Raw genomic sequence first — 109948 nt, 5'->3', positions numbered from 1 at the left:
CTCGCTTGGAATATAATTTACATCATATTTATCTGGAAGAAGATGTTAGGATAATTCACATTAAAACATAATTATTATGATAAAAATCATAATATTATTTTTTAATAATGATAAAAATTATCTCTACTTTTTCATCCGACAATTGAGAGCTATACTCACTCAACGGTCTTGATTGCACAGGTCAATGGTGTAAATTTAGATCCAAACAAAGGTAATAAAGCCAGATTATCCCACGTGTGAAGCCAAACGGCTACATGTGCTATGTGTCATCCCGTTGTATTGTTCATATGTTAGGTTCGAAAATTCGTTACATGTGAGGAGACGTGTTGAGAATGAGTCACATATTAATAAGAGAATGAACTTTGCATGAACTTATAAAAAGTTAAGTTACTCGTCCTAGTAACGAGTTATAAATTTATAACAAAAAAGTTACAAAAAATTAAATTTATTAATAAGTGTTAATTAACAATAGAACTCATGTTTAGCCCTTGGAATTGAAAATACAACTGGATCACCGACGATTACATGATTCAATAACAACACGAAAGAGCTGAGCTGGGATGGGATGGGATGGAAATCGCCAGTCCACGTTGATGTTGGACCGTTTGATTGGCGACAGTGATGTATCACGTGACCGACGATATAAGCGGCAAATACAACGTTGCCCTTGCCCCTTTCTCCCCAGTATCCACCTAACCAAGCCTCCATTTAATGACTTATCATCTACAATCTTTTGCCATGGAATAGGGGCATTTCCGTCATTCCATAAACCTCGAACCGAAGTCCAGCCCATAATTTAAGTGGGCCGTCCATTGTTCCTGACCACGATTCCCGTGATTGACGGTGGATAGAGTGCCGCGTGGTCACTCGCTTCCCCCCACTCTCTCTCCCCCCGTCCCCGTAGATCCTTCTCATTTAGTTCACTCTCTCTCTCTGTTCTCTTCCTCCTCCTCTGAGCTGAAATCCAAAGAGCTCAGTTCTTCCTCCGAGCTAGTTAAACATCCACCGCCCGCCAGCTGAAGTAGTTGCAGAAGCAACAGCCGCCGCAGAGAGAAGCTAAGTATGGCGGCATTCCTCATTGTCCTCCTCACATATCTACTAGCTCTCCCCACTCTCCCCGCCGCCGAATCCCGACTCTACACCAACTACTACCAAAAGTCGTGCCCGAGATTCGCCCAAATCGTCCAAGACACCGTCACCAACAAGCAGATAACGAACCCCACCACCGCCGCCGGCACCCTCCGCCTCTTCTTCCACGACTGCCTTCACAACGGCTGCGACGGCTCCATTCTCCTCTCCTCCACCCCCTTCAACAAGGCCGAGCGCGACGCCGACATCAACCTCTCCCTCCCCGGAGACGCCTTCGACGTCGTTGTCCGCGCCAAGACCGCCCTCGAGCTCGCCTGCCCCAACACCGTCTCCTGCGCCGACATCCTCGCCGTCGCCACCCGCGATCTCGTAACCATGATGGGTGGCCCCTTCTACAACGTCCCCCTCGGCCGCCGCGATGGCCGCTCCTCAAAAGCCTCCGCCGTCGAAGGCACCCTCCCCCGCCCCGCCATGTCCATCTCCCAGCTCATCGAGATCTTCGGGTCCAGGGGCTTCTCCGTCCAGGAAATGGTCGCCCTCAGCGGGGCCCACACCATCGGGTTCTCCCACTGCAGCGAGTTCAGCTCGGCGATCTACAACTACAGCAAGTCGGCGCAGTCCGACCCGAATTACAACCCGAGATTCGCATCCGGGTTGCAGCAGGCCTGCGCGGATATCAAGAAAAACCCGACGCTCTCCGTCTTTAACGACGTTATGACGCCCAACAAATTCGACAATGTCTACTACCAGAACTTGCCAAAGGGTCTGGGGGTTTTGAAATCGGACCACGCGCTGTTTAACGACGCCAGGACGCGGCCGTTTGTCGAGATGTACGCCAACGACCAGAACCGCTTTTTTCGGGATTTTGCCAAGGCGATGGAGAAGCTCGGCGTGTTAGGGATTCAGACCGGAAGACGCGGAGAGATTAGGCACAGATGCGACGAGTCTAATTATTAGTTAATTAATCATTTCAAAAGAAAAAATTAGACTTCGTTTTAATTTCTTTGTTGTTGTTTTTATTTTATTTTATTTTATTTTTGGCGCTTTTTAAGTGCATTTTGTTGTGAGATCCAATATTTGTGAGAAGAGCTGATAATATGTATACACGTTTAATTTTTTTTGTTACTGGGATATATGTTCTGATTTTGCGTAAAATCGAACATAATAATGTTTTAGGATTTATACAAGATAAGAGAAATATTTATTGTTATTGTATCGGGATATTTGTTGAGCTGAAATATACACTACATCTTTCTTTTGTAATATTTGTAAAAATTTTGTGTTCAATTTTCTCTTTAGTCTTGGTTTTAAGATAAATCCTCGTATTGTGTGTATTGATTTTGGAAATTGTGTGGTTTAATTAAGGTAATGGGGAAGTGTTTGTCTTGTTTATTGTAATACACTACTTCAAGATTTGTTTTTGTTCAATCGATACCATAATATAATCTAATTACAATTGTGGCATTCAAACTGAAGTGTGAAGCGAACAAAAACTTGAGCACGGACATTTCAACTACGTTATTTGTGGAGACTTTTTATTTTTAACCTTTGGATTAAATTTCAAGGATCTGAATTTATTAACGGAATGTATTTGGTGGAAGGGATCCGAAGACAGATCCCTTTCCGTTTGTGAAAACACGATGTCAGCATATGGCATTGTTGAATACAATTAACTAATTAACTAGGGTTGTAGCTTCCATTAAACAAGATTATAATTTAATGATGAACAAATTAGAGCAAAGCTTTTTAATTTTGAACGGATCATTTTATTGTATTAAGTTGAATTTTGTCTCTTCTTTACGTCTTTATTCAAGAACTTATTTATTTAAGGTGTTTTCAAAAACAAGAAGAATTTGATTTAAAATCTGCTTGCAAATTTGCATGTGCATTTCGTAATTGATGTTCCAAAACTTGCATTTTTAAATTTGGGAAAACAGATTCTCGTCTTTAGGCGGAGAGAATTTTAAATGTGCTATGAACACGTACCGATACATTAAGTTTAATAATGTAACTGATTGGAAGCTTTAGAAAAAGAAAAAAAAATCTTAATCAATTATATTATGATACTTAGTTGACCGGACCTTAATCTTGACATTCTAAAAATTTCTCTTGAGGAGGAGAAGGTTACAGTTAAACATCTAACAGTCGGTCATGCTAATTAGAACAGTGTTGGCGCGTATATTAAAATATCGATTGAATCTCTATAAAAAAAAATAAATAGAATAAGAGAAAAAGAAATTAAAACTATAAGAAAGCTTCATCGTAATCGAGAATTTATTTCCATGTGAGTTTCTTACTTGTCACGAAGCTCAAAAATAGTGTTAGGGCAAGTCCCCCATCAAATAATGTCACATCTTTATAAGAGCTTTTGGACCTCCATTCCTTAGAAGCCGATTTTTATGATAAGTTATACTCATAAACCAAACTCTTATAGCTCTTAACAATTGGTATAAAAGTTGGTTTCACAATACAATTAAAACGGGAGACCTACAGGAGTGTTGATAGAGTGGCCAAGAGGACGTTGACCACGGAAGCGTAATGAAATGTTAGGGCCTAAATTGTTGACATCGGAAAATTGTTATATCTTGAAAGTTAAAATGGTTTAAGAGTTCTTTGGTAACCCTAGATTACAAACTACCATATAAAAAATAAAGGAAAGTTAACGAAAAGTTCAAAAAAACTTTCCTTTTAACGAAAAACGTTTTTTAAAGGTATAGTGAATAGTACCAGGAAAAGGTATAAATGTGGTTTTTCGTTAAAAGTGAACAGTTGTTGCAATTTTTATTTTTATTTTTTTTTTCTGAAAAAAGGACCAGCTAGAGGCGAAGTCACGTCAGTTCACAATTTATTAGCGCTAGGAATTGAACCCAGAAGACTCATAGAGGCATTTCAGCCTTCATTTGGGCACCATCATGTGATTCACCGATGTCAAGAATCGAACCTAAAACGAACCATGTGAAATACGAGCTTGGAATTCGTCACAACCACTGGCCACCCAGTTGTGGTTGCTAGTTTGCTGCAATTGAGTTAAAGTAAGCAAAAATGCTACTCTTACCATTTAATTGTACCATCTCTCTAATAGAGATGAGACTTAGATACGTTGGCGGACCTTATTTCTATTAGAAAGATGATACAAATGATGGTACAATTAGATAATAAGTATAGCATTACTCACAAGTAAATGACTATTTTTCACCGTGTGCTCCATCAAATGCTCTTTTTTAAATGCAAATTTTCAGCAGAACACCATTGGATGTTGAAACTCGAAATTCAACGGACGTTTAGATGGCGATAGATGTGGCATCCAAAGCTAAGCTGAAGATTGGGGCCACTACTATGAGGCTGGTTGGATGGTTCAGATGGCCCAGGGCTTGGTTAAATGTTCTTTCCCTCTCCAAAAAGCTCTTTTACTTGCACTTTATGTCAACCCACAAACTTAAGGCGGAAAAGGTCACAAGCTCAAGCCCTAAATCACTAAATGCATAATGTTAAGTCCACCACCTACATAAATTGCTATTTAGTACTATAATTTAAGGGCATTTCTCTTTATTTGTGATTGAGAGGACTTATGTTCGATTCTACCCAACACACACAAGCAAAACCCAAAAACCCTAACTACTTTAAATGGTACACAACATTTAAACATAAATTCTCCTGACAAAAACTACATTTTAAAATATTACGATTTGGTACACGCATGGACTGAGCTAGAAACATCTTTTAGTTGGGACAATTTTGAATGATGAAATAAATTAAAATTTTAATGCAATGCTATTGACTTATTGTCCAACATGATTTTGGGTAACTAGTGTTTAGAACAGTAAAATTGTAAACCATTAGCTAATGGAAAAATCACATGGCTCGGAAGGGTGAGAGGGTGGAAAAAATGTAGAACATGAGAGGGTTTTTTAGTTGAGTGTTTGAACAGAGACTTCATTTTTAAGTATATAGATAATTTATTGTTTTAATTTGAGCATTTTTAATGACAAAAAGAGTTGAGTGAGAACGACTGCGTCCATTGAACATATGTCGACACTACAAATGTTAATTAGGTAATTAATTTTTTGGCTATGCAATTTTCAAATTTGTGAAGAAAATGGAATTTCATTATGCTTTTGGTATAAATTAAAAACTATGCAATTATATTTGTTCAAATTGAAAACGCATGAACTAAATTGAAAACACTCAAAAAATTATCATGAACAAAAACCTGTACTCGAAAAAAACCGCCAAATTATGTACTCAGAAGTCCAATGAGTTGACACTCGACCCCTCCAGTTCACCACCGGGTTGACACCGAGTTCGGCTCCCAAACCCCGAGTTGAGCACTTCCTCCCAATCCACTTCATCTTCTTCTTCCTTCTCCTTCCCTCTCATCATCTCCGACATCCGCCTCGCCTTCTCCCTCGCCCGTTCGCTTCCCTTTTTCTCCACCTCTCTTAACACCTCCACCACGCCCGCCGTCTTCGCCAGCCCTTGGAACCTCAAACCGCCGTAGCTCAACCCATACAATGTGGCCACACAGCTCTCTTGTGTCGCCTTCGAGTCAAACTCGTTTCCCCTTAACACACCCACCAAACACTCCACCCCACCCGAATCCAACAATGCGGCCCGCCCGTCGGCACATAAACTCAAATTACACAATATGAGCAATACCCGACCCGTCATGTGACCCGACTTCACCATTCTCAAAAGAACCGGAACCGAGCCGAGCTTGACCAACTTGGACCGGTTACTCTGAACGAGCGAGAGGTGGTACAAAGCGAGTGCCGAGTCATGCCGAGTCCGCTCGCTCTCGGACCGGAGTAAGTGCAGCAATGGCGGCAACGCGCCCAAAACGCCAATGGCGGTCTTGCAGTCGTCGTCAAGTGCCAAGCTGAAGAGCGCACTGGAAGCGTGTTCCTGCGCCTCAGGGGTTCCGGCCTTGAGCACGTCGATCAGAGGAGGGAGGACTCCTGACCGTACGATCTTAATCTTGTTTGACTTTTCCAGCGACAGATTGACCAAGGCTGCGACTGAGTCCACCTGAACGGCGGTGTACCTGGATATAATCAGAGGGCGGAGGACGGAGAGCAACCGCGGGGTGCAGAGACGGGCCCGGGCGTCCTCTCTCGTCCGCGTGATCTTCCTGAGTGAGGCCAGGGCCTCCTCGATTTCGAACACGTGGCAGCTTCTGAGCTTGATCGAGATTTCGTCTTCTACAGAGAGGGAGGGATTGCTGTTGCAATTAGGATTTAAAGTTTCAATTTCCGAGGATGAAGACGACGGGGAAGAGTAGCAGCTCGGTGGAGTTGAGAACGGGAGAGGCGGAGCCGCGGTGACCGATTCGTCGGAGCTCGAGGGGAAGTGAGTTGGGCGCCGAGTCAGCTCGGTGGCCGCGAGAGTGAAATTCACTCTAGGGGTGTCCTTAACACCGTTGATCAACAGCTGATTATCCGAAACTACGACGTTCTGGGGCTTGGTTTCGTTCCGGGAACCAATGGAGGCGCGGACGATCTTCTCGGCGGAGGCGAAATCGAGGGGCTTGGGAGGATCGACGAAGGACTTGTGGCACCAGCTGAGAATGGCGGACCTGAGGGCGAGGTTGGAGATTACGGAGGAGAAATCTGGCGACGGAGAGTCCGGGAGAGCAGGCGTGAAGCTGAGGGACTTGCAGGCTTGGACGCAGGCGCGCTCGAAGGTGTGGCCGGACGAAACGATGACCGGGTCCGCCATGAGAGAACCGGAGATTGGACAGACGAACTCTTTGGGAGCTTGCCGCTTTGAAGTTTTCGACGGAATTGCCGACGACGACCTCTGAAAAAGCTTCCATCTCCGCCGGGGACTCGTGCTTGCACTGCTGATCATCTCCGCAGCTCTCTCCGGCGTCGCGAAAGCCCATTCGTTCTCTTTTGATTTGTGGACCATCAGCTTCATCAAAGCTTGTTGAAACTCCACACCCGAAAAAAGCAAGTTACTTTCTTCAATTCCGTATCATCTTAGTAAAAGTTCTGAGCTTTAAGCTCAAGTAAGGATTATGCCTAAACCCCATGATCCTTAATTCAAATTTAATCGGATTTTGCGAGGCTAATCAGATGGGATTATGGTTTGGATAATTTGAGCAGAGATATGGAGGTTGCTAACATTTGAAGGTAGAGTTTGGTGGGGATACGGAGAGAGAGAGAGAGAGAGAGAGATTGGTGTTATTTGCCTGATGGAGGAGACTGGGAAAAGGACTGGGATTCCGATTCCTCTGGTTTGGAAAAATTAGCCGCAATCAGAAAACAAAAGCTGGAGGTGTATCAACAACACAATCTCTTGTTCTTCTCCAACGGCTTCACTTGTGTTGTAAGTAACTCATTTCCCCTTCATTTTTCACCTTCAATAATTGGATACTAAAATTTGTATGAATTCCCTTCTATAATGTGCTCGAGCCTCTCGCGAGTGGTTAAATTTCCGAAAGTTTTGACACTGTTTAAAATTTAGTGGACTTTTCGAACTTTTTTGGTTAATTGTGTAAGCATGCCGACTATAGATTGTTCTAAAAATCACTGCTTAGACGTTAGGTTACTGATCACTCATTTGATTAATTTTTAAGTGTTTAAAAAATAAGAAATGACCTGCCTAAATGCCTGCTTACTCTGCCCTTGACCCGCCTGGATCGTGACTATCACTTAGACAGAAAATTGATAATTTTCATTTTGCATTTTATTCTTTCAATAAATTGTAAGAGACTTGTTGAATAATTGAATGAACACTCGATATATGCTTGTTCGCCATATTTTCAATATGTTCTAATACTTTATAATTTATTTATCATTTCATTTTACAATTTGTGCATTTCTATACAATTATGTATTTTTTAAGTATAATAAGACATTTGCTTGTATGTTATGTAATAAATTTAATTAAAACTAAAAAAAACCGCATAGATCCCATCTAAACACTTAGGTCTTTGCCTGTCACCTAATCAGCCCTTAGCGTATTTTAGAACCTTAACTAAGTAAGAATCTTTGTTGGTTTCTATGATTGACAAGAAAGATTGAAAGTTTATAATTTTACTCAACTTTAAGGATTGCATCCACTGATTGTGATAGGCATTAGACACGACTCTATTGCTTTATCTATGAAATGAAGCTTAGCGGTCAAATTTTTTGACTAATTTCTTACAGGTTTCATTAAATAAAACTGTGGAGAAGAATATCCGTGAAGCTTATTCTTTAATTTATTTTTTACCAATTTTCCACGCATCATTTTGTAGCATGGAAAGTCTGAAAAGTTAAAAACACCTTTCTAAGTTTAGACGAAATTTATGGGCGATTTGTTTTACTTCTGCTTTCTAATGTCAAGTAAATGATTGATGCTGCTCAGAGGATATATGACAATATTCTGCTATGAATAACATGTTTGGTTTTGGAAGTATATTTTGTTGGGTCTAAACATGATGGATTCTAACACGTTACTGGGTGTATATTTCCTCTTTATAATCAATCGCATTACGTAACGAGAGAGATATCAATAAAGTATATAACTGGTTGTAAATCATTTTGATATTACGTGGTAATTTTGTGAGGAGATAAATACTGACAGTATGATGTAAACCGGTTGTACACAAGAACCCCATTCTAAACAGATGTTGATCCGTGAATTAACAGAAGCTTAGAGAAGGGATGATGTGGAAATTTCTGGACCATCCATCTCATACATTAACACCATCTCATTGACCACTTTTGCAGACAAATACATGCTGCTACAGCCGTTTGATTCCACCTCTGAGAAAGTTTAAAGAAGAAGGTGCCCTCTCACGCTCTCTCACGCTCTCCTTTTTCTTCAAAAGTGTTGTTTTTGTGGGCAGTATATGTCTCTTGACTTGCTGTGCATGGAGGAGATGTACAACCAAGTCACAAAGAAGAAGAGCACCACTGATCATTATTGCATGAGAAATGCTAATGAAATTCTCTTAAAGTAGAATCCTTCAAAACTTTTTATCATCTCATATTTTATGCACAATATTTTATAAAGGAATTGTTATTAGCATTTCAAAATTTCTTTATACACTCCTCACAAGTGTTATTTTCTTTCTAATTCTAGAAAGTTTGGAGTGCCAATAACAATTCCCTTTTATAATATTGACATGAAAATTGACGTTAAACTATGAGGTATCAGATAATTCACGAAAAATATCTCACTTTTGAGGCCCCTTTACGTTTCTCTTATTACATATACTTATTAGTTAAGTTTGTGTAGCCATATAAAATTAGAAATACCTACTTCCTTTATATCATTGTTCTAGGCTGGATAACATATCCCTTTCCCTCTTTACCAAAGTGATTGATTCCTTTTTTGTACTCAATACATGGCCCACCCACCCTTCACATAAACTAGGGTTTTTTCTTTCTTCTCACTTTTCTTTTGTTAGATTAAACCAAGTGCTTAATTAGTTCCAAGATTTGAGATTAGTTTATGTTAATAATTTTAATTAGTTAAGAGAGGTAATCTTTCCATTTATTTTGGTTGAACACTGCTTTCATGTTTTCATGGGGAGATCAGATTCTGATCCATGATTTGGTTGTTGTCCTTCTTAATCTAATTAAGGTTGGAGTTGCAAGTTTTTAATTAAACACACACACACACATATATGAATATTTTGCTTCCAAAATGGTTTTCTTCTTAAACACACTTAAGAAAACTAATCATCTTCTTAATTATTTGACATCTACGTCGAGATTTTAACCGTTAAATTCTTGTTCACCTCGGACTCGGAGTAAATGCCCCATCTTTCTAGGTTATCAAAAATCTTGGTTGTATTTTACGTGCACTTTTCACGTGAGGTAATGCCACTAATATTTGAAGCTATGACCTGAAAACAGCTGAAGAAGATGAATATTTAGAGTTTGTGGTTTTCACTGGCACCCAATAAGCAACGCATGATTGCATGATGTAGTTAGTCGTACCAACACTTTAACGAAGAGCGGGTTCTAACCGTGTCCTTAATTAGCTCTAATAATCTTTCCATTAAGATCCAATCATAGAGGCAGCATATATATCTTTCTGACACTGGCAGCAAGGAGTCTAATCCAATATATAGGAAAGGTATCTGCTAAGTTTGGGAATCCGAACCATTGAAATTTAATCAAACGGCTAAAGTTATTATAATTTTTAAAGTGGGCCTTTGTTTGTAGCCGTTTGATCAAATTTTAATAGTCCATATCCCCAAACTTGATGGATTAGGAGGAAGGGATCCGGAGAGGATCCCTTTCCCAATATATATGTGGGGACGGATGTGTATATATTTGAACCGTTATCTTTTAGGTTTTCTCTCAAATATCACGTCTATCAAAAATCACTCATCCTTGAAACAGTAGGACCGTGGGATTAAGGGTTTACGGTTTCTTTGTAGAATCGTATTCGTCCATTTTCTTCACTACAAATGAATGTCTTAATGATTTTGGATTTGTCTAATTGTTTGCAAATATGATATACGAATGATGTTCTAAAAAACAAACGATTTGGATCGTTAAAATACATTAAGTAGTGGACCCCATAAAAATGTGTGCTAAAAATTGTGTAAAAAAAGTGATGCTACAGATCTGCTCATATATATATATATATTATTGTGTGTACTAGTACTATATAATATTGGATATTGGACATGAAGAATTTTGATTCTTTCGTCCCCTTTTGATATATAAATATATACATTTATGTGTGCCCATAGAATTAGAGAATGTTGATGTGGTTTAAGCTTTATGGAAAGAAAGAGTGTTTTCCAACTTTACAATTTGGCATGGACCTTTGTGTTTCCTTGTAATATGAGTAATGCTATTCATACCATATTTTTGTATCATATTTTTATATTTAGGTGGTATTTGATATGGACAGCCACATCATTTGAATTAATCAGATTTTTAAATTTAGTTCATTATTTAATAAACTAATAATTAAGAAAAATTAGTTAATTAAATGATGATTGTGGTGTACGAGGAGAAGTCTTTCTCCTTCATTTCCTTGGGTTTTGCAAATTTTTCAAATGATGTGGTTATCCACATCAAATGCCACCTAAGAAGGGATAGAAATGTGGTATAAAAACATGGTATGAATAACATTACTCTTATAATATTGCTGCTGCATCTGCATGGCATGTTTACCTCCTTTCATCCATAGGAGGTTAGGTAGGTCGGAAAGGGATCCTCTCCGGATCCCTAATCTACCAAATCAGTGGATCCGTACCATTGAAATTTGATCCAACGGTTAAAGTTATTTTAACTTTTAAAGTAGACCCCTGTTTGCAGCCGTTGAATCAAATTTCAATGACATGAATTCCTTGATTCGGTGGATCCATGAGGAAGGGATCCGAAGTCCCTTTCCCAGGTAGGTGACCATCTTCATGTAAAAAGCGCATTATGTTTAGCTTTTGTCTAATCCTTCATGTCTTGTCGACGGAGATGGACTTATCTATCTCCGTCACAGTGTTTTTTTATCTTTATCTCTCTCCTTACGTGACGTGATCAATCATGGTAGATAGAGACAGAGAGGGTAGATAGAGACAGAGAGCGAGCGATACTGCCACCGGAAAGGGAAGTATTTTCACTTGTGAAATTCCTGCCATGAGCTTCAAGGAATGAAGAGTAGGGGAAACAGGGTAATTCGAACGTAATTTACATAAAGAAAAGAAGGGGATTTTCTCTTGGGGCATTGGATTCTCGCGGGCAATTTGAAACCGAAAGAAAAAAAGGAAACGCCTTTGGCTCCACCAACCTCTCTCAAAAGGTCACTGGCAACTGCCAAGTTTAAAATTAGGTGGTAACCCATTCCGTTTGCTCGAATTACACAAAACAAGTATTTGGATCTCTCTCTTTTCTCTTTCTAACGTCCACATCTTCACGTATTTGGACTCCAGACACAGATATTCTGAGAGGCTGTCAGACTTCACATCCATGTCCATTTTCTATTGTCCTTGAATAATCAATGGTTTTTATTTTTTGAAGAATTTTAACGAAAAACTTTCGATACTATTTATTTTAACAAAAAATCATATTTTTATATTAAAAAATTCAATCATGATACTATTCAATTTACCCTATTTTTTTTGTTCCAAAAAAAAAAAAAACAAACAATAACTATTAACTTTTGTGGAAAACCTTCAAGAGTTTAATTGGATAAAAACTTTTTATAATTTCAATTGTCATGCTCTATTCTTTTTTTTTTCTTTTTTTTGTCGACCTATAGATTTTATTAGATTATATATTAAATTAACCATCAACGGAGTTCAAAAAAATTCTAATTTTTGTGGGTCTATCTATCTTGTATTTTTTGGAGGGATATATGCCGTAAAGGAGGAAAGGAAAGAGGGGGTCGTGCGAAACTAGAAACTTGCGTCTCCTGCAATCCGCGTCAAACCTGGTTTTGGCTTCCGCCCCAAGCCAACCCCAGACCTACCGACCGACCTTGTGTCTCCCTCTATATATTAACCTTCCAAGAGGGGCCGGCTGCCAATCCAAGACCAGAGATTCCAAGCGAATTGAATTCAGATTACGAACAAGATGACAGGAGGAACAGAAGCTTTCCCGGATTTGGGAAGACACTGCCAGCTCTCCGATTGCCACCAGCTCGATTTCCTCCCCTTCCAATGTGACGGTTGTCGTAAGGTACGTTGGGCTTCGTGGATTCGATTCGGAAAATCAAGCGTTTTGCATTTTTTGATTGCCTTGAATTTACGAATGTGCAGGTTTTCTGCGTTGAGCATCGGTCCTACAAGTCCCACGAGTGCCCGAAATCGGACCACAACAGCAGAAAGGTGGTGGTTTGCGAAATCTGCTCGGCCTCCATAGAAACCACCGGCCGCGACGGCGAACAGGACCAGAAATTGCTGTTGGAGAAGCACGCCAAGTCCGGAAATTGCGACCCCAGAAAGAAGAAGAAACCAACCTGCCCGGTTCGGCGGTGTAAGGAGATTCTCACGTTTTCGAATACCAGCACCTGCAAGACTTGCCAGATCAAGGTTTGCCTCAAGCACCGGTTCCCGGCCGACCATGTTTGCAGGAAGCCGACGGCGGCACAGCCGTCGTTGGTGGGGAAGGCTGTGAGCTGGAACGACAAGTTCATGGCTCCTTTTGCTTCGAGGGAAGGGAAAGAATGTGGGAAGACGAGTGCGCGGGATTCCAAGTCTTCGGCTTCGAGTGCGCCTTCTGTTCGAGCCTATTGAGAGATTGTTCATCTGCTTCCACAATTTGATGTTTGTCCGAAACGACATCGTTACGTTGTAATTCTTTGATTCAATTACAGTACACGAATAAACGTTTGATTCCTCCTTAACCGCAAATCACAGTCTTCCGAAAATTATACAGACACAAATGCATGAACAAAACGAGAAACCGACGTGCAATGTACAAAGTAACTAAACATTAAATTCATACATTCATTTGTTCATGTCTTAGTTCTATGTATAAAATACAACAGCACAAACCCTATCTTTCAAATCGACAACACGACACCTACAGAGGAGGAGGAATTATTCAAACTAATCAACCCCTCTCGAACCTCAACTTCAACTATATTTCGGATACAACGGGTGAAAGTACAAACAAATGAAATGCGATTAGCACAGCGGTACAGCGGCACAGCGGCAATCTTCTATCCTTCGTTCTTAATAAGATCTTTTGTTGCATCGGTAAAAGTAGAGATTATGGTGGTTGCCGTTTAGTACGGGGCAAAAGTGCAAGAAGGATCTTTTTTCTTGGTCCCTGAATATTACGCAACCTCTGTGAGAACGGATCAAGTTCCATTGCAACGAGCATGCGGATAAGAGATGAAGCTTAGAGTGAATGAAACTTACCATCGGTATGCCCAGCTCTTTGAGATCCTTATCCCCCATCTGCTTCAAAGCAGTCATGTCCACCTGCAAACCCAACAACCGAGCATTGAGAAACCTGACGTCCACAACCAAGACGAAACATAGAACCTAAATTCGTCTTCAGTTATATTAGTATTTCTCGTTGGATTGATCAGATTTCCCCTTTAAAAACACAGATATTATTCCCTATTTTAGATGCTGTGTCAAAAATCAGATAACGACAGCCTATAGTCTTCATCCAAATTAAGGAAAGCAAATTTAAATGAAAATTTCAAAACGGCCAGGTAACTTACTTCTTCAGCCTGGAAAATAATGGCATATTTTCCCAAACTAAGGCTATGCAACAAGCCAGCAACAGTTAGAGTTTCATCCACCTGTACAAACGCAGAGATAAACTCATCAAATTTGAAGTAGCAATACAAGACCAGATTTCCTAAAATTGAAGCTAAAATGGTGCAATCGCCAAAAGGTAGTACCATTTGTGAACTTCTCTGCAGACTGGCACTTGGTGGTGCAAACTGTGCTATTGGCCTGGCAGCTTGAGGGTTAGCTTTCATTGTGAAAATAAAGGAGTCTGTTGGCTGAGAAGAACCAACCATACCATTTCTCGGGAACTGGCCAGCTCTAGAAGCGTCAACTGGCCTAAATGATGATGGTGGGTGCAGCTCTCTTGGTGGGGATCTACCTCTGAATCCATCTGTAGTTGGAGAAGAATAGAAGTTTCTTCGAGAATTTACCTGGTAAAGATCAGCGGGACTTTCTCTGGGAGGAACCTGCCTCATGGTGTTACTTCCATTTGTTTCTGAATTATGCTGCAACACCTGGTATTTTAGTGAAGGATGAACAGGTTTTGAAAGCTTTGCACGAGGGTCCATCTGCTTGCGCTCTTCAACAACTCCGCCAATTTGCTTCTTAAATAATCTTTTACGCAACAATTTCAATCTGAGGTCATTTCGACTGATTCGTGAATCTTCACTTGGTTTAATGCACCAGAGTCAATACAAGGAAACCATATAAAGAACAATAAACGATACATCATGGTAATATCAGTGGTATCAGATAAGATAGTTTACCTTGCAGTGTTCTATCACCCTCATTCCATTTTATGCCATCTCCTCGTTGCCTGAAAATTGATATTGAACACATCATGATAGGACTAAAAACACATCTGACATGTTACTGCCCGAAATACCAATTCTCAAAACGGGACAACCATAAAAACGTTACTGCCATCATAATCAAACTTCTGTAAATTGATAAACGTAGATCTCTGATTGTCGCCAAACAAACTTAAAAAGAAAGGCGAAAACAAATAAATTATTTTCACATTTTACAAACTACGCTTCTAATTAATGATCAAAATGCACCAGCCTACTCCTAAATCAGACCGTTCTCAACATGAAAATCCTTCAAGAGCTAGTTCTAGCAATGGTGGTGGCTTGCACGGTAGAAGACGTTAAAACATTTCTGGGCATTGGATACCACGAGTTCACTGTAATAACTAATGACAACCATAAGAAGGAAACAAACTATTGGAGAATCACAAGCATCCTCAACACACAGCATCTGAAGAACTACTGAAACGAGTAGTATGCTGATATGCCAGGCAAAAGTTATGGACATAAACGAGATAGAACAATGTACCGTTTGCCCGAAGAAAACGAAAAACCATGAGCATTACTCCCAAGTCTGTCTGCCATTCGTTTACTTCCAGAAACCATCCCACTATCACCACGCATTTTCCCAGAGTTGGATACAAATCCTCCTCTCTCCACAACCTACAAATATTTCAACAAATAAGCAACCAAACACACAAATCAACCCGAATTCGCATTCAAGCCGGTTCTTCAGCCCAGGATATTATGAGCCATTCAGCCAAGTCCAGCACAACACAAAAGTTCGTCAAAGCATTCCAAATAGCTAAATAGGATGAATTTGAAGCTCAAGAAATTGAATCTAATTTAGTAAACGTAAGATAAAATTGATCCCTTTCCCCTTGAAGCTGATTAATGTGGAAAATTACACAATTTGGATAATTGCAACCATCCCCTTCTTCCTCACAGATTCAATTGGCGAAGAAAAACACAGAAACAAGAACGAATGCAGAGAAGAAAAGTTACCTGGCCAGAGCGACCGAGGGTGATGGTAACTCTCGAATTCGACATACTTAGAAGTCAAAATCCCCAATTGATTTCAGAGCGAAACCCTAATCTCTCTGTCTCTCTGTGCAGTGCAGATGCTGCGATTTGCAGAAAGAAGAAAGGTATAATCCATTGATGCCATCCATGCTGCGGAGTTGGCAGTCGCCACCCGGTCAGGTCAATCCGATGGAATGGAGGCCTATGTTTTTCCAGCCGCCCCACCGCCTTCAAAGCCCACTTCTTTAGATATTAGAAACGTTGAGGCCCATTAGCCTGATTTTTAATTAATTTTACCGAATATCCAAGGGGTATGCCCTTTACCACTCAGTACTACGGTTTAGTGATATTTTTCTTTACTTGGAAGTGAGAGGTCTTAGATTTGAATCTTATGGATGGTGAATTCGATACCAAATTAAGCTGTCCATTATGTGGGTTAGTCGAACTCCCCCTCCCCTTAGTGTAAAAATATCGAGGTACTAAAAAAAGAAAGGTATTCTCTTTATACACCACGTTTTACTTCTCACATACCTCTTGTTAATGTCTGAATCATGTGTTTGGAGCTCGCAGACTGAGAGATACAAATCACTCATTTTCAATCCTACGACCTTCATTATCCTATTCTACTGGCTCACTTCACAAAAATCTAACAACTTAAATAACCCAGATCTCTCTCTTAGACAGTTTGAGTCTTTCGGTCCACAAGCTTCGGACACAGATCCGGAGTGAATCTCATTCCCAATTTTAAACGACTCAAATCTCAAAAACTCAAAAACTTAAACAACCCGAATTTATTTGTCTTTCTCTTGAATGACTTGGATCTCTTAGTCTGCAGGCCGCGAAAAAAGAGATCTAAAGTGAATCTCATTCCCAGTTTTAAAGAGCATATAATTCTTTTCTTAATTGTACCCGTCCACGTGTCAGATGAACAAATCCAAAAGGCATCATTCCATGGGAATTTCTTTTGGACTTTTGAGCACAAAAGCCAGGTGGCAAAGATTCATTTGGGTTTGCGGATAAGGAGATCAGTTAAATTTAAATTACAAGAAAATCATGAGAATATGGCAAAGTCCAGGGGCTGCACAATAATTCTTGAATAATTGCATTAAAAGGATTAGTACGTCACCAGAAAATAGAAGTAATTTCCGCACACTTCTTTTCTCTCTCTACACGTCCCGGGTTAATTTTGACCTCTAGATTGAGTAAATGAAAGGAACGTCAAGAGACAGAAACAAATAGAGGTCCGTAAAAGGAGATAACGGAGAGATTCAAAATATGAGCTTTTTTTTTCTTTTTTCTTTTACAAATACAGAAGTGGACTGTTTACACATGCTTGTTAATACGCGCTAAAGCTTATTACATGTTTGCTGTTGATTCTTTGATCTCTTCCAGGGAGATTGTCTGCATTGCACAACAGTTGTGAAGGTAAGCAATTAGGTTATTAAAACCGTAACGGATGAACGGGACTACGTGAGATTTTCTCAAAGAATGATGTATGAAGTACCTGTTCCGGTCCGGCAAAATCATTGTCCGGAGTGAGAAAGAGCATGCAGTGGCATTCCTTCCTGCCAACACAGATTCACAGTTTTCGTAAGAACCAGGTTTACATATACAGACATCATTTTCATATGACGATCGGTTGAATGCAAATGTTGAGAGTTAAAGCTGGCTTTGAGCAGAAAATTCAGATTAGGAAAACATAAACACAAGAACCTCAACAGCAAAGAATACAATTTTGGTTTTGGTATTCCAACGGCCATCTGGTTGAAATTTGCAAGAACTATCGGCATTTCACCGGAAACTTCAAATGAGAACTTTGATTTCAGCTAGCTAGCAAATATCTGGTTTTGCCATCTCCTTATTATGTTTTTAGCTAGCTAGCAAATATAACACTAAGCCTACTTATCTTTGATTTCAGGCTGAGTACCAAAAATCTTTTGCCCACAATGATTTGCCGATATATCCCAATCGTAATCTAGTACTTCAAAGCTTTTGACACTACGTTTCCATATCAGGTATACAAATCTATAATCTAACGGAATGAAAAATGTAGAGAAAAACTGGTTCGTATACTAATTTCACAAAATACTAAAATATATCACCTCTCTCTCATAGGAACACATGGGCAGTTCCAAAAGCCTTGGCCTGCCTCGGCAGGTTTATCATCATAATGCCTGCAACACAATAGATTCAGACTTGGAAAGCATGACATGACATGAACATGAATCGACTTTGACACTGCTAAGGTGTTTGAGGCAGAGGGCAAAGTAAGAACACCATAGACTCCTAGTCAAGAAAAAAATACCAAAGAACAGATGCTTACCGACAAGGGCAGAGCGGAGCTCCCAATGAATCTTTATGGTCTGCCAATCCCTGTTGAGATACCAGGATGAGTTTCTTTCACATAGACTATCCAACAAATACAGTTTAGTAAACCGAATTACGATAATGAAGGATCCAAGTATATATAATCTCAGGATGCCATATCCATTTGTAAGGGATCTTTTTGCCCCAAACGAATTCTCTTGTGAATTGTGATGCAAAAGACTAAGAACTACAGCAGCAAGATACTGAATCAAAGAACTACGCATATAGGGGTCGATTTAAGAGAACAATTCAAAGGTGTTTGATAGTCTATAGGATCTAGGGGGTCAGGGGTACATGTTCTTTACCGTTCCAACCCCTGGTGGAAGGCCGGAAGATCATAAAGTAATCGGCTTTGAAGTCGATTTGAGTCCTTCCAGTATACAATGATAACGAAAATAATTAAGACAGTTCTAATTAAGCATACAACATAAGTAAATTAATACATACCTTGATAACAACAGAAGTAACTCCCTTATCGACACAGAAATATGTTCCGGACTTGCGAGCATACTGCTCAGAGAACTTCCTCATGATTTCAACAGATTTATCTGACGGCTCCGCTGCCAGAAACATTCAAAATTTAAAGCATCCATTAGTGCAACATTCACGAGCAAAATTCTGACCGAAGCTCAAAAATGTCAAAAATTCACGATCTTTGCAATCAAATAACAAAATTATGAAATCCCAACTTCTAATTCTAATTCAAGCTGAAAAATGTATATTAATCAAGCAAGTTTAATTTTTTTTTTTAATCAAACAACAAAATTATGAAATCCCAATGTTCCCACAGAGTTCGAGTCTACTAATCAAGCAAGTTTAAATTTTTACAATTTGGAATCGCATATAATCTAACAACGTTCAGCTGGTGCTATAAATCTGAAAGCTCAATAATTATAAACTCAAAAAATAAAAAATTTGAAAAAAAAGAAGAAGATGAAGAAGTTGGAGAATTGCTAACCATTAGCTATGATTACAGGGCGGCGCGTGGAGCGGTTGAGAGGAGAAACGAAGGACGCAATGCTGGCGCCGAACGACGGAGCTTGGAGTTGCAGAGTCATGGCCTCTGAGACTGATGAGAGTGTGGAGTGGAGCGCTGTGAAATTAAATTATACTTTCTGGGTAATAATCCGTTCGTTTATATAATTTTTGAGGAATTTAATCTTGGAAGTTTGGGGATTTTATGATTTAATTTGGTAATTGGCATTTAATAAAGTTGTGGAAGTAAAAGCCGTTGCCCGCCACACGTTGAGAATATCGGTTAAGGAAACACACCAACCACTCGGTCCGCTCACCGCTATACCAACGAATCTAACCCCCTTCCTTCTGAACCCTTCCTTCCTTGTTATAAGGCCTTGGGACTTTTGCTTTCTGGGTTAGCTCTGAGCCCAGCCCATTTATATCTGGATATAATTCAATTTTGACCTAAAAGATAGTCCCTAAATCGCAAGGGGTTGGATTAGGGATGGGTAAAATACCTATGGGTTTGGGTAGCTGAGATTATCCGTCCATTTAAAGTTCACGGTTAGGGTTTTGGGTAACCGTTTAGACGAACAAACGTACCTATAATGGGGCAATGCATGCTAAAATGTACCTATAATGGTGTTTAATTGTCAAAAAACGAAAATTATGACAAATTTTTCTTTTATAATTTTCAAGTTGTTAAAAAAAAAAAAACATGTAGACGGGTGAAAAAAGGGGTAAATGGGTAAAAAAAAGGATAACGGCTTCAAAAACAGCTAAATGGGTAAATGGTTATGGTTAAATGGGTAAACGGTTATGAGTATGGTTAACCGTTTATAAACGGTTATGAGTATGGATATAACCGTTTATGCAATTACCCAATGGATAAACGGTTATGCGGGTATGAATATAAACAGTTATGGGTAAATAACCGCGGTTACCCGCCCGCCATAACTGTTGCCCATCCTTAGGTAGGATGACTATATTTCTAGGAGCAAACTCTAGGCAAATATGAAGTTGTATGGATATAATTTATGCCTTGGAATATGAAGTTGTATGGATATAAGCTATAAGTAATGCAACTATGAATCTCGTGAAGAGTTTGATCCTGGTTCAAGATGAACGCTGGGGAATGCTTCACACATGCAAGTCGGATGGAAAGTGGTGTTTTCAATGATGGACGGGTGAGTAACGCGTAAGAACCTACCCTAAATAATAATAATAATAATAATTCATCTAAATTGAATTTGCTACATCAAAATTTTGATATTGGAAAGAGAACTATCACTAAATTAACAGGAGGTACTCGTGTATTAGTCTCGATGTAGATTACTTCAATTCTCATCCAACAGTATAAATACAAGAGAGATGCATCAACCACATCTACATAATACGAAGACTATCTACAAGCGAGTTTGGGACTTGTTTTTCTCTAAAATGTGATGTTGTTGCCCAATTTAACGAGTGGAGTTTTCTTAATTTGTATTATTAAGAGATCACACATGAACACATCACACTAATTATTTAGTTCAAATAGTCTTAGTTGTCTAGTCCAGGCTATCAAACAAGGCCAGAAAAAGTGTTGTCCCCATCACTAGCTAAGCAAGAATTCAAGGAAGTTCATTAATGAGAGAAGTGGTGATCTTGTCTTGCTTGATGGGAGAGAGAAAGCTTCCAGACCACCTTTTCCAGCCAAATAGTGAGCTTACTCAACAAGGAACACTAGCTGAAAGCGGCCGGGAATGAGTACCTATCCCTTGGTAATAGAACCTAACTAGGGCAAGGCATCATTTCATGGATAAATTATTCTTGAGAGAACTCAGAGAAGCAGCCCTGTAGATAGAGCACTTTCTTCCCTTTCATCTCTGTGTATGTGTGTGTATTTTGTAAACTTAAGGTATGTATTTATAGGAATTCGACGTGAAAGCGAAGTACCGACTATCGACTACATAATGCCCTTCCCTCCTCCTTTATCCGAGCTTGGGACCTCCAGCGTATTATAGACAAGATTCAAATTCATTAGTTATACTAATAAACTCCTCAAGTGCAGGATATATATAGACATGAAGCCCAGGAGTACATCATCCATATACATATGGCAAGCCAACTTAACCAAATCCTATCCAGACAAATTGTACCCAACATTCAACAATATTCATTTCAAAACGGTCGAATGACTGCACAACCTGGACAGATGAGATTCGCTGCTTAAGGGATGAACTTAGTAGCTACCTAGACCACAAGCAAATATATTTCTTTAATTAATTTCAATTTTTTGATACACTAGACCACAAGCAAATATATTTCATAAATTAATTTCAATTTTTAGATAAAAAAAAAATTACTTGGATTTTGCAAAACCAGTACATATTATACAAGTGTATTAGTTAATTACTCCTCATTTCCTAGTAATAGTATAGCTTCTTGCTAGCTGTTCTAAATTATTATTATTATTACACCCTTATGTAAGAATCAAGTTTTCCTGCCTTTTTATTTAGGAGAGTGTTATCTACACACCTATTTTGCGACTCACTCATCTCTCAATTTTTGACCATCAAATCGAATGAATTGAAGAACAAAAATAACAAAAAATTAACAAACGTGTGAGAAGTAAAAATATATGGATGAATAACATTTTTCTATATTTATCACGTGTAGTCATGAAATGAATAATATCCCACAAACAAAATGAACAAATATGAAAAATATCAAACAAGAGATTATTCAGTATTCCCGGAACATCAAAGCCACATAACAAGATATGGCATTTGCCTTAATCATCAAACTGTATCATGTATATTTGGTGAAAGATAATGGATTAAACTCAATCTATTTGTTCAAATATGAAAATCCGTCAGTGCAAACCCTAATAAAGATCTAAATGGACAAGAGTCAAGTTTCAAGCAATTAAGTTACCTGATTAATTAACATAAATAAATCAATTCTTTCAGCAGTACATATATATTAATAATACACTTGCATTCCATGCATGATGAAATTTGAACCATATATAATAAATTAAATTGATCCACATATGTCTTCAAGCTTAAGCTAGTATTAAGTTGCACAGATAATAATTCTGATCATTTAAGCAAAATAATTCGTACACATAAAGGGAGAGATTTGGGGGGGGGGGGGGAGGGGCAGAGAGAGAGAGAGAGAGAGAGAGAGAGAGAGAGAGAGCGAGAGAGCGAAGAGTTTCTTTCCAAAATAGCGAGTACTCTCTTGATAACCTAACAAACAAAACCAGAGCAGAAATCCCTGCTAATACACAAGATCTAAACTTCTTCACACAAAATAAAGTACGTAAAGAAACAATAACTTGAAAACTCCAGATTTGCTTGCTTTGATAGCAAATCGTCGTCGTCGGACCAAGATGCTTGATTCCCCAAAAGCACAAAGACTTACACAAAAGCTTTGAAATACAGTAAGAAGAGGAGAGAGACTCATCAGACTCTTCACTTTCTCTCACCACCAAGGAGTAAGAAAGGTGATAGCTATAGCTGAGCTGAGCTAGGGTTTCAGCCGGCCGCTAGAAATCATGATGAGAAAGTTTTCTTTTCGTTTTGGGTCGTCACTTCTTCTTTTTCTTCTTTTTTCTTGGTGGTAACTTCAAAGACAGTGATGATGATGCTTTGGTCTTGGGGTTTGTGGTGGGGTGGTTGAAGGAGGTGGTGAAGTTGCAGGAGGGGATGGTGTGGGAGCAATGATGGCGATAAAGAAGGTAAGGAGAGGACATGATGATTGCTGTTTGGCTTCTGGCGTTGAAGGAAAGGCAAAGAAAATGTCTAGGTTTTTTGTGTCCTCTTTTTCTTCTGACACATATGCAGAGAGAGAGAGAGAGAGAGAGAGAGTAGAGAGAGTGTGTGTGAGTGATGATGACATCCATTCATCAAGCCAAACCCTAGCTACTCTTCATCTGAATTCAAGGCTCGTACGTGTCAAATAAAACCCACAGTTTCATCTCATTAGTTTGGGAAAAGGGAAAGGGATCCTGATCCATTCCATCTAATCCTCCTCGTCAAATAATTCGGATTTTTAAAATTTGATCCAACGGCTACAAACATGGGCTCACTTTAAAAGTTATAATAACTTTAATCGTTGGATCAAATTTCAAGGGTTCGGATTGTTTGATTAGGAGAATTATGTGGAAGGGATCCGAAGATGATCTCTTTTCCTGGGGATCATGTGGTCATTCATCATACATTGTGTGATCATCAGTTTTCGTTAAGTACTATTTATATTTAATTTTAAATTTCAAATGATTTCTAACCGCACAATGTATGATGAACAATTATCATTTTCCTTTAGTTTGGGCTCGTTTGATAACTTATTGAATTTTGCGTTTTTTATGGGAGTTTTAATAAAACACTCCCGGTATTGTTCACTTTTAACGAAAAACCACAATTTTACCTTTCTCTGGTACTATTTACTACACCTTTATTTGTCATTTTTCATTAAAACGAAAGTTTTTTTTTATTTTTTTATTTTTAACTACAACTTTTTGTTAGTTTTCCTTCTTCTTTTTTTATTAACACCCCACATATTGTTGAATACACCCCACTTAAAAATGCAATACTAAACAATTTGTAATTCTAATATGAAATGACTATTCGAGCCCTTATAGCTACTTTTACTCTCCATTGTAGAACAAGACTCTAAAAACACAAACACTTTGATGAAAAAATATCTTTTGATGAACACAACAAAAAATGGAGTTTTGCTCCTCATTCATTCGTTGGTTTTCACATTCAAGAAATTATTTAAATAATAGAATAAAATTTTGACTTTTTGCAAAGCTTTTTTCTAATTGGAATCCAAGAAATAGGAAGAAAACTAGAGAATGTTGTAAAATTTTAAGATGTAATTAAATGTAATATTCTTGTGGTTGTTTGATGATGAAGAAAATCAATGTTTTTTTGGCTGGTTGGAACTGAGACATGACCTTATAAGAACCGTTCCTACCATTTGTCCATCAAGCTTTTTAGAATCCAACGTGATTGTTCAAGAAAATTTGACGGATGTTTATAAATCAAACGGCAAGATGGAGATTTTATACCACAATTTAATTCTTCTTCCTTGTCTTTAAAATGTGGTTATTTTTTGTTTGAAAGAGATGAAGAGTTTGATGTGTGGTTAATTAGTTGATGATTGTGGGATGTGTGAGGTGTGTGAGGTGTGAGGTGTGAGGGTAGTATTGGAAAATATGTGGGGTGTGTTAAGAAAATTTTTAATTTAAAAAGTAAATGTGGAGTGTAGTCAACAAAATGTGATGTGTTAATAAAACAAACCTTTAATTTTTGGGAAAACTAATGAAAAGAGTTTGAAAAATTTGAGTTTTAACAAAAATGACAAAATAAAGGGTAAAGTGAATAGTACTATGATTGACTTTTTTGTGTAAAAATATGGTTTTTCGTTAAAGTAAACAGTACCGGGAGCTTTTCGTTAAAATTCCCTTAATTTTTAACTTTTAGTTTTCGTTTGAACTTTTTTGGTTTAATTTTTTATTTTCACCTTTTAATTAATTGAAACTAAAAATTGTTATCACATGAATTTTTTATTAAAAATAAATAAAAATAAAATGGTTATCAAATAAAGTCTAATAATTTATCTTTCTTATTAGCAATTGAATTTTTCGAAATACTTAGGGACCTTTTGATAACTATTTTGTTTTTACTTTTTTTGTTTCTACATCTATCTTCCACCATTATTCCTCCAGTCTTATACCTCATCCCCTCCTCCAATCTAACACAAAATTAAAAACTAAGTAATTATCAAACCGGTACTGAGAGAGGATTTCTATTTTTTTTTGTTTTGGACATTTTAGTCAAAATAGTCTCTGAGATTGACATAACTCCTCACTTTGGTCTCTGATATTTGAAATTGATAGAAGTGGTCAATGAGTTTGTCCATCGTCAATTATTTTGGTCATTATGTAGAAAATCTCTGTTGAATAAGAACCAAAATAATAAAAATATCCTCAATTTAATAAACAATGGGCAAAAATAATTTTTATAAAATTTGGGGGCATTTTTTGTCATTTTTGCTAATTTAACTTAAATTTTTCATGAAAGGACGAAAATAATTAAGGATGGACAAACTTAAGAACTAATTCTATGGACTTGAAATCTCAGGGACAAGGTAAAAAATTATGTTGATCTCAAGCTAAAAAGTTTTTGTTTTCTTTGGTACAAATTATGGTTTTATTCTTCTTGTACAAGAGAAATTAAGGGAAAATGGAAAATGGAATTGGAATCTCTGCTTCCCACCGTTGGATTCGGATCCGAGTAGGGTGACAAATCCGAGTAGGGTCACCTGGATGTCATATTAGCCTAGGCTTATCCAAAAGCTAAAAAGCAAAAGTTGGATGAAAATATCACTAATCTTTGATTATTATCCTCTTTCCTCATCCTCCGGACGGACGGGTGGACCATTTGAAGCCACGTAATTTTGACTTCGACTGGCTACGTAACATTATTTCTTCAACGTCGACAGAGAAACAAAGTTACAAAACGCATGCTTCGGCATATGCCGGATGGGGCATGCAGTGTCTTGTCATTCTCTATATAAAGGCTCCTGGGTTTCACACAAGCTGAAATATAGAAAAGGACTTGCACGTGCGAGAAAAATTTATGTGAAACGAGTAACATCTTGGGTTAATAATGCAATGTCATTCTCCTATATGGGGATATAAGTTGAGTTTGCTGAGAACATCGCAACCCTAGCGTCCCTGTTTTATGCAAAGTTTTCAAAATTCTAAAACCCAAGGTTGAAATATGTTCCTTCCTCAGCCTTAATCGCTCAAATACAGAAATCAACAGCGCATTCGACACCAGTACCAACTCTATTCTACTCTCTCGACTGAGCTCGGTTGCGAGTTGGCACGCTCGAATTCACAAAAAGAAAATAATTAACTTATAATTACTCGACATGTGCTCTGCGTAAACATTGTAATTTTTAGAGTCAATACCATTACAATGTACACACAAGATCATTTCATACATTTACTTTTAACCTTTTTTCTTTTCTCTTTATTCCTAAAAAAAAAAAAAAAAAAAAAAAAAAAAAAAATCAAAATTTGATGAATGTTTATAAATGTTTCGAAAATTCACAGATACAGAGGGTGGCTTCTGAGTTTACAATTTGACTAAACCTAACCTGAACCTCAACTCAACCAGCTCTCTGGACTTCTAGCGTTAAACTTCCGGTCATTGGATGTCAAGTGTCGACGGAATGCCTGCATTTCTCTTCTTGAAGCACTAAATCAATCTATGTACGAAGGTTATTAACCATTCCAAAGTTATCATCTCCACAATTCCTGGAATTTGAGATGCCAAAAGAGGTAAGAACAGATGAGTTTCGGAGTCTACTCACGCTCTTAAGATGATCATCGGCTTCGGTGACAGTGTGTGTAGGTGCAAGCTTTCTACCGTAGGCAATGATCAAGGGATAGATGATCCAGCGGTACCTTCTGGCACCAGCTAAGACTCCAACCTAAGCAGCTGCATCTTCGCCTTCGCGAGATTTAAAGCCGCACTCGAGTCTTATTGCCGCCAGGAGTTCGGGAGACACGGCACCCTGAGAAGAAGCAATTTTCCCTGTGTTACTTCCATTACGGCGAGGATTTTCCCCTGCGCCCCAGCCCCTGTAAAGTATAACTTTGCTAGGCTCCTGGGAGACTAAAACCGCACCTGTTGCTTGCTATGAGAGAGGCAAAAAGAGAGAGATCAGCAATTTATAATGTAAGCAAAGAAAAACGAGGGGGATAAGAGAAATAGGAGGAACTTGGGCGCGCACACCTCCAGTTTGAAAACAACTTCCCTGACCGAAGTTCCTTTTGCTCTGCCCTTGACGTTCACTATCGCAAGAGGGTGCTTCTCAAAGTGCGCCTTGATTGTTTTAGCAACACCAGTTACAATGTTGCTCCTTCCTAAAAGGTGATAACAGAAGCTAAGTACTTAAAGTTTCTTACCAAGAAAACAACCGTTTTAGCAAATTATAGATGAACACGAAGAGGTAAACCAGAAAACATAAAGTGGTTATAAAATTACCAACTGCTATCACAGGGCGGTTTTTCATCTTGAGGGCTTGTTTTCGCAGAAGCAGCCTCTCATTGTTGGAAAGATGAACCACCTTCGAGGGCCTCTCATTAAAATTCTTTCTTACCAGTACTGGGTCTGATGGTTCTGATTCACTATTGCCAGGTCTGCGTGATGAGTCCCTGGCCTCATTATCAGAAATGCGACGATGTTTGACCACAGTTGCTGAACTGCTCAAACGGTTTGTCTGAAACCACATAAATCATACAACATAAGAAGTTTCCAACCTAGAATATAAACATGCATAGAAATTCATGATAATTGATATTTACCGAGAAAGATTTAGAGACGGGGACTCCCTCCTCTCCATTTACATCCTTGAGCAAATTTGCATGCATTTCATTTCTAGTTGGTTCACTGGAAGATACTGGCTCAGCTTTACCATTTTCATCCTCACCCCAGATCGAAGAGAAAGTAAGGACTTTATCCTGTTGTGTGGCTACCTGACCGTTTACTACAGTGCCCGTTCTATCTTCCAATTTCATGGGAGTCACATGAACTTCTTGTTTGTTTCTAGCCTTAACAAATACGATGTACACTGTTTCAGATACCGCTCTTCGAAGCTGCAGAAGATACTAAGGAGTTACTAAATATAAACACGCATAGATGTAGATATTACCAGAACATCTTCGGGACAACACGTAGATGGGAAGTCTTCAACTTCTCCATTTATATCCTTGAGTGAATTTGCACGACTTTCATATGTAACTGATTCATTTGAAGATCCTGTCTCAACTGTACTAGTGTCATCCTCTTCATTTGTAACTGATTCATTTGAAGATCCTGGCTCAACTTTCCCAGATTCATCCTCGTCACAGGTCGGAGAGAAACTCGTCATATTGTCTTGTTGCGTGGCTAATTGACCGTTCACAACAGGTGCCACTCCATCATTCAAACTTATGGGAATCACATGAGCTTCTTGTTTGTCTCTAGCCTTGAATGATACAAAATGCACTATTTCAGACCGCACTTCGGAAGAAGGTACTAAGGAGGTGGTAAATATTTAAATAGAATGAAAACATCTGACAAATTAGCATAGTATTTACTATGTAGATTGACATTCACTTCATGACAAGCAGGTTTTACAGAATGAGAGAGAACCATGTTAAATTCAGTATCTGATCTCAAACGTTATTCGGACTTTACAACGCTTGCCTCTTCAAAACTATTAACTTTAGCTCAGTTTATTACTTAATTTGGTTTGAAGCCCATGGAAGTATATAAACATGAGATAACTCACCAATTGAGTTCTTGATTCGTTAACCGAGTGCGTATTGTCTGATTCCTTGTCTTTATTCTATTTCAAGAAAAACATAGCACAATTTGCCTCACTTTGAATGGGAACAACGGACATAAAATTTTGATAGAAACTGATAAAACAGAATTATAAATACCCAGGACAACTCACCAATTGAAGCTTCAGTTCAGCTATGTTTTCATTAAGCTTTAAAACATGAAGTTTCAAAGACTGCACGTCAAAGCAGGAAACAAACAAAAAGGAATCAGATGATGAAGTAGTTATGACAATGGGGAAATTTTAAAACGGAAAATAGACAAATTAGTTTAGTTATAGATAAAAAATAAAAAAAAAGAAAGAAAGTAGATTGAGCCAAGATCCTTGAATAAGGGATTCCATAGCAGTGAAACTATAGGTGTATACTTTATTAACATATTTCCAACCAAAAGCACCTTTATCATCAGGTTTCAGGGGAGATGACTTTGTATGTTAAAAGTACTTGATAGTATATGATGGAATAAGATCACTATGTCATTAATCCAGTCTCTTTGAACTAGGCGGATTCCTTTTCCAAATGCAGCGTTTTGGGTTGCAGGAGGCTGGTTGGTAATGACAAATAGCTTAAATGCACGTGAGCAGATAGAAAATCCAATTTTACCTCACGACGCTGTGCCTCAATAGAACGTTTCATTGCTTCTCTTTTAGTCAGAAGTGTCTGAGGTCTCAAAGAAGCAGGCCTGCTATAATTTTTTCCGCGATACACAATAATTGCATAACCCTTACTCACTCTCTCCACTGCCACTAGTATCCCACCACTTTCTGCCTCTAAGGTTTGTGCTACTTGGTGAACAGCTTCGATGCTTTTCTCATTAGATATTATCTTAACGAGTTCCCTATACTTCCAATGAAGATGCATGTTTTCAATTGTTCCATCAAATACTCCTCGCCTTCCTGAGCATCAAAATATAAAATTTGTTAAAACCACTTCTAAAGGAACTAGATATTTTGATAGATTTCCAATATGACCTATAAGTTAATTCAAAAGAACAAAATAATCAGGTAACAAGCAACAAATAGTGAGTTCAAGAGAGAGAAGATGGCAACTCACCCATCAGTAGGAAAGGCTTCATTCTCAAGCCAACCTTCCTTAGCATATATCTTTCTTCTTTAGTAATACCTTCTTTATCTATTTCCGGTTGTTGGGGGGTCGCTGCGTTCTCCAGATCCGCTAGAAGTTTTTCTGCCTTTACTCTCTTTTCTAAAGCCTGTTGATTACAGATAAGCCATTTGTAACACACAAAACAGCCAAAGCAGAGAATTCACCTAACTGTAGCATCTCAATGAAATCATACCATGGACAATTTAATGCTAGTCCTATCGACAGCTGCCTCGGTAGACTTTAGCTTTCTTGCGGATGGAAGCCCCATTTTATGATCATCGATCCAGACATGTTTATTTTCTGGCTCGGTACTGGGTTCAAGATCCTGTCTAGATGGAACTGAGGTACTACGCTCAACATGTATTGCATGCCTCCTCCGCTCTTCTATTGCAGACGAAACTGCAGGTGGCAGAAAATCCTTTCCCCTATACAAAACTATAAATTCCCTGTCCCGAGCAAGCAGAGTTCCGCCAGTCAGCCTCTGCAACAGAGTACATTTAATTAAACGTAGCAATCGTCACAAAGTCTTCCAACATGAATGTATGATAATTAAAGAAGAAGTCCCCATTCAAATCAATTTAAATGTAAATTGACTGGACAAGCAGTTTATTCTAGTTATAATAGAAAAGTAAGACTGAAGAGAAATTCCTAGCTTATCGTCAACCTTTAACTCTTCAGCCATCATCTCGCTGTTAGTGTTCTGTACCCCTCTTTTAACAGCTATTTTGGCAATCTCACATTTTTCCCAGAGTTTGACAATGGAAGCAGCCAAACCCTGAAGATTTCTATTTCTGCCTGTAAACAAGAAAAAATTTAAAAAATTATAGTAAATAAACACTGGCCAGAAAACAAGAGTTATAAAAGCTTAAGCCAAACTCACCCAATGCAAAATGACATGGTAAGGGTCGGCCGAGTCTTCTTATTGTGGTCATTTCATCATCTGTTAGTTTAGGCTTCAGACCATAGGGAAGAAGGCGGAAAGGTTTCCTGTATCCAGGAACAATGGCTGGTAGAAGGTCAGCATCAACGGGAAGAGGTTCGTAACCCCACCAATCAGTAAACCGCGGCCCCAGTCCCTCTAACATGCTGTCATTTTCTTCTGAAAGTTGTGCCTCGCCTGGAAGTTGAAACCGAACTCTACCTGGCAAACCAACACCTTGTACTAATGCTGGTTGAGCTTGTTCATAGCTTGTACTTGGTACTATAGCAGAGTTTACATCATTTTTGCTGGATGTACCACTCTCATTTCCTCCATCATTGATGTGTGTATCAGGTAGTGCATTAGAGTTAGCCTCACTCATTGAATCTTCGCAAACATTGTCACGCAAAAAGTATGGATACTTATAGTTCACCCCCCTATACAAAATTATCTTACTTCCAGCCCTCCAGACAACCAGCCCTCCAGTTTTTCTCTGAGAATGTCAGGACAAGGGATATTACCAACCTGTTAATCCAACCAGAGTGTTGCTTTTGTACTAGATTATGCGTTCGTTTGGAAGTGATTTTAAAATAACTAAATGCGCTTTTAGAGAAAATGTTTTTGGGTTCAAAAATCACTTGAAGTGCTTTCTGCAACTTCAAATGCTTTTTCAGGATTCACTTGCGTTTTACTAAGGATTGGTTCCAAAAATAATTTCATCAAAAGCGCTTCTGGCAATATTGGATAAAAAATGTAACTGTTTATGGGTCATAGAAAGTGCTTCTGGGAAAGCACTACGAAGTGCCTTTCCAAGAAAGTGTTTTTAATTAAAGCACTTCTAGTAAAAGCACTTATAACCAGAAGAGCAAGCAGTCCCAAATGGGCAATGTCAAGTCACTCAAATCGATAGCAAGTATAAACAATCATTGCACAAGTCAAAAACAAAAACATTGAGTGATTCAAATAACTAGTGAAAATTGAAGCCTAACCTCCAACAAGTCATGAGTCCTCTTCATGTTCAACCTACACAAATCCTCACACACAATCTTCACAACCTCCGACCGCCGCCAGTTCTCGTGAATCCCATTCACAATCCCTTCAGTAATCCCAGCCTTCCCAATCTTCAGCTTCTTCCTCAGCCCAAGCCCAACCGTCGTCAGCCGCCTCAACTCACCCTTCCCCAAGCTCAGCTCCGCCAATGTCGGAACCCTCCTCTCCCCCTTCCCCTTCCTCTCCTCCCTCTCTAATTCCTTCTGCTTCTTCACCTCCCGCCTCAACTCATGAAACCTCGCAATCGCTCCGCCGGTACCCGGTTCTGGGACCGGGTTCTCGGGCGTGCTCCAGCTTGCATCGAGCGTGTGCCCGACCCGGTACTTGGGCAATTTCTCCGGAACAAAGATTTTCCCGGCAGACTTCGTATCGGGCTGCCTGTCGGGATTTTGGGTGCTCTCGGTGAACCCGAGGCTTTGGAGCTTCTCGGCGATTCTCTGAATGGCAGACTTGGGCGCAAGTGTTTTGGTGTCGGCGGCGGAGCTCCGAATTGTGAATTTAGAGGATTTAGGATTTTGGGAGGGGAGGGCTCTGGGAAAGGAAAAGAAGGGAGAGAGTGATGGGTGGTCGGTTATGGTTTTTGGCGGGAAGCGTGAAGTGGTAAGGTGAGTTGCAGAGAGACTCATCGGCGGCGACATTTCGTTGCTCAGCTCTCCGACGGTTGCAGGGTATCAAGTTTCAAGCGGGTGAACGTTTACGAGCCAATTTTTAACGACCATCTATCTCTATCCTCAAATCACGTGACACGCGCGTGAAATCCCACGAAAAGGAAAGAATTGAGACCATCCGTCTGCAGGTAACACGGTTCGGTACATCAAGACTAATAATACAATTTATTGAAATTTTTTTATTTCAAGTTTCTAATCAATTGTATTATGACACTTGATATATCAAGTTACATTCCCGGCATTGCAAAATTTCTCCCTAAATCAAAGCCATATGACTTTTCTATATCTAGTAAGAAAGGTCAAGATCAACAGTTGTTCCAATAATCTTTTTGTTAAAACGAGGGTAAAACAATTTTAGATAATGTTGTGTTTGCTAAGGGTTACTAAGTGAACGCCTTCAAAAATCTGTGAGAATTCATACAGGTCATTGCGTGAATCGAATCGAGATCCTCTCCAAATCTCGCAGTCGAGAGCTGAAGGATCGAGAAATCCGGACTACTCGTTTTAAATCAACCACAAATCATCATTACAAAGAGCGAGTTGCATTTTAAGCTTAAACCACAGAAAGTAGAAAGAAAAATACAGTTCCTTGTACATACAAATTATGCGCATTTGCGTGAACGATTTATAGAACTTACATGGATGATTATATATAATTACAATTGTCTCCTGTGATTTACAACAGAGTTATTATGCACAATTTGAATGCAGATCCATCCAGCTCATAAACATACAAGAGGAATTACAGTTAGATCACGAGTAATCCTCGAATCAAGGCGTTCTCTGTCCTGTAGATTGCAGAGATTCGTTTTCAGTAAGTCGAAAAGCAAACATAAACTTTTAAATTGAAGACTTGAAGACGTGAAAGTAAGTTTTTTCATTCAGATATGAAAGCATGAGGCTACGTTTTAGCTATTGCGAACGAGATATGCTTTAACACTCACGTTTTGAGATGAAGGTACTGATCGACTGTGAGAGGTTTTGGACCGCCAAACCAATCGATCAGAAAGATATTCTCGATGTCTAATTTGAAGAACTGGAAGTTGTGATCCTTGGGCCAGTCTGTTAACCATCCAACAAAAACAAAAATCACTTAATTAGCCGAGCAAGAGATAAAACGAAAAACTGAAATTACGAAAGAACCGCAGGTGGTGTGTGATATTTGTGTATTTAGCATTACCCTTCATCTCCGGATGCTTTGTGAACAAGGCACTTATAGCAAATTCTGTTTCTTTGGGATCCGCAAGCTTCAGCTGCAAATATATCATGCATCCCAGGTTAGCGATAATTAATGCGATTTATCCTCCTCCTCGGGATAATATGGATAATAAATAAATTCTATGGTGCAACACACCTTCCCGTTAAGTGTAAGCTTTGCACAAGTGGGATTCTCAGGGTCTCTCTTGCCGCAGGTTCCAATAGGATGCTCACTAATTGTCAATGAAGCTCTTGGATCATTCAGTGCGTTTCTTGCAGTCGGATCAAGAGTTGTCAAGTAGAAGTAAGGGATACCACTGCCCTTTCCAGGCTCTCCATCGCTAAATGAAACCACATTCCTGCATCGTATTTTCAAAATTATTTTATCCGAGAAACATCATAGTTGTTGTAGTAATATAGAGGTTTCATTAACCATTTGAGATACAAGAGTTTGAGGCAAACATAGAGCGCTATTGTGCGGAAAGGCATAACAAATGGATCTTTTCAAACAAGAATCGCAGAGCGAAGAAAACTTCATTATGCAATACGCACACTGTCCTAATGGTGGTAATTTTCTTCTTTATGTAAACTCGATCCTCCTACAGGGCACAAGTACTAAAACAAAGAAAGGAAACTAAACATTAGGATTGTATGTCTTGCCTCAAGTGAACCCTGCAAAATATTTCGCTTTTGCAGTTGTACCTAAACTTGTACTTATGAGGGCGGAAACTAGACATAAATACTAGCATTAGCATTCGGTAGTATATCTAACGCGATCATATATATAACAAGAAAAAATAAGAAATCTTACCCGAAGGGTGCTCCTCCCAATTCACTTGAGATAGTACTGTGAAAGAAAAACAAATCACAAGCAAGCATCAAATGTCTAAGCTTCCAAACAAAAATATTTTTCTTAAAAAAACTTAGTCGATATTTTTCAAGGAGCACTTGGGATTTTAAAGAAAATATCAACTACTTTCTAATGAAAACACTTCTAACGTACAGCTCGTTTGGAACTGCTTTTAAAATAACAGAAAACGTTTTTTGTGAAAATGTTTTTGGAACCAATCTTTAGGAAAAATGCATGTGAATCCTGCAAAAGCACTTGAAATGCTTCCTACAAGAATCACATAACTGGAACCCAGAAACTACTTTTGGAACTCAAAAACATTTCTGGCTTTCAGTCATTTGAAATTGAATTCTAAAAGAGTTTATAAACACTTATGAACTAAAGTGCTTCTTAGATAAGCAATCATAAACGACCCCAACAAGTGCTTCCGTAACCAGAAGCATTTTTAATTCTTACTGTCGCTAAAAGCACTTTCTAAGAACCAATTTACAAGCAAGTAAGATTCTACAACACCCAAACATGTTTGAATTTCATCACAAACACATGAGCTTCGAAATCAGATCTCCAATTTGACCAATAAGAACCAAATTAAAATCACACTAATTTGGTTCTCTAATCAGCCAACATAATCATAGCCAAAAAGCCCCCAAATTAACCGAAAGCAATCTTCCCACGACAGTAAAATGTAAAAAAAACCAACAGAAACAACACGAAATTACGAGAAGAAAGTAAAGAGATTCTTACTTCAAGACGCCCCAGGAATTCTGAGCGACCAACCAACGAGCAGTGGCGGCAGCATTTTCCGGGTCGGGTTTCTTCAGCAAGAGAACCCGCCCATCCACAGGCAGTTGGATACCCGACGGTAGAGAAACCAAGTAGACTGCGAACACGAAGTGAACAAGCCCTTTGATCATCGTCGTCGTCGTCGTCGTCATCGGACTCTGTCGGTTTTTTGTTGTGGTCTTTGTGCAGAGAGATGGAAAGAAGGAGATGAGCATAATACTGTACGGGCATGTGCAATTTATACCCGTAATCTTACGGGCTGACCGACCCCCCAACTACCAGTTGTGAGGGCTCGCCATACAGGGAGGTGTATCCTCTGCAAGCGGGTGTAGCGGATATAACCGCCGGTCTCTCTTTTTCTTCTTTTCTGTTTTTGTCAAAATTTCTTATTTTCCTCATAAACAATATAGATAGGTTTGAAAATCTGATCTTGTTGTTTTCGTATCATATTCATTATCTTAACGAGTTGTGTTGTATTGAACCTATTATCTAAATGGGTCTTAATAGGTAACCCAATAACGACTCGAAAAGTTAACCAGTTGTGTTGTTTCATGTCGAGTTAACGAGTTATGCAGGATATTGCTATGCTTAATGTCTAGGTCTGACATACAGTATTTTATTGAGTTCTTAACAGATGACTCAATAATGACCTTACATGTTAATGAGTTTTAACGGATTACCCGTTAATGACCCAACTCATTAACTAATTGATCTGAAACTCGTTATTTTTATGACATTTCATTTTACGTCAGATAACTGGTTGTCTAAGAAATTGCCAGCTCTAAATAAATAGATGCAAATAAATCTTCAAATTTATTAAAAAAATGAGATGTCTTAAGAAATATTCTAAAAAATGAAAAAAAAAAAAAAAAAGTGGAAAATTAAAATTAAGAAAAAAAGTTGCAAAGATGACCGAAGAGTTTGCATGCGCTTGATTGTAGCTTCTTCCTGGCCCGTGAGTGGGTCCCCCAGCATGGTTTTGGGCCTTATCCGTTATCACTTTAATTCTGAATAATGCCCCTATCTACCTTATCCGGCCCACGTTTTTTCTCATCTGGCTTTTTGTTTTCTTATCCATTTTTATTCACTTTATTTATTTTTGGAGAAATTCACATCAATTGTCCACTTGGAGCTTATACAACACTAACAGGTCACTAGTCACAGGACCCACAACCATAAGCGTGTCAAACAATCAGAGACATAGGTCACTTGTTCACTCCTAACATCACCGGTATCATCCCAGATTAAAGACTTATTGATAGGTGTTGACTTTAAGGAAGGGATCCTATATTTTTATAAAAATGGGGATTAGTTGTGGGGTTCACATCATATCAAACTTTAAAGATCCGAACTGTCTATTTTTCAAGTTGCACCTCATAAATCATCATTGTAAAATATTAGCTAAATCAGAAATGTTTAAGACATCTAATTAAGTTCATTAGAAATTAACGAATACTTTGTTATAGAAGAAACAATGAAATTTTATCTTGATCATTAAATAGACAAATAGTTTCAGATTGAATTAAATTTTTGCAAAGATGATCTATTGATCGAGACTTAAAAAATAGACAATTCGAATCGTTCAAATTTGATGTGAAGTGAGCCGCATACCTAATCTCCATTTTTTGAAAAAAATGAGAATCCTTTTACATAAAATGTCTGTTTCTTAATTTTCTGATCTGAGACTTATATTCAACAAAACACACAAATATTTGTCGAGTTTAGAATGGGCCAACAACAAATCAAGAAGCCCATAAGTGCTGGGCTTCACAACTGGACTTGACCGCAAAACAGTTGGACTAACGGAAGCCCACCCAGCTAGTTCACAGGTTCGCGGAAGCAGCGGAGAGCACATTCCGAAATGCAAATAGTCCAACCGAAAAGTCAGATTCCTCCGAGAATTGTCAGCGGAAACATCATCATCGATTAAACAATTCCGAAAGAGTCCGACATGTCGACGCACGCCAGCAACACCAACCACCCGACCGCCTCAGAAATCCGAACCCTCCGTTGGAATTGGAGCCCCTCAACGTCTCTGCACTGACAAGGTAAAAAAAAAAAAAAAAAATACCAATCCGAAGATCAAGCACATGGGGTTTCTCACCTTCGCCGCCGCAGGCGGCGGCCTGATCTTGATAGGCGCGTACGAAGCCATTTCCTCCTCAATCCAAAACCCAGATTCAGATTCATCTCCGCCGTCGCCGCCTCAACCTCCGATTCGTCCCCCGATGGCGCAGTCGAAAGCGAAAACCCAGTCTCTGTCGTCGTCGATTTATTACCTGGCCGCCGCCGTTATTTCGTTGCTGTTCATCTTGAACTCTTTGGTTTCGTTCTTTGACGCGCTCGACTCAGCGGATCCAGTCGGCTCAGCTATGCAATTGCAAGTGCTGGCGATCGCGTCGCTGTTCTTGCTCTACGCAATTACGGGTCTTGTGGTAAATTTCACGAATTCAGCCCTACCTTGTTCGTTGCTTAGTTTGGTCGGTCTTTTCGCTTTTGTTGAAGAATTTTTAATGTTTTACATGCAAAGAAAAGACACTTTCGGAATCGAAAATCGGTACTTTGATCTGCTGCTTGTGCCGATTGCTGTGTGTATATTTTCTACAATGCTTGAATTCAACAACCCCAAATCGAATTATCCGAAATTGGCTCGTGGGGTTGGGCTGGTTCTGCAGGGAATGTGGTTTCTGCAAATGGGTATTTCTTTGTACACCAACTTCGTGGCGCACGGATGCTCGTTGCACGAAAAGAGTAGAGGGAATTACACTGTGAAATGCAAGGGGCACCCTGAGTATCACAGGGCTAGAGCCATCGTCACGCTTCAGTTTAACTGCCATCTTGCTTTTATGGTGGTTGTGGTTGTGGGAGTGTACTCGATTATTGCTAGGAAGCGTGGCGGATTTCAGGGTGATGTTTCGCACTATAAGCCGCTTGGCGCAGAGATACATCAGTTTGATAATCAGAGCCAATTTACTTTGGATTCTGATGATGGCGATGATGAGATTAAAGAGGAGGGGAATTCGGCAATGCAGAAAGCCGGCGAAGTGGAATTGGGTGTCAACGGTTATGGTTCTCATAAGTGAGTATATCTTACCAAATTTTGATATGCTGAATGTAGAACTTCATTTTTTGAACCCTTAGAATTTATAAGCGAGTTGGAAGACTCTTCTTCCGGTTTTGTGCTGCATTTATGCATTCAGTTTCAATAGACTTCCTGAACTTGATTAGCGTTGTTGGCAGGGTGAAATACTGATAAGTAGTTCTTTGTAACATTCATATAGATAGATAGTCTTTATGGGTGAGCTCAGCTTGTATGGTTGATGAGTAGGGATTTGGAAAATGATGTAGCAGTTCTTCAATCTTTGATCTCAAATGGCATTAAGTTTCATAAATCTTTTCTAAATTGAGATCGTGAAAGTGAAAGTGAATCGATGTCTGGTTTTTTTATTAAGCGTTCCAAGTTTCTTCAGTTTTGTAAAATGTTAAGCGATATGGATGGCCAATTTAATTTTCTTCAGTAGTTGCGTTGGTAATCTTTTATCATGTAACTCAATTCGATTTCGCTTGTGAGTTCAGTTGTGCATCTTATGTACATTCTCTTGGATTCGACATAAGTTCTTCGTACGAAGGACATATAGGAATATTTGTTATTATATAAGTAGTATTTTTGGTGTTTAAGCTGCAAGATTGCACAGGACCAGGTTCAGTATTTAACTTTCATGGTTAGCTAACAAGTTTCTGAATTGCGGATTCAGAAGGACCTTACGAAACTCCACCTTTTTGTTTGGTTTTCTTCAATTTCCTGGATTTTCTTCATGACTTCTTGCCTACTCTACTCTGTGATCGGAGTAGCGTAAACATGGTTGGGTTTGGTAGTCCATTCCGTATGGATCTACGAAGGCAAATTGTCTCTGAGACGATGTTAAGTCATTCATGCTTTGTGCCCCTATATAACGGATTAGGATTCTATTCCCTCCTCTTTCCATCCCTGTCCATCCCTTGCTCTCACTCTCTATTTTGTCTTTCCCTTTCTATAAAAATTTAATATAAGATGTTGACGTAGCTTAACCGTTTAAATGGAAGGGGAGGGAAGGAGAGGGAAAAAAAGAGGGGAGAGAATCCTTCTTCCTATATAACGAACACTGACCAAACTTGCATAAGGGTACAGTCAATTTGTTACTTGTTTTGTAGTTGTACAACAGAAACAAACAAGGTATGAGGTACTCCTGTGCATATCTGGGTTTACTGCTTGAAAGCTGCAAGTTCCCAGAAAAGTGGCAAATTGAAGCCGTTCCCACCGTTTGTTTCTTACTAACCAGAAAACAAAATTGGCTTAAATGAATATAAATTAATAAATTAATTGTTTAACTCGTAAAAAAAATATTATCGGCACTGCAAAAATAATATTTTGCAGCTAAACTTTCTATAATTAGAAAGAAAAAAAATCATTGTGAGGAATGCAGAATGAGGTTTTTAGAGTGTTAATAACAGTTAAAAAAAATGTCAACATTAATTATTGGCAACATAGAGAACAAACATGACATAACTATATGATGTCGGCGCTTGTTTTTATAACTATCACGCGGTGGTCTGGTGGTTGGAGCGAATTTCAGGTTTGGATATCACCGGGCTCATCTTGGATTCGATTCCTGGTGCTACTGAAACACACGATGGTAGCTACGAGATGGTAGCTCAGCTGGTCCCTTTTGTTCATTAAAAAAAAAAAAATTGGTCTTTTTAAAAATGATTATTTTCGGTAATTTTAGAAATCTAATGTGGTTACACCTGCATGTCACTCGTGAACATATTCCAAATTCAAGTGCATGGATTTGTCAAAAAGAAAATTGAATGTATTTGTAAGAAATGTGCCCAAAACGGCGTTTTAACTCGCACCCAAAATCATCTCTGATCTCTAATTGAGAAATTGGAAGACACATTAGAAATGTTTAAAGGGAAATGCTAAGGATATTCACGTAAAGTCGCATTTTTTATGAACTCTCTTTCATTTTACAGTTTAACGTCAATTCTAGTATCAAAATTATTTTATTATAAAAAAACATGATGTGACAAAGAATTCATAAATAGTTACACTTTTAAAAGAGTCTCATCTTTCTCATCCGTTGTGGTACTTATACGCCTTATTCTTGTAGAGTGTATGACCCTTCGTCTTTTGAGTTTACAGGTGGACATTCTACTCCAAAATAGTTAATACCTTTTAATTTTATTTTTTTTTAAATTTTAAAGGTTAGACCTTGCTTTAATCTTCCACCAATCACTCCCCCAGAATGATTAGTTTATATACCTAACTTATAAGAGTGGGTCTACATCTTAAAATTGTACTTGTCTTGTTCTTAGTTTTTTCTTTAAGGTCATCGTTTCTCGAACCTCAAAAGACCTCGTTACAGTCAAAGTCATTATCATATTACAATGGAAGACCCAACTCAATCTTGATTTAATTAGCAATTAATTAACGAGAGTTTTATCATTAATTATAACTCTGCAATTTTGTTATAGTAATATAAGTATTACCATTTTGACAATATATATATATATATATATACATATATATATATACATATATATATATATATATATACACGTAGTATTACTATATCGCTTTCAATTTCATTGATATTTTTCTATTACCTACTGAGTTTTTCCCCCAACATATACAAATTACCAATGAGATTCTTCTAACTTCCTGAATGTAGCCTAATTTATGGTGAGCTACGTACATTTTGTATCTACTTCTATACTATTATCTTTTTACATATCATCATCACTTAGTGACCGAATCACCCTCGCGAAGGTCACTACACCACACTTTACGTTGACCCAAAAATCCACTAGATTTTGTGCATCAATAGATACTTTTTAAGAAATATGTGGATGTCTAGCCTTCTATTTGTTGAACGTGTTAACATGTCTAGCCTTCTATTTGTTGAACGTGTTAACTTTGATGTTTAAGGAACACGACTATATTATGCAACGATCATGTTCTGCTGAACAACTTTCCCAATTCCTAATTCGGTAGTAAATCTTTGTGAAACTCCACTGCATCTAATGTATAGTCAATTTGTTTTGTATTTACAGTCAATTCTGTATATATCCTGCAATTTCCCAAGAAAATTATGCATGGAAAACCCAAGTCATTTCCACCATTTGTTTCTTATTAAACAGCAAACAAAAGGGCAACTTGAATATGATACGTTAATTACGATAATCTGTGAGCTTATATTGTCAACTGATTTTACGATGGATGTTCAATTTTTTTTATGGCATAGGAGCATGTTGTCTTACATGTGAAACCCAATAACCGTACATGCCCCAAGTCATCCAATTTGCATTGGCTATGTATTAAGCTTGAAAAATCTCCACACAAGAGAGGGTATGTGTTAGAGAAATTTTATAACATATGGGTTATGAATATAATAAAGGATGACAGAGTGCTTCAAGACACGTGTAAATACAAATGTTTCTTACTCTATTTACCCCACATGTAGTGTGCAGAGGGTACATAGGAATATGGTTGTTACAATTGATATACATATTTTTTTTTCTTTTGCTTTTAATATCTTAAGTCTTGTACAATGTCTAGGATTGAATTGATTGAAATAGAATTGTCACTAAACTTGTCAATCTATGTTGAAAGAAAATTAGACAGCCAAGTAAAAACCTTGTCCAAGTTTTTAGGTTAAAAATGTATTAGTTCTCCCCATTCTACTTTTTTATTTATTTTTAATTATGAAGTAAATTGTTCTTCCTTTAATTTGAACAAAATATAAAAATTAGTATCCATTTCTTCGTAGCTAGCAATTCATCCAACCAAAGCATATCCTAAACGCCAACCCCAAACTTCATACCACCGTAAACCAAAGAAGCTCTATTTCATTTAAATCTTTTATTTTGCCACAATTTCTAGAAGAGTTTTTTTATTGTGATTGGAACACTGGGCGGTGCGTCATATGTCGCGATGTGTGGAAATTTTCAGGTCGACGGGCCGAGGGCCCACTCCAACAACACCGATACTGTCCCCACTTAACCACCTGCACAATCCTCAGGTGTGGGGTTTTATCACAAAAGGCCTCGGTGTTAATTAGAGAGGGGTATTTCTATTTAAAGCACTCTTCTCTTCTCCCTCTGTCCGATGTGGGACTGGGGGTTCCAACACTCCCTCGCACGTGAGACCCCACTTATGGGTCACACGTGAATTTCCACACATCGGCAACCACGTGGAGCCATGTCGGGATTCACCCAATCACGCGGGGCCAATGGGGACCCACCCAAACACGTGGCATCTTTGGCCTACGTGGACAATCACGCAGGGCCAATGGGGACCAACCCAATCACGTGGCAATACGGGCCCGTCCCCTGGCTCTGATACCATGTGGAAATATTCAGGTCGACGGGCCAAGGGCCCACTTCAACAACACCGATACTGTCCCCACTTAACCACCTGCACAATCCTCAGGTGTGGGGTTTTATCACAAAAGGCCTCGGTGTTAATTAGAGAGGGGTATTTCTATTTAAAGCACTCTTCTCTTCTCCCTCTGTCCGATGTGGGACTGGGGGTTCCAACACGATGCAAGTGGAGAGAAGTTTTTTTTTTTTCAAGTGTCATTCCACTTGTATAATGACATATGACAATATGTACCTCCATTTTTTCTATGATACTTCCATAGACTTGACCAGAAAATCCTAATTTGCTGCATATGTGGGGGCCTTTTCTCTCTCATGCCTTGAGGTTAAATATATCCATAGGGTAATATGCTAGGGAAACAAAATTTTGTAAACCAAAGGATGTGAATGTTGATGTTTGAATTATTAATTAAGAATTTAGTTTAAAAATTTGGTATCCCTACCATTATCCTTCTCGATATTAATATGTTCTCTAGTTATAATTTAGGTCTCACCTTCCAACAGTCTCTCTTTGTAGTGACTAGTTTTATACGATCTAATAAGAATAAGTCTCCAAATTTTTTTCCTCGGATATTTTTTCCAGGGTCATCATCTCGAACCTCAAGACTTGGGCACAGTCAAAGTCATGATCATATAGCTATGAAACCCCAGCTCAATCTCAATTTCGACATTAATAATGAGGACTTATGGGTGCTCATTAGACCTATAAATAGACCTCCAAATGCAAAGCTTTTGCAACATCCTGAATCTGCTTAATCATAAGTGCTTTACTAGTATAATCAATGGCATCACAAAACACCCTTTCTCTCTTCACAGTCACTCTCCTCGTCCTCCTTTCTCTCCTCTCCCAAGCAACATCGTCAGAAACACACAACCAAAAAACTTCACCATTCGAGTTCCTTAACCATCTCAAGGGCTGTCACAAGGGTGACAAAGTCCAAGGCATCCAAGACCTAAAAAAGTACCTTGAAAAATTTGGATATTTGAATAGCTATTCCGATAATGATGACTTCGACGACATCTTGGAGTCGGCGATCAAAACCTACCAAGTCAATTACCACCTCAAGGCTACCGGAACCTTGGATGCCAAAACAGTGTCGAGAATGACGATGCCACGGTGTGGTGTCCCAGATATCATTAATGGTACCACCTCCATGCGATCGGGAAAGAAAAGGCAACCTCATCACCGTGGCGGAAATGGTTCGACTCACACAGTTGCTCATTTTTCTTTCTTAAACGGAAACCCTAAATGGCCTTCGTCTAAGTACCAACTCACCTATGCTTTTGATCAAAGCACCCCAGCTGAGGCTCAGGCTGCAGTTGCACGAGCTTTTGCAACATGGGCAGGAAACTCACACTTCTCGTTCAGTCAAGCCCAAAGCTACGAAAACGCGGATCTGAAGATCAGTTTTGGCAGGAGAGATCATGGAGATGGGGCCCCATTTGACGGCCGAGGTGGGACTGTTGCTCATGCTTTTGCACCAACCAATGGGAGATTCCACTACGACGCCGATGAGCCGTGGGCTGTGGGGGCTGTGGAGGGTGCTTATGACTTGGAAACCGTGGCTTTGCATGAAATCGGGCATCTGCTTGGGCTAGGACATAGCTCTGTTGAAGGAGCTGTCATGTCTTCCGGTGTTCGTACTGGATTTACCCAAAGTTTGCATGCGGATGATATTCAAGGAATTAAAGCTTTATATAACACCTGATGATCAGATAATCAAAAGTACAAGAGGATAAATAATTAAAGTTCAGCAAAAGTCAACTTTTCATACTTTTTCTTTCCTTTATCAGATAATTATGGTGCCTCACCTGGAGTGTACTGAGATTTGCAATACATTATTGCATCAATAAAGTTGTAATAGCATATAAATATATATGCTGAAAATTTGATTTCTTTATCAAAGTTATGAATTTTCTTTTTATGTATTTTAATGTTTGAACGTTTTAATAACTTTTAATTTTTTTAGTAAACCATATATTTGTTATGGTTTGAAGAATAAATTAGTATTGAATTCGTCATTTACTAGATTCTAATTTAAGATGTGTCACTTACAAGTGTAGTGAAATATTCTAGACCGTAGCAACTTTGATGGTTAAGTTGAAAGATTATATAAGAGCAGGTTCAATATTTTACTTTAGCGTTATTTCCATTTCACTACCCAAACTATGGATGCAAACTGTAAAGCGTAATTGGTCCTAAACTAGATGAAGCCGGTCCACACTTGTAGATATAAATTTTAAAACAAACAAAAAATGATAATACAGAAGAGGTGATACGAATGTGGTATAAAAAAAATGTAATGAAAGTAGTATTTTTGGTCAAATGCCAAATTCAATGCTCAGAATCCCTTCTCCCTCCAGATGCACGCATTCTTACAAAGTCTACGCACTTGAAATTAAAAAAATACTACTCTTATCACATTTTTCATATGACATTTTTATCATTTCTCTAATAGAGATAGTACCCGCATACATTGGTGGGCCCTATCTATATTAGAAATGTGGTAGAAGTGTTATATGAAAAATGTGATAAGTACAATATTAGTCCTTGAAATTAAATTCAAAATAACTAACACACAGGATATTACACGCCGCCATGCAAATAATTTTCGTCTCAGTTTTAACAGAAAAAGCTATTGTGACCAAAATTGCAAAAGTAAGCACACAATAGGACTTAAGTTGCCAAAACTGAAATAAGAAAAAATTGCTCAAATTACAGAGACCAAAGCGTCATTTGGCATATATATTTCTTTTGCTATCGAAGCATCAGTTAGTTTTAGGCTTTTAATATTTTAGGTCTATTTAGCGTCTAGGATTGAATTGAATTGGACTTAAGCCGCTTAGCGCAGAAATACATCAGCTTGATAATCAGAGCCAATTTACTTTGGATTATGATGAAGGGGATGATGAGATCAAAGAGGAGGGGAATTTGGCAATGCATATAGCCGGCGAAGTGGAATTGGGTGTCAACGGTTATGGTTCTCATAAGTGAGGTATATCTTACCAAATTTTGATATGTTGAATGTAGAACTCCATTTTTTTTTTACCCTTATAACTTATAAGCGAGTTGGAAGACTCTTCTTCTGGTTTCGTGCTGCATTTATGCATTCAGTTTCAACCAACTTCCTGAACTCTATTATCGTTGTTGGCAGGTGAAATACTGAATGTTAAAGTAGTTCTTTGTAACTTCTCTATAGCTAGATATTCTTTATGGATGATCTCAGCTTATATGGATAATGAGTAGGGATTTGGAAAATGATGTAACAGTTCTTCAATCCTTGATAAACTGAGATTTTGAAAGTGAATCGTGTAAAGTTATGTGAATGGCAATGTGTGACAATTGGTTTACTTGAGGAACAAATCATTTGATTATTCAGTGATGTGCAATTCGAGTAAATTAAGAGTCCTAGTTAGGTAAGAACTGTGGAGTCTTAAATCATTGCAGCTATCTAGGAGGATCATCTAGAGGTTCAAATACAAAGATATTGCATCATGATAGGACTCAATCAAGGTGATAGGGTTGACCTTCTTAGCTGTTAATAGGCCGGCTAATAAGGAACCCTAATGGTATATAAATACTAGGTTAAGTCCCTACTTCCATATGTTAAATTCCTCATAATACTAAAACCTATTCATATAGTAGAGGGATATTTTGGAGTATTGGAAGGAGAAGACAACCTAGAGTTCATTAATGGCTTAATCTTCATAACCATGTCTTCTGAATTCTACAGATAAGTTCAATATAATTAGTCGATCTCTATTTCATATTGATTTGATTTATTTGTGATCCTAATGTCTTGTTGTTATGATTTCAGATTAATATGTTTGCCCAAAAACGATGATGTTGTAGGGCATGTATGAAGCCAACTCTAATCCTCAAAAGGGCAGCACCCAAGATATCCATGGACATTCACCGAAGTTCGAAAGATCAACATCTAAAGTATCCATGGACGTTCACTGAAGTTCCGGGGGTCAGCTCCTCAATGCATCGGCCACTGGTATGAGGTAATCTTTTGTACATATCTGGGTTGAATACTTGCAAGCTGCAAGTTCCCAGAAAAGTGGCAAATTTAAGCCATTCTCAACGTTTGTTTCCTACTAACCAGAAAAAAAATTGGCTAAATTGAATATATATTAATAAATCTTAATTGTTAAACTCGTCAAATTATTCTCGATCAAAAAAAAGAAAAAGAAAAAGTTATTGGCACTGCAGAAATATAATTTTGCATCCAAACTTTCTATAATTAAAAAATAATACACTTGTAAGGAGTGTAAAATGAAATTTTTGGAATGCTAGTAACAGTTTACAAAAAAAAATATCAACATTAATTATTGGCGACATAGAGAATAATCACGGATGATATAAGATGTCAGCACTTTTTTATATAACTATCACGTGATAGCCTAGTGGTTGGAGCGGCTTTCAGGACTGTATTTCATACGGCTCATTCTGGATTTGATTCCTAGTACTAGTGAAATACTCGATGGTCGCTACGAGGTGGTTGAAATGCCTTTGTACGTCCTTTCAGTCCCAAAACAATGGATAGTTGTGGCTTCGCCACTAGCTAGTCTCTTCTTAAAACAAATAAAAATAAAAAATTACATTTGGTCTTTTAAAAATGATTATTTTAGGTAATTTTAGAAATCTGATGTGGTTACACCTGCATGTCACGCATGAGCATATTCCAAATTCAAGTGCATGGATTTGTAAAAGAGAAAATTGCATGGATTTGTAAGAAACGTGCCCAAAACGACGTTTTAGCTTGCACTCAAAACCATCTCTATTCTCTAATTGAGAAAGTGGAAGATGCATTACGAATGTTTTAAAACAATGCTAAGAAGATTCTCGCAAATTAGCACTCTTTATGGACTATCTTTCATCTCACAGTTTAACGTTAATTGTCGTATCAACATTATAAAACATTGTGTAAAAAACATGAGGTGACAGAGAGTCCATGAAGAGTCTCCCACCTAATTTGAGATAGTCTTTTTAGCATTTCTCATGTTTAAAATGCCAACACAAAAAAGAAAAAAAGAAAAAAAAAGAAAAAAATTATGTTTTAATTTTTGTTATATATACGGAACAATAACTTTGACTAGAAAAAACAAACTTTGACGTTGGTTTTTAGATCTTGCTCTAGTCTTCCACCAATCACTCTCCCAGAATGATTAGTTTACACACCTAACTTATAATAGTGGGTCTACATTTTAAAATTTTACTTGTCTTGTTCTTAGTTTTTTCTTCACGGCCATCGTTTCTCGAACCTCAAAAGACCTTGTTACAGTCAAAGTTATCATCATATGACAATGGAAGACCCAACTCAATCTCGATTTAATTGGCGATTAGTTACCGAGAGTTTTATCATTAATTATAACTCTGCAAATTTTGTTATAGTAATATATCTATTGCTATATCGCTTTCAATTTCATTGATATTTGTCTATTACCTACTGAGTTTTTCCCCAAACATGTACAAATTATCAATGAGATTCTTCTAACTTTGTGGACGTAGCTCAATTTATGGTGAACAACGTATATTTTGTATCTACTTCTGTACTATTATCTCTTTACATATCTTCGTCACTTAGTGACCGGATCACTCTCGCGAAGATCACTACATCACACTTTACGTTGACCTAAGATCCACCAGATTTTGTGCATCAATAGATACTTTTTAAGAAGTATGTGGATGTCTAGCCTTCTATTTGTTGAACTTAACTTTGATGTTTAAGGAACACGACTATATTATGCAACCAATCATGTTCTGCTGAACAACTTTTCCAATTCCTATATTTTTTGGGACGTCGACGGATCTCTGGGGCGGCGCCCATGGCTGTCTCATCCCCTCCTGTTGTATGCCCATGGTTTTTCCTTGATTCAAATTCTCCAATTCCTGCTCCCATCGCTCAGGTTTCGGTTCCCAAACCCAAAACCTTTGCTGCGATTTTGACTGATGGTTTAGAAAATTCTGTCACGCTTAGCCAATTACCAACTCCAACGATTAGGGGAGATGTTACCTATGTTAAGATCAGTGAAGACATCTATCAGGAACAAATTAAATCATGCCGCACCAATCTTTTGGGTCGCTTGCTATTGAAGAAGGGAACCGCAGCGTTGAAGACGGCTGATCTCAAAGCATCTCTTGTCTCACTGTGGTCTCTTAACATGTCATGGCGGCTTGTTCCATTAGGCAAAGGTTATTATGATATTCATTTTTCTACTGAAGACGACATGAGACGAGTTTGGGGTGGAGGCACTTGTACGTTAGCACAAGGAATTTTTCGTCTATCTCAATGGCAACCAGATTTTAAACCTGGTAATGTGCTCCCACAATCGCATGCCCAGGTTTGGGTTAAAATATATGGCTTAAGCCAAGAGTACTGGTACCCACGTCATTTAATGGAAATTGCTCGTGGCATTGGCACCCCTCTGCAGCTTGACAAGGCCATTCGTGAACGTCTGTATGGGTACTATGCTCGAATTTTGGTTGATGTTGATCTCTCTGGCGATTTACCAGCTTCAATCATGGTTGAGAGAGAAAATCACGGCTTCCCTGTCTGGTCATTGTGCCAAGTCACCTTGTGTTATTGAAGTTTTATGGAAACCACCTTCTCTACATTGGGTCAAAGTGAATACCGATGGTGCAGCTCGTGGATCACCAGGATTGACTGGTACTGGCGGTATCTTTCGTGATCATTTTGGTTCATGTGTAGGGTGTTTTGCTACTTCTTTAGGGGTGGCCAACTCTGCTGAAGCTGAATTGCATGCTGTCAGCTTGCATGCTGTAATTCATGCGGTAAACTTAGCTTGGGAGAAGGTTGGCGTTCCCTTTGGATTGAGTGTGATTCATCCTTGGCTGTTCTTTTCACTTCTGCTTCTCATAATCGTGTTCCTTGGCGTTTGTGGGTTCGTTGGTTGAATTGTAGAGCGTTGCTCTCTTCTATGTGCATAAGAGTTACACATATTTTTCTCGAAGGGAATCAGGTGGCTGATCGTTTGGCAAATTTTGGAGTGGACCATCCTGGGGTTTATTAGTGGGACTCTTGTCCTCCTTGTGCTATTGCTGCGTATCATCATAATCTTTCTCTTCGCCCCAATTATCGATTTTGTTAGGTTGGATTTTAATTGGGTTTTCTTGTCTCAAGCAGTTTTCTACTCCTTGTTAGGATTTGGCTTCAAAAGTTGTTTGTAGCGGGTATTGACCTAGTTCTCCCGCTTGTATTTCTTTTCCTTTTTTCTTCTTAATAAAATCTAGTAGAGAGGGGACGGGCGGGGGGTTTCTGGGTGCAACGGTCCTTTCTCCTTCGGGAGAGGGTTGGTGCCTCGCACAGGACTGTTGACGAAGAGCTAATCTCGCCTAATCCATCTCTACAATTTAAAAAAATAAATAAATAAATTAAGTAGTAAATCTTTGTGAAACTCCACTGCATCTAATGTATAGTCAATTTGATTTGTATTTACAGTCCATTCTATATGTATCCTGCAATTTCCCAAGAAAATTATGCATGGAAAACCCAAGTCATTTCCACCATTTGTTTCTTATTAAACGGCAAACAAAAGGGCAACTTGAATATGATACTTTAATTACGATAATGTGTGAACTTATATTGTCAACTGATTTTACGATGGATGTTCAATTTTTTAATGGCATAAGAACATGTTGTCTTACATGTGAAACCCAATGACCGCATATGCTCCAAGTCACCCGATTTGTATTGACTATGTATTAGACTAGAAAAATCTCCACACAAAAGAGGGTGTGCGTTAGAGAAATTTTATAACATGTGGCTTATGAATATAATGAGGGATGACAAATTGCTTCAAGACATGTGTAAATACAAATCTTTCATACCCTATTTACCCCACATGTTGTGTGCAGAGGGGTATACGAATATGCTTGTTACAATTGATATACATTTTTTTCTTTCTTTTGCTTTTAATATCTTAAGTCTTGTACAATGTCTAGGATTGAATTGATTGAAATAGAAATGTCACTAAAATTGTCAATCTATGTTGAAAGAAAATTAGAAAGCCAAGTAAAAACCTTGTCCAAGTTTTTAGGTTAAAAATGTATTAGTCCTCCCCATTCTACTTTTTTTTTATTATTATTATTTTTATAATTATGAAGTAAATTGTTCTTCCTTTAATTTGGACAAAATATAAAAAATTGTATCCATTTCTTCGTAGCTAGCAATTCATCAACCCAAAGCGTATCCTAAACGCCAACCCCAAACTTCATGCCACCGTAAACCAAAGAAGCTCTATTTCATTTAAATCTTTTATTTTGCCACAATTTCTAGGAGAGTTTTTTCATTGTGATTGGAACACTGAGTGGTGTGCCATATGTCACGATGCATGTGGAGAGAAATTTTTGTTACGAGTGTCACTCCACTTTTTATAATGACATATGGCAATACGTACTTCCATTTTTTCTATGATACTTCCATGGAATTGACCAGAAAACCCTAATTTGCCGCATATGTGGGCAGCCTTTTCTCTCTCATGCCTTGAGGTTAAATATATTCATAGGGTAATATGCTAGGGAAACAAAATTTTGTAAACCAAAGGATGTGAATGTTAATGATTGAATTATTAATTAAGTGTTAATTAATGTGCTTATTTACTATTAGTGGCACATCATTTGGTTTTAAAATTTTGATCTCTCATTATCCTTATCGATATTAATATATGTTCTCTAGTTATAATTTAGGTCCCACCTTCCGACAGTCTCTCTTTGTAGTGCCTAATTTTTATACGTATCCAATAAGAATAAGTCTCCAAATTTTGTTCCTCGGATTTTTTTTTCCAGGGTCATCATCTCGAACCTCAAGACTTAGGCACAGTCAAAGTCATGATCATATAGCTATGAAACCTCAGCTCAATCTCAATTTCGACATTAATAATGAGGACTTATGGGTGCTCATTAGGCCTATAAATAGACCTCCAAATGCAAAGCTTTTGCAACATCCTGAATCTGCTTAATCATAAGTGCTTTACTAGTATAATCAATGGCATCACAATACACCCTTTCTCTCTTCACAGTCACTCTCCTCGTCCTCCTTTCTCTCCTCTCCCAAGCAACATCGTCAGAAACACACAACCAAAAAACTTCACCATTCGAGTTCCTTAACCATCTCAAGGGCTGTCACAAGGGTGACAAAGTCCAAGGCATCCAAGACCTAAAAAAGTACCTTGAAAAATTTGGATATTTGAATAGCTATTCCGATAATGATGACTTCGACGACATCTTGGAGTCGGCGATCAAAACCTACCAAGTCAATTACCACCTCAAGGCTACCGGAACCTTGGATGCCAAAACAGTGTCGAGAATGACGATGCCACGGTGTGGTGTCCCAGATATCATTAATGGTACCACCTCCATGCGATCGGGAAAGAAAAGGCAACCTCATCACCGTGGCGGAAATGGTTCGACTCACACAGTTGCTCATTTTTCTTTCTTAAACGGAAACCCTAAATGGCCTTCGTCTAAGTACCAACTCACCTATGCTTTTGATCAAAGCACCCCAGCTGAGGCTCAGGCTGCAGTTGCACGAGCTTTTGCAACATGGGCAGGAAACTCACACTTCTCGTTCAGTCAAGCCCAAAGCTACGAAAACGCGGATCTGAAGATCAGTTTTGGCAGGAGAGATCATGGAGATGGGGCCCCATTTGACGGCCGAGGTGGGACTGTTGCTCATGCTTTTGCACCAACCAATGGGAGATTCCACTACGACGCCGATGAGCCGTGGGCTGTGGGGGCTGTGGAGGGTGCTTATGACTTGGAAACAGTGGCTTTGCATGAAATCGGGCATCTGCTTGGGCTAGGACATAGCTCTGTTGAAGGAGCTGTCATGTCTTCCGGTGTTCGTACTGGATTTACCCAAAGTTTGCATGCGGATGATATTCAAGGAATTAAAGCTTTATATAACACCTGATGATCAGATAATCAAAAGTACAAGAGGATAAATAATTAAAGTTCAGCAAAAGTCAACTTTTCATACTTTTTCTTTCCTTTATCAGATAATTATGGTGCCTCACCTGGAGTGTACTGAGATTTGCAATACATTATTGCATCAATAAAGTTGTAATAGCATATAAATATATATGCTGAAAATTTGATTTCTTTATCAAAGTTATGAATTTTCTTTTTATGTATTTTAATGTTTGAACGTTTTAATAACTTTTAATTTTTTTAGTAAACCATATATTTGTTATGGTTTGAAGAATAAATTAGTATTGAATTCGTCATTTACTAGATTCAAATTTAAGATGTGTCACTTACAAGTGTAGTGAAATATCCTAGACCGTAGCAACTTTGATGGTTAAGTTGAAAGATTATATAAGAGCAGGTTCAATATTTTACTTTAGCGTTATTTCCATTTCACTACCCAAACTATGGATGCAAACTGTAAAGCGTAATTGGTCCTAAACTAGATGAAGCCACACTTGTAGATATAAATTTTAAAACAAACAAAAAATGATAATACAGAAGAGGTGATACGAATGTGGTATAAAAAAAATGTAATGAAAGTAGTATTTTTGGTCAAATGCCAAATTCAATGCTCAGAATCCCTTCTTCCTCCAGATGCACGCATTCTTACAAAGTCTACGCACTTGAAATTAAAAAAATACTACTCTTATCACATTTTTCATATGACATTTTTATCATTTCTCTAATAGAGATAGTACCCGCATACATTGGTGGGCCCTATCTATATTAGAAATGTTGTAGAAGTGTTATATGAAAAATGTAATAAGTACAATATTAGTCCTTGAAATTAAATTCAAAATAACTAACACACAGGATATTACACGCCGCCATGCAAATAATTTTCGTCTCAGTTTTAACAGAAAAAGCTATTGTGACCAAAATTGCAAAAGTAAGCACACAATAGGACTTAAGTTGCCAAAACTGAAATAAGAAAAAATTGCTCAAATTACAGAGACCAAAGCGTAATTTGGCATATGTGTGTGTGTGTGTGTGTGTGTGTGTATTTCTTTTGCTATCGAAGCATCAGTTAGTTTTAGGCTTTTAATATTTTAGGTTTATTTAGCGTCTAGGATTGAATTGAATTGGACTTAAGCCGCTTAGCGCAGAAATACATCAGTTTGATAATCAGAGCCAATTTACTTTGGATTATGATGAAGGGGATGATGAGATCAAAGAGGAGTGGAATTTGGCAATGCATATAGCCGGCGAAGTGGAATTGGGTGTCAACGGTTATGGTTCTCATAAGTGAGGTATATCTTACCAAATTTTGATATGTTGAATGTAGAACTCCATTTTTTTTTACCCTTATAACTTATAAGCGAGTTGGAAGACTCTTCTTCTGGTTTCGTGCTGCATTTATGCATTCAGTTTCAACCAACTTCCTGAACTCTATTATTGTTGTTGGCAGGTGAAATACTGAATGTTAAAGTAGTTCTTTGTAACTTCTCTATAGCTAGATATTCTTTATGGATGATCTCAGCTTATATGGATAATGAGTAGGGATTTGGAAAATGATGTAACAGTTCTTCAATCCTTGATAAACTGAGATTTTGAAAGTGAATAGTGTAAAGTTCTGTGAATGGCAATGTGTGACAATTGGTTTATTTGAGGAACAAATCACTTGATTATTCAGTGATGTGCAATTCGAGTAAATTAAGAATCCTAGTTAGGTAAGAATTGTGAAGTCTTAAATCATTGCAGCTATCAAGGAGAATCATCTAGAGGTTCAAATACAAAGATATTGCATCATGATAGGACTCAATCAAGGTGATAGGGTTGACCTTCTTAGCTGTTCATAGGTGGGCTAATAAGGAAACCTAATGGTACATAAATACTAGGTTAAGTCCCTACTTCCATACGTTAAATTCCTCATAACACTAAACCTATTCATATAGTAGAGGGATATTTTGGAGTATTGGAAGGAGAAGACAACCTAGAGTTCATCAATGGCTTCATCTTCATAACCAAGTCTTCCGAATTCTACAGATAAGTTCAATATACTTAGTCGATCTCTATTTCATATTGATTTGATTTATTTGTGATCCTAATGCCTTGTTGTTGTGATTTCAGATTAAAATGTTTGCCCAAAAATGATGATGTTGTAGGGTATGTATGAAGCCAACTCTAATCCTCAAAAGGGCAACACCCAAGATATCCATGGACATTCACCGAAGTTCAAAAGATCAACACCTAAAGTATCCATGAAAGTTCACTGAAGTACCGGGCGTCACCTCCTCAATGCATCCGCCACTGGTATGAGGTACTCTTTTGTACATATCTGGGTTGAATACTTGCAAGCTGCAAGTTCCCAGAAAAGTGGCAAATTGAAGCCATTCTCACCGTTTGTTTCCTACTAACCAGAAAACAAAATTGGCTAAATTGAATATATATTAATAAATCTTAATTGTTAAACTCGTCAAATTATTCTCGATCAAAAAAAAAAAAAAAAAAAAAAAGTTATTGGCACTGCAGAAATATAATTTTGCATCCAAACTTTCTATAATTAAAAAATAATACACTTGTAAGGAGTGTAAAATGAAATTTTTGGAATGCTAGTAACAGTTTACAAAAAAAAATATCAACATTAATTATTGGCGACATAGAGAATAATCACGGATGATATAAGATGTCAGCACTTTTTTATATAACTATCACGTGATAGCCTAGTGGTTGGAGCGGCTTTCAGGACTGTATTTCATACGGCTCATTCTGGATTTGATTCCTAGTACTAGTGAAATACTCGATGGTCGCTACGAGGTGGTTGAAATGCCTTTGTACGTCCTTTCAGTCCCAAAACAATGGATAGTTGTGGCTTCGCCACTAGCTAGTCTCTTCTTAAAACAAATAAAAATAAAAAATTACATTTGGTCTTTTAAAAATGATTATTTTAGGTAATTTTAGAAATCTGATGTGGTTACACCTGCATGTCACGCATGAGCATATTCCAAATTCAAGTGCATGGATTTGTAAAAGAGAAAATTGCATGGATTTGTAAGAAACGTGCCCAAAACGACGTTTTAGCTTGCACTCAAAACCATCTCTATTCTCTAATTGAGAAAGTGGAAGATGCATTACGAATGTTTTAAAACAATGCTAAGAAGATTCTCGCAAATTAGCACTCTTTATGGACTATCTTTCATCTCACAGTTTAACGTTAATTGTCGTATCAACATTATAAAACATTGTGTAAAAAACATGAGGTGACAGAGAGTCCATGAAAAGTCTCCCACCTAATTTGAGATAGTCTTTTTAGCATTTCTCATGTTTAAAATGCCAACACAAACCAAAAAAAAAAAAAAATTATGTTTTAATTTTTGTTATACATATATACGGAACATTAACTTTGACTAGAAAAAACAAACTTTGACGTTGGTTTTTAGATCTTGCTCTAGTCTTCCACCAATCACTCCCCCAGAATGATTAGTTTATACACCTAACATATAATAGTGGGTCTACATTTTAAAATTTTACTTGTCTTGTTCTTAGTTTTTTCTTCACGGTCATCGTTTCTCGAACCTCAAAAGACCTCGTTACGGTCAAAGTCATCATCATATGACAATGGAAGACCCAACTCAATCTCGATTTAATTGGCGATTAGTTAACGAGAGTTTTATCATTAATTATAACTCTGCAGATTTTGTTATAGTAATATACGTATTGCTATATCACTTTCAATTTCATTGATATTTGTCTATTACCTACTGAGTTTTTCCCCCAACATGTACAAATTATCAATGAGATTCTTCTAACTTTGTGGACGTAGCCCAATTTATGGTGAACAACGTATATTTTGTATCTACTTCTGCACTATTATCTCTTTACATATCTTCATCACTTAGTGAGCGGATCACTCTCGTGAAGGTCACTACACCATACTTTACGTTGACCCAAGATCCACCAGATTTTGTGCATCAATCGATACTTTTTAAGAAGTATGTGGATGTCTAGCCTTCTATTTGTTGAACTTAACTTTGATGTTTAAGGAACACGACTATATTATGCAACCAATCATGTTCTGCTGAACAACTTTTCCAATTCCTATATTTTTTGGGACGTCGACGGATCTCTGGGGCGGTGCCCATGGCTGTCTCATCCCCTCCTGTTGTATGCCCATGGTTTTTCCTTGATTCAAATTCTCCAATTCCTGCTCCCATCGCTCAGGTTTCGGTTCCCAAACCCAAAACCTTTGCTGCGATTTTGACTGATGGTTTAGAAAATTCTGTCACGCTTAGCCAATTACCAACTCCAACGATTAGGGCAGATGTTACCTATGTTAAGATCAGTGAAGACATCTATCAGGAACAAATTAAATCATGCCGCACCAATCTTTTGGGTCGCTTGCTATTGAAGAAGGGAACCGCAGCGTTGAAGACGGCTGATCTCAAAGCATCTCTTGTCTCACTGTGGTCTCTTAACATGTCATGGCGGCTTGTTCCATTAGGCAAAGGTTATTATGATATTCATTTTTCTACTGAAGACGACATGAGACGAGTTTGGGGTGGAGGCACTTGTACGTTAGCACAAGGAATTTTTCGTCTGTCTCAATGGCAACCAGATTTTAAACCTGGTAATGTGCTCCCACAATCGCATGCCCAGGTTTGGGTTAAAATATATGGCTTAAGCCAAGAGTAATGGCACCCACGTCATTTAATGGAAATTGCTCGTGGCATTGGCACCCCCCTGCAGCTTGACAATTGGCACCCCCCTGCAGCTTGACAAGGCCATTCGTGAACGTCTGTATGGGTACTATGCTCGAATTTTGGTTGATGTTGATCTCTCTGGCGATTTACCTGCTTCGATCATGGTTGAGAGAGAAAATCACGGCTTCCCTGTCTGGTCATCGTGCCAAGTCACCTCGTGTTATAGAAACCACCTTCTCTACATTGGGTCAAAGTGAATACCGATAGTGCAGCTCGTGGATCACCAGGATTGGCTGGTACTGGCAGTATCTTTCGTGATCATTTTGGTTCATGTGTAGGGTGTTTTGCTACTTCTTTAGGGGTGGCAAACTCTTTTGAAGCTGAATTGCATGCTCTAATTCATGCGGTAAACTTAGCTCGGGAGAAGGGTTGGCATTTCCTTTGGATTGAGTGTGATTCATCATTGGCTGTTCTTTTCACTTCTGCTTCTCATAATCGTGTTCCTTGGCGTTTGAGGGTTCGTTGGTTGAATTGTAGAGCGTTGCTCTCTTCTATGTGCATAAGAGTTACACATATTTTTCTCGAAGGGAATCAGGTGGCTGACCGTTTGGCAAATTTTGGAGTGGACCATCCTGGGGTTTATTGGTGGGACTCTTGTCCTCCTTGTGCTATTGCTGCATATCATCACAATCTTTCTCTTCGCCCCAATTATCGATTTTGTTAGGTTGGATTTTAATTGGGTTTTCTTGTCTCAAGCAGTTTTCTACTTCTTGTTAGGATTTGGCTTCAAAAGTTGTTTTTAGCGAGTATTGACCTAGTTCCCCCGCTTGTATTTCTTTTCCTTTTTTCTTCTTAATAAAATCTAGTAGAGAGGGGACGGGCGGGGGGTTTCTGGGTGCAACGGTCCTTTCTCCTTCGGAAGAGGGTTGGTGCCTTGCACACAACTGTTGACGAAGAGCTAATCTCGCCTAATCCATCTTTACAATTTAATAAATAAAATAAAAAAATTGAGTAGTGAATCTGTGTGAAACTCCACTGCATCTAATGTATAGTCAATTTGTTTTGTATTTACAGTCCATTCTGTATGTATCCTGCAATTTCCCAAAGAAATTATGCATGGAAAACCCAAGTCATTTCCACCATTTGTTTCTTATTAAACGGCAAACAAAAGGGCAACTTGAATATGATACGTTAATTACGATAATGTGTGAATTTATATTGTCAACTGATTTTACGATGGATGTTCAATTTTTTAATGGCATAAGAACATGTTGTCTTACATGTGAAACCCAATGACCGCATATGCTCCAAGTCACCCGTATTGACTATGTATTAGACTAGAAAAATCTCCACACAAGAGTGGGTGTGCGTTAGAGAAATTTTATAACATATGGGTTATGAATATAATGAGGGATGACAAATTGCTTCAAGACACGTGTAAGTACAAATCTTTCATACCCTATTTACCCCACATGTTGTGTGCAGAGGGGATATACGAATATGCTTGTTACAATTGATATACATTTTTTTTTTCTTTTGCTTTTAATATCTTAAGTCTTGTACAATGTCTAGGATTGAATTGATTGAAATAGAATTGTCAATCTATGTATTAGAAAGCCAAGTAAAAACCTTGTCCAAGTTTTTAGGTTAAAAATGTATTAGTCCTCCCCATTCTACTTTTTTTTTTTTATTTTATTTATTTTTTTATTTTATTTATAATTATGAAGTAAATTGTTCTTCCTTTAATTTGAACAAAATATAAAAATTTGTATCCATTTCTTCGTAGCTAGCAATTCATCAACCCAAAGAGTATCCTAAACGCCAACCCCAAACTTCATGCCACCGTAAACCAAAGAAGCTCTATTTCATTTAAATCTTTTATTTTGCCACAATTTCTAGGAGAGTTTTTTCATTGTGATTGGAACACTGAGTGGTGCGCCATATGTTGCGATGCATGTGGACATATGTTTTTGTTACGAGTGTCACTCCACTTTGTATAATGACATATGACAATATGTACTTTCATTTTTTCTATGATACTTTCATAGAATTGACCAGAAAACCCTAATTTGCCGCATATGTGGGCAGCCTTTTCTCTCTCATGCCTTGAGGTTAAATATATTCATAGGGTAATATGCTAGGGAAACAAAATTTTGTAAACCAAAGGATGTGAATGTTAATGATTGAATTATTAATTAAGTGTTAATTAATGTGCTTATTTACTATTAGTGACACATCATTTGGTTTGCAAATTTGGTTTAAAATTTTGGTATCTCGACCATTATCCTTATCGATATTAATATATGTTCTCTAGTTATAATTTAGGTCCCACCTTCCGACAGTCTCTCTTTATAGTGACTAATTTTTATACGTATCCAATAAGAATAAGTCTCCAAATTTTGTTCCTCGGATTTTTTTTTTCCAGGGTTATCATCTCGAACCTCAAGACTTAGGCACAGTCAAAGTCATGATCATATAGCTATGAAACCCCAGCTCAATCTCAATTTCGACATTAACAATGAGGACTTATGGGTGCTCATTAGACCTATAAATAGACCTCCAAATGCAAAGCTTTTGCAACATCCTGAATCTGCTTAATCATAAGTGCTTTACTAGTATAATCAATGGCATCACAAAACACCCTTTCTCTCTTCACAGTCACTCTCCTCGTCCTCCTTTCTCTCCTCTCCCAACCAACATCGTCAGAAACACACAACCAAACAACTTCACCATTCGAGTTCCTTAACCATCTCAAGGGCTGTCACAAGGGTGACAAAGTCCAAGGCATCCAAGACCTAAAAAAGTACCTTGAAAAATTTGGATATTTGAATAGCTATTCCGATAATGATGACTTCGACGACATCTTGGAGTCGGCGATCAAAACCTACCAAGTCAATTACCACCTCAAGGCTACCGGAACCTTGGATGCCAAAACAGTGTCGAGAATGACGATGCCACGGTGTGGTGTCCCAGATATCATTAATGGTACCACCTCCATGCGATCGGGAAAGAAAAGGCAACCTCATCACCGTGGCGGAAATGGTTCGACTCACACAGTTGCTCATTTTTCTTTCTTAAACGGAAACCCTAAATGGCCTTCGTCTAAGTACCAACTCACCTATGCTTTTGATCAAAGTACCCCAGCTGAGGCTCAGGCCGCAGTTGCACGAGCTTTTGCAACATGGGCAGGAAACACACACTTCTCGTTCAGTCAAGCCCAAAGCTACGAAAACGCGGATCTGAAGATCAGTTTTGGCAGGGGAAATCATGGAGATGGGAGCCCATTTGACGGCCGAGGTGGGACTCTTGCTCATGCATTTCCACCAACCAATGGGAGATTCCACTACGACGCCGATGAGCCGTGGGCTGTGGGGGCTGTGGAGGGTGCTTATGACTTGGAAACCGTGGCTTTGCATGAAATCGGGCATCTGCTTGGGCTAGGACATAGCTCTGTTGAAGGTGCTGTCATGTCTTCCGGTGTTCGTACTGGATTTACCCAAGGTTTGCATGCGGATGATATTCAAGGAATTAAAGCTTTATATAACACCTGATGATCAGATAATCAAAAGTACTGGAGGATAAATAATTAGAGTTCAGCAAAAGTCAACTTTTCATACCTTTTCTTTCCTTTATCAGATAATTATGGTGCCTCACCTGGAGTGTACTGAGATTTGCAATACATTATTGCATCAATAAAGTTGTAACAGCATATAAATATATATGCTGAAAATTTGATTTCTTTATCAAAGTTATGAATTTTCTTTTTTTATATTTTAATGTTTGAAGTTTTAATAACTTTTTATTTTTTTAGTAAACTATAGATTTGTTATGGTTTGAAGAATAAATTAGTATTGAATTCGTCATTTACCAGATTCGAACTTAAGATGTGTCACTTATAAATGTAGTAAAATATCCTAGACCGTAGCAACTTTGATGATTAAATTGAAAGATTATACAAGAGCACGTTCAATATTTTACTTTAGTGTTATTTCCATTTTAATACCCAAACTATGGATGCAAACTGTAAAGCGTAATTGGTCCTAAACTAGATGAAGCTGGCCCACACGTGTAGATATAAATTTTAAAACAAACAAAAAATGATAATTACCAATGTGGTATAAAAAATGTAGTGAAAATATTATTTTTGGTCAAATGCCAATTTCAACGCTCAGAATCCCTTCTCCCTTGAGATGCACGCATTCTTACAAAGTCTACGCACTTGAAATTAAAAAATGCTACTCTTATCACATTTTTCATATGACATTTTTATTATCTCTTCAATAAAGATGGTAACCACATGCATTGGTGGGTCCTATCTGTATTAGAAATGTGGTAGAAGTGTTATATGAAAAAGATGATAAGTACGTATTAGTTCTTGAAATTAAATTCAAAATAACTAACACACAGGATGTATACATGCCGCCATGCAAATAATTTTCGTCTGAGTTTTAACAGAAAGCTATTGTGACCAAAATTGCAAAAGTAAGCACACAGTAGGACTTAGGTTGCCAAAACTGAAATAAGAAAAAATTGCTCAAATTGCAGAGACCAAAGTGTAATTTGGCATATATATATATATATATATATATATATATATATATATATATATATATATATATTTCTTTTGCTATCGAAGCATCAGTTAGTGTTAGGCTTTTAAGATTTTAAGTTTATTTAGTGCCTAGGATTGAATTGAGTTGGACTTAAGCCGCTTAGCGTAGAAATACATTAGTTTGATAATCAGAACCGATTTACTTTGGATTCTGATGAAGGGGATGATGAGATCAAAGAGGTATATCTTACCATAAGTGAGGTATATCTTACCTCATAAGTGAAATTGGGTGTCAACGGTTATGGTTCTCATAAGTGAGGTATATCTTACCAAATTTTGATATATTGAATGTAGAACTCCATTTTTTTTTACCTTTATAGCTTATAAGCGAGTTGGAAGACTCTTCTTCTGGTTTCGTGCTGCATTTATGCATTCAGTTTCAACCAACTTCCTGAACTCTATTATCGTTGTTGGCAGGTGAAATACTGAATGCTAAAGTAGTTCTTTGTACCTTTTCTATAGCTAGATATTCTTTATGGATGATCTCAGCTTATATGAATAATGAGTAGGGATTTGGAAAATGATGTAACAGTTCTTCAATCTTTGATAAACTGAGATTTTGAAAGTGAATCGATGTCTGGTTTTTTATTAAGCGTTCGAAGTTTCATCAGTTTGTGAAATGTTAAGCAAAATGGATGGCCAATTTTATTATCAGCAGTAGTCGTTAATCTTTTAATCATGTAAATCAATTCGATTTCCCTGCTGAGTTCATTTGCATCTTATGTACATTCTCTTGGAATCGACATATTATAGGATTTAGGACAATTAGCTAGGATTCTTTGCATCTAATGTCCTAAATCTAGTTGTAAGCAGTTCTTCGTACGAAGGATATATAGGAAGATTTGTGTATTATATAAGTAGTATTTTTGGTGTTTAAGCTGCAAGATTGCAATTAGCAGGTTCAGTATTTAACTTTCATGGTTAGCTAACAAGTTTCCGAATTGCGCGAATTCAGAAGGACCTTACGAAACTCTTTGTTTGGTTTTCTTCAATTCCCTGGATTTTCTTCATGACTACTTGCCTACTCTACTCTGTAATCGGAGTAGCGTGAACATAGTTGGGTTCGGGAGTCCATTACACGCTTACTGAGATCCGTATGGATCTACGAAGGCAAATTTTCGCCGAGGCGATATCAAGTCATTCATGCTTTGTGCCCTATGCGACGAACGCTGCGCAAACTTGCATAAGGGTACAGTCAATTTGTTACTTGTTATGCAGTTGTACAACAGAAACAAACAAGGTATGAGCTATGAGGTACTTTACTGTACATATCTGGGTTGAATACTTGCAAGCTGCAAGTTCCCAGAAAAGTGGCAAATTGAAGCCATTCTCACCGTTTGTTTCCTACTAACCAGAAAACAAAATTGGCTAAATTGAATATATATTAATAAATCTTAATTGTTAAACTCGTCAAATTATTCTCGACCAAAAAAATAAAAAAAATGTTATTGGCATTGCAGAAATATAATTTTGCATCCAAACTTTCTATAATAAAAATAAAATAAAAAAAACTTGTAAGGAGTATAAAATGAGATTTTTGGAGTGCTAGTAACAGTTCAATATATATATATCTACATTAAGATGTCAGCATTTTTTTTTTTATAACTATCACGTGATGGCCTAGTGGTTGGAGCGGTTTTCAGGACTGTATTTTATACGACTCATTCTGGATTTGATTCCTGGTACTATTGAAATACACGATGGTAACTACGAGATGGTTGAAATGCCTTTGTAAGTCTTTTCAGTCTTGAAACAATGGATAGTTGTGGCTTCGCCACCAGCTAGTCTATTATTTAAACCAAGAAAAAAAATTACATTTGTTCTTTTAAAAAATGATTATTTTAGGTAATTTGAGAAATCTGATGTGGTCACACCTGCATGTCACGCATAAGCATATTCCAAATTTAAGTGCATGGATTTGTAAAAGAGAAAATTGCATGGATTTGTAAGAAACGTGCCCAAAACGACGTTTTAGCTCGCACTCAAAACCTTCTCTGTTCTCTAATTGAGAAAGTGGAAGATGCATTACAAATGTTTTAAAACAATGCTAAGAAGAGATTCTCGCAAAGTAGCATTCTTTATGGACTCTCTTTTATCTCACAGTTTAACGTTAATTCTCGTGCTAACATTATAAAATATTGTGTAAAAAATATGAGGTAACAGAGAATTCATGGAGAGTCTTCCACTTTTGAGATAGTCTTCTTAGCATTTCTCATGTTTAAAATGCCAACACAAAAAAACAAAAAAAAAAAAAAATTATGTTTTAATTTTTGTTATACATATATATGGAACATTAACTTTGACTAGAAAAAACAAACCTTGCGTTGTTTTTTAGATCTTGCTCTAGTCTTCCACCAATCACTCTCCCAGAATGATTGGTTTATATACCTAACTTATAATAGCGTGGGTCTACATTTTAAAATTTTACTTGTCTTGTTCTTAGTTTTTTCTTCACAGCCGTCGTTTCTCGAACCTCAAAAGACCTCGTTACAGTCAAAGTCATCATCTTATGACTGTATGAACTTATATTGTCAACTGATTTTACGATAAATGTTCAATTTTTTTTTTTTTTTATGGAATAGGAGCATGTTGACTTACATGTAAAACCCAATGACCGTATATGCTCCAAGTCACCCGATTTGTATTGATTATGTATTAGGCTTGAAAAATCTCCACACAAGAGAGGGTGCGTGTTAGAGAAATTTTATAACATATGGGATATGAATATAATGAGGGATGACAAATTGCTTCAAGACACGTGTAAATACAAATCCTTCATACCCTATTTACCCCACATGTTATACGAATATGCTTGTTACAATTGATATACATATTTTTTTTTTCTTTTGCTTTTAATATCTTAAGTCTTGTACAATGTCTAGGATTGAATTGATTGAAATAGAATTGTCACTAAACTTGTCAATCTATGTTGAAAGAAAATTAGACAGCCAAGTAAAAACCTTGTCCAAGTTTTTAGGTTAAAAATATATTAGTCCTCCCCATTCTACTATTTTTTAATTAAATTATGAAGTAAATTGTTCTTCCCTTAATTTGAACAAAATATAAAAATTAGTATCCATTTCTTCGTAGCTAGCAATTCATCAACCCAAAGCATATCCTAAACACCAACCCCAAACTTCATGCCACCGTAAACCAAAGAAGCTCTATTTCATTTAAATCTTTTATTTTGCCACAATTTCTATGAAAGTTTTTTCATTGTGATTGGAACACTGAGCGGTGCGCCATATGTCGCGATGCATGTGGAGAAAAGTTTTTGTTACGAGTGTCACTCCACTTTGTATAATGACATATGGCAATACGTATCCATTTTTTCTATGATACTTCCATGGAATTGACCAAAAAACCCTAATTTGCCGCATATGTGGGCAGCCTTTTCTCTCTTATGCCTTGAGGTTAAATATATTCGTAGGGTAATATGCTAGGGAAACAAAATTTTGTAAACCAAAGGATGTGAATGGTGATGATTAGATTATTACTTAAATGTTAATTAATGTGCTTATTTACTATTAGTGACACATAATTTGGTTTGCAAATTTAGTTTAAAATTTTGGTCTCCCTACCTTTATCCTTATCGATATTAATATATGTTCGCTAATTATAATTTAGGTCCCACCTTCCGACAGTTTCTCTTTGTAGTGACTAGTTTTATACGTATCCAATAAGAATAAGTCTCCAAATTTTGTTCCTCGGATTTTTTTTTTCCAGGGTCATCATCTCGAACCTCAAGACTTAGGCACAGTCAAAGTCATGATCATATAGCTATGAAACCCCAGCTCAATCTCAATTTTGACATTAATAATGAGGACTTATGGGTGCTCATTAGACCTATAAATAGACCTCCAAATGCAAAGCTTTTGCAACGTCCTGAATCTGCTTAATCGTAAGTGCTTTACTAGTATAATCAATGGCATCACAAAACACCCTTTCTCTCTTCACATTCACTCTCCTCGTCCTCCTTTCTCTCCTCTCCCAAGCAACATCATCAGAAATACACAACCAAAAAACTTCACCATTCGAGTTCCTTAACCATCTCAAGGGCTGTCACAAGGGCGACAAAGTCCAAGGCATCCAAGACCTAAAAAGGTACCTTGAAAAATTTGGATATTTGAATAGCTATTCCGATAATGATGACTTCGACGACATCTTGGAGTCGGCGATCAAAACCTACCAAGTCAATTACCACCTCAAGGCTACCGGAACATTGGATGCCAAAACAGTGTCGAGAATGACGATGCCACGGTGTGGTGTCCCAGATATCATTAATGGTACCACCTCCATGCGATTGGGAAAGAAAAGGCAACCTCATCACCGTGGCAGACATGGTTCGACTCACACAGTTGCTCATTTTTCTTTCTTATCCGGAAACCCTAAATGGCCTTCGTCTAAGTACCAACTCACCTATGCTTTTGATCAAAGCACCCCAGCTGAGGCTTAGGCCGCAGTTGCACGAGCTTTTGCAACATGGGCAGGAAACACACACTTCTCGTTCAGTCAAGCCCAAAGCTACGAAAACGCGGATCTGAAGATCAGTTTTGGCAGGGGAGATCATGGAGATGGGGCCCCATTTGACGGCCGAGGTGGAACTCTTGCTCATGCATTTGCACCAACCAATGGGAGATTCCACTACGACGCCGATGAGCCGTGGGCTGTGGGGGCTGTGGAAGGTGCTTATGACTTGGAAACCGTGGCTTTGCATGAAATCGGGCATCTGCTTGGGCTAGGACATAGCTCTGTTGAAGGAGCTGTCATGTCTTCCGGTGTTCGTACTGGATTTACCCAAAGTTTGCATGCGGATATATTCAAGGAATTAAAGCTTTATATAAAACCTGATGATCAGATAATCAAAAGTACTAGAGGATAAATAATTAGAGTTCAGCAAAAGTCAACTTTTCATACTTTTTCCTTCCTTTATCAAATAATTAAGGTGCCTTATCTGGAGTGTACTGAGATTCGCATTACATTATTGCATAAATAAAGTTGTAATAGCATATATATGCTGAAAATTTGATTTCTATTTCAAAGTTATGAATTTTTTTTTATATATTTTAATGTTTGAACGTTTTAATAACTTTTTTTTTTTTTAGTAAACCATAGATTTGTTATGGTTTGAAGAATAAATTACTATTGAATTCGTAATTTACCAAATTCGAACTTAAAATGTGTCACACAAGTATAATGAAATATCCTAGACTGTAGATATAAATTAAAAAAAGAAAAAATGATAATATGGAGGAGGAGATACGAATGTGGTATAAAAAATGTAGTGAAAGTAGTATTTTTGGTCAAATTCCCTCGAGATGCACGCATTCTTACAAAGTCTGCACACTTGAAATTAAAAAATGCAACTCTTATCACATTTTTCATATGACATTTTTATCATATCTCCAATAGAGATGGTACTCGCATGCATTGGTGGGTCCTATCTATACTAGAAATATGGTAGAAGTGTTATATGAAAAATGTGATAAGTATAGTATTAGTCCTTGAAATTAAATTCAAAATAACTAACACACAAGATATATACATGCCGCCATGCATAATTTTCGTTTCAGTTTTAACAGAAACAGCTATTGTGACCAAAATTGCAAAAGTAAGCACACTCTAGGACTTAAGTTGCCAAAACTGAAGTAAGAAAAAATGGCTCAAATTACATAGACCAAAGTGTAATTTGGCGCATATATTTATTTCTTTTGCCATCGAAGCATCAGTTAGTGTTGGGCTTTTAATATTTTGGGTTTATTTAGCGTCTAGGATTGAATTGAATTGGACTTAACTCTTAAGCCGCCTAGCACAGAAATACATCAGTTTGATAATCAGAGCCAATTTACTTCGGATTCTGATGATGGGGATGATGAGAACAAAGAGGAGGGGAATTTGGCAATGCAGATAGCCGACGAAGTGGAATTGGGTGTAAACGGTTATGGTTCTCATAAGTGAGGTATATCTTACCAAATTTTGATATGTTGAATGTAGAATTCCATTTTTTTACCCTTTTAACTTATGAGCGAGTTGGAAGACTCTTCTTCTGGTTTCGTGAAGCATTTATGCATTCAGTTTCATCCAACTTCCTGAACTCGATTATCTTTGTTGGCAGGTGAAATACTGAACGTTAAAGTAGTTCTTTGTAACTTTTCTATAGCAAGATATTCTTTATGGATGAGCTCAGCTTATAAGGATAATGAGTAGGGATTTGGAAAATGATGTAACAGTTCTTCAATCTTTGATAAACTGAGATTTTGAAAGTGAATCGATGTCTGGTTTTTTATTAAGCGTTCCAAGTTTCATCAATTTGTGAAATGTTAAGCAATATGGATGGCCAATTTTATTTTCTTCAGTAGTCGGTAATCTTTTTATCATGTAAATCAATTCGATTTCCCTGCTGAGTTCAGTTGCATCTTATGTACATTCTCTTGGAATCGACATATTAGGATTTAGGACGATTAGTTTCCTTTGCATCTTATGTTCTAAGTCTAGTTGTAAGCAGTTCTTCGTACGCAGGACATATAGGAAGATTTGAGTATTATATAAGTAGTATTTTTGGTGTTTAAGCTGCAAGATTGCAATTAGCAGGTTCAGTATTTAACTTTCATGGTTAGCTAACAAGTTTCTGAATTGCGGATTCAGAAGGACCTTACGAACAGGTGGTTGATGATGAAATTTGGAGGCCATATTTTGGACGGGAACTAAAAGTTACTAGCAGTTGACAAGAGCATTCAAAATTACGCGTGAAGATGGATTTGGCTCAAGTGTTAATTTAATTAATAATATGATTGATACCAGCTTTCATCTCTTGCCAACATCATTGACCGACAACATCATTGAAGAAGAACATGGTGACATATGGCATTGTCACTTGGAGCTATAATATGGATCTTGGGTATCTTTTTTTTTAGAATCCTTCTGACTGTATTGGAACTCAGTTATTTGATGATATGATGGGAGTCCCTAGAACTCGAATTATATGTAATAACTCTTTGAGCTGGTTTTTGAGGTGATCCACCCCCTTATGTTACCAAAAAAGAAAGTGATTAAAATCGCTTAATATGCAAGATCCAACTATTGTTCTCTCTTTTCACCATTATACGATGTGAGAAGTTTTCATTGGATCTGTGGTTCCCTTTTTAAACAAGTGGAAGGTATTTATTAATTGGGTGACGTTATTAGAATTATGAAATAGTTGCAAGAGAGAATCTCTGACACACCCCAACTCCGATATCCCCAAATATCAGGGTAGGCATGTGCTGGCCAACACCAGAGAGTGACGAAACCATTTTAAACATGCATCCAAATAAAATATATGCAATTAGAATGAAATATGTCATTGCTAGAACGTGTTCAGAGCATACGACTACTAAGAATAATATGGAAGAATTATTAGGAAAAGGTACAAACAAGAGAATAATACCTACACTAAGAAGACTCGAGGATACATATGCCGAAGTGTCCTGACGCCGGGATTGTGTGCCTCGACTTTAACTCCTGAGGGGGCACAAAACAGAAAAGGTGAGTGAACCAAAGTTTATATTAATACTAATAATAGGAAAACCATTTTATTTAGGAACATACTAACCCCCTGTTTTGAAAACATATATATACTACATATAGGTTTTATGAAAAGCCCTAGCATACTATGTAAAACCATTTATAAAGCAAGTACGTAAAATTCAGTGCTCAGTCATGGAAATATCGTTGCCCGAAGGAAAATCTGTAATCTCATCGATGATGTACTCAACTAGGGGTATCATAGTGGCCCAAAAGCATAACCATCACCAAAGGTGAAGCTGTACGACACTGGGTTACGTCGGTGAAGAAACCACGGTCCATCACCCGAATATGAAGCTGTATATCTCTGGGTTACACCGGAGAAGAGGATATAACATATCTATATGTACATACAGTGGGTCCATCACCCAAAGGTGAAGCTGTACATCTCTAGGTTATGCCAGAGAAGAAACATAGAGTCCATCACCCGGAGGTGAAGCTATACATCTCTGAGTTATATAGAGAAGAGGCATATACATATTACATCACACACCAACACTAGCCATGGGCTAGTGAAGTTGGGGGAATAATCATAATCTCTCACTACTCATCCACTGTGTCCTATGGCCAGAGACATCTATACCCCTGCTTTGTGGATCTATTGTATGATAACCCGCTAGACAAGTACTGAAAACATACCTCAAGAGTCTCACATCAAATCCGGAGCTCACAAGGTCAAAATCTCATAATCCATGGTAAACCATACTCGTAAATCCAAAACCAAATTATACTCAAGAGCCATAGGAATTCATATATGCAAATCCAATCATTTATAACCATTTGTCAAAACGTAATTTCGATAAATCATAAATATTTCATAAACCGTATTTATAGGAATTCATAAAGCATAATATAAAACATACTCAAATCATGAAACATGAGATGCATGCTAGGCTAATGTTTATGAAAACATATAAGTTAAGAAGGGGTCCACTCATAGATTTTATTGCTCAAGAACTGCTTGAACTAGCGAGGATGACGTCGCTTCCCGCCAATGTGCCTAAACATAATTAGAGACCTTTTAGTAAAATTATACCTAAACGATAAATTTGGAAAAACGAACAGCAGATTCAGATCCGACACATCGAAAAACCTAAGGAAGGACCTTGGGATTTCGCCACGTGCCGCCGCACGAACCGCCATGAGGTGGCGGCCAGCCGTCCCGACTTGCCGGAAAATCGAACAACTCCAAAATTCCCAAATTTCATAGGAATGAAAATCTTAATGAGAAGAACAACTTTCATACCTGGGTCGAAGTCCAATTTGGCCAGGAAACCTCTCAAATCACCCTCGATCCACTGGAAACCCTAGAAATGGGTGATCTTGATTTGTTGTCCAAACGAACTTTGACGCCCTAACCAATGCATGGGCTTTGTTCCTGACCTCAAGGGGATTTGATTGATGGTGGTGGTCGACAGTGGTGGTTGTAGAAACGGTCGATCGCCACCGTGGTGTCCTCGAAGTCGACGGGGGTGATCGTCGTGAAATAACGTTCAAAACTACTTGGGTTTGATGGAGAAATGAAGATGGGAGGTCTCTATTGATTTATGGTGGTGGATGGCTGCAAATCGCCGGAAAAACCGACGAAATCATGTCGAAAAATGGCGCCAAGAACTTGTTTAGGGAACCAGGTCACAATGGGAAAACGGGTCAAAAGAAAAGGATCGGGTTCCCCTCATTCTATCTTCCCTCCTTTCCCCTATGGTTCACTTTTTTTTCTCTCTCTTTCCCTGATTGGGCAATCTTCCCCTCCTTTCTCTCCTTTTACCCCTATCTCCATCATCCATCTCTCTTCTTTCTCTTCTTACTTTTCCATCACAACCACACATATGGCTTCCTAGATTTTTGCTCCAACAATCTGGAGCCTTCCAGAAAATGATCAAATGACCATTTTGCCCTCAACTTTATTCGTTTATAATTTCTTCGTTATAACTCCAAATTACGTTCCGTTTGCGCCCACACATTCGTAGCGACGAGTACTATGAGGATATGCCAAGAAAATGGATCTTACATGACACAACAAGGTAGTCAACAAAAGTCAATGTATTTGCCTTGAATGGCATTTTCGTAAATTCACGTAATAAAATCTCTCCTCCATTGCATAATGTCAGGTGTCCTTCGACCGTATTGATCTTTGATCTCTCATAAGTTCATAACCATTGGAGTAGAAGCCTTGAAGTGGGCATTGTGTTTGGTTGATTCATTACCTAACTCCATACGCGCACAACAATTGACCTTCCCTTCCCTTGTTACTATTTTTGCTTTGGGTTGATCCCAAAGCTCACATCGCAATTAACTGAACAGATGAAAGAGGCAAAATCCTATCTGCATGTTGTGTTAATTCCTCAAATTTCGTTATCAGGTTTAATTTGGACATATAAGATCTTCATTGAGTGTTAATTATGCAAGTTAATTTCCTGAAGCTCTAAGCACCAGAAATATAAAAGTAGAAGCAAGGTAAATTGTCTGCGACAGGCATGAAACGAAAAGATCTGTGACGGCACCAAAAAATCTGTGACGGCATGAAACGAAAAATTATTGTGGGGTGGGGGTGGGGGTGAGGAATAAAGGAAACACCTTTTGGGCTTTGTAAGGTGGCATGGAAGCTGACTAGCTACCGACAGCCAACAAAACGTTCATTTTTTTCTTTTAGTTGAGTTCAATTACTTTAGATTGGAAATGAAGGAATTCTGATTAGACTGTATTAATTAGGTGAAAGCTGACCTAAAAAATAGAAAGGTTGAAAAAAGCTACAAAAATAATTATAGTATTAATTACTTAGTAATCGCGATTCACGCATGCCGGCGTGAGGAGAAGGATTGAGGGAGGAGGAAGGAGGAGTGCTAGCTACTTTCTTAGTTTTAGATCCTTTCACCCTCCCTCTGAATATTTGGATACCAAATTAGTGGTGATATTAAGCATAATGTTTTATGAACACTTCTTACTTAGCATTAAGGTTTTAAAAGACGCTAGGCACTAGTCGAGCGGCGGGTTGAGGCCTAGTCAGATTAAGCAGATTTAATTGAATTCATTATATCTCGTATTAATAAGTGTTTATTTATACTTAAAAACATGAATAATTGTATTGTAATATAGAAATTGTAAAATAAAATGACATATAGATTATACAGTTTTAGAACATATAAAAATATGGGGAACAAGTGTATAATGATTCTTCATCATATTCAACAAGTCTCTTACATTTACTGAACAAAATGAAATGAAAAGTGAAAGTTATCGATTTTCAGTTTAAGTGAGAGCTATGACCTATGTGGATGCCTAGATAGGTATAGGCAGTCTAGGCCCGTGTCTAGGCGGATTAAGCGGATGCCTAAGTAGGTAGCATCATTTATTAATTTTCAAATGTTAAGGAATTAATTAGGATGGTGGCCAGCCACCTAGCGCATAGACAGAGATTTTTAGAATGTGCTTAGCATAGCATCGACTTTTAGCTTTAACCTTCACCAGTAAATTACTTTAATTTTCGATTACGTACAATAGGCTCCTATGCTTTTATCTCTTATATATAATATGTGTGTGTGTATACCATCCTCAACTCATCATGCGAACTACATCTGTTAAAGACAAAGGAAAGGAATAATCAATGTCGTCGTCGATCAGCATGAAGATTTTAATTAGCTTGAAACTTGTAGTCGGCTTGTTATTGGCTACTGTTGGCATCTTCCATTGCCAAGCTTCGCCTCCTCGCTACACTTTTGTGGTAATTAACTCCAGTTCAGTTCTAAATTCTGATGCATATGTATGAATTGCATGAGAGACAATTTATTTATTTTGTAGACCATATGACGTAATAGTTGATTATTGAATTGATTTTTTTAATAATCCCCTTCCATTTTCCGACTATAATATGTTAACTTATAATGCGTACATATACATATATCTGTGATTTGAAGGATATTAATGAACAGCTTCTGTTTGTTTGTAAAAATCAATTTTAGGTGGAAGAAACTCCATACAAACGACTGTGTAGCACAAAGAACATCTTGACTGTAAACGGCCAGTTTCCCGGACCAACATTGTATGTTCATGCTGGAGATACTATCCTAGTGGATATCTATAACAAGGGCAATCGTAACATTACCATCCACTGGTAATTAATCAACTTTATCTAGTGCATGTAATCTCATCCGGCTTTTACATAAATTCATGATATGATTCTACAATTCTGAACCATCTATTTTAGGCATGGAGTTAAGCAACTGAGGAATCCATGGTCAGACGGTCCTGATTACATCACGCAATGTCCTATCCAACCAGGAGCCATGTTTACCCAAACCATTATATTTTCCTCAGAGGAAGGGACTCTATGGTGGCATGCCCACATCGAGTGGGATCGAGCCACCGTCCACGGTGCTATAGTCATATACCCCAAGAAGGGAGCGACTTACCCTTTTCCCAAACCTCACGCTGAATTTCCAATCATCTTGGGTATGCAAATCAATTCAAACATCAGTTCCATAAAGCACTTATAGAATAGCTTAAAGCGCTTTCAAATAACTAAAAACGCTTGTGACAACTAAAGTTAAAAGGTTTTTTGGGGCATTTTCTACTTGCATTTTCATTAAAAATTTCACTGTGTTCTATTGAAAAGATTTCTGACCTTATGAGCATAGTGATTTCTATATAAACATTTCCAAATTACGATCCTAACTTTTCTGCAAATTGTTGATTTGAAAATTCTAGGAGAGTGGTGGAAGGAAGATATCGGACAACTTTACAATGAAACCATTCAAAGCGGAGGAGACGCTAATACTTCAAATGCTTTCCTCATCAATGGTCAACCCGGCGATCTCTATCCTTGCTCAAAATCAGACACATTTAAGCTCAAAGTTGATTCCGGCAAAACCTACCTGCTCAGACTAATCAACTCCGCCGTGCAAGTGATGTTGTTTTTCGCCATTGCCAATCACAACGTCACAGTTGTAGGCTCAGATGCTAGCTACACCAAGCCATTTTCAACAGATTATGTGACCATATCTCCCGGTCAAACCATTGACCTCTTGTTAAATGCCGACCAAATCCCCAACAACTACTACATTGCTGTTAAAGCCTACGTTGGCGGGGCTGGGGTTCCCTACGAGAACACTACCGCCACTGCCATACTCCAATACCACGGAAATTTTAATTCATCTCCTACTTCTTTGCCTAATATTCCTTCCCATAACAACACCAACGCATCGGTTCACTTTACCAGTAAACTCAAAAGCTTGGCTGATAAAAACCACCCCGTTGACGTGCCACGCAAGATAACAACTCATTTGTTCTTTACAATCTCCGTCAACTTACTACCCTGCCCGAATAATTCATGTGCTGGGCCTAATGGGACTCGTTTTGCCGCCAGTGTCAACAACATTAGCTTTGTCAACCCCACCATTGACATATTGCAAGCTTACTATTACCATTTCAATGGGGTATTTGGAACTCGGTTTCCAAATTTCCCGCCATTGCTATTTAATTTTACAGCTCAGGACTTGCCGTTGTACCTACTCCCGACGAAGCGAGCCACAGAGGTGAAGATACTGGAGTACAACTCAACGGTGGAGATTGTGTTTCAGGGGACAAATATAGTGGCAGGAGATGACCATCCGATGCATCTCCATGGATTCAGTTTCTACGTTGTGGGTTGGGGGTTTGGGAATTTTGACAAGGACAAGGACCCTTTGACGTATAATCTTATCGATCCTCCTCTTCAGAACACCATCGCTGTCCCTGTAAATGGTTGGATTACCATTAGATTCAAGGCAAACAATCCTGGTATGAAGCTAATAAAGACGTTCGTCATCTATAGTAAATGTATTATCTAAGGGGCCGTTTAATAATTACCATATGAGCTTTCAGTTTCCAATTTTAAGGCTCATTTGGATATGCTTTTTTAAAATAACTGAAACTGCTTTTGGTAAAAATATTTTTGGAACCAATCCTTAGTAAAAATGCAAGTAAATCCTGGAAAAGCACTTAAAATGCTTCCTGGAAGAAGCACGTAACTGGTGTTTCTTGCATAAAGCATTTGAAGTGCTTTTGGAAACCAAAAATATTTTCTCTAAAAGCGCTTTCAGCCATTTTAAAAGCACATCCAAACAAGCCCTTAGTTAACTGCCTAATTAGTTATATTAATTAATGATTAGATCACATGATAAATTGTTCTTGTCGTTATCGTTGTGTGTAGGCGTTTGGTTTATGCACTGTCATATCGATCGGCATATGTCATGGGGCATGGACGTGACATTCATAGTGAAAAATGGAAAGGGCCTAGGAGCGCAAATTTTACCTCCGCCACAAGGAATGCCTCCGTGCTAACAATTTTTATAAAGCTTTCGAGCTGGTTCAATGTTCATGGCAATAAATTGGGACAGTATGTTGTTAGTCCTTTCTATTCGGGATATGTAAGTCCGTAAAATTTAACAGGTTTTGTATTGTTGGCTATTTGGTTGCGATGGACGACTCAAGAACAAGATGAAAAGTTTCCATCGAAGAAATATGATGATCAATGCGCTTTGTATTCGTACTAAAATTAAAATTTACTTGTCCCTTTCTTCAGAATACCTTCAAAGAAATATGCTGCTCTAACAATAACCCTCCATTTTGCTGGAAGAACTTGGCTTTGAGATTAAAGAACTTCCGTCGCTTCACACTGGAATAAACCCCAGTGCTCCCACACGACATAAATAAGCAAAAAAAGCCAAGACCTGCAAGTTTAACTTTAATTATATAATAACATATGCAGCACCACTGCTAATAAATTAATCATATTAATTTTTCTTTTTTTTTTTTTTGTATTAAGCTATCAATTATGCTAGAGAGAGGGAGCAGGGGAATTATATTAACATATGCAGCATCATTGTTGACGAATAGCTAATCTTGCCTAATCTGTCTCTACAAAAAATTATAATAAAGAAAAAAATACAAAGGAGGTTAAGGAATTTTACGTACCCCAAGATATATTTGAAAGCACAGATGACCATAGTAAGCATCACCGCTGCAAAGATGACTAAAACAAGGATTAACAAGAGAAGTTAATACAAAGAACTGATTTCCATTCAAGTCTAGAGTTCTTACAAAGGATACTGTTGACCTTAAAAATTACAAAGCCTACGTGACGCGCAGGCCGAGTAACTAATAAGCTAACTACTTCCTTTGGTTGAATGCGGGGCGTGCCAACTCGTCGGCCGAGGAGTAAAATTTGTTGATGTTGCATTGAGCGCGTTGCTGACTTCTTTATCTTGCGACTGCGGCCGAGGAAGGAACAAATCTCGGCCTTTGGATTCTCGAGCCTGAAGACAAGGCTGCTAGTTTTGCGAAGATAGTCTGCCATTGTATTTGTATAAATGCATGGAAGATAGTCTGCCATACTCTAACTCCATTCATGATAATCATGTCATCTATCCACGAGATTGCACTAGTATTAATTCACAGGCATCGTATCAGATCACCGCGACTTTATCAACCAATTGTGCTCTAGATAATTCAATATATTATTAAGAGATAATTATTATGATAAAAATCACAACATTATTCCTTAACAATAACTAAAATTATCCTGACTCAAACACCTAATGGCTTAGAACTTCATTCACTCAATAGCCTTGATCGTTCAGGCCGATTGCGTAATTTTGGGTCCAAACAGACACACACATATTTATAGGCTAAGGAGGAACTCTCCCGAAACTCTTCTTAAACTATCTAGGAACAGGAGGAATCTTCTTCCTTTGTCCATTACTTACACAAGATAAGAAGGAATCTCCTTTGTCCACAGCTTCTTATTCGTGATTTTCACGTGAGTATTCTGTTTATCTTTTGGTTTAGATAAGTAGCCATACACACAATTTTTTGCTAAATATGACACAATTTTGAGAATGTGTTTAGCTCAATCTGTGTTGATTGCAACATGTTTGGCTCCCATGTTGCGGAGAAGCTGTGGACATGAAATGTTAGAATATGAGACAATAGTTGGGCCGAAATCCTACCGATTTAATTTTAAGCATGTGGAGCTTTTTGCTTGTTGACGTGCATAAGCTGAGGTTATTCTATCTTGATTGACGTGAAGTTTTGTCCCACCCCAGGTACTATGGTGTGCCACTGCACTTGATACGTGAGCTCTATGAAACATTTAGGAACTTTAAGATTGGCATTGCTGATTACATTCGTTATCGAAAGCTCACATCAAACATGAATGATCGATTCCCAGATGCTACGCATGAAGAGCTTAATGAGTAAGTTTAAGGTCTCATTAGTTTCAAGTGTTCTATTTTGTAATCATCAAATTCTGCATATTGGAGTCTTAGTTGTTGATGATGGATATGCAGAAGTGACGCAACTTGTATCATTTGCCGTGAAGAGATCACAACAGCCAAGAAACTATTATGTGGACACCTTTTTCATGTGTCTTGCGGTCGATCATGGTCAGAGCAACAGCATACCTGCCCTACTTGCAGGGCCCTAGTTGTACCTCCTGACAGTGGGAAAGGTACAGCTGGCGGACATATAGGGGTTCACGGTCAGATTCTCATCAACAGGGTAAACATCTGAGCATTGCAATTTATTTTGTCTTTCAACGTAAGGTCTGATATTTGGTTATTAGAGGGAAGGCACTTTGTTGCTTTTAATTTCAGAACTTTGTAGTTTTTAAACTTACTTTTCCTTTTCCTTCATACGTGAAAGATTATTGTAGAAGGAAATAAAAAATGAAAGCACCTATAAAATGCCGTTGGATTTCCTGTTTCATGGTCGCTCTTTTATTGTATGATCATATGGGACTCTAAAATTTTGTTCAGTATAAAATTGGGAACAGGGACAGGCACAACGGCTCAGAATGGTGGAGTTGCTGGTGATGGTGTGAGTCAATATGAAGCCAGGCTCCGAGCTGCTGCTGCTGCTGCATCGATATATTAGAAGTCTCATGTATATCCTTCTGCAAACAGACAAGTATGGTAATGACACCTTTATCGTAAGTGTTAGTTTACATTTTATTGGAGGAGAAGTCACATGTTTCCATTGTATTTTAATTTGTTCCTAGGTTGCTTGTCAGAGTGTGTGCTTGATACATATGATTTGTATATGTTGCACTGCATAGAATGCTGCATACTAGACCCTTACAAACTACGCCCTCTTGTGTGAAGGTCTACTGGATATGCAGCACTTCCTCAGGTTCAAAGACATATGGTTGTCGACTCCTCTAATACTGAATCTAGTGGAGAAGCTTGTAGTGGACAATCACAACCGCAGCTTGCAACCCCTGGTGGACCTGCAAACTTGTCTTTCTCTCAGTTTCCGCCTTACATGTTTGTCCCTGGAACCAACGTGGCCTATGGGGAGAGGTCGGGCAGCGATCCAAATCTGACAGCTTCTCAACTGGAGGCCCAGAAAAAAGTTTCTTCAGCACCAGATACAGGTATTAAAGAGACGATGAATAACTTCTGTTGTGATTTGTGGTAGCTACCCCCGTTTTCTCTGCTCAGTAACTGCTTTTCTTATACAGATCCTGCAGAATCAGCTCCAAGTTTTACAGAAACCAAAACCAAAGGAAAGTGTGGATATGGGTCCAACAAGGGCTTCTTTGGATGGCAAAGGAAAGAGTGTTGCAGCTTCTTCATCTGTTTCAGATTGTGGACGTCAAGAAGATGGGGTTGATTCGTAGACATGGCATCACTTTAGGTATATTGTAAGACACAATATATGTGGATAACAAGGGATTAGAAAAATAGGTTAGGGATGAAAGAATAACTGGAGTTTGAGCATATTATTGTATAAGTTACACTCTTTTCCTCTTTTTGAAAAAGAAATTTCTTATCTTTTTTGTACTTGTAACATTTTCCAATACCGTTCGTGAATGATAGAATTGTGTAGCAGGACGTGTAATGCTGCCTCTATCGGCTTCTTCTGTATTAATTCAAACCCCATAGAAAGGGAACTCGGGTTCAGCTCTGAGGCTAAAAGGACTGACTTAACGTAAACATATCGGGCAGATAAAGAAACGATCGATCAACGATTAATTGATCATCGCTGAATCCAACTATTTGTTAGAATGTAAATGGAGTGATCTGTAACGCTTCAAAGAAAAATAACCTTCTACCCGGCCGGGAGACCCTTTTTTTCTTCGTTTTTTTTGTTAAAAGCAGGCATTGGCAATGGCTTTTTTTTTTTTTTTGTTTTTTTTTTTTTTTTTTTTTTTTTTTCCTGAAAAAAAAAAAAGTAAAAATCGTAAAATAGTAGTCTGCTCCTATTTAACGCCCTCTCCATCTTTAAATGGGGTATTTAAATGTTGAGTATTACTCACATTCAACGAAATGAAAGCTTAAAATTCCTTAATATGCAAGAGTCATCTATCATTATGGTTATCTCTTTCAACTATTTCGTTACTTAAAAAGTATTTATTAGACGTGTGGTTCATTTTTTAAACATGTGGGAGATATTTGTTAGTTGAGCGATGTTACTAAAACTATGAAATAGTTGTAAGAAAAAATCTCTTCTCCAAAACGGAATGTGGGGTGTCCTTTAACCTTAGTGATCTTTGATGTCTCATAAGTTCATAAACATTGGACCAGAAGCCTGGAAAGTGGGTATTGTGTTTGGTAGATTCGTTTCCTAATTGCTTACCCGCCAAAGTTTGACCTTCCCTTGTTATTATTTTTGTTTGGGTTGATCCCAAAGCCCACATCACAATTAACTAAGAATTTGAAACTATCTCATTCTCTATATTATTGTAATAATTTTGAAATCTCTCTCTTCCTTTATTGATTATAATAAAGTTTTAAAAAAAAATTGATCAAATATCGCTATCAGGTTTAATTTGGATTTATATATTCATTGAGTGTTAAGCTAATTTTCTGAATCTCTAAGCACCAGAAATATACGAGTAGAAGCAAAGTAAATTGTCCTAGGTTAGGATGGTTGGGTCTAATTAATTAAAATATTACAAAGGCAACATTCAAAGACACGGAGTAGAGGACGGGACAGGGGCAGGTCATTAAATTAAATGGGAAATTCCAACTTGGTCTAATTAATTAAAATATTACAAAGGTAACATTCAAAGACACGGAATAGAGGACAGGACAGGGGCAGGTCATTAAATTAATTGTGAAATTCCAACCTGCTTCTTCATTCCCTTCTTGCTTGTTTGATTATTCCACAGTAGAAGTAGGACCAGTAGTACAAGGTAATTGCTCAACCATATAGAGTTATATAGTAAATGAACCAAATTGATTATGATAGAAATGTTAAGAAAATTCTCTCAAAATAAAATTCTTCGTGGACTCTGTGTCACTTCACCGTTTAACATTAACTTTCGTGTCAATATTATAAAATATTGTGTCAAAAACATAAGGTGATAGAGTACTTATGAAGAGTATCATTTAAAATAGCATCATGTCCTAATAAATTTGTTAGGTATGGAATATTAATATATGACCATTTCTGACATCAGATAGATCTTTCTCTGCTTATGATGGATTAGGTATATACTTACACAAGCCTAACCTTTTAGTCCTCCTATGGCTCTAGGCCATGTGGGCTTGTGCAAGTCGATCTTGATGATCAGCCTTCTCAACATCTGGAATATATGGCTGGCTGACATACAAATTTCAAATAACATAGGGGAGGGACTTAAATATTATAATCCAAGCTTAATTAATCAACATAATGTTAATTAATTAGAAAAAATAATCTGTGACCGCATGAAAAGAAAAAGTACGGGAGAATTCGTTGATTTATCCTACAGTAAAGATATTAAGAACACGTGTTTTAACATGGTTGTATTTGAGATTTCGTGGATTTTGTGTGAAATTCATAAAAGGGTCGCACCTTTTTAAGATAGTTTTTTTTCAGAAAAAAAAAGAAAGTAGGACAATGTATTGATACTAAAAAACAATAACTTAAATTAAAACAAACTTTATGTCTCGCCGATTATAAATTTACATATGTCATTAAATAGTAAGTAAAAAGAGCTGCAAGTATAAACTTTAATAAATATTCAAAAACAGTTCAATTTTAAATAAACAAACAAGAAAAAAAGCCTTTAGAACTAAACCTTTAGAGCTCTAACTTTAAATTTTATGGTGTAGTTACTGGCACTCCAAATTTTTACGTTTAGAAAGAAAAAAATTATACAACATTATTAGGACCCTCTAAATTCGGGCAACCGTGCGATTGCACTTTTGGCTTCCCAAAGCCGCCTCTATGGTTCATGAACACTTCTTACTTAGCACAACATCCACTGTTAGCTGTAACCTTCACCAGTAAATTGATTAATATTCGATTACGTATAATCGGCTCCTGTGCTTCTCTCTCTCCTTCACCAGTAAATTGATTAATATTCGATTACGTATAATCGGCTCCTGTGCTTCTCTCTCTCTCTCTCTCTCTCTCTCTCTCTCTCTCTCTCTCTCTCTCTCTCTCTCTATATATATATATATATATATATATATATATATGTACACACATCCATCCTCGACTCATCATGCGAACTACAACTTCTGTAGACATAGGAAACGAATCATCAATGTCGTCGTCGATTAGCATGAAGATTTTAATTAGCTTGAAACTTGTAGTTGGCTTGTTATTGTCTACTGTTGGCATCTTCCATTGCCAAGCTTCGCCTCCTCGCTACACTTTTGTGGTAATTAGCTCATTTCCCTTCGATGCAGTTCAGTTCTGAATTCTGATACATATGTATGAATTGCATGCATCATGCATGTTGTTAGAGAGATCATTTACTTAAATCATATTTTATAAACCACATAATATGACAGTTGATGGCTATATTCCTTCTTTAAAGCTCTAAAAAAATAATTCAATCATCAACCGTCACCTCACATGGCCTACAAAATATGATTTAAAAACATGATCTACTAGCATTTTTCGTCTATAATATATTAACTTAAAATGCATATATACACATCCATGGTGTGTATATATCTACACTTTATAACCGATGATCGTGTATGCTAATTTCAAAAATAGTGATGAACTCATATCTTCTGTTTGTTTGCAATAATCAATTTTAGGTGGAAGAAACTCCATATAAACGACTGTGTAGCACAAAGAACATCTTGACTGTAAACGGTCAGTTTCCAGGGCCAACGTTGTATGTTCATGCTGGAGATAGTGTTGTAGTGGATGTCTATAACAAAGGCAATCGTAACATTACCATCCACTGGTAATTAATCTACTTTATCGCATGTAATCTCTTCAGAATTTTACTTAAATTCATGATATCCATCTATATTTCAGGCATGGAGTTAAGCAACCGAGGAATCCATGGTCCGACGGTCCTGAATACGTCACGCAATGTCCTATTCAACCAGGAGCCAGGTTTACCCAAACCATTATATTTTCCTCAGAGGAAGGGACTCTATGGTGGCATGCTCACAGTGAGTGGGATCGAGCCACCGTCCACGGTGCTATAGTCATATACCCCAAGAAGGGAGCCACTTACCCTTTTCCCAAGCCTCACGCAGAATTTCCAATCATCTTGGGTATGCAAATGAATTCAAACTTCAACCCCATAAATGCTTATACAATAGCTTAAAGTGTTTTCAAATAACATAAAAACACTTGTGATAACATTGTCACATAAAGTCAAAAGGTTTTTTCGGGCATTTTCACTTCATTGAAATTTCGATGTGTTCTAATGGAAGGATTTCTCGTAAAAGAGCTTATGAACATAAGTGATTTTTATATAAACATTTCCAAATTACGATCCTAATTTTTCTGCAAATCATTGATTCGAAAATTGTAGGAGAGTGGTGGAGGGAAGATATCGGACAACTTTACAATGAAACCATTCAAAGCGGAGGGGACCCTAATACTTCAAGTGCTTTCCTCATCAATGGTCAACCCGGCGATCTCTATCCTTGCTCAAAACCAGACACATTCAAGCTCATAGTTGATTACGGCAAAACCTACCTACTCAGACTAATCAACTCCGCCGTGCAAGAGATGATGTTTTTCGCCATTGCCAATCACAACGTCACAGTTGTAGGCTCAGATGCTAGCTACACCAAGCCATTTTCAACAGATTATGTGACCATATCTCCCGGCCAAACCATTGACATCTTGTTAAATGCCGACCAAAGCCCCAACAACTACTACATTGCTGCTAAAGCCTACGTTGGCGGGGCTGGGATTGCCTACGACAACACAACCACCACCGCCCTACTCCGATACCATGGAAATTCTAATTCATCCCCTACTTCTTTGCCTAATATTCCTTCCCATAACAACACCAACGCATCAGTTCACTTTACCAGTAAACTCAAAAGCTTGGCTGATAAAAAACACCCCATTGACGTGCCACACAAGATAACAACTCATTTGTTCTTTACACTTTCCATCAACTCACTACCCTGCCTGAATAATTCATGTGCTGGGCCTAATGGAACACGTTTAGCTGCCAGTGTCAGCAACATTAGCTTTGTCAACCCCACCATTGACATATTGCAAGCTTACTATTACCATGTCAATGGGGCATTTGGAAGTCGCTTTCCAAATTCCCCGCCCTTGCTGTTTAATTTTACAGCTCAGGACTTGCCTTTGTACCTACAGACGCCGAAGCAAGGGACGGAGGTGAAGATACTGGAGTACAACTCAACGGTGGAGATTGTATTTCAGGGGACAAATTTGGTGGCGGGAGATGACCATCCGATGCATCTCCATGGATTCAGTTTCTACGTTGTGGGATGGGGGCTTGGGAATTTTGACAAGGACAAGGACCCCTTGACGTATAATCTTGTCGATCCTCCTCTTCAGAACACCATCGCTGTCCCTGTAAATGGTTGGACTACCATTAGATTCAAGGCAGACAATCCTGGTACGTAATTAATGAAGATGCTCATCATCTCTAATTAAATATATTATCTAAGGGGCTGTTTTATAATAACCATATCAGTTTTCAGTTTCCAATTTTAGTTAACCTCCCTAATTAGTTATATTAATGAATGATAATTAGCTCATGATAAATTGTTTTTGTTCTTGTCGTTGTATGTAGGCGTTTGGTTTATGCACTGTCATCTGGACCGACATATGTCATGGGGCATGGACATGACGTTCATAGTGAAAAATGGAAAGGACCTACAAGCGCAGATTTTACCTCCGCCACAAGGAATGCCTCCATGCTAACAATTTTTATAAAGCTTTCGAGCTGGTTCTATGTTCTTGGCAATAAATTGGGACAGCATGTAGTTCGTCCTTTGTAATGCCATTTTATACTAGCAACTATTTGGACTGGCCGTGGCCAGGATATATATGTCATAAAAATTCACCTGGCTTTGCATTGTCACCAATTTGGAGGCCGTCACGACTCAAGAACACGTGGAAAAGTTTCCATCAAAGAAATATGATGATCAATGCGCATTGTATTAGTACTAAAATTATTGGCCTTATTTTAAAGATTGGTTCAACTGCAATGGATTTTTTAAAACAACTCGTAGGAATTTTCTAGATCTATACTCTGAGATTTTAACCGTTAGATCATTGGTCAAAGATATACTATTAGTCAAGGCTTCCTTTCCCCTACAGTGGGTTCTCTCTCAATAATTGTCGACGTGAACTAGCCGGCTTAGGGATAATGTGTGCCGCCACATAACCTCCTCAATTCTATTGCCGCTTCTTCCATCGCTGGCCTTTCGGCACTACTCAACTTGATGCAACTCTTTGCAAGTTCCACAACTGCTCTGAGTTGCTCTCTGTTTCCCTTGTTTACAAGTAGTGCCACAACGATCTGAAAGATGTCATTTTGTTCAACAGAAGAAACGAAATGGGATGTTATGATTCTTTGATTTTCTGGTCTCTTAAAAGGCCAACGGCATCTCCCCAGTTAGAAGCCCCAGCAATACGATTCCAAAGCTATAAACATTGCTCTTGTCTACCAACTGGCCTGTGTTGAGAGTTGTCCCACATTGGTGAGGGACAAGGTTTGCTATGTGCTTATATGATCTTGGGCTACTCCTCATATTGCCAATTGGTTTTATGGTGGAATCTCAATTTCATCAGCCTGTACAAATATATTATGGGTCTAGGTAACCAAGTGTTTGCTGCACCAATGTGTTCATCTGGATTCATTACTAGGGGACCTGGACCAACCTCGAAGTGTAAGAATATGAGTATGAGTATGAATCTGTGAACTTGGTTATAGGATTAGAGATTGAATAGGAAGTCTTGATGGGAATGGATTTGTGAATCCATGTTGTAATTGGTCTGCTATTTGGAATGAATTGGTTTTCTATATGGATTTTAATAGGGAAATCCTTATAGGATTTGGCTAGGATTATGTAGTATATATGTGGTGGCCTCTGCTCTCGTAATGTATGCGCTCTATTCCAGACTAAGACCTATTGTTAGTTGAGCATCTTGAACACTGAAGAGAGGAGAAGGTGCACTGCGGCATTGTTGCAGAAAACAGACATGCATGGCAACCGGTTCTAGTTCATCTGCAGGTATGGTTCTTCTTTGTGCATTGGCTGATGGATTTTGGTTTGTGTTTTGATTACAGTGATTCGTATTACTTGATCTTGGTTTTATGTTTATGCCAATATGTGGTATCAGAGCCTTGATTATAAGTATATGAATTCTATAATTAAATTCAATGGGTTCAAAAGCATAAATAAAAATTTAAGAAAATATGCCTTTTTGCGGCGTTAGGGAATTGAACATGGGTTCTTGTGTAAGGGTTGCGAATAACAACAAAAACTGTTTAAAGTATTACCGTTGGTTTTCAAAAGAATTTTACTGTTGGATTTTCTGCAAATCCATTGGTAAGGGTTTCTTTCAAATTGGGGCTTTTCGATCAGAAACACCATTCATCAAAACATGCTCTTTGGTTATGATTCCCCAACCTCTAAATTAATATGATCAATTTGGATGATTATTTCCGCTGCGTTTTCTTCAAATTGGATCTGCATAAGGTATGTTTGATGATCTGCATTGCTTCATCCTTGTCTGCCTAATGTTTCGATGAACATTGAGTCATAATTTTCTGTTAAAATTTTGATAAGTCTAAATCTCGATAACAGATTCAACATGGGCTCAATCTAATTGAAATCAATGATAAGTAATCTTAGGACATGCACTAGTACAAAAAACAGTTTGCGCGACGCAGGTTCTTTCTCGTGCAAAGTTAAAAAACATCGTGCAGAAATTAGCCCAATGAAACTTTCGTCGCACATCAACCATCGCACCAAGGTTTGCGTGACGAAGTTACATGTGTCGAGCAAAACTGCTTTGCGCGACGCATGTTACTTCTTCGTTGCGCAAACCCTTGTATTTTTTTGTTTTTTTGGCAAAAATATTTTTATTTAATTTTTAATAAATATTGTAATTAAATTCTAAACAATAATTAATAAGCCAAGAAAAGGTATTTAATTATAAAATATATGAAAATGTAAATAGAAGATGTCCGAACAAAAAAGAAAAAACTACAAGAAGTAGTATTCTAGGTTTGATACAACAGAAACTAGGTATAGGCTAGGCAAAGTGTCTGGGAGATCGAAGGTGAAGCAAGATCAGGTGTTGGCATCAAGATTTGGAGGCTGGACATCTGTAAGGCTCGTAAGATCATGCTCATCTTCTCGTCTTGGGGCGAAAACTGTGTTGCAATCTAGGCTTCCCGAGCATCCCGAGCTACTTCCTGGGCCACACTGAGCTGCTGAACCAACATTGATGACGTCAATGATGCGAGCACCTGGGACGCCTTAGGAGTAGCCTCAGTAAGGGGTGTAGGCTCCCCAATCAATGGAGCACTCGCGGCTGAAGCGATAGGTGCTGAAAATGCGGGAGGTGCACTGGTCACACCCCGACGACAAGTGATCAACTGTGACATCTATACAATTTTTGAACCATAAAAATATAACACATTAGAAACTAATTCTTTCTTGCATTTGAAACTAATCAATTAACAGGCAAAGTAATATCATATCCTTTCTTGCATTTGTTCACAGAAGCTCAATGAAACTAATACAATTAACATGAATTAAGCAACTGCAATGTTGTGTTGTGTTGACCAACTGAACTGATCAAGGACAACTTCTTCCAACACCCATTGATTTATTCAACTCAAACTAGTCTGTAAAAAAATATTTTTAAAAATTAAAATAAAAAAACCCAACAGAATACCCACAAGGATGGTGGATGTCATTTCAAAAACCATAAAACAAATTACCTGAATAATCTCTTGTCATTTTTTTTTCTTCTTGTTTCGTCTCCAACACTCCAAGTCTCCAATCAAAGTGAGAAACGTTAGTTCATAAAATCGATATTTCCAAGAGGCAACAAGAAAAGTGCTGAGAAGAGTATGTCGCCTCGGTCTGTGTTTCCTTATCTGGTGCTATGTCTATATATATATATATATATAGGCACGCACACACACACGCATATAGAAAACAAGAGGGTTTCATTTAACATAAAAAAAATGAAGACAAATCTCATGACTAAGTTATTGAATTCTATTTCGCAAATAATTGATGAACAATAAACAACATAAATAAATCAGAAATCTTAATGGGCAAAATCTACAAAGAAATTACCCGGAAAATAATCATAAATTTAAAAAATTTAAAACGAAAACCCAATGCAAACAGAGTTGTGGCTGTATTCATCATCTTTCTCTTAATTATATACGTGCTTGTATTCATCAATTTTTCTATTTTAATCGTAATTCCCATTAAAATGCAAACAGAGCTTTCCAAAACAAATAGAGAAATTCAGGTGGGCTTGCTGTGATGAGAAATTAAGATGCGAAATTAAATAATTTACCTCGGAATCGCTGTGGGCTGTGACGGCTGTCGACGGTGAAGCGAGCGAGTGCTCGAGGGCGAAAGGGTTGAGCCGTTGAGGTGTTCTGAAGATTGCAGTGGGTGCTGCAGACTACAGTTGGGCTCCAAAGGCTGCGAGGCTGCGGCTGTGGGGTTGCCAGAGTAGAGTGGTGAGTGGTGGTGACTGACTGAAAGTGAGGGAGGCGCAAGGAGAAGTGAGGTCTAAGGGAGGATTTGAATTGGAGTGGTCTCTGAAGGGAAGAATGAGAACACCTTGTACAAAACAAAAAGCGCCCATTTTTTCCAATCGGAAATATTTTGAAAAACCGCGCCTTTTTTTCTAATTAAACCATCATAATTTTAAAAGGAAATCAATGAAAATGACTTGAAAAGTGAGTTTTAATGATAAGAACAAAATAAATGGTAAAGTAAATAGTACCAAGATTAACTTTTTAGTGAAAAAATGTGATTTTTCGTTAAAACTTCCCAATTTTAACAAATTGCTCGACGTAGGTATAAATTAAGGCGTCACGCAAATAGACTTTGCATGACGTATCATTGTGATGTCGCGCAAATTATTATTTTTTTAAAAAAAAATTAATATAAAATTTATTGAAAATGTAACTTTATTTTTTTTTAATTCATTTTTTTAACATAAAACATAATAATATATTTTTCTAACAAAAACATGATCTGAACTACAATAATAAATTCATAACTACTTAATAAATAAATAAATATATATATATATATATATATATCATTCAATTTCTTAAGTGTTATACGTACAAAATAAATAAATTTAAAGCTACTTAATAAATATATATATCATTGAACTTGATGGGATACGCATTCTACGAAACTAATTTCAACAATCGAACAGTCAAACTTGTTTGTATATACTTCGAGATCGCATACACTAAAAATCGTAAGAAACAAACATTTAGAGATCAAGTAAGGAGACAAACCTTTTCGATGGTTATAAACGAAAAATCACGAATTAGAGGTTATTTTAATTCTGAATTTGATATTTTTTTACAGCTACACTCCTTGACCTTGTATGAATACAATGAATGAACTTAATCTTCAATTTAAAATATTTACATTAGTCGATACCACAAAATCTTATGTTATATTTAATGAAAGTATAAATAAACTCTTAAGTGTTAGTGAATCTATTATTTTCATGGGATACGCATTCTATGAAACTAATTTCAACGATCCAACCGTCAAACTTGTTTGTATATGCTTCGAGATCGCATACGCCAAAAATTGCAAAAAGAAAACATTCAGAGATCAAGTAACGAGACAAAACTTTTCAACGGTTCTAAACGAAAAAACCCGATTTAACGGTTATTTTAACTCCGATTGTAATGATTTTTTACAACTACACTCCTTGACCCTATATGAATACAATGAATGAACTCGATCTTTAATTTAAAATATTTACACTAGTGGATACCACAAAATTTTATGTTATACTTAATGAAAGCATAAATAAACCCTTAAGTGTTAGTGAATATATTATTTTGATGGGATACACATTCTACGAAACTAGTTTCAACGATCCAACCGTCAAATATGTTTGCATATGCTTCGAGATCGCATACGCCAAAAATCGCAAAAAACAAACATTCAGAGATCAAGTAACAGGACAAAACTTTTCGACGGTTATAAACGAAAATTCATGATTTAACTGTTATTTTAACTCCGATTTTGATTATTTTTTACAACTACACTGCTTGATCCTATATGAATACAATGAACTAATTCAATCGTCAATTTAAAATATTTACACAAGTGGATATTACAAAATCTTATGTTATAGCACAAAGTCGTTGACTTTGTGCGACGAAGGTGTGCATTCGTTGCACAAATTATATATATTTTTTAAAATTATTATAAAATTCACTAAAAATGTGATTTTTCTCCTTTCAAATTCATTTTGTTTTTTTTACATAAAACACAATAATATATTTTTTCTAACAAAAACCCGATCCGAACTACAATAATAAATTTAAAGCTACTTAATAAATATATATACCATTCAATTTCTTAAGTGTTATACATACAAAATAAATAAATTTAAAGCTATTTAATAAATATATATACCATTGAACTTGATGTGATACGCATTCTATGAAACTAGTTTCAACGATCAAACCGTCAAACTTGTTTGTATATACTTCGAGATCGCATACACCAAAAATCGCAAAAAACAAACGTTCAAAGATCAAGTAACATGACAAAACTTTTCGACAGTTATAAACGAAAAATCATGATTTAACGGTTATTTTAACTCCGATTTTGATGATTTTTTATAACTACACTCCCTGATCATATATGAATACAATGAATGAATTCGATCTTCAATTTAAATATTTACACTAGTGGAATGAGACAAAATCTTATGTTATACTTAACGAAAGTATAAATAAACTCTAAGTATCGTTGACCTTGTGCGACGTAGGTGCACCTCCGTCGTGCAAAGTTGTTTTGCGCGATGCCAATCTTCGTCGCGCAAAGCCGTTTTGCGCGACGGAGGTGCACCTACGTCGTGCAATGTTGGGAAAAAATGGTAAATCATTCTTGGTTTGGCGCCAAAATCTTGCGCGATGCACAAGAGGCGTTGCGCAAACGGCCTTTGCGCAATGGAACTTTGCGACGAAGACTGACGTCGTGCAAAATTGTTTTGGGCGGTGAAGGTGCACCTCTGTCGTGCAAAGGCTGTTTGCGCGACATTTTGTGTTTAGCATTGTGCAAACATACTTTGCGATACAAAATTTGCTCCGTCGTGCAAGTTACCGTAGCGCAAACATGTTTTTGTACTAGTGATGAATGCTCAATCATGTTTGAGTATGCAGTTGTCTTGTGATCTAAAAATTCTAATGCAGTTTTATTTTCTGCCAAGTGATGGATAATGATTACCATGCATGAGACGTTTATTGGCTGTCTGTTGTTGCATATCTCATTCTAAAATTGCTGAGTTTATGATAAGTCAGTTTTTCTATGTATGCTTATCAACTATATGTTGTTAAGTCTATATGTATGAATTATTGATGTGAATTGTGATGTGCAATCAGCAAAAGGAAATTAGGAACCTAACTGGTTCATGTTTGTAATTTCATCTGCAACATCTGCAATATCCTTGAAGACTTTAAACTTGGCAAATATCCTAATTCTCACTGGAGGGAATAACTACAAGAATTGGAGGAGAGAAATTGGACTACTGTTGACAATTAATGAGTATGATATAATCATTGATACTCTAAGACCAGTGATCACAGAACAAAGCACTAGAGCAAAAAATGGAGACTATGAGAGGTGGACAAGAGCAAATAAAATTGCACTTTCAATCCTTGAAAGTGGGATGACTGATACAATTCGAGGAGGGATTAAAAAACATGAGTTGGCTGCAGAATATTTGAATGCGATAGAGAAAAAGTTCAAGGGGTCACAGAAAGCAGAGATCAATCAATACATGTCACTTTTGACAACCTACAAAATTGATAATACTGGTTCAATTGTGGATCACATTATGAAGATGACTGATGCAGAAAAGTTAAACTCCATAGATGTCAACATTGGTGAAAAACAGCTGGTCTTTACAATGTTGCAGGCCCTCCTTAACAAGTATTCTCAACTGAAGGTGTCATATAACACACAAGATAAGAGTTGGGATGTAGATGAGCTCATTGCACAGTATGTTCAAGAAGAAACTCGACAGAGACAAGAGAAGGGCAAAGACACTGAAACTATGAACTTTGTGCATGGAGGGAAAGAAAGGAAGTTTAACAATTCTGAAAATAATCCAGGTAAGAACTTCAAGCACCCCAGCTAAATACCATCTCACCTACGCTAAATGGCCTTCATCTAAGTACCATCTCACCTACGCTTTTGATCAAAGCACCCCAGCTGAGGCTCAGGCCGCAGTGGCGCGAGCTTTTGCAACATGGGCAGGAAACACACTTCTCGTTCAGTCAAGCCCAAAGTTACGAGAACGCAGATCTGAAGATCAGTTTTGGTCGGGGTGATCATGGAGATGGGAATCCTTTTGATGGCCGCGGTGGGACTCTTGCTCATGCATTTGCACCGACCATTGGGAGATTCCAATATGACGCTGATGAGCCGTGGGCTGTGGGAGCTGTGGAGGGTGCTTATGACTTGGAAACCGTGGCTTTGCATGAAATCGGGCATCTGCTTGGGCTAGGACATAGCTCTGTTGAAGGAGCTGTCATGTCTTCCGGTGTTCGGACTAGATTTACCCAAAGTTTGCATGCGGATGATATTCAAGGAATTAAAGCTTTATATAGCACTTCTTGATTAAATAATCAAAAGGACTAAAAATAAATAATTAAATTTCTGCAAAAGTCAACTTTTCATTATTTTTTTTTCCTTTATCCAATAATTAAGTTACCTCAGCTGGAGTGTACTGGGATTCGCAATACATTATTGCATCAATTAAAGTTGTAATAGCATATATATGCTGGTTTAAATTTGATTTTATTTCAATGTTATGAACATTCTTTTTATAAATTTTAATTTCTAAGCGTGTTAATTTTTTCCAAACCATATATTTACTTAAAGAATAAATTTGTATCCAACTTGTTGTTTTGCCATATTTAAATATAAGAGATGTCACTTATAGGTATCGTTTGGTATGCAGATGGGACGGGACAGAACGGAATGGGATGGGACGGGACAGGACAGGACGGAACGGAACGGAGTGGGAGCAAAGATGCCCTCGGATGGAAACAAAGAGGAAGAAGAAGGAGACGGAGAAGTTATAATTTTGTGTTCCACGGATGTGGAACGAGTCGTTCCAGGGGAGTGAGGTGGAACGAAAATTCACCCAAAACTCGTCCCGTGGAACAGCTCGTTCCACCCGTTTTAGGCGCACCAAACGTGGGACGGAACGCCTTGTCCCACTCTATTTCGTCCCGTCCCGCGTAGCAAACGGTACCATAAGTATGGAGAAATATTCTAGACCGTAGTAGTAGCAACTTTGATGTCGAAGTTGAAAGATTATTTAAGAGCAGGTTCAATATTTTACTTTATTTTTATTTCCATTTTACTACCCAAACTATGGGTGCAAACTGAAAAATGTAATTAGTCCTAAATTAAAACTTAAGGTTATTTAGTCGGAGGTCAATAGAACCTTTACGAATTAGCCATATATCGATGATCAAGGTTTTTACTTGGACATAATAAATGAAATATTTATAATAATTATGCATAGGTCAATGAAGCATGCATCATGGATTTCAGCTAGTTAGAAAATGACTGTTATACCCTTCTCTCTTTACTTTATTCATTTCCTTATCTCCTCCCCTCTCTTGTCCTTATCTACTCTTTTCTCCTGGCTTTCTCACCATTCTGTCTCTTCACTCTCTCCCATCCTTCTCTTCGTCTCTCTTATGTCCTTCTTTCTGTCTTTCTCATTGATGAAAAAGAAAAGGTCATTGGTGACAACGATGAGCACCAAATCCCAACGGCTCAACGGATCAGCGAGAATGATAACTTGATTGGCACGATTCCTTCCAGAACCTTCAATGACCTCCACGAGATCCTGAAGCGGGGTGGCGGCAGGGTCTGGGAATGAGTGATCGCACGTGTACATCAGTTGCTGGTGAACCATGAAACAAACACTGCAAGTCTGAATCCAAGTGTAAAAAATAGGAGTCGTGTGAGGTATGAAGCGTAGTAAGCATGTAAGTGATGCATGGGATTGACCTGATTTGAAATAAAAGAATTTGCACACTGCTTAGTTGCAAAGTTTAAATTCAAATGTAAAAACCATAACCATGGAACGGACACTACGTTGTAGTGTTTGAATCCAAATGTACAAAAAAAAAAAAAATAAATAAAAAAAAAAGAGATGTCGCGTGAGATGTGAAGCATAGTAGGCATGTGACTATGCGTGGGATTGACTTGATTAGAAATAAAAGAATTTGCATGCTGCTTAGTTGCATAATGTAAATCTAAATGTAAAAATACAGAACCATAAAACAAAAATGCGTTGCAGTATCTGATTCCAAATGTAAAACAGGAGTCGCACGAGGTACGACGTAGGAGGCGTGTGATTGACCTAATTGGAAAAAATTCACACGCTGCTAGCTATATATAGTGGCATTAATTAATAAATGTTGGTTAATTGAAGTGTTATGGTGTACCTTAAGGTCTCATTCACATATTTATGATTAAAATAAATTTGATTGATGTATTGTCAATGGATTTATAAAAAATTATCCTAAAACTTAATCAAAAAGGCAATAAATTATCAAGTAAGGAGGGTGTATTCAATTAGAATTCTAATGGAGTTTAATGGAATTATTAACTCTCATGTATTTCATGGGTTTTAATTGATTCACATAGAATCCGGTAAATTGTAAAAGGATTTGGTATAAATTTTGTTATGAAGTTCAATACATTGTTATGGAGTCTAATAGTGACTGAGCAGTTTTTATTACAGATTCTAATAATCATTGTTTTTCCTTTCTCACTAGGCTTTGCATTCCCCAAACTCCATTAGCAATTGCCTCAACTCAATCGATACCAACATAAACTTTTCTCAATTAGAGTTGCTAGAGTGACGGTCTCACCTGAGGTACTATTTGCTTCATGATCTATTCTAGCTCCCTTTCTTTGAGGGAGTTTTGTTATGGCAGGCTCTAAATTTGTGTCCAAGAAAAGTGAAGTGTAGAAGCTTGACTTGTGTCAGTATTGCCATTCATAACACAGTCCCCTATTATGGCACTTGTATTTTTTTCCCACTCAATATGTTCTAGCATCAGTGTCTTCACCCAATTCAACTGAGTTGTTCCCAAAAGTTATTCCATTGCCAAATACAATTATCAAATATCGTAGTCTGGAAATCCCATCCAAATAGCCACCTTCGAGCCTTTTTCCGGCCAAATCATAGAGAATTAGCCGTCGAGAAAATACCATTCTCTTCGTCTTGTTGAGAAGTATGATTTTTGTTTTTGAATCACTCAATTTCGTTGAGTATTGAATAAGTTATGAACGTTTAAAGTTTACCTAGTTTCCGGTGAGTTTTCTAGTTTTCCTGCTGACTAGTCACCTTTCAGGCTATTTTCCGATCATCTTTGGCAACCATTGGGCTTCCAAATAGGTATAATCTTGTTCTGCACTTTCCTATCTTCATTTTGATATATTATGGGTCGAATTTGGTTAAGAAACGATTGAGTTACAAAACTTTGAAAATTGCCCAAACTTCCGGTCAAGAGCTCTGAGACACTTAACAGAGTTTTTAACAGAATGACCAAAATAATGGATGGTGGACAATCTCATGGACCATTTTTATTGATTTTCAATCTCAGCGACCAAAGTGATGTGTTATGCAAATTTCAGGGACCATTTTTGCTAAAAAGCCGTATATTTATTTGTTTACGCCTTATAGAGCCAAGTACAGGGGATGTAATGTAATGCTTATTAACTATAGAAGAAGTTGTAGTTAGTAGCCGGACTTGCACCAATAAACATATGCTAAGATATGCTCTCCGTGTATGGGTTTTACATGTTTCATTTATGTCTAATTGTATAAGTATGATTTTCATACGCCATTGTTTTACATATTTCATTGCTTACCGAATTAGGACAATGAGTTAGATTTAAGGTTGTAATGGTTTATTTCCACTTTTGTAGATGTCATAGCTCATTAGAAGCTGGAAGACGATGATGAGTACACCTTGTCTGACGACTACACCTACTACTGCCGCCACTGCTCCGGTAGAGATGGACCATAGGCCGATGAATCCGGTTGACCCAGTTGGTCCTACAGTCCCACAGGCGCCGACATCTTCAAATTCTTCAGTGGCGTTTCTTGTTAGCGCCCGACGTGCTCACCAGCGCCCCCACACTCCAGAGCAGATGTCGCCATCGGGATCCACAACCAATGCCTTAGGTCCAAAGCCAGGTATACTATCCTATTTTACTCCCTCATTCCCATGTTAACTTAGTTTTGTTATTTTAGGTTTAAAAAGTTATTTTACACACACACACACATATATATATATATATATATATGTGTGTGTGTATTGTTTATTATTGTCATCGTTCCGAACCCATTATTAAACAATTGTGATCATTGTGTTGGATACATATATTGTTTATGTTATTTTCAGGGTTTTGGGAAATGTTTTAATTATAGGGAGGTTCTGCCAAAATTTTGGTAGGATTTGTTATTAGTTTTGGGTTAACGTTAATTTTCATTTCTTTGCAGCCAAGAAAAACACCTGGGGACCTTGTCGACAATTGAAGACAGCAAAGATCACCTGGGTGACCAATGATCGTATCACAGTCGAATAGGATGAGCAACATCGAGCAGCACCAATGGCAGAGTAGCATAATGCATTGGTCCACAACATTGGGCATGTCGTGTGGACCTTCTGCCCTATGCGGTGGAAGTCTTAGAAGGCGATGCCGGAATGGGTGAAGAACACGGTGCGCAATCATTTGTCGGTAAGTATTGTCACCTTTTTAATGCTTATCATGTAAAATTTATATATTTATATTTATTAATGTCTTTTATTACTAATACTTTTGTAATATTTGTTACATTGCAGACAAACTACAATTTCGATGACATTAACAATGACATGTTGGAGTACCTCAATTGGCTCTTCTCCGAACGTTACAAGTAGTGGAAGAGTCACCTGCACCAGTATTTCGAGATATTTGATGATCCGCAAGTTGCTCTAGAGGAAGGTTGCCCGAAGGAGTTCGAGGACCGAGAAGATAGTTGGGTTTGGCTCTACGGTCATTTTCAGGAGCCAAGCTATGTGGTGCGTTTTTAAATAAGACTTCTTTCATTCTACTTTTTAAATTTTTTCTAATGTTTATTACTTTTTTTTTCTTTAAATATTACAACTAATACATTTATTTTGTGTATAACAGAAGAAAGCGAACAAGATCAATTGGGAGAATAAGACTATTCTCCACCATTCGGGTTTGAGGCATTTCTCATATAGGATGGAGGCGCGGCGGAAGGTATATATTAAAACTTTCATTTCCAATATTAAAATGTCGCTAATATTTTTTTTTTTTTTTTTTTTTTTTTTGTTTCTGTACCAACATTTTCCTTATCTTTTTTTGTTTCAAGGGGGTTCAAAATTCCCGAAGATTGACATCTTTGCTGATATTTATGTTCGGCTTGAGGATGAGTTGACCGAGTTCCTTCATGTAATTAATTTCTTATGCATTAAAGATTTATACTAATTATTTCAAATTGTTTGCTATTAATATTCCATGTTTTATTTCACATGCAATTATGGTAGAGGTCAACCAGTCCTTCAGGAGTCCACCCCCAGCTTTCCCCGGACACACCGATCGAGTCTATGGATCCCCCTGAAGATGCGGGGTTTCACATCCTTACAAAGACATTGGACCAGACTTTCGGTCGAAGGCCAGGGACATATTGTCGGGGGATGGGAAATGCCAGGCAACGGGAGAGTAAAGCCTCTTCATCCTCGCAGTTAAAGGGCGAGGTTACGACTTTGATGTACGAAGTCGCTAGCCTGAAAAGTGAGCTCGCATCATACAAGACTCAGATGTCATTGATTGTACAGGCCCTCAGTTCCTCCTAGATATGTTCCCTAATTTTTCTGCACCATCACCGTCAAAGCCCTTCCACCCTGAGCATTCATAGCAATCAAACCCGTCGACCTCCGACCCTGTCCCCAACACCACCCCCTTCCAGCAGCAAGATTACCAAGCACCTCCAAACGACTTGCCCATAAATTATGTCTCATTTTTTTCATAGTTTTTTTTCCCCACTTTCGTTTTAAACTTTGTATTTGTATGTACATTTTTATTTATATTATAAATAAATTGTTTTTCTATTCATTAATTTTTTTTAATTAAAAATTACACTTGCGCGATGAAGATATGTCATCGTGCAAAACGATGCACGTCTTACATGTTTTATCGCGCAAACATTTTCGAGACGAACAGTAGACGTCCCCATAAATTTCTCGTCACAAAAGCACACTTGTACCCTCTTATATCGTGCGACGAAAACCTTTGTCCATATACCTTTCTTGTGATGAGCAGTAAAGTGTCGCACAATCATTTTGCTACGCGACAAAACTGCCCACATCGTCGCACAAGGTCTTTCTTCACAACATTTGCGTGACAAATTTTGCGCGACGATTTATGCTACCATAGGTTTTGTGTGACCTGGAAATGCTTTGCGCGACAAATACTCCCTCGTCGCGCAAAGTGTTTAATGTAGTAGTGGAGGCAGATTGAGAGGGTTGCTCAGTCGTCGATGCCTGTAGTTGTGGGTAATGGGTTTGATCAAGGTTTGGAATCGAATCGGGATTTGAAAGTGGGGACGAGTAGGGTTAAGATTGGTTTCACGCTTGGGTCCTCGAAGAGAAAGAGAGGACTATGTGTTGGGAGTAAAGCAGGCAGAGCTGGTGACTTGTTAAGATAGTGATCAAAGACATGGTTGCTCGCGATGGACAAATGAGTACGTTCGGCTAAGGTGCAGATAGACAAGGGTGTGTATGAATTGATGGTAGAGTCATTGAACGTGTTGAGTATGACGCACTATATTTGTAAACTTTTGATACGACAATTGTTTCATTGAATCCATCATCTGCATGCATTTCAGATATGTTACCCTGTTTTGAAGTTTATCTAATATTGTCAATCTAGTTCGATTGACTGGTAATTGTTTAATGTTTAGATTTTAAGCAAAAGTAATAATCTCATAATAACACTACAAAAAATATGGGGGGACAAAATGTTATTTGTGCCCTCTCAAGTGAGGACACTAACATATGTGTCCTATGTTTGTGCATCAACTAATATTATATGTGCCTTCTATCGGCGGTATCATTTGATCACAAAGCACAATATGACTTTTTATGCTTAAAAAATTAAGCACAAATAGGGGTCTTTTTGTGCCTACGTTCTAGCAATACAATCTAACAACCAGGTGCCCAATGCGCTCTATTTAGAAAGAATATATTTAAAACTTAAAAATTTGAAAATTCAAAATAGGCTACAAACTGAAATTCAAGCAAAACAAAAGATTAAACGGTCATACGCTGATATAACCCTAATGTACTAATATTTGACGGTGGCGATATGTTGATATAACTCTAATGTACTAAGATTAAACGGTGGTGATACGTAAAAATTTTAAAAACCAGAATATGCTAAAAACTGAAATTCAAGCAAAACAAAAGATAAACGGTGGTGATACGCTGATATCACTCTAATGCACTAATATTTAACGGTGGTGATACGCTGATTAGTCCATATGGATTTTGATCTGCGTCTTCCACATGATCATGACTTTGACTATAGCTATGTCTTTGAGACTGGAAACGAAGGCCGGGGGAAACCCAAAAAAAGTCAGAAGAACACAATTGAGAGACTAATTCCAAGCAATTTTTAAATTATAACTTATTTATTAATAAAGTTAACCATATTTTATATTCTTCAGGGGTGATTTTTAAAACACGTCAGAAAATTTTTATTTTATTCATATTGCACACGAAAGTATTGAAATTATGTCAGTTTATGCTTTCGGTCTAATTGATTGTAAAGACAGAAACTTTGTTTGTTTCAATATTTTGATCGAGGTTTTTAACATTATAGCAAGAAAATAATGTACCCATATAATTATTAACATATTTTTAAAAATAACTATTGATATATTTTAAAACATAATATAAATACATATAATTAGCATGGGTAAATTTAGCAAAACTAAAAATAGGTACAAATACAAATAAAACTTTAAAAAATATGGGCACAAAAAGAAATTAATATATGGGTACAAATTAAAGAAAATTGGTACAAATTAAAAAAGGGTTGCAAATTAAAAATGGGTACAAACTAAAAATAAAAATATATAATAAAAATTTTAGCCATAAATATAAATATACCAATTGTAACATTTTTAACACTAAATGAATATCTTTAGAAATAAATAATATTTTATTATTGTTTATTAATACCCAAGGACCTTGATAAAAAATTGAAAATGAATAAAGTTTTAATCAATGGAGTAGCAAAATGAGGGATGAGAACCTAATTTCTCCTTTTATTTTTCTTGCTTTATGAGGGATAAAATTTGTGTGCCCCCGCCTAGGTGAATTTTTTTTTCCTTCATATCAATAAATTTATCTCTTACCGTCGAGATTTTCTTTACCAAAAAAAGAAAAAGAAAAAAAAACAGAAGAAGAATGTCAAACACAATAGCTTATTAGTTTGCTTTTAACTTATTGAACTATATTGTCCACCAAGATTGACTTAAATATATATACAATAAACTAAGTTCTTCATTCGTCTTTTCATTTTTAATGGCACCAAGAGAAATTACTGTAATCGCAAAATAAGTTGATGTGATCTTGGTCTTATGTGTCATCCTCTAAGAATTTTTAATTAGGGTGTTGGTGTGCGTCCAACAAGGACTAGTATGCTTCTTCCATTTTCTTTGGAATTTGATGTCCTAAATCTTTTTTTCCCAACTGCCCTTCTTTCCCAAAAAGCATAGAAAAAAAACATAGAAAGAAAAAAGAGTCGTCCTAATTAGGGAGAGATAGAAAAAAAATTAGGTTCATCATAAAATTAATTGACAATATATTAGGTTACTCACAAATTTTTTGAATTAAACAACGTTAATTTACTACATATGGTAGTACAACACATTTTATTTGACCAGAAAAATAACTATATTCTTGGATTTAGGACTTGGTCGATGATCAAATATGTATCCTAATTATACTTAATTCAAGGGAAATTACAACAACAACTAGAGTGAGTTAATTATTTTCTTCTACAATGCCCTCTTTTTCCTTCCCCGCCATCTTCTCGAACTACAAGATCTCTAACTCAGTAGCTCTAGTCAAAGTCATGTGAATTACGTATTATGAACGAGCTAATCGGCTCCAAATTAAAATTTTGTAGTGGACATTAGAATTTAAATGATTAGCTACCCTATCCCCACCGTTAATCTTGTATCATCATCCTCTTCCTCTTCCTCTTTCTCTTCCTCTTCTCTCCCCTCTCCCATGGAACTTCATCAGGGTCGGTCCTGGGCACCCGATAAGGCGACCCGCCTAGGGCCTCCGAGTTCAGAGAGACCAAAATATATATATATATATATATGTTGTAGATATAATATGAATTAATACAAGTAAATCATATTTAGCGAATTAGTTGTTGTGGTGAAAACGGAGTGTGTAATGTTTCTAGATGTTTGCTGTTCAAAACCCGATGGTGTTGCTTTACTTTATGTTTTTCTTTTTCAAATGTATGCCGTACACCCAAACCAGTCATTCGCAGATAACCTTGATCAAGTAAACTTAAGGGTTTATAGTATTTAGATTTATGTAGACCTTTGCATGGTTTTTTGTGTGATTATATCGAATTTAGGGGTTCATTGTATTTAGATTTATGTAGGTCTTTGTAAGGTTTTTTATGTGATTAGATCGAATTTTTAGATTTCGTATATTTTTATTGACTATTAGAAATTCCATGAAATCTATAGACTTTTTAATAATAGACTTCTTTCGAATTTTTGGATGCTTTATTTGAAGATGCATCAAATTAATTTGTATTTGCCTGGCGATGTGAGGATAGTAAACATTTGTTTATTTGTGCAGGATCCTTTTTTCCTTCGACCGGGTTGAAGGTCCCAGCAAGGTTTTTATCGAGGCCTATGTTAACACACTATCCACATTTTGTACATATTCTCCTCTTATCAATGAATATCGTACTTTCTTTCAAAAAAATGCTAGACTTTTGTAGAGTTCAAAAGGAATTTAACAGACTTTGTAATTTTACTTTTTTTACTATGACCAAAATTGTTAGACGTGTGAAAGAATCCTTAACTCATGAACATTTTATATATATATATATATATATATATATATATATATATATATATATATTATTCCAAATATTTGTAAGTCTCTGTTTTTTCTAATATGGTGTTGGGGTCGTGGAGGAGTGGGATTTGGGTGGTGGTGATACCATGATGGGCAAGGTGAAGGTGGTGATCATGATGATGGCGGTTTTAGTAGTGGTCATGGGTGAGGGTGGCGGCATTAAGGTGGTCGTAGGAGGTTAAGATGATGATGACCATGACAAGGCAATCGTAGTCGAGGTAGTGGCCTGAGTGGTGGTGGCGGACAAGGTAACATAGTGGTACTATAGGTGGCGATCATGGTCCATGGTCGTTTCGGTGCGTGGCAGTGAAAAGATGGTTATGGGAGGTTGTGGTACAGTGACGATGAGTATGACAAAATGGTGGTAGAAAATGTGATATGATGGTGGCGGTGTCAGCGGCAATGGTGGCGGTGTTAGGTGATGGTGTTGGCGTCAACAATGGTGATGACGTTGGCAGCGATGGGGGCAATGTCAGGAATCGCGTAGTGTGGATAGTAATAGTATGGTTAGCTAGTGGTGGCGACATGGTATGGTAAAAGTGAAAATAGTGATCCTCATTGCATCATGGTGAGTGACGAATTATCAAAGCTCATGAGAGTCCATCAAAATTTTAGAGAAAGAGCTGCTTAGATGTTATAAAATAATAAACAAATAAAAGTTGTACCAGTATGCATAATATTGAGAGTTAAATGATTAAAGAATAAAGATTATGATATTCACCCATTTTGTGTTCATTGATTATTGGATCTATAGCATTACTTAAGGCACCCCTTCTCAAAAATCTTTTTCTGACTGAGGAAGAAAAACCACTTCTCAGAAGTCCCAATTACTCTCCCGTGTAGCTCTAACCTTGAAACAATTTGATGAGTTTGTAATATATAAATACACACACACACACACACACACACACACACACACATATATATATATATATATATATATATATATATATATTGAGGATAGTGAAAGGAGATAAAAATAAAAATAAAAACTAATTGAAACCTAATCAAAAGAAAATAAAATCTTATCCCACAAAACTAGTTTTAAATTGTTGCACATAGTGTAGTAGTTTATTAAAGTTTGAATGAAACAATATCATTGACACAAAACTAAATAACAAAACGAGAAAATTTTCATCTGAACAAAATCAATTCCTCAAACAAAAGCTTTATTTACAGGTTTCATTTTCCAAATCCAGATCCTTCCTACTTGTGTAACACGTAGACAAAATTACATAAAACACAAAGCTCACTGCATTTAGTGATGCCAAAAACCAGTAGTATTTGTCAAGCCTAGCTTCACCCATGTCATCAGAGAACCAGCTCTGCCTTCCTTTGGAACTTGTAACTGCTTCAACTGTTGCAATCAAAACGGTACTCAGGTAACTTCCCACCCCAAAAACACTAGTGTACAATGCAAAGGCCATTGTTCTCATTCTTCCCGGAACTTCAGAGTAAAAAAACTCTTGCATTCCAACAACGGTGAAAATGTCTGAAATGCCCAAAAGAATGTACTGTGGCAGCAGCCAGAAGATGCTTAACGGCACCGTCTCGGATTGAGATCCCCGCATTTCCATTTCCCTGCTGATCTTGAGCCTTTTTGTTTCCACAACCGCTGCAATGGCCATTGCTATGACCGAAACGAACATTCCAATCCCCATCCGTTGCATCACGCTGATACCCTTTTCGCTACACGTAACCAGACGTGTAACCGGGATCATTATTTTGTCATACAGAGGCATCAGGAGGATTATGGAAAGTGTAATGGCACTTTGCAGAGTTGCTGGTGGAATCTTGAAGTTGCTTCCAATGTTCCTCTTCATTGTCATGCCTTGTTTGGTGAAAAATGTTGGAGGCTGTTGGAAAATCACTGCAAACATCAAAAGCATAATCCATATTGGCAGAAGCCTCAAAAGCACTTTTGCATTTTCAAGCACGTAGAAGCGGCTTTTGGGATTCTCAACCATGCTCGCTGTGCTGCTAATATTTTGATGGCAAAGCGGTTTCTCTTGAAGCCTATATAATACAAAACCAGCCAAAACTTATAGCATTAGCAGCAGAACTCATGCATGGTAATTGTAATTTGTAAGGAGATATGATTTTGACCGCACTCCCTTTTTCTGCTTATGCACTCTGTCGTATGATTCTGTCCCTTGATTTACCTTCGATTTATTCCATCCAACGACTAGAAAAAAAAGAGAGGAATGCAGGGGAAAAAATGGAGTGTGGAAATCATGTCTATAATTGTAAACTGGATTCTTAAACTTCAAAAAAAAGTGTTATGTTAGAAATTTGTTAACTTACTCTAGCTCAGTAACATTAGTTTCATTTGGTAATGTGATTCTGCATTTCATTAGCTTTAATGCAGCTGCCTTGATAGCTTGAGCTATGTTGAAAAGGGGCTTATAATCCATGGCCTGATCATTCTCTCTATATGTATAGATTCGGCTTCCACAGGAAAATACCACGACCGATATAACCATCGATATCATGGGGATGGCGAAACCTAGAATCCAACCGAAAGTGTCTTGAATGTAGGACATGAGAGTGACACCCATGAGGCTGCCACTGCAAACACCAAAATACCACCACTGAAAAAACACACTCTTTTTGTTAGATTTTTGGTCATCTTCGCTGCTAGGCAGTTCCTCTTCACTGTCCAGTTGGTCTGCTCCAAATGCTTGTAGAGATGGGTTGTAGCCACCTTGACCAACAGAAATCAAATACAGAGACCAAAACAGAAATGATGAATTGGAACTTGTTTTGTTTGCAGCAGATGATGCCCGGGTGATTGCTGTTGATGTCAATGCCACAAGCCCCTAAAAGCAAAACCATATATAAATGAGCTTATAGTTGCACCTTTCCTACGCATTAGAGCCAAAATTTCTCCTATATCAAATTGAAAGTCGAGAGGCCAAATCAGAAAAATGTTGTAAGTGTTAAAAACTGCAGTAGTTTAGAGGTTTTACCACAAAAGACCTCGATACAGTTAATAATAGTAAACTCACTAGTTATATATTATTAATAGTAAACGCACTAGTTATATATTGTATTCTATTTAATTTGCAATGTCCGACTTTATATTCTTCAACAGTACATTTTGAGGCATTGCTAATAATCTCCACTATATTCTAATGGAAAGAAGATTAGTGCACATGACTCAGACTCCATTTTAATCTATCATCAGCAACATCATGATGAAAAAATTCAAAAAAAAAAAAAAAAAAAAACATAATCTCTGGTGAGCATTTAAATTTTTAGTAAAAGAGCCATATACTAAAAACAAGTGCAGGAATTTTTTTTTTTTTTCCTATTTATTAATGATGTCCTACAATCAAGACAATTGGCCTAAATTCGCTTGAACCATTTCATAGAAGTTCGTTGATATTAAGAGCCAAATAATAAAGTAAATGTATATGTTAGTTAGCAGTGTACACACCTTTTTGCGCTCGAATTTGAATTTCGCTTTCAGTAAATTAGAGCAGATATTCCTTTGTTAAAAAAAAAGGGAAGGAAACAAAGTGAATGTGTACTTACTGCAACATAGAGGAAAGAAGATGCCAAGATGGTGGGATATCTGTCCCAGTAAGAGTCAACAAGGGGTGCAACTAAGAGTGGGAGCATGGATGTGAACCCACACCAACTGTTCACCGTCTTGGCCGCCGCAGAGTTGCTCATTTGTACCACATCGGTTAAATAAGTAACTAAATTCGATGCCACTCCTTTGTATGCAAATCTCTCCATCCCAGCAATCACTATAATTATGAATAATAAACAGACAAAAATTAACCCATCTGCCTGGTAAAACTCATCATGAAGTAATTATTGGGTCTAGGGTATGATTAATTACCTATCAGAAGAATGCAAGAGTTGCCGAGTCTTTTTCCTCCTGATCCAGCCATGATGTTCCAAAATTATATCAAAGGATGACTGCTCGTGATCCCTTTAAGATATAAGCTCCACTGCGATCCAAGCTACCAGAAAATTGAGCTATAGCCACGGAGCTCGGATTTAGGGTTTATGGGGAATTCAGAGAAGAAGGAAACCTGTAAGCCACAAGAGCTCTCCTATGAATATGTCATCATCTGGAGATCACAATATGCTGCTACTATTGTTTTCATATTCCAACCAATAAACAATAATGCAAACTTCATCATCATTGGCGATACTTTTTCATCCTTTTCCAAACACTTGTGAAAATGTTGTATCTATACAATGGTATACACACGGCAAATCACTAAGCTCTCCAACGATGCTCGCACTAATTTATAAGGGAATGGAAAGAGATAGCAAAGTTAAACGGATACCACTTAAATTTTTTTTTTTTCAGGCAGGGTGTCATCATGGCCACGTGACCAAGAAAGCATGATCTGGTGCAACGATAGATTTTTCAATCACTGGAATGGTATATCACGTGTTATTAAATAAATGGTGAGATATGTGTGTTAAAAAGTTAATAACTTAAAAAATAAAATTTTCCTCCATTCTTATTAAAACACGTGGTTAAAATTTCCCTCCATTCTTAATTAAACATATGGTATACCACTTGTGTTCCCGTTACAACTAAAAGTGCAACAAAATAAGCTTCATACGTCAATGTTCACTGTTTATCCCACTGAATATATCTGGATGTGCCACATAATGGAACACGTGGAGCCTTTGACACGTGGGATGGGCCAGCCCTTCTGCTTTGTGTTCCATGTGATGCGAGTCAAGTGATACCTGGAAGATTCCCAAGGTTATTCCAAGTTCCAACTAGGTAATTATGTAAATGTAAACCATATAGAGTTGGCGGATGATAAATAAATAGGATACTTTCGTGCAAGTAAATTTTAAGACGACGTGCAAATGGAGATGTAAAATTAAAGAGAATTGTTATTACCACTTCAAAAATCTCATTCTACACTTCAAATTTTCTATATTAGGAAAGAAAAATACACTTATGAGAAGTGTAGAATGAGATTTTTGAAATATCAATAACACTTCCCAAATTAAAATATCAAATTTCATTTTATAGTTGACGTAAAAAAATAATATTTTGTAAAGTTTTTTTATTTTAATTGAGATGTAAAATTAATTTTTTTTTTTATTCAGAAAATCAAATGGGTTAGAGTTTAATAATAAAATAATCAATAAGGGAAAGAAAAAAAAAATTGTATGCCCATGATTAAAATAAAAAAAATAAAGAATAAAAAAATAACGTAGCTTCAAATTTGGCAGCAAAGCAAAGAATATCAATATATGTAGGATTTTGACATCTCTTTTAGAACTAGAAACCACTTTTTTTTTTTGTCAAAACGGTCCACATAAATTTTTTTTATATCATCTTTAAAGATGCTCTAAAAGTAGCTTATTTAACCATTTGCCAAAGTTACATTATATACATGTTAGAATAGATTCCCTAATTTCGAAATCTTCTCTGTGATAATTCTTTTTTATATAGACATGGTTGATTAATTATAATGGCTAAATTGGATTAATGGTTCCTGTGGTGATAGGGTACTCGGAAGATAGTCCATGTGCTAAAAAAAACCTTGGATTTAAACCCTTGTCGTAAAGTCCGTTAGGGTTAAAACCGAAAATTAACATTTTCGTCAACTCTCCGTTAACCCATCAGCCTTCATAACCAAAAGGGATGTGGCTGCTATATTTGGCGTGGGATGTTTGCCCACGTTGATACGCAAATGCAGATAATGAGTTCAAATTGCAATCAAACTGTCCAGGCAAAGATTTCTCTGGAGAAGTCTCCTCAGACCTCAGCATAGCTCCCCAAGGGATTGGCACGTTGGATGTGTAGTCGGGCGCTTGCTTGTTGATGTGCTAAAAGAAGAGAACAAAGTTAGTTCTGAAATGTGCCTTTATGGGGCCTTAGGTGTAGGCCTTGAGGCTTGCAATCAAAACTAACTAAGTGATAGGTGTGCCACTGCTATCTCAGTATAGCAGATCTAGAATGTGTGTGTTTTAAGTCGATTACTTGCGGCCCAATTTACTCGAACTTCTTGTTATCAAAAGATTGTCGTGGATGGGTTAAGTCCACATTAAGTTCTTTTTCTTGCCTTGTAAACAAGGACTTTTAGTTCATAGTCTTGTATGTTCAAATGAAGGGAGTCCAGAGCCCCTTAAGTTATTTGTTTGGTTCCAGATTACATTTAATAAAAACATATTCATCAAGCTAACCATATCTAGATGCAAATGGGACTCTTAAAATAGAAAAACAGGTGGAAATAACTTGAATCATGCTGGAGAATGCATTAAGTAATAGATCTACTAATTTAGAAAACAAACAAAGAGCTTTGGGCAAGATTTCACCTTGTTTGGCAAGATTGAACTTCTTGCAGTCACTTCTCTTTGAATTTATAGGGTTTATATGCTAAAAAAGGATGGATGGGATGGATGGTAAACAAGTTTACATAAGGGAATCGATACTACACCACTAAGAGAGATAGTAGAGCTTTTAAACAAGACAAGAGATAACTTTTCTAAAGAACTATCGCTAAAAAGACTAAATCTGGGTTGATTTCAGCTTTTGGATGCAAATCTGGCTTGAAAGCAGAGTTTGTATGTTTGTTTGTTTGATTAATTGAGTGTCCTTGTCTCTAGGGCCTCTTCTTCTTTTTATAGGCAGTTTGGCCTAGCTATTGTAACTTTTTCTCTTGCCCGAAAGCACCTAGAGGGTAGTGAGTTATCAACTTTTTACTTGTAATGCCACTAGAAAGTGTTGTTTGGCTGATAGTAGGTTAGTCTCCATCACTTGTCATTTCGCTCATAGACACGTGGGGTTATATCTTGGCTGAAAAGACTTTAATTTGCTCTGGGCTTGAGGCTGGGCTTTGGGCAAGTCTCCCTTTAATTTAGCATCCTTGGGCTTTTTCTTTATGAGCTCGATATTCAAATATTAACCCAAACACAAACATCTTTGAAGTATTAGCTAAACAAATTCTATTACCTGCACATCCTTTCTCAATCTCACATAGAAGACTGAGCACAGGAATAAACAGATGAAACGAATCCTTCTCCTTTGTTCAACGATTGCTCCGGCCTCACTTGAAAATCTTCAAGCGCATTAGAATGTAGGTCTCCAAGCATGGACGCAAGCCTCAAGGTACACAAACTGGAACATTCAGAGGAAAGCAAGATTTAAACAACAAAAAAAAAAAAAAATTGCATTAGTGGCAGCTGCGAATAAAAGTTCGAACCCATTTCTTATGTTCGTATTTTGGATTTGTGCCGGGATATTAATATTCTGGTTTTGATTTTGGGATTTTGCAGGATTTTCAAATTTTATTTATAGTAAACTTCATTTTAATCCTTGGTAAAGATGACTTTTTGATTAAAACCATGAGTAAGATCAAAATCTAATTTTAGTTCCTTGATACATTAATAACCTCATTTATTAATTATATTTTGATGTTTTAATTATTTATCTTTTTCTTTCTAATTTTTAATGTATTAAGTTTATTTCATTATAATTTTTATTTTCATTTCATTCATCGTAATATATTTTGTTGTGAACATTTAGATAAACTAATTTTTGTTATACAATATATTTCGATGTACTTTATCTTCTTCATTTAGGTATATTAAATTCATTATAATACATTTCGGTGCATACATTTAGGTACACACATTTCGGTACATGCATTTCGATACAAACATTTAGGTACATTAATTCAATATAATACA

General features: G+C 37.4%; 15 protein-coding genes and 2 pseudogenes across 16 annotated transcripts; 11 read left to right on the top strand and 6 right to left on the bottom strand.

Moving 5' to 3' along the window:
* The first annotated feature begins 500 nt into the window (after positions 1-500).
* LOC137708500 (peroxidase 31-like) lies at positions 501-2209 on the top strand. Its single transcript, XM_068447592.1, has one exon. It carries the CDS (start codon positions 1063-1065, stop codon positions 2044-2046), a length of 984 nt encoding a protein of 327 aa, XP_068303693.1. The 5' UTR covers positions 501-1062; the 3' UTR covers positions 2047-2209.
* Positions 2210-5174: 2965 nt separating this feature from the next.
* LOC137708422 (U-box domain-containing protein 40-like) lies at positions 5175-7466 on the bottom strand. The gene has a single exon (XM_068447500.1). It carries the CDS (start codon positions 7003-7005, stop codon positions 5332-5334), a length of 1674 nt encoding a protein of 557 aa, XP_068303601.1. The 5' UTR covers positions 7006-7466; the 3' UTR covers positions 5175-5331.
* A 4921-nt stretch (positions 7467-12387) lies between these two features.
* LOC137707598 (zinc finger AN1 domain-containing stress-associated protein 12-like) lies at positions 12388-13383 on the top strand. Its single transcript, XM_068446505.1, has 2 exons — positions 12388-12716; positions 12797-13383. Exons 1-2 carry the CDS (start codon positions 12612-12614, stop codon positions 13271-13273), a joined length of 582 nt encoding a protein of 193 aa, XP_068302606.1. The 5' UTR covers positions 12388-12611; the 3' UTR covers positions 13274-13383.
* A 45-nt stretch (positions 13384-13428) lies between these two features.
* On the bottom strand, positions 13429-16241 carry LOC137707597 (uncharacterized). Its single transcript, XM_068446504.1, has 7 exons — positions 16042-16241; positions 15566-15699; positions 14995-15044; positions 14398-14891; positions 14215-14295; positions 13904-13966; positions 13429-13811 (listed from the first exon to the last, which is right to left on the bottom strand). Exons 1-7 carry the CDS (start codon positions 16084-16086, stop codon positions 13752-13754), a joined length of 927 nt encoding a protein of 308 aa, XP_068302605.1. The 5' UTR covers positions 16087-16241; the 3' UTR covers positions 13429-13751.
* A 1082-nt stretch (positions 16242-17323) lies between these two features.
* LOC137707459 (ferredoxin-thioredoxin reductase catalytic chain, chloroplastic-like) lies at positions 17324-19629 on the bottom strand. Its single transcript, XM_068446335.1, has 6 exons — positions 19385-19629; positions 18874-18986; positions 18383-18432; positions 18162-18233; positions 17564-17624; positions 17324-17460 (listed from the first exon to the last, which is right to left on the bottom strand). Exons 1-6 carry the CDS (start codon positions 19482-19484, stop codon positions 17416-17418), a joined length of 441 nt encoding a protein of 146 aa, XP_068302436.1. The 5' UTR covers positions 19485-19629; the 3' UTR covers positions 17324-17415.
* A 6827-nt stretch (positions 19630-26456) lies between these two features.
* On the bottom strand, positions 26457-32550 carry LOC137708035 (CRM-domain containing factor CFM2, chloroplastic). 2 transcript variants are annotated; one of them, XM_068447000.1, is made up of 14 exons: positions 31790-32550; positions 30762-31293; positions 30546-30676; positions 30075-30362; positions 29831-29987; positions 29381-29673; positions 28894-28953; positions 28726-28782; positions 28105-28419; positions 27758-28003; positions 27438-27672; positions 27186-27316; positions 26855-27087; positions 26457-26704 (listed from the first exon to the last, which is right to left on the bottom strand). In XM_068447000.1, the coding sequence occupies exons 1-13, from the start codon at positions 32486-32488 to the stop codon at positions 26881-26883; spliced, it is 3351 nt and encodes a 1116-aa protein (XP_068303101.1). In that variant the 5' UTR covers positions 32489-32550; the 3' UTR covers positions 26457-26704; positions 26855-26880. The 2 variants fall into 2 exon arrangements, with proteins under 2 accessions (XP_068303101.1, XP_068303099.1); XM_068446998.1 differs by having other exon boundaries at positions 26457-27087.
* A 538-nt stretch (positions 32551-33088) lies between these two features.
* LOC137708281 (uncharacterized) lies at positions 33089-35680 on the bottom strand. The gene is made up of 6 exons (XM_068447325.1): positions 35310-35680; positions 34527-34562; positions 33873-34074; positions 33699-33771; positions 33463-33580; positions 33089-33306 (listed from the first exon to the last, which is right to left on the bottom strand). Exons 1-6 carry the CDS (start codon positions 35561-35563, stop codon positions 33267-33269), a joined length of 723 nt encoding a protein of 240 aa, XP_068303426.1. The 5' UTR covers positions 35564-35680; the 3' UTR covers positions 33089-33266.
* A 1758-nt stretch (positions 35681-37438) lies between these two features.
* Positions 37439-38431, top strand: LOC137709276 (uncharacterized). The gene has a single exon (XM_068448365.1). It carries the CDS (start codon positions 37439-37441, stop codon positions 38429-38431), a length of 993 nt encoding a protein of 330 aa, XP_068304466.1.
* Positions 38432-43521: 5090 nt separating this feature from the next.
* LOC137709351 (metalloendoproteinase 2-MMP-like) lies at positions 43522-44664 on the top strand. The gene has a single exon (XM_068448437.1). It carries the CDS (start codon positions 43550-43552, stop codon positions 44474-44476), a length of 927 nt encoding a protein of 308 aa, XP_068304538.1. The 5' UTR covers positions 43522-43549; the 3' UTR covers positions 44477-44664.
* A 3935-nt stretch (positions 44665-48599) lies between these two features.
* LOC137709275 (uncharacterized) lies at positions 48600-49689 on the top strand. Its single transcript, XM_068448364.1, has 2 exons — positions 48600-49353; positions 49484-49689. The coding sequence occupies exons 1-2, from the start codon at positions 48600-48602 to the stop codon at positions 49687-49689; spliced, it is 960 nt and encodes a 319-aa protein (XP_068304465.1).
* Positions 49690-51778: 2089 nt separating this feature from the next.
* Positions 51779-52893, top strand: LOC137709496 (metalloendoproteinase 2-MMP-like). The gene has a single exon (XM_068448584.1). The coding sequence runs from the start codon at positions 51779-51781 to the stop codon at positions 52703-52705; it is 927 nt and encodes a 308-aa protein (XP_068304685.1). The 3' UTR covers positions 52706-52893.
* Positions 52894-59999: 7106 nt separating this feature from the next.
* LOC137709507 (metalloendoproteinase 2-MMP-like) lies at positions 60000-61104 on the top strand. The gene has a single exon (XM_068448593.1). It carries the CDS (start codon positions 60026-60028, stop codon positions 60950-60952), a length of 927 nt encoding a protein of 308 aa, XP_068304694.1. The 5' UTR covers positions 60000-60025; the 3' UTR covers positions 60953-61104.
* Positions 61105-65912: 4808 nt separating this feature from the next.
* LOC137708522 (metalloendoproteinase 2-MMP-like) lies at positions 65913-66961 on the top strand (annotated as a pseudogene).
* A 6219-nt stretch (positions 66962-73180) lies between these two features.
* On the top strand, positions 73181-75936 carry LOC137708521 (laccase-15-like). Its single transcript, XM_068447617.1, has 5 exons — positions 73181-73297; positions 73536-73687; positions 73781-74025; positions 74281-75351; positions 75764-75936. The coding sequence occupies exons 1-5, from the start codon at positions 73181-73183 to the stop codon at positions 75892-75894; spliced, it is 1716 nt and encodes a 571-aa protein (XP_068303718.1). The 3' UTR covers positions 75895-75936.
* Positions 75937-77577: 1641 nt separating this feature from the next.
* LOC137709274 (ERAD-associated E3 ubiquitin-protein ligase HRD1B-like) lies at positions 77578-79286 on the top strand (annotated as a pseudogene).
* A 2804-nt stretch (positions 79287-82090) lies between these two features.
* On the top strand, positions 82091-84787 carry LOC137709272 (laccase-15-like). Its single transcript, XM_068448363.1, has 5 exons — positions 82091-82207; positions 82596-82747; positions 82822-83066; positions 83330-84400; positions 84578-84787. The coding sequence occupies exons 1-5, from the start codon at positions 82091-82093 to the stop codon at positions 84706-84708; spliced, it is 1716 nt and encodes a 571-aa protein (XP_068304464.1). The 3' UTR covers positions 84709-84787.
* An 18639-nt stretch (positions 84788-103426) lies between these two features.
* LOC137709326 (protein NRT1/ PTR FAMILY 5.8-like) lies at positions 103427-106472 on the bottom strand. Its single transcript, XM_068448411.1, has 4 exons — positions 106116-106472; positions 105803-106020; positions 104570-105084; positions 103427-104281 (listed from the first exon to the last, which is right to left on the bottom strand). Exons 1-4 carry the CDS (start codon positions 106165-106167, stop codon positions 103435-103437), a joined length of 1632 nt encoding a protein of 543 aa, XP_068304512.1. The 5' UTR covers positions 106168-106472; the 3' UTR covers positions 103427-103434.
* Between the last annotated feature and the right edge of the window lie 3476 nt (positions 106473-109948).

The sequence above is a fragment of the Pyrus communis genome, chromosome 11 (genome assembly GCF_963583255.1).
Source record: "Pyrus communis chromosome 11, drPyrComm1.1, whole genome shotgun sequence".
Classification (NCBI taxonomy): Eukaryota; Viridiplantae; Streptophyta; class Magnoliopsida; order Rosales; family Rosaceae; genus Pyrus; species Pyrus communis.
Note: the sequence above shows the minus strand (reverse complement) of the source record. Positions and strands in the feature narration are given on the sequence as shown.

What these genes read in the sequence shown, in the direction of transcription:
- LOC137708422 (XM_068447500.1), bottom strand. Translation starts at nt 7,005, where the DNA reads ATGAAGCTGATGGTCCACAAATCAAAAGAGAACGAATGGGCTTTCGCG.
- LOC137708281 (XM_068447325.1), bottom strand. Translation starts at nt 35,563, where the DNA reads ATGCTCATCTCCTTCTTTCCATCTCTCTGCACAAAGACCACAACAAAA. An exon ending in AATTCCTGGGGCGTCTTGAA is followed by an intron (nt 34,563 to 35,309) that starts GTAAGAATCTCT and finishes TTTCTTTCACAG; the next exon opens with TACTATCTCAAGTGAATTGG. An exon ending in AAAGCATCCGGAGATGAAGG is followed by an intron (nt 33,581 to 33,698) that starts GTAATGCTAAAT and finishes GATGGTTAACAG; the next exon opens with ACTGGCCCAAGGATCACAAC.
- LOC137708035 (XM_068446998.1), bottom strand. Translation starts at nt 32,488, where the DNA reads ATGTCGCCGCCGATGAGTCTCTCTGCAACTCACCTTACCACTTCACGC. An exon ending in TTGAGGCACAGCGTCGTGAG is followed by an intron (nt 28,954 to 29,380) that starts GTAAAATTGGAT and finishes TTTGACGTGCAG; the next exon opens with TCTTTGAAACTTCATGTTTT. An exon ending in CTGAACTGAAGCTTCAATTG is followed by an intron (nt 28,783 to 28,893) that starts GTGAGTTGTCCT and finishes TTCTTGAAATAG; the next exon opens with AATAAAGACAAGGAATCAGA.
- LOC137707598 (XM_068446505.1), top strand. Translation starts at nt 12,612, where the DNA reads ATGACAGGAGGAACAGAAGCTTTCCCGGATTTGGGAAGACACTGCCAG. An exon ending in AATGTGACGGTTGTCGTAAG is followed by an intron (nt 12,717 to 12,796) that starts GTACGTTGGGCT and finishes ACGAATGTGCAG; the next exon opens with GTTTTCTGCGTTGAGCATCG.
- LOC137709275 (XM_068448364.1), top strand. Translation starts at nt 48,600, where the DNA reads ATGGCTGTCTCATCCCCTCCTGTTGTATGCCCATGGTTTTTCCTTGAT. An exon ending in ATTGTGCCAAGTCACCTTGT is followed by an intron (nt 49,354 to 49,483) that starts GTTATTGAAGTT and finishes GTTCATGTGTAG; the next exon opens with GGTGTTTTGCTACTTCTTTA.
- LOC137709496 (XM_068448584.1), top strand. Translation starts at nt 51,779, where the DNA reads ATGGCATCACAATACACCCTTTCTCTCTTCACAGTCACTCTCCTCGTC.
- LOC137707459 (XM_068446335.1), bottom strand. Translation starts at nt 19,484, where the DNA reads ATGACTCTGCAACTCCAAGCTCCGTCGTTCGGCGCCAGCATTGCGTCC. An exon ending in TTACTTCTGTTGTTATCAAG is followed by an intron (nt 18,433 to 18,873) that starts GTATGTATTAAT and finishes GTATCTCAACAG; the next exon opens with GGATTGGCAGACCATAAAGA. An exon ending in TGTGTTCCTATGAGAGAGAG is followed by an intron (nt 17,625 to 18,161) that starts GTGATATATTTT and finishes CTGTGTTGGCAG; the next exon opens with GAAGGAATGCCACTGCATGC.
- LOC137709507 (XM_068448593.1), top strand. Translation starts at nt 60,026, where the DNA reads ATGGCATCACAAAACACCCTTTCTCTCTTCACAGTCACTCTCCTCGTC.
- LOC137708521 (XM_068447617.1), top strand. Translation starts at nt 73,181, where the DNA reads ATGTCGTCGTCGATCAGCATGAAGATTTTAATTAGCTTGAAACTTGTA. An exon ending in CGTAACATTACCATCCACTG is followed by an intron (nt 73,688 to 73,780) that starts GTAATTAATCAA and finishes CATCTATTTTAG; the next exon opens with GCATGGAGTTAAGCAACTGA. An exon ending in ATTCAAGGCAAACAATCCTG is followed by an intron (nt 75,352 to 75,763) that starts GTATGAAGCTAA and finishes CGTTGTGTGTAG; the next exon opens with GCGTTTGGTTTATGCACTGT.
- LOC137709351 (XM_068448437.1), top strand. Translation starts at nt 43,550, where the DNA reads ATGGCATCACAAAACACCCTTTCTCTCTTCACAGTCACTCTCCTCGTC.
- LOC137707597 (XM_068446504.1), bottom strand. Translation starts at nt 16,086, where the DNA reads ATGTCGAATTCGAGAGTTACCATCACCCTCGGTCGCTCTGGCCAG. An exon ending in TGCAGAGAAGTTCACAAATG is followed by an intron (nt 14,296 to 14,397) that starts GTACTACCTTTT and finishes GCGTTTGTACAG; the next exon opens with GTGGATGAAACTCTAACTGT. An exon ending in TTATTTTCCAGGCTGAAGAA is followed by an intron (nt 13,967 to 14,214) that starts GTAAGTTACCTG and finishes TTGGGTTTGCAG; the next exon opens with GTGGACATGACTGCTTTGAA.
- LOC137708500 (XM_068447592.1), top strand. Translation starts at nt 1,063, where the DNA reads ATGGCGGCATTCCTCATTGTCCTCCTCACATATCTACTAGCTCTCCCC.
- LOC137709276 (XM_068448365.1), top strand. Translation starts at nt 37,439, where the DNA reads ATGGGGTTTCTCACCTTCGCCGCCGCAGGCGGCGGCCTGATCTTGATA.
- LOC137709272 (XM_068448363.1), top strand. Translation starts at nt 82,091, where the DNA reads ATGTCGTCGTCGATTAGCATGAAGATTTTAATTAGCTTGAAACTTGTA. An exon ending in AGAATTTCCAATCATCTTGG is followed by an intron (nt 83,067 to 83,329) that starts GTATGCAAATGA and finishes CGAAAATTGTAG; the next exon opens with GAGAGTGGTGGAGGGAAGAT. An exon ending in ATTCAAGGCAGACAATCCTG is followed by an intron (nt 84,401 to 84,577) that starts GTACGTAATTAA and finishes CGTTGTATGTAG; the next exon opens with GCGTTTGGTTTATGCACTGT.
- LOC137709326 (XM_068448411.1), bottom strand. Translation starts at nt 106,167, where the DNA reads ATGGCTGGATCAGGAGGAAAAAGACTCGGCAACTCTTGCATTCTTCTG. An exon ending in CTTCTTTCCTCTATGTTGCA is followed by an intron (nt 105,085 to 105,802) that starts GTAAGTACACAT and finishes TTTTGCTTTTAG; the next exon opens with GGGCTTGTGGCATTGACATC. An exon ending in ACTAATGTTACTGAGCTAGA is followed by an intron (nt 104,282 to 104,569) that starts GTAAGTTAACAA and finishes TGTATTATATAG; the next exon opens with GCTTCAAGAGAAACCGCTTT.